Here is a 144,179-nt window from a genome sequence, read left to right on the forward strand (position 1 = left end):
ACCCACCTCACATAGTTCACGGGGTCCAGGGCGCCACAGGCACATAACATGCCCATCAGTGAAAACCTAACTCCACCCACCTCCAGGGTAGCACCGGGGGAACAGACTCAAACAGGATTAGTGACAGAAGCAAATATAAGCTGTTGTTCAGCTGGGCCCTTCACCACCAGGCTCCAATCTGGCTTTCCAAACCCATTCCAGAGTTCTCCCTTTCTACTCAAGGCTCCATCACACGCCTCTGGGCTGCCCACATTCCCACCTTACCTCTTCTTTACCTTTGCTACTGCTTGAGCAACACCTACTACATGGGAATCTTTCCTAATTTCCTCCCTGCCCTCCACCCCCATCAAGCTCATCTTGTATTTTACCTTTTATCAGCCTGTTGACTTACTCAGTACAAGGGTCAAAGGCACGGATTGTGGGGTTTTATCTTTGTTAAAATGCTTGGCACACAGCTGGCACTCAACACGTGATTGGCTATCCCCTTACTCTATTCTAAACCTTTGCCAGACATTAACTGGGGTGTGGTCAGTCTTTCAGGCCTAAAAAACCTCCCAAGGCTCTTCCTCACTCTCACATTCCAAATAAGTGTGTTTAGGTCCTTCTGGAGGCCTACTGGGGGTATATCCACTCCTTTAGGAATGGAAAATCCTGCTGACTGAAGGTGAGGCAAAAACTGAGAATACCCTCTCTGCAAAGAGAAACTTCCACGTAACTTGCTGTTACTTTTCATGCCGTCAACTTAATGAGACAGCTGGTACATTGGTAAAACCCATTTGGAAGTATTTGTTACTGAGCAGGAAGCTTTGTGCTGACCAAGCAAGCAGAGGTGAGTGGCCCTGTTTTTCCTTCCCCATCCTCTGGAGAGAGCTTAAAGGGGCAGATAGAAGGGAACGGTTTCCAGAGGTCCTTGAGTGTTTGTTTCTATAAACAGATCCCATTGCCATTAATGGCAAAGAGGGAATCACATGGTCTCTAAGGGTCCTTCCTAACCATCTCTACTTCAATAAGACAAGGACAAACATGCTTTTAAATTTAGAAATTTATTCTGTTTAATCCACAAGCTTTATATAGCTTTATTTTAAAAAACAAACAAAAAAGACAAAAAAAACCAAAATAAAATAAAACGGTGAAAACTTGACAATATCCAAAATTGAGATCCTTCCACTTTTCAAAGGCAAGAGCTCTGAAGTTCTACCAACTGGAAGAACCCTAACAAGACAAGAATTATGAATGGGGCAATGATGTCATTTCACAAACAGAATTTTATGTAACTGAAGGAACCTTTCTGGGGCATAACTGTCCTTACAAGCAAATGGGGGGTGGGGTGGGGGGAACAAGACAGGAAAAAAATGGAATTCCAGTGTTCCAAATCAACTAGTTACATCAGTATAAGCCCACAGTGTCCTGGCGAACAGTGTGCGTTCATTTTCCGGACTGTCCTAAGAGCTCTAATCTTGATTCACTTCAGCAGAGACGACAGCAACAGGAAAGAGTGTGGCGTTAAAAATGCTTGTGTCGACTTCTGGTGAACAGTGGTCTCTCTTCTGGGCAGCTTCAAGGTCAAAGCCTCACAACTTAAATGGGGGCCCAAGAATTGAACAAGAACTTAAAAGATAATCTGTGTGTAGGGCCAGGGCTGGGAGAGGATTTAAAGGAACCAGATGGTTGTCAGCCGTACTTAAACCCCTTAAAAAAAATTTTTCCCCTTAAAAATGTCTCTAAATGAAGTTATGTTGGCTGTCAATGAATGTCACTAGTACACTGTGGACACCTTTTGTAATGTAAATCCATGCCCTTTTTTTACATGGTGAACCTCAACCTAGCAATTATGACAACAAATGTTATAGCCTAAAGCTCAAACACATTTTAGCAATTGTGAAATGGAATCTGAGTACAAACCCAATCAAATGTACATTATGACAAATGGCCCCCCACCTAGGACTGTGGGGACACTTGCGCCTTTCTCATCGACCTCAGTGCCTTTTCCCGAAGGTGTTTCTCTAGGTCATCCAGGTTGTCCTCAGCCTCACTCTCGGTCTCCTGAAGAGAGAAGACCCACATTTCATCTTTCTAGTCGACGACAAGTGCCAAGAGGAAACATTAGCAAGTCCGGAGGTTTACAACGACTTTCCCACACATCCCCTACTCTTCCCCCCAAGCTTGAAGGCTCCCACATCATAAAGAGGACCCTGTCCCTGGCCACGTAGCAAAGGCTGGAACATCAGGGCTGGGCCTCGGGCCCCAATTCCCAACCAAAGCCACGTTCCTTACGACAGGCAGCTTTAAATTTAGGGGGAAAATCCGGCTTCATTTCAACCTAAGCTAAGTGGAATACAGTGTCAAAGAGGTAAATGGACTATAAAAATCATACCGCATCTCAAAATAAATTATACGTGCCATTTTATTTCCTCTTAAAAATTATTCACGCTCATCTTTGCCTCAACCACAGAGATGACAGCCAGGTGCAATGCACTTCAACACACCTCAGAGAATCAGATCTCAATAATGGAAGGTGGATCTGAATCACAAAGGAAAAATGTGAATACTACAATAACTATGGAAATGTATGTGTTCTATAACTGACATTTGCTATCCAACTTAAGGCAGAAAAACTTTTCTGTGGCTTAGCTTTCCTTATGGGGAAAAGGATCTTTCCACTGTCTTTACTAATAGGGAAGAGTATCAAGACAACACCAATCAAAGTGTGGCTTCAGAAAGTATCAGGTCCACTCACTATTCAAGTTGGATGCGGGCTACAATGCCCAATCCGTTCACCAACTCTTTTGAAAACAGATTATGCTTTCCACACCCAAGCTCTTTCACATATTACTACCAGGTTAAATTCTCAGGAGGCAGACACTGGTGACAATCCTGTTTTCCTCTCACCACTATCTGCTGAATTGTTGCCAGCTTGCTGCTTTGCTGGAAAGCTTCATTCTTATTTGTTTGAGTGGAGTCTCGAGGCCCAAGTGTAAGTTTCGCCCGTTTGTTTGATAGCTTCACAGGGCTCCGGGGCCACCACGGATGACAGCAGAAAGAGGCTCTGGCCTGGGAGCTGGGAAACCTAGTGGCCCACCAGTGACCTCTACAACTCAGGGGGCTAACTGCTCTGGGCTTTAGACTGGTTCCTCATCTACCAAATGAAGGAGTGGGGCTAGAGGAATTCTGAGTCCTCTTCTAGCTCTTCTGTGCTTTGGGTCAGAGAATCGATTACCTTACCCACCCACCATCTACACACCATCCTGGTGCCCCTGAAAAGAAAATGGGACCCAAGGACACCAAGTCAATGCAAGAACAGAACCCCCCAACTTACCTGGAGAACAACCTGCCCTAATTATGAGGTGGGATAAGGGGATAAGTAATTTTCTAAGTGGAAAGCTTGCTTGCCTGACTTCATCACCCACAGGCAGCAGAGCAGCTCCTGCACCCTCATTACCTTTTTGGGCTCTGTCTCTGCTTCAGGCTCTTCCTGGGCTGATGTGGTGGTAGACGCCACGGCAGCAGCGGCGGCAGCAGCGGCGGCTGCCTTCTCCTTCTTATGTTTTTTGTGTTTTTTGTGCTTCTTGTCCTTTTTGTGTTTCTTGTCCTTCTTCTTCTTCTTTTTCTTCCCACCACCCTCCTGGTCTGAATTCTGTAAAGCCATGAAAAGAGCAATCACACTAATTAACCATCAGAACAGATGCTGCAAATACAGGCCCAATCTCCAAGGCTCCCAGGCTTTATGGAGGCCTCAAAGACAGCCCAAAGACAGGTAAGCTCTCACAGGAAGATACAGGGAAACCACTGTCCACATTGAGAAACAACAGGTTTTAGGGGGAAAGCCAGGCTCAGGGAGAATTCCCAACCATTTTTCATTCAAGATGTTTGGTGCATGAGTTCAAAGGACTATCTAGTCCTACCCCATCATTTTACAAAGAAGGAAACTGAGGTCCAGAGATGAAGCAGGCTTGCCACCAGTCAGAGAGACAGAATTTATTCCAGCATTGTATTACCAACAGCGTTCTTTTCACTGCCTGCCCACACGATTTTGTCTCAGCTGTAGAGAGGTGACTTGCTTACATTTGTATTCATATGTGTCTCCTACTTTTCCCTTCCTGACTGGCCCTTCAGTGTGTCTGATCCTCTCTCTTCACTAGGTCTTCTTCCTTCTGCCTCCAAAGCTCTGTCTTTGACCCTCTATATCTACGCCGTTAATTTCTTCCATCCCCATGGCTTCCAGCATTACCCCTGTATGGCCAGCTCCCAAATAAAAGCATTACTAGCCTTGATTTATCTGAGTCCCACCAGGCCTCCATTTCCAACTGTCTATGGGATGGTCTCCACCAGACTGTCTGGAAGGTTCTTCAAAACCAACTGATATCTACAACTGAGCTCATCTTCTGCCTCCTACCAAATGAAATCACCTCCTCCCCTTCCTGACTCTCCATTACCTCTTAAACTACCACCCATTTTTTCAAAGCTGCAGGTCTTCCTTTACAATGCTCTACATGTTTCTATGAAAATGTGCACAAAAAGAATTCTCCAAACCAACGTATAATGAACCATAAATAATCAACCATTTTTCTAGTATTTGTTCCCTGAAAGAGCATTTTTGGTTAGCTCCTCTAAAATCTCATTCCATGTTTTGTAAAGCAAAATCTCCCAATATGGCAATAAAGAATAAAAACTAGTTTATTATAACTAGGTTGAAGTTTTATTATTTTAAAACTAATCCGTGTGCAAAATTTAGGCATGGAGGGACAAAACTTCTCATAGGGAGACTATGAAGAATGAAATCCATATTCAACAATGTTTAATGATTGGTTTCAAAGTACAATTTCATTCAGTAGACTGGATTATTTAACATGCAACGGATTTTCTCACTTCTCTAATTTCTGAGTGTTCTACAATGCATTAACACTGCCCTCATTTTTTTCTAGTAAAATGCACCATTACTGAAAAAAAAAATTGTGAGCCCTCCTCCCTCATTATAGGAAACACTATTTAAGGGAACACAGTGATATCAGATTCTCTTCTCCTCTTGCTATAAAAGCATATACATGACTCAAATATTCAATTATGAGCTGCAACCAAAAAACACCCCAATTAGCAAAATGTCTTGAAAAAGACACCAAGTCTTTGGTTTACGAAAAACTGAAAATTTAGGACAGATGCTCACTGACAGAATCTGCCTATTAATTTTCAGTTTAAGTAAGCAATAGTGAAGTGTTCCAACAAAAAACACCAAAGCATTCTAAAAACACTTCTCTGAGACATCTAAGTGAAAATGTCAATGATTCAAAAGATCTAATATGAAAAATGAGGATGACTAACAGGACATTTCCCACTCATATAATCTTAGTGACTATGCTTACTGCATTTTTTTTTGTCTAGACCTATGATTCATACAAGTGATACCCTGAGGGGAATCTGTCCCTCCCCCCATGCAGATTAGGCAAGAGGGAAAGAGAAGCAGGGTCTAGCACAGGCCTCCCACCTTGGGTTCTATTTCTATGCTTTCTCTTCCCTGCATCCCTTTCCCACTCGCACCTGCCCTTCCTCTACTTCCCTAAGTCACTCAGCCTTGAAACCTCCTGAACATTTACTTGCCACCTCCGTTCACTGTAATCTGCTCTGAAATTGTGTTCACTCCAGATTTCTTGGGTGGCCTAGGGAACAGGCTTGTTCATTACTTTGCAGAAGTGACTGGGTGACCCTGTTTCCCAACAGTGGCCTTGCTCTCCCAGCTTTCCAGCAGCTAAGGACAGACCTGGTCCTATGACTTCATTGATACAGGTTCTTCCAAACTGGCTGTCTTCTATAACCTAGCCAGCCTGAAATTGCCACCCCCAACTTAAAAGGAATCTCTTCCTCAAATCTTTCACTCTCTCCTTTGCACCTATCACAACCATGCAACCCTAAAACCAAGCATGATACCTTGCATAAAGTAGCCCTTAATTATTGTTCGATGACTTGAATCAAACTGAATTATAGAAGTCTTATCACCCTTTTAACAGAGGGTTTGGATAACATCTGATTTATTTTTCTATCACTCCCTGCCCCCACACAAAGCACTGTGCACAACAGACACTTAGCAAATAGCCGTTGCTGAATGTCTGAACAGAGACTCCTACCCTGGCAGGGGATGGGCTTGGCGTGGGGCTTTTGGCCTTCTTGACAGGTGCTGCTGGCGACCAGTTTGTGGATGGGGACTGAGACTGGGTGGGGGACGGAGGTGCTTGGTGTTTCTTAGCTGCTGGCTCAGGAGATCTGGAGGCAGATCTGGAGGATGAGACCCTTCTTACAGACTGGGGACTTGGTGAGGCAGCCCTGAAAACAAAGAAAAAATTAATTCCACAAATTCCTTACTGGCATATATACTCTGCCAATTCACATTAAGTGTCCTAATCAAATTTCATTGCCTGATCTGATTCCCCATTGAGTGGGAAAGCAAAGGTTAAAAAAAAAATCTTATAATACTTTTTTCATGTATCAACTTACCAGACTCCTAAACTGTTCCTTCATATTACATACACCAGGCCACTTTTACCATAGTACAAAGTCCCATAAGACACAGGAAAGTAGTAATATGACCACCTCTGAGGGGGCAAAGACAATGCCAATCACTTGGAGTCCAAAAAAGAGCTTACACCCCTAGGTGGAAAGGTGCTATAGCAATCTGCACAGTATCTTACTCAAACCTAGCACCTGGTTACAAAAGGTTCCTAAATTAAGCTAATGGTAACATGATTCACGTCTCTAAATTCCTCCTTCGGAATGGAGGAAAGCAAATTCAGAGAACTGTATTATTCCCCGACTGATAACGCTTCTCTTTTCTCTTCTGATGTGCTTTTCAGCTAAGGGGAACGACGTAGGATCCGCCCAGTCAAGATTTTGGAAGGATTCCATTAAATTTTACTACGGAGCATCAAACAAATCCACATAGACTTCTGATGATTTAAGGAAATATCTTCTTGAAGATTAGAAAGAGACTGTGAAAACCCTATCAAGTCTGCTTCAAATGGTTTGTATTTCTATTGTTTTCTGACGTGCTTAGCAATCTCTTTAACACTTGAACGAGGCCCTGATTTCACCAATACTAGAGGGGTGATGGGGAAGTACACCCTTTCCTCTACTAAGGGAGACGTAATTCATAAGTTGCTACATCTAAAAAAATACATGAGGGCAGCTAGGTGGTGCAGTAGATACAGCACCAGCCCAGGAGTTAGAAGGACCCGAGTTCAAATCTGGCCTCAGACACTTGACACTAGCTGTGTGACCCTGGGCAAGTCACTTAACCCCAAAGGCCTAAAAACTACATGGCACTTAGGGTTCCACTGCTAAATCATTCTGTATTTCACTAGTAGGTCAGTCCTTCTATCGTAGTCCAGTACTCACAGATGAGGCCTCTCCAACATGGTGGTCCTTGTGCTCTTCTAACATTGAGTCTTTGAAGGCTGAGGGCTGGCCTCTAAGCCTCAACGAGGCCCTCCAAGAAGGAACTTCAAATGCCGAATTTGCTTACAACAAATCCAAAGGATCATATACTTTAAAGCTAGAAGGGATTTCTCAGAGATCAAATCCAAAACCCTCATTTTATAGATATGGGAACAGATGCCCAGTCTTGCCCATGGTTCCATGGGCAGAGACAGATCTGGGATTCATATCCAGCCTCTGGAGTCTAAGGCCAGCATTCTTTTCAATCCACCACATCATGCCCTTTTAGTTGTAATATGGCATTCTAGACTTCTATGTGAAGCTAGAGGGGAGAAATAGGACTACCTCATACAACTGGCAGAAAGACAGAGCTTTCCATAGAATGAATAACTTTCTAACCAAAAATCACAGTGGGTGGCCATGTGTTCAAGCAAAGGTTAGCCAAATACTTATCAAGGATACTGTAGAAGATACAGATAGAAGGGACCTGTAAAGACGTTTGGGGCAAAACATACCCTGTAACACAAATCTGTTGACAAACAGTGAAAAATCTAACAATTCTAAAAGCACCCACTTTTTTGCTTTTCTGGGTTCCGGGGTTCTGGAGACTCTCCTGATAGGCCTAGTGCTTGGTGATGGGGACTGCCTTCTTTGGGGTGAAGATGAAGCCCCTCTTCGGAGTGGGGGAGGACTTGCAGAGGTATGAGGAAGTCGAGGCCGTGGTGAAGGTGAATGCCGTTTGTTTGGTAGAGGAGACCGGGTTTCTCGGGTGGATCGGCTAGGAGGGGACCCTTTCCTATGCTTAGATGATAAGGAAGGGGAACGTCTCTTTGTAACAGGGGAACTTCTTGGCTTCGGAGGTGGTGAATGGGAGACCCGTCTCTTTGCGGGAGGCGAAGGCGATGCCCTTCGTTTGGGAGGTGGTGGTGGGGAAGCTGTTCTTCTCTTGGGAGGTGGGGAAGGAGAATATCTTCTCTGGATTGGGGGAGAGTATCTTCTTGGAGAAGGTGAGCGTCGACGTGGGGGAGGAGAAGGAGTCCTAAAACAAACATATAGACACTAAGATGAGGGGGAACAAACCACAAAGGAAAGCTCGGTGGAAAGAAATGTACAGCCTCTATCTACTGTGGGAGGGATTCTCTCAGGAGTCATGTTTAGATTTCAAAAACTTCACACCAGCCAAGAAGTACCTAGTGATTCGTTTTCTAGAATATTCTGACTTAGCCAGAATGGTGGGCTCCAGTTAGCGCAAGTAACAGATTTCAAAAATAAATAAATAAAAATTTATTTGTTCATTGGGGGGTGTGGTGTGGTGTGTGGAGTGAGGCAATCAGGGTTAAGTGACTTCTCCGGGGTCACACAGGAGTGTTATGTGTCTGGGTCCGGATTTGAACTCAGGTCCTCCTGACTCCAGGGTTGGTGCTCTATCCACTGTACCACCTAGCTGCCCCCAGATTTCAAATTTTCAAAAACTTCATTTAGGACAGGGCAGGCTTACAGAGCTAGAAGTTACCTTTGACGTCAACTAGCCCAATACGCTCACTTCATAGGTAAAGAAACTACGCATCCTAAACACAAAACTATACTGACTGTCAATGTATTTTTTTATGATGATTCAGAAGGCACTCTGGAATCCTGGGACCTACTTCTTAGTAATGACCATTAACAATCTATTCTTATTATACAGGAATTGTAAGATAGGAAAATTGTAAGGAGCAGCTAGGTGGCACAGTAGATAGAACACAGCCCTGGAGTTAGGAGGCCCCGAGTTCAAATCCAGCTTCAGACACATAACACTTACTAGCTGTGTGACCCTGAGCAAGTCACTTGACACCCACAGAAAAGGGACTTGCCTAATGATAACACATTTAGTGGATGGCAAAGCCAAAAGCAGAACTCGGGTTCCTGATAGTCAGGCCAACGGTTTTTCGATCATATCCCCAATTTGCAAGTAGAATGAAGATCTCTGCCTCCCTCCCTCCAACATCATTAGAACTTCCTAGTTGAATTCTAGATAAACAATCCCTAAGATGCTTTTCTCTTCCCTTTCAGCTCCCTGGACGCCAAAGGCTAACTCCATCCTGAAACTAGTATTTAAAGCACCATACAAGGATTGCGGTTTGAATATCAACTTCAGGTTCCAGCCCCTGGACACCTTCAGCCTGTCAAAGTCTCAGTGTGCTGTACACGAGACTATTCGTGTCATGTGTCAGCCACAGATCTGTGCTTCCTTGTCACTTATCCCAAGCAGAAGCTATCAAGCCCCCAAACCCTGACGTACCTGCGCCGTGGTGGCGGTGGCGGTGGTGTAGGAGACCGCCGCCGCCGGGGGGGAGGGGCAGGAGAAGGGGAGCGCCGTCGTCTGGCTGGTGGTGGTGAAGGACTTCTTCTCCGCCTACTACTAAACCAAAAGAAAGGGCATTATTAATTGCGGCTTCTGTAGGTGATAGAATCTAATAATATAATAATAATGTCAAAAAATGTGTAGTCATCAGAAATCAAAAAACGCCTCACGTTACAGCAGAGCACCAGGAATGGAGATGAAAGCTGGTTCTAGCCCCAACCCAGCCACTAACTAGTTTAACAACTTTCACAGCTCTGGGCCTCATTTTCTTTACTTGGTGAAAGAAGGGAATAAGACTAAATGAGTTACAGAGTTCATTTAATATGAGGCTACACATGAAAAAGGCACCAGTGGCTTGAAAGCTGTGGTCTAAATACCACTATGCTAAGGCCCCTCTCTTCTGACCCGGTCATTGCCTTGGTTCAAGAGCTGCATATGTATATATGTAAAGAAAACCAACTTAATTTAATGCAAGTCTCTTGAAGAAAAAAAAAGTACCCTGAGCATCGTGATTAACTTCACAATGGGAACCACTGTAAAAACAGATGATTATGCCTCATATACTGCTTGGGAAGGTTAAGAAGACCAAGTCAACTTGGCAGTCTTATTATAACAAATGCTAAAGTTCACAACTCTGCTTGCCATCTGCCAAAGAGTCAGACAAATACATGTCATGTCTTTCCCTTCTCAACCAGCACAAACATATTACTCTCCTTAGTCAGACATTAATTTGCACGTCTCTACTGTAATCAAAGTATTTAGATCGGGTCTATCATCCTTAACTAAATGAGTCCCATAATACAATAGAAAGAATATCACTGGGACAACTAAAACTTAAAGACCCGCATTATGCTTTCATTGGGGGGGGGGGGGAGACACTCAATACCGCTTGATTTGGAGTCAGAAAACCTGGCCTTGAAACCCAACATTGCCACAGCTGAGAGCTTAAGTCTTAATCTATCTCTCAGTTTTCCTCACCTGCAAAATACACACTACCTACATCACAAGGTAGCAGAACAAATCAGTTAATATTTATAAAGTGTTCTGTAAATCTAAAAATGTTGTTGCTTGGCCAAGATTTCATTTATAAAGGGAACTCTATCTAAGGGAAAATACCTATAGAAATAATACTCTGGAACTTTCAGTCTTACTTAACCAGGTTCCTAATCAGTATATGTAAGAAAGAAGTATTACTTGAACTCAAGTCTTTCTGGCTTTGAGGACAGCTATCTACCATGTATATAAATGTACTAGCAAGCGATCCAATTATACCCTAACAACAAAAAATGCTCTTCAGGGGCCATGTTTCTCAGATAGCATGCAAGTTGCTGCTTTACTGAATATCATTACACGGGGATTTGTTTCAACATTCCCATGCCTCTATTCTGAACAAAGATGTTTTAGGATTTAGGGGCTATGAAGAGGAAGGCAAACAACAACAATAAAACCAAAATATACAACATTTGACAAACACTCCGGATCTAGCAGAGGGAAGTACAACGATTGAATGGTTTGGTTCTTGGATGGGACAAACAAAGAATGATGGGAACTATAAAACTCGGGATGACAATCTTAATGTCCAGGCAGGAGGACTTGGATCACTCAGGGATCAGGACAAATACTCAGACCATAACTTTGTTATGGATACCTGAAAGTGCTCTGAGGGGGATGAGAATTTCCAAAATACAGTATTTGTAAGTTTAAAAACAGAACCCGCTATTTTGGATATGATAAAGTCAGATTAAAATTGAACATGGAAACAAGCTACATAGTCTCAGAATTCAAAAGAAAATGCAGTAACAAAATAATCAAAGAACACATGACCTGGTGGTCTACAAGGGTTGGAGAAAATTTGGACAGGTCTATGCACGGAGAAGACAATGCCCTGGCAATCACTCAAAAGAGGCGTCAAAGCAGCCACCTCTGTGCCCCAGCCCTGTGAGATATGATAAGAAAGCTCAGGCAACTTTGTGTGAGTTGAAAGCCAAAATCATATGAGGTAAATAAACAGCCAAAAGAACTTAAGAACTCAGACTGAACTAATGCAAAAATGGAAAAAAACAGATTTGGAGTAGTGAGTTCTGGGTTCAAACCCCAGCTGCTAGTACTCATTATCATGTGACCTTGGAGAAGTCACCAGAAGTCTTGGGAAATTCAGTTTCTGATCTCTTAAGTTAATTTGGGCAGTCACTCCCTAGCTTCAAAGGGGAGCCAGCTTGCTATTTTAATAATGTCCTCAAGGGGGCAGGCAGCGAGAGCTTGGTCAAAGGCGTAAAACGAAGAGCTGGGAGAGATCTGGTCATTTTATTTCTCAGCTTTTGTGTATACCCACTGTTTCCACAGCGTTTTAAACCTCTAATATATTTTTATATCTAATATCTATTTTAACCTCTACTATCTACCTACATCTAGTATTTCCTCCAATAATTTTAAGACCACAGCAGAGTGCTATCTTTCCACCTGGAATTCCAAATGGTCCTTTTTTTCACCTCAAAACAGTAGTTAGGCTGAAACGACAAAATTCTGACAGGCATTTTCAATGCCATTTAATTTAATATTTACATTTAATGGACTAAAATGACTTTTTACTGGGAAGAGAAGCTCAAACAAATCCAGGTGAATATTGTGAGCTCAAGTGAGGAGAAATGGCAGAAAACTTCAATTTGGTTAAAGTAGGTCCTACATGCAAACTCAGCGCTGTCAAACATGAGTCCAAGCCGAGTATCTCAGCAGGCGCAGGCCAGAGCCACAAAATCAGTTATATGACAGCCGGGATTCTCCAGAGAAAAAGTCCAGAATTATGGGTTAATTCTGGTGAAAGGAAGCCAAACTTCTGTTGACCCACATTATATCTTTTCAAGGTTCTGATTTCTTCAAAGGAAGCTGACTAAGCCAATACATGGCCTACTAGTTGGGCTATGATGCACTAGACTCGTGTTTCTGGATAAGACCAAACAGTTCCCAATATCCTCACTGAAACACCCAGTTTACTCACCGCATTAATGAACTGTACTTATGGGACCTAGGATTCCAAAGGGTACTAAAATGGTATTAGAGCACCTGAAGCAATGCTAATTGAAAACGCTAATAAGTAACTTGTCTGACAGAAACAGGTCCAGAAACATTCCAATAAGTTTTGTGAGTTATGACATCAACTCTTTCATTTACTTCATTTTCACAGAAAAATGCTGCATCTTTTTTTCCCAGGGTTGATTGTGTTTTTTTTCCCATATAAATCCAAGAGTTGGCCAAGTTATGGAGCCCAAGGAAACGCTTAAGATATAGTTCTGGTCTCTGCCACTAACTTGCAGCGTGGAACCCGGACTAGTAATTGGGTCTCGGTTTCCTTACTGGTATAGTGGGAGTTCTACTAGATGACTGCAATCAAGGTCCTGCCCAGCTCCCAAGTTCTGAGTCCTCTAAAAAAAGCCTTTTGCAGAACAGCTGTAAAAATATGCACCTGATATAAGACTGTAAACATTATCCAAAACTAAGGTAACAAGAAACCAAAAACATGTTTTGAATACAGCTTTAAGGCAGCAGCTGGAGTGAGTTTTCTTGACTCTTAAATGGGCTTCTGAGAGAATCAAGGAGCATCTCCATATCATCACCCACCCTGATTCAGACTGCAGAAGTCACCTGGAAGGGAGAGAACTAAAGCTTTGATACTCAACCCTAATTTACAAAGTAATTTCTAACCAACCTTTTAATCATTGGCGATTGCCATCTCTTTCCCATCTGCATCCTGAGAGCAGTGGAGAAAAACAAATGTCAAAAACTTGATTCACCACACATTTACTTTGATGCAACATGTAACACTGAGGGAGACGAAACTGAACTCCACTAAACAGAATTGCTTAGGCTACATTTTGAGTTCCTTATAGTCATGCACACATGACAAAACATGCATATACAGCTCACATTAATTTCATGCCACACATTAACAACTATCAAATTAAAACCAAACCCCAAGATAGAATCAACTGAAGATTCCCTGCAAGAAGCACTAACACTAAGTCACACTATTCTTTGAGAAGGGCTCAGACCAAGGGTGGGGAACCTGCGGCCTTGAGGCCACACGTGGCCATCTAGGTCCTTGGTTGCAGCCTTTTGACTGAGTCAAAATTTTACAGAACAAATCCTTTTATTAAGGGGATTTGTTTTATGAAGTTTGGATTCAGTCAAAGGACTGAACTTGGGGACCTAGAGGGCTACATGTGGCCTCAGGGCTGCAGGTTCCCCACCCTCGGTCTAGAAAAGAAATCCTCATAGTCACGAGGAGCAGAGGCACTAAGACTTAGTAAAGAAAGTTACCGAGGAGAGGACTCTTTCTGGCGTTTCCGTGGTGATGGGGACGCGCTCCGGGAGGCCGAATGGCGTCGACGCCTTCCCACTTCTCCATTTTTCACGTTTGATCTCTTCGGTCGTTCATCTTCTGAGGAGGAGGAGGAGCCAGAGTCTACAATCACACAATTGGCCATGGAAAACGGAGTTAACATTTTACGCTCTCGTGCAATGGCCAACTGTAGCCAGGCTGGCATTTGACTTTTATCCAAACCCACCAGGATGATTGTGTCTGTTTGAATACATTTCACACCTTCTCTTGAAAGCAACGTGACAACATGGACAAGCTGCTAGAATTAAGCTTATCAGCACAATAAACCATCTTAAACACCTAGCATGGATACCCCTTTGAAATCTGCAGATGATCAAGAAATGCTCACTGATTTTGAAACCAAATACAAAAAAGCAGAAAACACATTATTTCATTGGCATTATCAATGCAGAAGAAATAGCCACAGATTTGTCTGGGAGGTCACTGACTGTTCTAACAAGCAACAATAAAACTAAATACATCTCAGGTTACTTTTGCTTCTAAGCATTCAATTGTAATATTTTAATCCTGAATGCAGTTTGGGCAAAAGGGAAATGGAATCGAGTTATATCAGTACATGAATAAACAAATTATATCATCTATGATAATCTAAAACTGATAAATTATAATCTGTCCTTAATACTATTATCCTCATACCACCTCTGGTCTCTACATAACTACAGTATTCCTACCCCATACTCATACAATCTCTATAAATCCACGTCATTTCTCACAAACTCTGGCTTGAAACTGCACAGAAGTTCAAATTTTCTTAGTTTCCTTTGTATGTGCTAAATTCCTTAATTAAATTACCCTCTCCCACAATACAAAAACACAAGGTAATTACAATACAGACCCCCCCAATAAAAAGTACAAAAATCTATTAATATTCAAACAAGTATTTGCATCTTAATTGCTTAAATGGATGGTCTATAACCCTCTGTATTAGTTATACATTTATTCTATCTATTTCAATAGTCATTTGAGCAGGTGTAAAGAAAATCCTCAAACTGCAAATCTGGGAGTTAAAGGTTTTTTGTTTTGTTGGGGGGGGGGGGCGTGGCGCGCGCCCCACATCTCCCCAGAGCATAGCACATCACTATGAACACAACAGGTATTTGTGAATGTTTAATTTGAAAACATCATCTTAAATTTCTAAAAAGTCTCTTTCATGCACCATAGACTTCCAACAGCTCTATGAGATGAGTAATTTAGGGACGTGCCCTAAACCTAAAGCATACCATTTTAGATCAACTCAACTGAACAAACATGCTACCCGACATACAAGTAGCCCAATAACTACAGCCATAGGTCATTTCATAACAGCCGAGTAATAAAGGAACTGTTCCCGGCCTGAAAATACCAAGATGAATGAATGAGGACTCAGAAGTCCTGCTCCAACAGGAGGGAGCTGACCTCTTAATTCAACCCCTTGTGGAGCCCTCCCTTTCTAAGCCAGTTCAGAGAAATGCCGGTGTCTGTACCAGAAGAAGACTGCTGGTTCTGTCTCCGGTACTGCCGCCTTTGCTGCACGGAATCAGCTGCTGCCATTCTGCCACCTTTGTCTTCTTCTGAAAGACACGTGTGTTTAGAAAGTATTTACCCTTAAAAGACACAAAGACCTGTCTGTCTGTCTAAGAAGGCTGGGCAGCCTTCCCTGCTGGGGGGGTCAGTAAGACTGGAGATGACGCAGGATTTCACGTCCTCTTCAAACAAAAGTAGTTATGAATATTTTCTCTAGCTCCTCACACCTCCAGTGCTTCCTGTCTATAGAGCAGCTTCCATCCTATCTGGCCTGGAGTGAATGGAATGATGATCCCATCGTACAGACTGGCTCAGAGGTGAAATGACTTGGTCAGGTCACACAGACCTAGTGATGGCAGGTTTCCTCCTTTCTCCCTGCACTCCTACGACCCACTGGGATCTCAACTAGTTGAAGCAAAATTAATACAATGTTAACAAAACTTACCCGATTCAGATAACTCTACTTTCCGAGGTTTTGGTGCTGGTGAAGGTGACTCCCTTTTCTCGGTACCTTTATGTTTTGTTGCTAGAGAAGAGGGGAAACAAAGCAAAAGGTGATTGCATGAAAGGGTGATGAATAGCACTAGAATCCCAATGAAATCACACTAGAGGTGACATACACAGCAATGTTACGGAGAGTACAGAATCTCAGTTCACAGAACCCAGCCTGGAAACCTTGGCTTTTTATTCTGCACCTGTGTGAGGTGGGGCTTCAGTTTCCTCCTGTCAGATCACCGACCAGACAAGCCCTAATGGCTTTTAAAAAGTAACCACTCAGACTGAAGTCCCATCCAGTTCTCTGAAACATACACAGCTCCAAAGAGTAACTGGCAGAAGAACCTTGTTGTAGAGAAGGCAGATATTCCTGTTCCCCAACAAAAGAACTCTATTGGTATGCCCATACACCAGGCAGAGAAAGGGACAGTACCTAGGCAAGACGTGCCCTGGTCAGGCTAGTACAGCAGTATGCACGATTTTCTGCAGATGCTCCAAACATGTGCCTCCAATAGATTTAACAGTAAGTGCTAACCTCTTAGTGGCCTTACAGGGATGAGGGTACAACTAAGAAGCTATGAAAGCTCTCCCTAAAAAAAAAAAATTGGAACGAACACTAAAGTGTTTATCTGGTAAAAAGCTAAAAAGAGGCTTCAGTACTTGAAATCTTAGTACTTTCAGTACTAAGAGTTTTCTCTGGGGACTGACTAGAGCCTAAGGTGAGCTGGTTACACTTAATAAGTAATAGTCAAATGAGTAAGGAAGTCATCATCCCATTATAGTAAACATGGGACTGTGTCATTTGGGGCTCCAGATAACTTTGAGAACGACTCATTGGGAGCATGTTACTGTCCAAGTTGTGTGTGTTCAGAGGACAAGGAATAAAGATGGTTAAAGGGTCAAAAAGAAGAACTGAGAGAAAAATTGATGAAAATGGGATTGTCAGAAGAACAATGATTTAACCATGCTCAACTGGTAGTTTAGGATTGTTACATTGAGGATGACCTTAAAACACCAAAGATTTAAGCAAAAAACTCCCCAGTGGTTTTTATAAGGGTTAAGTGCTGAGGTGGGAGCATTCTTCTTGGGCCAATGAACCTTTCTGGGGCCTCAAGTTTTCCAGAAAGGAGAGGGCTGGACTAGAATCTCAAGTCCTCTCGAGCTCTAAACCCTACAACTCAATTAGCTTAAGACAGGTTTATCTACCTGAGGTTTTTACAAGCAGGCTGGGTAAAGCTGTAGTTCTCAGAAGAAACCACAACTTCAAACTCCCTAAAATGAGTGGCTGTAATAGTTGTACTTCAACACCGCCTGCCCCCATCATCCCTTTTATGATGGTACCTGAAAAACGGGCACCTAGCTTTTCCATAAAGATGCCCAATGAAAGAAAAACTATCACCACCCAAGGCAGCTTATTCTGCTGATGGATAACTCTTATTCTTCGATTTTTCCTTGTAAGTCTCCAACAGCTTCTTTGCAACTTCCACCTCCTGCTCCTAGTTCTGACCTCTGAAACCAAACAGAACCAGCCCCATCCTTCTTCCAAGTACAGGCCTTCAAATACAAGCGTTGTGTACTAGTGGCCATCCCACTAAGGCTCCACCCAGTCCTGTAATTCTCCTGGCCAAAAATCCTCAGTTTCTTCAACCAATCCTTAAATAGCACAGACCTATTTGAGGTCCTTTACTACCTTGGCTGCCCTCGTCTGAACACTCTCAAGCATGTACAAACAAAAATGTGACAGGATTATTTATTACAGATGGTCTGAATGTGACAGAAGTCAGCGGGACAATCGTCTCATTCCAACCTCTTGATATACCCCAAAATCTCATCAGATTTCTTGGCTTTTGCCATAACCCAATGTTGACTCGAAACCATATCTTCACACAAGTCCCTATCTAATGATAGTAACTCTCATCTTGCATTTGTGAAGCTGACTTTTTGAATCCAAGCTAAAGACAGTATTTCCCTATTATTACTTTCCATCTTATTGGATTCACTCAGTGTTCTAGCTTGTCAAAAATCTTTCTGAATCCTAATTCTATTACGACTTGTATCATATGTAAATCCGATAAGCAGGCCATTTATGCCTTTATACAAATCGCTAACTGAAATGTTCACAAACACAGATCCCCAGGATACTCCATGGACACCTCCTTCTAAACTGACATCAAATAATGAACAACTTCATTCTGGGTCCAGCCTGTCTGAACCCATTTGATTTTCCTATCATCTAGGCTTCCATTACTCATCTTTCCCATAAGAACAGAATGAAAAATGGTTTAATCCAAAGATTTGTGAAAATATAGATGTGCTGTATCCCTACCACTCTCATCTACCAATTTAGTAAAAGAGAAATAAGGTTAGTCTGGGACAGTGTTCTTCATGAAGAATTCTCTGATCACTAATCTTATCTACAATTTCAATTATCATCTCTTTAAAGTTTCAAAATTTTGTTAGGAATCTTACCAGCCTAAAGCCTCAGCCTTGGTCTCGGTCTCCCAGGATCTTTCAAAGTGCTGTCAGTGTCTCAGCATCAACATCCATTCTTTTGGTAACTGCTCTAACTTAGAATAGTCCAAGCAAGGTGCTAGGTGCTCTATCTCCTTACTTATCTTAGAAATTAAGCCCCACGAGCCAATTCAGTTCTGTTCTTCCTAGACCAAATCATTCTTGATACAGAGAAAACACAAACAAGATAAGAAACAAGCAGCGATGCCTTTTTCCAGAAGGCAGTTGTCATCTCCCAGATCGCTGGCAAAGCCAAGTGTCCTCTCCTTGCACCTCTCCCTACCCCACCCCCACAACTAGCATAAACTCTTCCCCCTTTCTGCAACCTCAGCTCCAGCTCTCCTAACACCATTCTGATGCTACTGTGCCATACTTTTGCATTTATTCTTATTATCTGTCATTGTTCTATTTCACATACATCTAAGCTGACAGGCAAGTTCCTATGTACATCCACACTAGTCTAACCACCTCAGCCAACCTAAGAATCACACACTTTGAGAACCAGGTCTGTGATCTCACAGGAAATTTTTCTTTTCTTTCTTTCTTTTTTTCGTCAGTTTTTTTTTTTGGCTGGGCAATGGGGTTAAGTGACTTGCCCAGGGTTACACAGCTAGTAAGTGTCAAATGTCTGAGGCGGGATTTGAACTCAGGTCTTCCTGACTCCAAGGCCGGAGCTCTGTCCACTGCCCCACCTAGTTCCCTTAAAGAGAATTTTTCAACCAACAACATTTTATTCAACAATGTCCTCAACTTCCCTGGATTCCATATTCCTTCCCATCTGTTCCATCTCAGGATGAGAACCAAGAATAGGCACTTACCAGAAGTGTACACAACAGAATCCCATAATTAAAACACCAGCTATCAAGCCATAAATTCATTTGCAAGGAGAGCGTCCTCCCCATTTTTCAAAATGGGGGTCTGAATAAGGACCTCCAGTTTTGCCACCTCATCGCAGCCAGTGTCTAATACCTACTGGAAGGATGAGGGTCAGTTGGCAACCAAGGGGAAAGAGAGACGTTCCCTCAACTTCTCTACCTAGAAAGTCAGCCTAGTAAGGCCAGTGAGTATTAAGGAAGGGATCTGTATAGCAGACTAGCTAGCATTATATGATGAATTTCAGGGCTATTTTATAAATATATATTTAATAACAGGATTTCTGAAGATGAAATACAATGGATTTATTAAATACTGTTCAACTATCATTTCCAAGCATGATTCCCAGATCTACATATCCAGTCCCAATGTCTCATCTGAGCTACAACCTGCAACACCAAGTGCCTGCTGGACATCTCTGGGTGAACTGTGCATCTCAAAATGACTATGTCCAAAACAGAACGCATCAACTTTCCCACCAAATCCTCTCCGTTCTTCCTTTCTATTGCTGCTGGCCCCACCATTTTCCAACTCATCTAAGCTTGCAACATTGGTATAATCCTGATTCTTCAATTTCACTCATCCTACATATCCAATCTCTTGTCAAATTGTGTCACTTCTACCTTCAGTTTCTTTTATGTCCTTTTCTCCTCTGAAATTGCTACTAACCTGATGCTGGCCCTCAAAGCCTCCTGATTTATCTCCCAGCCACAAGTCACACCCCTGTCTAGTTCATCCTCTACTCAGAGGCCAAAATGACCTTACCAGGGTCACCTGGCCCCCAAATCAATAAAACACAGGGGCTTTCTATCACTCTCCAGATTCCACATAAAGTCCCATTTGGTGTTTAAAGGCTTTCTCATCTCTCCACTCTTCTTACACTTTATTCTTCTCCAAAGCTCTAGAAGCTGGCTACACCTTAGACACTGCATCTCCTGCCTTCACACCTCTGTCACGACTGTCCCTGGGGCCTGAAATATTCTCCCCTCCTTGCATTATTGGCCATCTTCAAAAATCTGCTCAAACCCAACCTAAAGTAGGAAGTTTTTCCCAGACTTTCCTCCTAACCCTATAGCTCTTTCCTCTGAGACCACCTGCCACTTCCCCTGTACATCACAAAGTTATCTAGAGGTTGTCTCTTCTATTAGAATCTAAGCTGCTTGAGAACTCTGCGCCAGGCACTCTAATAGGGTTGCTAAATTAGTTTTGCCTTTCTTTGCATCCTCTGGGCTTGGCACAGTACCTAACATGTAGTAGGGACATAATAAATGCTTGCTGATTTACAATCAGTTTTAATTGCTCTAATTTCTTCTGTCAGGAATAGAAAAAAGTTTCCTTTGGATTAATTGGAAATTGAGATGTCATTTGGAGAAAATCAGAAAAGCCTATCTTTTCTATCTTATTTACTGGACCTATTTCTCTGGGGCAGAGAGCTTCTGGTGAACACTGTTGTCCATCAAAGCAGACTGGCTCCTTCCTGCACCGTTAAAGAATCTCGGTGAGATGAATGCCTGGATGATTTGTAAGGGCCACACTCAGTGTGTGCTAGGAATGGGACTCGGACCCAGCTTTTCTTGTCTCAGTGGCAGCCTCTAACACCACATACCATACTGCCTATTACAAATGCATTTATGTATATATTTCTACTACCAAATTTTTTTAACACAATGTTACTTCCTCTTTCAGGGTCTGAGTTGAGTCATAATATCATTACTAATATTTTTAATATTATTAATTGTTCAGAAATTTCTGCTGCTCTTTGACCATGATTTAAAATCAATATAATAGATTTTACTATGAAGAGGCAAGTATTCTTCTAGCAGAATATATTAATTTAATGTAAATAAATGGGAAAAAATACACACAACAGAAAACTGCTGCTGTTTGTTAAGTAATCCATTTAACCCCACCATCTTCTGTGACTTGATAGAATACATCTATTGATGCCTTGAAAGGCAGTGAAGGATACAGGACAACAAGCACCTGGTAAGGCCTGTATTTTAAACAAACCACAGCATGGCTGGCACCACCAGCAGTACCTTTTCTCTTTTATTTTTCTTGTTCCTTATACCACAATAACACTCTAAAAAGAAAAAAAACTAGCTCTGAAGGTGACTGACTCAGGAACTTGTTCTGATAGAATGTGCGGTAGTATCCCCAAAGGATAATTAACTTACGATTTCCCCAAAATTCCCTATCTTGCCTCCTCCCACCTACCCCTGCTGAATTCTGAGGAGTAAAAAAAAGTGTTATTTCCCCCTCCTTCAGTTAATCTCTTACCATGGCAGCTTGCCAATTGTCAAAAATAAGAGTTCCAATCAATCCCTAGAGGCCTGGTTGAGACTGGGAGCTGCTACCTCAAATAAAATCCTATGTAAGAAGTTATCAATATCCTTTCGAGATTCTATTTAAACAAAACACTTGGGATGTTGGCACCAACATCTCCACTGATTTAGGAGCCAACCCATTTTTTAAGGATGCCTCGCTTTTGGTAACATTAACAAATGTTACCAAAATGTACGTTAACTATCACCCCCTTCCTTCGCTGGTGACTTTGTAACAGGCTAGTCCCCCCTTGCCCCTAAAAATGAAGTGGTCTTTGGACAGACAGCCACAACACCCACCAGCTCAACTTCCAGACAGCCATTCATGGAGTCATCCAGAACACTTCCAAACCCCATGTCCCATGCAGGCTTCCCTTCAGTCTTCAGTGTGTGAATGCAATAGCATTTCTAAGTGTTCCCTTGGATGTCTGGCTACTGCAGGAATTCACACACCAACAGCTAAAAAGGATTCTGTACCAAAAATGTTCCACTGATTAAAAAAAATCAAATATTACAGTTTCAGAGTGCATTCAGATAGTTACTACAACAGAGATGAATGCATGCAGAATAAGGTTTACATTTTTTAGGTACCATCCTTCTCAAAACTACCCAGCACCTCCTCTTCCACCTCTTCCCTCCCCTATCATGTGAACAAATACAATATACACCAAATGGTTATTTCACGTCATCTAAAACACGATTACAATGGACACACTTCTAAATGCTGTAGCAACAGGGCTCCATTTAAGGAAGTTTAGTCACAAGGCAGACATACTCATCATTAGACGGGGATCTAAGAAGATAGTCAGTTTTTAAAGTGATTCCAGCACAAGCGCAGACAAGATTATGGTGATCCTGGAGTTCCAGCTGTCCTGGGGACCTGAAAGAGCTCTTCCCCACCACTCACCTTTCTAACGAAACCTATTCCAGGACAAGCCACTGAAACCTTGACAACCTAAAGGGGTCTTTTAGATGCCATACTAATGGTACTCAAAACTTTTCCCACGAATATTTAAGATTGAAGAAAGGAACCCCAACCAGCCACACAACCTACATTCCAGCTTACTTTGCCTGGCATGATCACAGGACATAAATTCCTTAAGAATAAAACTGCAAGGAACAAAGCAATGACTAGTCTACATTTAAAGGGAAATCATGTTGTAAAAAAATGCTCCAGAGTACACCATGTTCTTCCTTTAAGGGAACAGTGTGATAAAGAATTAAACCAGAATACAACGTCCTCAAGTAAGATAATCAAAAAGAAAGATCTTCAAAGAAATGATAACTGTCTCAGCAGTAATGAAATGCCTCCCTAAACCACAAGCTGGTGCTTTATGATGACCTGAACTTTGAAAAACAAAGTCCAAATCCACCTCTTGGTAACATTACTTCCCTACCTATTTACACGAGAAAGCTTCAGAACCACAACTGAAGCCTTAATTTCAATACTTATTAAAATGCTGAATGACAGAAAGGCGGTTTCCTCAAACAAACATGCTGAAGATCAGTTAACATACACATCACACCTAAGCTTGCTCCCCTACCAACAAACCCATTTTGGTAAACAGAGAAAGAGAATGTGGGCAAGACTCTGGTTTTACCTTTACCTGAGGTTCTCCCTGGAGAAACCGAGCCACGACTTTTTCTCGTACGATTTGACTGCTGGGGTGTTGGTGACCGACGGGTTTTTGGCGGTGGGCTTGCGGGCGGAGACGGCCGATGTCTTCGCCGGGGAGGGCTTGAGGATGGAGAGAGTCGACGTGTTTTTCTAGGGGGGCTGGAGATTCTTTTGGGTGGCTTCTTTGGAGGTGACCGGGAACGGGATGAAGATGACGATGAGCTGCTGCCAGACAGAGACGCTGACGATCGCCGCCTTCTGTGGACCGAGGGACATGCGCTCATTTTTAACCACAATGGTTAAAATACCAGCTTTTCAGGTACGTTTTGCATAAAAAGGCAGTTTCTAATTTTCTGATTTTTGAGTTTATGTAGCCAAGCACATCAAGAATTTGTTTAATTAAGTAGAAAATCAAACTCTACATAACCTAAGTCAGGAAACAGCTAATTCTGATAGTATTAACAGAAAAAAAATCATTCTAACCAAGGCAGCAGTTTTTGCTCTATTAAAAGTTACAAGAATCAGAGTCCAACGCTATGTAACTTTTCTGTGTCCCTTGGAATGACATTAGTGTTTGAGTGTGGACATAATTTATAATTTAAGTGGCAAAGCTTTCCATTTGACAAACATTCGATTTAACCAAACCTTTAAGGTTGCATTTAAAAAACAGCTGTGCATGAGTGGTTTTATTTGAAATGTTGAATGTTTTCTAAAGTTATGATACTTAAACAATCTGATCAATTTGTCTCATGAAGGAGAAAAAATTAGGAATTCCTTTTAGCTACATAAACTTCTAAGCCGGGGCAGGGGGCCTCTTGAATTCTGCGACAAAATTTGTGTTAAGTTCTGTTGCAATTATGTGTACCTGCAGAATCCACCTTTGACGGCAGAATTCTTGAGAACCTGAAAAAAAGAAACCCTACCTTAAGTGTGAGGGAAATACCGGCTGAAAGGGAAATCTTACACAACGTGCAAAATATTTTGATTGAAAATTGGCTTAGAAAGCACAACAAAGAAACACGCTGTTTGCAAAACTCTGACAAGTAGAAGTAGCTGTTTCCATGGATCCTCCAACTAGAAAGCCCCAGGGCCATCTTTCCACCCGATAAAGAATGGTAAATTTTGGAAAACTGTTCAACAATATTTACGACTGACAGAAAAGTACAGCCACATTGACCAGTGGTGTATGGGAAAGAGTGCTGGAGCAGAGACTATTACACACTCTGTTCTGGGCTGGGGGCCAGGTGCTGGTACACCAGAGTCTATCTCTAGCTTTGTCACCGACCTGCTCTCTGACCTCTGGTAGGGGCAGTTAGATGATGCACTAGTGGACAGAGGGCCAGGTCTGGAGTTACAAAAACCCATCTACCTGAGTTCAAATTCAGCCGTAGACACTTACTAGCTGTGTGACCCTGGGCAAGGCACTTAACCCTGTTTGCCTTGGTTTTCTCATCTGCAAAATGATCTAGAGAAGGAAAGAGCAAACCACTCCAGTATCTCTGTCAAGAAAACCCCAAATACGGTCAGACAACTGAAACAAAACAATAAAAACCGTTTCACGTCCCTAGGTCTCTAAAATAATGGCAGCAGCCTAGGAACTTTTCAGGTTCCTTTCTAGTATAAATAGTCCACCAGTTGTGATCAACTCCTGAGCCACTGGTAATAACAAAATCAATCCTTTTTACTAATTTAACCCAGGAGAGAATATTTTTGCATTTTGGCTGTTCGTAAAACTTTCAGTATTCTGAAAACCTGTGCATAACTAAAACCATTAAATGGAAATATCTATACATAGCAAGAATTAACACGATGAAATGCTAAGGATTTTTTGCTTCAGTTGTAATTCATCTCTAGCTATGAAAATCTAACACTAAGAAAACAGTTTAATCTTCAGGCTAATCTGGCACATATCCAAAAAGCAGTTAAAACTTAAGATTGTTTTGTTTAGTCATTTCAGTCATATCTGATGCTCCATGGCTCCATTTGGGGTTTTCTTGGCAGAGATACTGGAGTGGTTTGCCACTGCCTTCTCTAGCTCCTTTTACAGAGGAGGAAACCAAGGAAAATAGGGTGAAGTGACTTGCCCAGGGCCACACAGGTAGTGTCCAAGGCCAGATTTAAATTTGGGCAGATGAGTCTTCCTGACTCGAGGCCCAGCGCTGCATCCACTATGTCATCTAGCTTCCCTATTAAGCTGTAATAATGACAGCTCAATTCACACAGTATTTTAGTTTGCAAAGGTGTTTATATACATTCTCATTTGAGATTTACAATCCCACCAGTGAGGTAACTACAGGTCTTCTTAGCCTCTATTTTATAGATGAGGAAATTGAGGCCCAAAGAAGTGAAGGTATTTGTCCCTGGTCACCAACTAAGTGTCAGGAGCAGGCTACCACCAAGTCCAGCCAAGCCTAGAACTACCCACTGAGAAACACCCAACTGTACCACTGGTAAAGCAGCCCACGCCACTCACACACAACTCAACGGTGCTGAAGCTAACACTTCCAGTTTGTACGCTGACATGAAGAAATCCAAACTCTTTCCTGTCTTGTAATCTCATGATTCAAGTAAAAATTGACTAGAGGAAAGGTCAATCAGTCCATTATTAGTTTTATTTCTCATCCTTTTAAAATATCTGGTCAGTCTTGCAAACAGCTACTTATTAGAAACAAGAGAATTACAGTTGTTATGACTGACAACAACAGATTTCACTGAACTTATTTACTCTAGTGTCTCCAAGCACAGCAGAAGAGGAGGTAGGCTCAGAAAAGGTGACATTTAGATGCCTACTTGCCAACCTGGCCCACCACATCCTTTGAAGACCAGCAGTTTACGACTGCTTGAGACACACCTCTACCTTAGTGGACAGCTTCCAGTCCTTGTATCAAGTATATGATGGAATGAAATAGCTTTCTAAGTTAACTGACTATTCTCTAAGAATACGGATGGCCCTCCAATATTTTGAGCTTCCCAACAAAGCCGCTCACCGTCTCACAGGAGATCGACTTCTTCTATGCCTTGGTGGAGGAGGCATTCGTCTTGGGGGGGTTCTTCTTCGAGGGGATGGCCGCCTTCTTGGACTGGGTCGTCTTCTTGGTGAATATGACCTACCATTAACAGAATGAAATCAGCTCAGGGTCACAAAGTGTTGTTTACAAAACCCCCAATCTCAGAAAATGAACTACACAAAATCTAGATAGAGACAATGACAAGCAGCACTTTAAAATGATACTTTTCATTATATTTCTAGGGCCCAAAGTGTTTTTACTTAAAGTTGCTGTAGTGAAATGGTCCTATCTAATCCTCAAAGTTAATTATTTCAACCTCTAGGGTGGACATGTTATTACAACCTTAATTTTTCACATTCTAATTTGAGAATTTAACAGATGATGGAGCTCGAATTACAAAACTCACCTTGAACGTGTTCTATGACGCCGTCTAGGTCGAGTATGAGAAGGGGACCGAGAACGTGTTCGTGACCTCGATTTGGATCGTGATCGAGACCTTGGGCGGGTTTTCTCCTTTTCTTTTTCCTTTTTTGAATTTTTTTCTGGTGAAGGTTCCTTCGGTTCTGGTATAGGTTCAGGTTTGGGAGCTTTCAGAATATCACTGCATAGAAACAAAATGCTTCATTTTTTCCCCCATTTAAATTAAAAATTATGTAAAAGATGCATTAAAGTCCATCAAGAAAAGCTTTGTGTAACTGGTGGAAATTCCTTCCTAGCACCGAAATCCAGCAATTGCTTCCAGTGATACCATGTGACTGATAGGCACACAACACTGATAATGACTTTATAATTATTAATTACAACAGAACTTCATAAATATCTGACTAAAGCTTTCTAGAATACTTGCCTAGTAGAGGTTGCCTCTTGTATTGAAGGTTCCTTGGCCTTCACTGAAGGTTCTGGAAGTTCTGGGATCTCTTCTTTCTTTTCTGGAGCAGGGGAGGGGCTTCGGCTCTTGGTTCTGTGACGGGGAGATCGAGAATGACTTCGCTTTCTCTCTCGCCTGACAGGAGAGGCTCGTCTTCTAGGGGAAGGAGATCTGGACTTGCGTCTAGGACATAAGTAGTTTTTATTTCAGGATTTTTTTCCAAAATGGAAATGGAAAGATTTTTTGTTGGTTTAATAAAAGAGTGAATAAAAAGTTCCCAATTAAGGAATATCACATGGAAATTAGACATTCTGTTTCTTCCCCACTGGCTGAGGGATACAAAAAGACAAGAAAAGAAGTTTAATCAATTAATTATTGAACATGTCAGTTATAGACAATTTAGGTCTCTAGTCTTAAAGGCTTAAAGTCTTAAAGGTCAAGCCATTATATTTACTTCCTCATTATTCCAGAAGACAAAAGCCTGCATAAAGAAAACCCCAAGAACGGCATCTCAGAAGAAAAGTTTAAATACAAAACACCAGGTTCAATCCTACAAACAAATCATGCGACCAAAAGGCAAAATTTTAGGCATTAGACAGTCAGCTCAAATCCCTGCAAACACAGTAAACTACAATTCATTAGACTGAAACCTCCTTGAGAGAAGGAAATGGCTTTGCCTTTTTTGTATCCTCAGAGCTTACACACAGTAGACAGTTATTATTAACTGACTGTATTCCTAATGAGTATAACTTAAGTTCTATGATCAGAACATAGCTAAAGTGAAGGGAAACAATTTTAGAGAGAGTGAAAATCTTGTTTTTTTTTTAAAGGCAGTGTTCATTAGGAAGGCTTTTTTCCATTCACACTGAAGGAACACTGAAGTACTTAGTTATGAACTAATAGCAAGTCACCGATCACCTGGAGCCTTTAAATTAGAAGCACTGCTTATAGTGAAGCTTTCCTTCAGCTATAAATAGGTTTAGCGTTAAATACTTCAGTGAAAGGGATTAGGTATTTAGCATCTCCCTTCCTAGTTTATAAACTACACAGGGGGAAGAGAGGAAATGAGAACCCTCAGAATGAAAGTTCTATTCAAATCCACACTTTTCTCCATAAATAAAGTAGAAACAGGTCTGGAATAAAAATGTGAGCTTACCAAGAATCCAATTTGAAAAGAATATAGAAATGGGTATCTAAAGTCTAATTTCAATACAAAAATCTGCGACAGGAAATGTCCATGTTTATAAAACAATCCTAAAGATAATGAGAATAGGTTTCTGATGAAAAGAGAATGACAAAATAATGAGGAGAGAAGAACGAATCAGAATGGTTTGTTATTTTGTTTTTTTAAACACGAAGTAATTTTTATTATCTGGAGGTTATGGGTTATTTAACTCTATAGACAAATGAGTTCTGTAGGACAAAAAGATTAAGATGGAAGAATAATAACAGCAGCTATGATATCTTATTTTTTTAAAAAATTACAGACAACAAACCAAATTGCTCAACATTGCTTATCATACCCAAACTCTTTACAGAGTCAGGAGGACAGTCCTCAAACACAAGTATTTATTCACTGTACCTTCTAGGGCTTCTGGATCGCTCCCTTTTTTCTCTGCTGCTCTCCTTTTCTTCTTTGTCCCTTTTATCTTTGTCTTCATCTTGTTTCTTCATAGATGCCAGTTTTTCTTGTTCAATCTTTAAACAATCAGTTCAGGTGATATTCAGATTTGAACATTTTAAGATTAACAAGCACATAATTTAAAAACCACTATTTCAAAACCACACTTGAAAAGTACAAATATTACTATGACTATTTTTTTCTATTTCTTGCTTATAAAAGCCATAGATCTTTTAATTTTAAATTTGCTCTGTAATTTTCTGGTTTGTATGTTTGTAAAATCAGAGTTAAAAAAATTGGTAATCTACCTCACAGGGTTGTGAGAAAGGCACTTTATAAACCTAAAGGACTTTAGAAATCTGATTACCTTTGTATTATCCTGAATGTTTACAATGGACTCAACGAATGCTTGCTAGACAAATGAACTTGTACAAACTACCCCTTCACTTCTGAAATGAGTTAGAGAATGGCTATTCTATTCTTCAAGTTGGTTTAGTCAAAAGAAAGGTTTACAAGATCATTAATGAGTATACTGTACTACCTGGTCTCTATAGTGCCATCCAGTTCCAAGGCCCATGACTATTTTTATTCAGAATTGTTACTGGGACATGGCATTGAACTTGCAAGTGAGGAATCCTGACTCAGATGAGCTGTGTGACCTTGGACAGGTCATTTAACCCAGGGGTGGGGAACCTGTAGCCTTGAAGCCACACGTGGCCTTCTAGGTCCTTGGGTTCTGACTGATTCCAAGTTTTACATAACAAATCCTTTAAGGGGATTTGTCCTGTGAAGTTTGGATTCAGTCAAAAGGCTGCACTTGAGGACCTAGAGGGCCACATGTGGCCTCAAGGCCATAGGTTCCCCACTGTCTAGACCACAGCACAGATTTGCATAGTATTCCATTTAAAAAATGATTCAAAATCCATCACCTAATTTGATCTTCCCAACAACTCTGTGGTACAGAAAGGTAATAACTAATATTATTGAGTACTTTTTTACAAAGCACTTTCCACAAACAAGCTCAGGAAAGAAATTTTACTTACTTCCAATTTGACAAAGAAACTGACACTCAACTATCATAGGATAGTACATTTAGGGCTGAAAGGGACCTTAAAGGTCATCTAATCGAATCCACTCATCTCCCACATGAGGAAAATGAATTTACGTGATCTGCCGAGGTCACACAGACACTGAGCGGCAGCCTGGCAGTGCCACCTGGGGCCAGGCACCCATCCTCTACACGGATCTATAGAAGGAGGAAATGGCTGGCTGAGGGCCCTTCTGACTCCAGATCTATGATCCTATTATCCATATCAAGCAAGAATGCCTTCTAATGATGGCCAGCATTCACACAGCACTGTAAGGTTTGCCACGTGTTTCACACATCCACTCACTGGATCCTCAAAACCACCCTTTAAGAGAGGTCATTATTATAGACAAGTCAGAGGACTTGCCTAGGGTCACATGGCTGATAACCTCTGTCTGAAATTGGATTTCAATCTTCGTTAGGTCTTCCTGGGTCCGCGTCCTTGTGCTCTGCCCACAGAGTCACCCAGCTGCCCTTACAACATATGGTCATCTTACTTCTACTTAGAGATCTTCAGTGAAGGGAAATCATCTTCTGAGTCAGTCTATGCCACTTTGAGAGAACGCTGTTCTCAGTTTTTTTCCCCCTTAGATCAAGCCTAAGTCTCCTTTCTCTGTAATATCCACTCACTGTTCCTAGTTCTATTTCCTATCACACTGTATGACTAGTTTATTAAAATTCCCAGCTTGTTTAGATGGATTACCTAGCCTCATTTTCCACCTCCACCCCCGGCTCGGAAAGGTGAATTTCTGAAATGTATTCAAGTTCATCTTATAAAGGAACATTCAAGATCTTCCTGGATCTTGATACCCAATATATTGTATCTTGCTCTAGTTTTATGTCAGCAGCAAATTTTCATGAGCGTATCATTTATGGCTTTAACCAAGACACTGAGAGATAAAGTCACTAGAAGCTGGCCTGCTCCAACCACCATATTAAACCACAAAGATCCTCAAGGTATGCCACTACAGAATGCCTTGAGCTTGTGTTGACCAGTTAATGACTCTTTGGGCCTGGTCAGCCAACCAAGCCTGACTCCATTTAACTATACCATTAACTATTCCTATAATCACCTCCTCAAGAACACCATGAAATGTTGCCAATTAATGCTTTACTAAAATAAAGCTAAACTGTACCTGAATCATGTACTCTATCACTGATTACAAAATTACTGGAATCTAAGAAGACTTAACTATGTTCACATCATGTACTAGGAAAAATAAAGAAGCCAGGTGTGGGTCAGACTTATTACAAGGACTACATTCATGAAATGACGCAGTTAACAAATATACCTTCTGTAGACCAAACTGTTCTCACACAAAAATAAAGCAATATTTTAAAATATATGTAGATACTATAAAATAACAATCCACTCAACAGTGTGATTTCATAGTAGCCTTTTCATTATGTAGTTTCACAATCAAGGGATACTGCTACTGTAACTACCATGTGATGGTCAAACAAAATTAAACAGGTTGGAAATTACTGACTGAAACTGAATGTTCAAACATAGGTCAGACACAGTCTACTATCTCAACAGGAACAGCCAGGAATGCTATAAAAATCCAGACCGGCTACCTGTCTTTGTTTTATCTCCTCCTTCTTCAGTTCCAAGAAAGCAGAAGGGATCCCAGCAATGTTTTCCTGTGCGCTCAACAACAGGGGCCACAGTTCTCCCATAAATTCTCTAGCATTTTTTCCATTCAAGAACCCAGTCAGGTTAATCTGCATCATTTTGGAATCTGGATTCTGTAAAGAGACACGACAGGAAGAAAAACAGGTTACTTGGAAAAAACCCTAAAACTTACTAAAATTAGTTTAAAAACAAGTCTACCATAGGGGCTAAGATACATATACACTCAAAACTACTTTAAAAAAATTTTCCCTACTGATTTTCCAGTATTATAAACTCTAGCACACATTACCAATTTCTCTTGCTCTCTTTACCAAAAACTTCAGAGCAGCCTGTTAATCCTTTGTGGATTTTTTGGGACTGTGTAGCTGTTCTTGGGCCTTGAATTTATTAACACAACCACCATCAACAACCAACTGCTACAAATTCTTTCATAATTCCTACAGAAAGCATTTCCTTGGTTCCCTCTGCTTGGAAAATTTGCTTTAATGTAATCTGGAAAATGTGCAGAAATGGTATATTTTTCTAACTGATGTGGCTTTCTGCAAAGTACCTTATGTTCTCTTATGAAAAGTTAACAAATATTTATGCATGCATTTTCTTACTGTCTCTCCAAGACTAGACTGAAAGTCTGACTTCTACTATATAAGAAAGATCTATCGTAACAATGTCTTGATCCCAATTCTGTACTGTCCACAAAGGGCTAAGAGGTCAAGTGGGCTCTCAAATGCTCAATATGTTGGTCAAGCAACAAGGTCCGTATAACAAGCACAGCTCAATAGCACAAAGCAAGTACAGATCCCAGGTGTCTTCAGTTTCTTCTTGGAACCTTGGGGGGGTTTGGAATCGCCAAGTCCCCTGTAGAGAAAGATGTTCCCTTGGCTTGCTTCCGACTCCCTACTGCAACTCAACCACCTTGAGTTTAATGTTATATCATTTATCTAAATTGCAAAAGACGAACAAGCAATAATGAGTACACAACCACAAAAAAAGGAAAAGATTGTTTTTTTTTAAGTTCTAAACGTTAATCTCATGCTCAGTATAAAGGGAATTACCCCAGGTATTTTAGGCTTTAATGTACTAGTATGAAAATCAGCAAAGCATTTTTGTCAAATAAAATCTACTTCTAATCAACTACTTTTTTTTTTTTAATACAATGTACTCCCAAGTTTTTGGGTTTTCCCCTAGGTAAAGTGTATAAACTTCTAAAAGGAAGTACTTTTACAAATTAAATATTTTTAACAAAACATAACTTCTGAATTATTTTAAAAACAAATACCTCATCAGTTGAATGCCAACTGTTCTGTCAAAGCACAAGGGCGAACTCTTTGGAAAAAGAATTATTTTAAAGTACATTCACATTAGAATATGTTTGCCAATAGAACATATGGTACATCTTACTGTCCCTTGGGTTGCAGTGGCATTAGCGGCAAACTATCTTAACTATTAAAGAAAAAATCACCATCTCAGATTAGCTTGGATATATATGAAGGAACAATTTCACTGTTGGGGGTTTAGCAATGCTGCCAATTTATTTCAGTCTGAAGCTAAACTTAACGGTAACATCAACAAAAACATAAACCTGGATTTAATCTATCAAGGCCTAGCTGACATGCAGCTATACACGAGAGCCATATATATATATATGACTCTTAATTTTTCTCAATTAAAAACAGCATCCAATCAATGCAGAATTGCCCCTCATGCTTCACATCAAACTCTGTCTACATCAGAATAACCTCAAAGAGCAGTGTAAAGCTTTACCCAATTGCTCTTTCCTCTGCGCTTTGTTTTTGTTGTTCGGCCACTTTACACAACTCACCTCCAGCACACACTGCATCATCAAGGGAGTTGGGTCAGAGCGACATTGGGACACTCACTCTGCTGTGACCTAATAAGGTGATGGTGCTATACTTCAGACGCAAGGAATAACTTCCATTTTGGTTCAGGCCTTTTAAATCATAAATCACATCATCATTAGAAAATTGCTGTCAAAGTAACTTAACATGTAACAGCAAAATTACAAACAGTAAGTTTGATTTTTTTTCACCTGTGTATTTTTCAAAACTATGCACCTTCACTAAACTTCCAGCCTTAACAGCTGTTTACAAAGTGAATTTCTTTTCACAACAAACATTGTAAAAAAGCCCTAATTGTATCATTTGTATTCCATAGAGAAATTCACAGTTTCCATAGATTTCACAAAATTATACACATTCAGAACAATAGCCACTTCTATTATCATTACCTTCACTTCCAGCTGGTTGAATATGAATTCAATTACTACATCATCCTCAAATCCAAGAATTTCTGTTACTCGTTTTGTAATCCAAGGCTTAATCACCTCCAAATTTACTTTGCCCATGTCTACCTGTTGAAGAAAGCCAACAAGTATTAAGGTGACCATTCACAAAGACTCTTCATACACAAAGATGGTGGTCTGGTTTGACATGATCTTTTGCTTCTTGGAAGGGTTTGGGGGGGGAGACCAGGGAAGACAGAGATGATCCTGTATTTGTGAGAACTGAGGTGATTTAGTATTTCGAACCGTACACTATGTTGATTTGAATCCTAGCCATGCTACTTACAAAGAGTACGTGTGTGACCTTCAGTAAATTACTTATCTCTTTCATCCTCAATTTTCTGATCTACAAAGTGAGGATTAGACCAGATCAGAGATTCTTAACTTGGAAGTCCATGGCAAGTTTCTAGGTGGAGTGAAGAGTGTCTGCAACTTGGGGAGGAAATCTATTATTTTCACTAAACTCTAATTAAAATTTGGCATTTCCTTCAATGAATTAAAAACATGATTCTGAGAAGAGCTCCACAGGCTTTGCCAGACAGCCAAAGGTGCCCATGACACAAAAGGTTAAAAACTTCAAGGCTAGATAACATCTAAGGTTCTTCCCACCCTGAATTCTATGTTCCTATTAGTGTTGGAACCAAAATTTAATAGCTATGGGCTGATTTTCCTCATCCGTAAAATGAGACAAACTGTACAAATAATAGAGGTTTCATGTTCATTTTAAGGTATGATACAAACGTAAGATATTACTATAGTTTGCGTCAAGGAAGAGTCAGCAAATGTTTCTTTCCTCAGTATTCATTTTATACTGCTTTCCCGAAACTACTGGTCAAGGCATTAATCACCATGCCTACCTTTTTTTCTAGACATTCTGCAAACTTCAACTGCTTTAGTAGCTTCTTCTGCTTATTGCTGAAACGATTGTCCTGTTCTGCACTTGTTCCCTGTGAGGAAAGAACACATCTTAACTAGAAGACAAAAATGGCATGTCCGCCCCTAACAATTAATGCTCAACTCAGCTTTTCTACTCAAAGGGTCAGTACATAAACAGAACCACAGACTATTTACAGGTGCACAATATACCCCCTGCATGGTTTCACCCTCTTCTTAAGACTGTATTACCATGCTTGCCAAATGATTATGGGACAGCACTGGCAAACTATAAAACACACAGAACATTCCAACGAGAATTACAAAGAATAATTTTTAAAACCCAGAACTAAAAACTATTCTGTTAATTGCTTTTAATCTTTCACTTATTAATGAGGAAAAGATTTATTTTTTTAAACCATATAACTAAGATTAGATTCTACAATCCCAAACACTGGATTGAAAAGTACACTGGCATAATTAATATCTTCATTTTCAGCTAATCATTTAGAAAAATGAAACAAATGTATCCCTCATCTGAGGCAGATGTCACAAAAATTGCCTTTTCAGGAGTTCATCAAATTCTATCACAGTTTGCATCATTCAAATTCAGTCTACTTTCATTATGGACACTAACAAATTATAATGTGAAGTTCACAGATCAGACATCTGACCTTCATGGAGTATCTTAACAGCTATACGGATTTCATCTTCTACATAAATTTTACTGTTTATTAGCAGCAAACCTAAAGCAAAACTAAAAAAAAAAATCCAATTCAAGCCAGCAACAGTCCTAACATGCAGCTCTAGACAGTGATTCAGAAAACTTTTGCTATATAAAAAAGAAAAAATGCACACGCTATTTTAGTAAAAATATTCAGATACCTGTTAAGTTAAATGCTGTGATACCTGTAATAGTTGCCAAAAGGTAAGCTGTTGGCAAAGTGCTTCAAATGCCTTAAATTATTTAATAGTTGAGGGTTCACATGCAGAGCTAGCTTTTGTAACTGGGGGAATAGTATAAGTAATAGATTACTACTCCACCTTTTCCATGTTCTCACCAATACCTGAAACAAACGGCATTTTAAACTTTGGCATCAAACATTTTGCCTTTTTTCAGCTGGACTATCCTTTATAAAATCAAAACTAAAGGTTCATTTGTTTTTCTGCTTACTCCAAACCATTAGTTGGTACCACTGACTACTGAATATTTTCTGTAAAGTTGCGTGTTGTCTCTCCCATAAGAGGATTAGAGCAAAAAAGTCACTCTGATTTCTCAATCACTATAATTTATTCACCAACTTACTTTAAAAATATATAGGTAGATCAATGAAGTGGCAGATTATCCAAATCTAGCATCTTGGCTTAATGTTTAATGCAATTTACTTTGTTATGTCATTTAAGTCAATTCTAAAAGGAAAAAGTCCACTTAAACATTCTGCAAAGTGTTAGAAAAAGCCTTCCAGAGACTTAGGGGAGCTCTAAAGTTCTCACTGTTTAAACTGGGACAAGGTGTAGGCTCAACCTCGACTTCTCAACTAATTAGTTTCTTTAAGAAGCACTCAAAATTGTAAGGTACTATGTGCTTCTGAGGGCCATAAGATTCGAAATGCAGTGAGGTATAGCGGGAAGAGAAGGAAATAAGCATTTAAGGCACTTTTACACCCTTTTTTACAAGTATTATTTCATTTGATCCTCACAACAACCTGTGTTAGGTGCTATTATCATCCCCATTTTTCAGCTGAGGAAATTGAGACAGACAGGTGAAGTGCCTTGCCCACCTCACACAGCTAGAAAACGTCTGACACCAAATGTGACCTCTGGCCTTCCTGACTCCAGGCCGGGCGCTCGGTGGCACCAGCTGCCCGGACAGAACGCTGATGCACTTGAAGTATAAAGCCTTGGGTTCAAGCCCAGGCACCGCCACCTGCTGCGTGACCTTGGGCAAGTTACAGCCTCGCGGAGCCTCGTTCTCCCCCCCCCCCGCGGTAAAGCGGCGATAGGACTATCTGCCCCGGGGCCTCTCCGGGAAAACCAAGCGGCACCGCCGAGAAGTTCTTTCCCCAACTAGTCCGCCGGCCGCTCTGCGTGCCCGTCCCCGACTCTCTCGGCGGACCGCACTACGATAAACTTGCTTCCAAGTCCTCTTTGCCGTCGCCAAAGTTTACCCACCGCCTGGTTCCTCCCCCTCCCTCCCTCCGCTCGGCCGAGCCAGATCACCGGCTCCGTGGCGCTCGCCGCGCCCGCAGTCCTCCCAGCAGAGCGGACCTAGAGCCCCCTCGGCCCCGTCGCCAAAGAGGAAGGCACGGGACGCGCAGCCCGGGCGGCCGCGGAAGGCGGAAGCTGCCGCCGGCGACACCTCCAGCGTGGCCCAGCCCCTCCGAGCAGCCCAGGTCCGCCGGCCCTCGCGGGAGGCAGCGTCCTCCGAGTTCCTCGCCCTGACCGGCGCCCCGGGGCCGCTCCTTCACTCTGGGGCACTCGCCGAGAGCCCCCGGCCCCCATGCACGCTGCCCCCGGGGCCCGCGCCCGGCCGGAAAGGGAGTCAAGACCAAGGCGCGCGCCCCCGCCGCCATCTTCCCCCCCACCCCCCGCCGTCCGGGCCGCGCCGGGGCCGAGCCGGGGAAGGCGAGCGGGGCAGTGCGCACGGGCGGCCCGGGCCCCTGGCGCGGCTGGCGGGGTGCCGCAGGCCCGCCTTCGCTCCGTTCGGCTCCTGCCGCCTCCCCTCGCCCGCCCCCTGGACCCTGACCTGAGAGCATCCCGGTCAGGCTCCCGCCAGCCTTCCCCGCCCGACCCAGTCCGGCCTGGCCCAGTCCCCGGCGCCTCGACTTACGCGGAAGAATCCCGCGTCCATCTTGCTGCCTCGCACGGCGATCGCTCCCTATCCCACAGTGCACCGCGCCGCCACAGTCGACGCCGACGGAAGGCGGGACTGGGGAAAGGAAACCCGAGCTCCGGGGCGCGCGCGCTGAAGAACCGCCCCGCCCCCCCGCTTCCGGGCCTGCCCGGCTGGCACGCTCCCTTTGCGTCGACGTTTCCGGGTCAGCTCGGCGACGCGCGAGGGAGCCAGTAGAGGAGAAGAAGCTCGCGACCAATGGGAAGGGCAGACTTCGGGGGCTCCACCCCGTTTTCTTTTTCCCCTTGGCTTAGACTGGAACGAAGAAAGTTTTTTTTCCTGTTAGTAGCACGTGACGGTACTCGCTAGCCACTTCGCTCTTAGCTGAAGGGCCCGTCCGCCGACCCGTAGGGGAAGGCCGTGACCATTCTGGACTTGTAATGTGGGGAGAGATTGGACGGGACGGCTTTCGTCTGGGGAGCGTCAGCAGTTAGGAAGCCCGCGGTTGAGGGAACGCTTAGTAACTGAGTCCTCCTGATGCCCACCTCTGCCTTTCCACTTAAATAAATAAATGAATACATGAAAGCTGCACGCCTCGTATTTTCTCGAATCTTCCGGGCCACGAGGCTGGGGGCGTGTTTGGCGGAGACGCGTTCTCTCCTCCCCCCATCCCTCTTAGCCTCCCTAGGGAAGCCGGACAGGAAGCGGACAGGGGTTGCTTTTCCCACCCTCAGCCGTGGCCCCACCTGCAAGCGTTTGTGCCTAAGGGATGCTCGGCGGTTTGCATTTGCCGGCTCTTGACCCGGCTTCATGGTATTCTATATGCCCTGAATCTTTTCTTGCTGACGTGCGTACTGAGACCTTCCCAATAGACTGGAAACTCCTCGAGGGCAAGAACTTCTTTAGTTTGCCCATCTCTAGCGCTCTGCGCTGTCTGGCGCACAGTAGATACTTAATAAATGCTTTTTGGATTGAACTGAAGTGAATTCAATCTGAAGCCTGTGAGGGGAGAAAAAACAAAACCTTTTGTAAAGCGCATCCTCTGAGGAAGGAGAAGTTGCTTAGTACGATGGCCAGCACATAGTAGGTCCACAATAAACACTTACTGGTTGATTGAGATCAGAGACCCACGAGGGCCAAGGATTGTCTTACAAAACTCCCAACGTCACCAGGGACAGGTAATGCTTTAGGGCTCCATGTTTGGGAAGGGCATTAATAAGCCAGAGAGCTCTGTCCAGGGATGAAATAAAGCCGCTGAGTTGAGAGATAGTCTCTTTAATTGAGATAACACCCAGGGGGATGTCCCACGAGTGCACAGTACAATGGATTTTCCCAACCAAGGGGAAAGGTTCTTTGTACTTTTAGGAGGAGAGGGGGAAGAGGTAGTACGAAGTAGCAAGGCCTGGTGAGACCCCAGTGGCATTCCTGGCAAGGAAAACCCTTTCATTCTGGCTGTTTTGCCTTTCATCCCATGAATCCCAATGGAAGAAGGCAAGGTCATTGGAAGCTGAGATCCAGAGTAAGTAGGTTCATTTACTAGGTAAAATCTCTGGGTGGGTGGGTGGGGGGATTTAGGGTGTGGTTCAGCTTAACCTAATCAAGAGTAAATATCTGAAGAGTAGGAATGTAAAGACATCACCAAAATTCTGACACTACTAGATCATTAAGGGTGGCAAGTAACAATTTTCTGTCAGCTCAATCAAACAATAAGTATCTATTAAACTTACACTGGATAGTCCCTGCAGATACAAAAGAGGGCAATCATGCCAGGATCTACAAGTCTCGGCTCACATGGTCTTGGTCCATTGGGGTGGGATGGGAGTATTGAATCCTGACATACCCATCTGAAATTTATTCAAATGCACCCATTAATCAAATGGATCTGGGATCTCAATGACATGGACATTCCTTCCAAGGATGTAGATTGTAACCCATCAGTGCCTGCCCATCCTGTGACATTCTTCCCGGAGTCCTTCCATAAGTTTACCACGGGGGTCCACCACATTCACCCTTGGGGCTTTCCTGGTTTTCTCTTCACATGAGAAGTCCACTAGAACACAAGGGCTATCCATCATTATCCCCACCAAAAACCACTTTATCAGTCAAACAGGCATTTTATTAAATACTTAGTCTTATTTTCTTTTCTCCTGATATTCACTTCTCTCTATGTTTTTAGGACACCACTTTCTCCTCTCCTGATTCTCCTCCTACCTAAATGACTCCTCACTCTTCTTTGTTAGATCTTTATCCAGGTCTTGCACAAGCCATCTCTGGTTGTCCCGATCTATATCTGGCCACTGGACCCAGATGGCTCTGGAGAAGAAAGTGAAGTTGGTGACTTTGCATAGCTCTCCCTCACTTAAATCCAATTCACTTGCAAGTCATGGCATCACCTTCCTGATGTCATGGTCCTCTTTGAGAATAAAGGAGGAGGACACCCATAGTGAGTGTGTATCACCTGGAGGAAGATCCGGCGAAGGAGTGGTCACACAGGCAGGAGGAGAGCCAGGAAAGAACAGTGTTAAGAAAACCTAGAGGAGTCCGGGAGTCAAGATGGTGGAGTAAGAAGTAAGTCGCTCTTAACCTCCCTTATTAACCTCTAAAAGCCCAGAAAATATTGCCCCAGGAAAAACCCTACAACAGCTGAACCAGAAGAAAGATGGGGTGTAGCAGTGCAGTAGCCCAGGTAGCTTGAGGGATTAATGGGAAAGGCCCCTCTTGCCCTGGGGGAAGGGGAGCAGTACAAAAAGGAAGGTGTTCCAGGGACACAAGCTAGCAGAAAGCCCAACCTCAGCATACCAGGAGGAGATCCTGAAACCCAAGTGGTAGAGCGGGCAAACACCAACACCTGGACCGAGTGCCTTGGTGAGAGCGGGAGAAGCAGTGGTGGGTAAACATCCTGCAACATCCATCAGAAAGTAGCTGAAGAAAGCGAAAGGAAGGAAACGTCCCAGTGAGCAGGAAATCTCCAGGAGCCACATTACCCAATCCTACCCCTAGAGTTCCAGTGTTGCTGATTCTAGCCCAACACCAAGTAAGCTGCCAGAACCCTACAGCCTCCAACTGCCAGCATTGGAGGCCCCAGCACACAAAGCCAGTGACCAGGCCCTAGGCTCCCAACGCAAGAAGCTTGGGTCAATGCCCTCTGCACCCTGGCAGGAGAGCTCAATCTCTTTAAAAGCCAGGAAATAAGCAAACACCATGAGCAAAAAGAAACGTACAATAGATTCTTATTATAGAAAAAGTGAAGATCAAGGCAGAAATTCTGAAGAGGACAACATTGTCAACAAACCCACATCTGGAACCTCAAAAGGGAATATGAATTGGTCTGAAGCCCAAAAAACCTTCTTAGAAGAGCTCAAGAATGGGGCAGCTAGGTGGCGCAGTGGATAGAGTACCAGGCCTGGATTCAGGACAACCTGAGTTCAAATCCAGCCTCAGACACATAACACTTACTAGCTGTGTGACCCTGGGCAAGTCACTTAACCCCTTTGCCTAAAATAACAACAACAACAACAAAAAGAAGAGCTCAAGAAGCATTTTAAAGTAAAATGAGAGAGGTAAAAGAACAAATGGGGGAAGAAATGAGAGGTATGCAAGAGCATCAATAGCTTGGAAAACGAAGGACAAAAATTAACTGTAGAAAACAAGTCCTGTCATTCCCCAAATGATAAATGGTCAAAGGATATGAACAGGCAGTTCTCAGATGAAGAAATTAAAGCCATCTATAGTCATATGAAAAAATGCTCTAAATCACTATTGATTTGAGAAATGCAAAGCAAAACAACTCTGAGGTACGACATCACACCTATCAGATTGGCCAACATGATGAAACAGGAAAATGATAAATGTTGGAGATGTGGGAAAATTGGAACACTAATGCGTTGTTGGTGGAGCTGTGAAATGATCCAACCATTTTGGAGAGCAATTTGGAATTTTTCCCAAAGGGTTATAAAAATGTGCATAGCCTTTGACCCAGCAATAACACTTCTATGGTTATATCCCAGAGAGATCATACAAATGGGAAAAAGACTCATGTGTACAAAAATATTCATAGCAGCTCTTTTTGTGGTGTCAAAGAATTGGAAATTGAGACGATGCCCATCCATTGGGGAATGGCTGAACAAGTTGTGGTATATGAATGTAATGGAATACTATTATTCTATAAGAAATGATGAACAGGCTGACTTCAGAAAAACCTGGAAAGACTTGTATGGTCTGATGCTGAGTGAAGTGAGCAGAACCAGGAAAATTTTGTACACTATAACAGCCACGTTGTGCGATGACTAGTATTGATAAATTTAACTCTTCTCAGCAATGCAAGAATCAAAGACATCTTCAAAGGCCTAATGATGGGAAATGCTATCCACATCCAGAGAAAGAACTATGGAGTTTGAATGCAGATCAAAGCATACTATTTGCTATTTTTTTCCCCTCTGTTGTGTTTTGTTTTCCTCTTTCTGGTGATTCCTCCTGTTGGTTCTAATTCTTACTTACAACTCACTAATGTTGTATATGTATAGCCTATATCAGATTGCACCCCGTCTCGGGGAGGGAGGGAAGGGGAGAAAAATTTAAAACTCAAAAGCTTATGGAAGTAATTGTTGATAATTCAAAATAAATTAATTTTTAAAATTTTTTTTTAAAAAAAGAGAATGAAGGACAAACAATCTGTGAATAGTCTGAGCTGCCCCACTGGGGCCAGGTCCATCTAGGCAATGCAGCTCCTTCCTCCCCTTCTCTTTCCTTCTCTTTCTTTGTCTTTCCTTCCCTTCCTTTCTCTTCCCCTCCTTCCTCTCCTTCTGTCTGCATAGGGCATCATACTCTTACCTGCCCAAAGGAATGTAAATTTTGATGGCTGAAACATAGCAAGGTATCTTAGGGTTTACAGCTAGGTTTCTTTCATAAAGACCATGCCTTAAATCCAATTCACTCTGGCTGTCAATGATTGGCACAATAGGTCCCAGTCCAAGCCTCGTTTAGTGGTCGTTGTCTGGGCCTTTATGGCTCAGAGTGAATATAAATAGTAATTTTTTCTATTTTGGCCAGAAACCCTGAGAGTCTTACCTTCCCAAGTTAATTTTTTTTTCTTGTTTAGGTAAAAGTGGCCATTCCTTGGCTCATTTCTTACCTAGCCTTAATCACTGAGTAAGTGTTGCCTCAGTCAAAGTGAGAAAAAGGACAAACAACAATCTATATCTGGCCTGTCCCACAGGGCTTCATGCTGAGCTTTCTACTCTCTATATACTGTTTCACTTCGTGATCTCATCAGCTCTCATAGATTCAATTATCATCTCTGTACTGATTCTCACTTAGTCCTGCTTATCTAGCCCTAACCTCTCTGCTGTCTTGCATCTCCAACTGCCTATTGGACATCTCAAACCGGATGTCCTATAGAAATTTTAAGCTCAAAATATCCAAAACTGAATTCATCATGTTACCCCTAAACCCTCCTCCTTTGTAAAACTTCCTTATTACTCTCTTCCCAGGCTCACAATCCAGGTGTCATCCTGGGCTCCTCACTCTCTCATCCTCTATATCCAATCTGTTGTGAGGCTCTCTATTTTATGTTTGCAGCATCTCTTTGCATGTCCCCTTATCTCCTTTGACACTTCTACTAGCCCAATGCATCACCTCATACCTGGACTCTTACAATCACCTGCATGGAATGTTCTTCATCCTTATCTCCAACTCCTAGCTTCCCTGGCTTCCTTTATATCCTGTATATATTGACTAACTCACTCATTAATTCTTCAGCCACTGTAGTGTTCCATGACTCATAGTCATACAATAATGGAAGAATACTAGCATTAAAAAGATGGACCTTTATTCCTAGAAGTTTTGGGTCATTTAAGGAGCTTTGCAATTCTGTTTAATTCTATTTAACTCTCTGTTTAATTCTGGGTCCAATTCAGTTTCTAGTTCTACTGTCTGACATGTAATAATTGGCAAGGTTCATGCCCTACACATCATAATCTGGACAATAGATGTCCTGTATCCACTTGGTTTTTCCTCTGTAAATGGTGAAGCCAAAGTCTTTTTAAGTGACCATGACTCTTTTCCAGGAGGCTTTTCAGCGTTCTAGAGCTCGATGCAACCAGCTCTAAAGACTCCCAGGTAGGAACATCTGGTGGACTTCATTCATGAGGAGTCCCTCTTCCCCTCGGACTCTGTGCTGAATTTCCTTTAGGTCAGTGGCAAGCAAACGCCTTTGTGGAGGTATCTTTGTCTCTCTATCTTATTCCCTGGTCATGGAACAAGGCTAGCCATTGTTACACCTTTTAAAGACTCCTGAATAATTTCGGTGTTTGAAAAGATTTCTTGTTGGAAGAAAGACTTTAAGACTCTACTGAATCAAATATTATTTTATAATCACTGGATAACAAGTGTAGTAGGACCTTGTTGATGCTACATCTTTCGTCAATTGTGTAATGTGGACTGCTATGGGTGAAGGGCCCCTCATTGAAAATGTTCTTCATGGGGCAGGTAGATGGCACAGTAGATAGAGCACCGGCCCTGGATTCAGGAAGACCAGACTTCAAATCTGGCCTCAGACACTTGACACTTACTAGCTGTGTGACCTTGGGCAAGTCACTTCACCCCACTGTCTCACAAAAAAAAATATTCTTCACTCATGTGAGGATGAGTCTCATAAAAATTTGACTCAGATGGGAAAGAAAGCATAGAGATTCACAGTTGCTGTTCTTTCACTAATCTTTTTTTATGTAATAATATCTATATTTTCTCACACCTTTCGTATCTTCTCTTCTTTCTGATGGGAAGGGGGGAAAAGCATTTTTAAATTGTCTACTGTGTGTCAGGTGCTGTAATGGTATTATCTCGTTTGATGCCCACAATGACTCTAGAAGGCAGATGCTATTATTTCTACATTTTACAATTGAGGAAACTGAGGCAGAAGATGTTAAATGGCCAAGGTCACCCTACTCGTAAGTGTCTGAGGCCAGATTTAAACCTGAGTTTTTTGGACTCCAGGCCCAGTGCTGTATCCACTGCTCCACCCAGCTGCCTCATCATGCATTTCTTCTGCTTATAGTTGGTCTAATCCTGATGCTTTTTATGTTTTTGTTCTCATTTGTGCCATTTCTTTTTCCTCTCCATGAAGACATCTGAGACTGTGACATTAGATGTGCTGATTCCTTCCATTTTCATCCTCCAATGCCCATTGGGTCTCTAGCCAAGTTTTCTTTAAACTGGTTTTACCCGCTATTGCTTCTCTTAGTTTTATGAGGTGAGACTGCTCATAATCTTCTCTCATCCTTCTCGGTAAGATTTTAAAAAGAACTTTATAGTCTCATTCAATCTTGCCCTTGGCTGACCTTTCTGCCTTCCTGGCAAGTCAGTCCAGTGTTTGCTGACTACAATGCTCTGTAGGTTTTTTTAGTCTCTTTTTTGTGGCAGTTGATTTACATCTGTTAAATATATTTATGAAATTATACTAGTTTGTGTCTATATTCTTTCTTCCATCCATATCCCATTTTTACTACCAGTAATCTGTTTGAATACCAATTAACAAGCATTAAGTGCCTACTGTATACCAGACACTGTGAATACTTCAGAACTGACTTATTTCCATTGTACACCATATCTTTTTTCTCATTTTTATTCTTTCTTCTAGCTTTGCACTAGCAATGATTTTGGCTTTAACAAAGTGATTTAGCAGTATTTCCCATAGCAGTAGTGAGCTACTGTCTCTCTAAAACTATAATCAGTTTTGTTTTTGTGTGAGGTTATTCAGCACTCACCAAGGTGCCTACCAATTTCTTTCTCTAAGAAAGTATTCGTGATAAACAGGTATGAAGCTTCTAGGTCATCTATAAGTCTTTGACCTCTCTCATTCTTTATTTCTGACATGTTTTCTAGTATGTTTCTCACCAGCCTCAATTACTCCCACCTTTGTATTTCAGTCACTGAGAATCAGAGTACATACTACTTTAATGTGGAGGTCTTAGGGAGTCCTTGATTTATCTCCTTTTCCATCCATTATTTCCATGGCAGACTTGTAGCAGATACATTTATTTATCAAGGGTACTGAAATATGAGTTGACTCATTCTCATGGAATGGTGTTTCTTGTTGGCCTTTGGGTGTACCATAAAACCAACTCTTTTATTTGCCTCTCCAAGGAGAATCTGTGGGCCATCCTTCTATCCAGCTGCAACTTTCTCCATCATCTGGTATTCATTTATAGTGAGGATGTCACAACTGATGTAGTCCTATTCCTCTGGTAAATCTATCCTCTCATTGGTCATTGGACAAGGCTCTTTAGAGTACCAAGAGCTGTAGTTGGTAGTTAAAGTTTATAAATGGTCAAAAAGTATGTAATTCTTAGCGCCTTCTATCCTCCACCCCTTCCCATCAATCAGTCAATAATCATTTATTAAGTACTTACCAGGTGGAAGGAACTGTTCTAAGTGCCAGAGATATAAAAAGGAGCAAAACCAAGGTTCCTGCCCTTGAGGAGCTGACATTCTAGTGGAGGAGACAATATGCAAACAACCGTGTCTGGACAGCATGTCTGCGGTGTCCATGGCAGGTAAACTGGGTCATATCAGAGGGGAAGCAGTAGCAGGCAGGTGTACGGAAAGGTTTCATACAGAAGGTGACCCCCACACCATCACTTCAAACACTGAGTTAGCCACATGTGAGATCTGGCATTTACTCCAGGAAAATATCCAAATATATTTGAGTCTAATTTTCCATAAATGTGGGTACAGGGTACCCCACACTTTAGTGCTTCAGACAAGCATTAAATCAAGCATCGTGGGAGTTTCCCAGCCAGGACACAAGGAGAGCTGACATTCTGGTGAATCCTCCAAATCTAGGGCCTAAACGTTCCACAGGATCCTCCTTCAGAGCCCATTACAGACTTATTCCAGTGCTTGGTGTTTTAGACCTCCCACCAAAACAAAGATATTATGAGGCTGTTATACAGGCAATCACTTTTTCAATGGACCTGAATTGTCTGAATAACTCACTGTAGTAGCAGAAGATGGGAGTGGAATGGCAAGGCCTCAATTTGCCTCCCACCCACCCCAGTCCCCATGATGTGACTCTACCCCTCCAGCTCAGGGGGCCATATGAGCAATCCCTTTCTTTCTTTGAGAGTCTCATTGCTTAAGAAATCCCCTTCTCTCTCTCCAGGTTTGATTTCCAAACTTTTTAACTTGAGGTTATTCACAAATTAACCCCTAAGGCTGGTACTGCTCAAGAGCTCTCCCTTTTCTGCTAGCAAGATGCACTCTTAAATCATGTGCCAAGAAAATCAGTCTTCTCTATCCCCATCACCAGGAACATTGTTCTTGAGTTTCTCTCTTGGGCCACTTGGGCAAGCCCATGTGTCCTCCCGCCATGTGTTTCTGCAAGTTTTTCCAGCTGCGGCCATCTCTTGGACTGAAGATGTCCACTCTCAGGCGACAGAGGTCAGAAAACTCTGGGCAAACACATCTCACTGCCTTGGCTTCTACCCAAGGCAGCCATTATCACTTCCTTGGCATGGAGGGGCAGTTAGAAGATTGTGCATTGACTCCCCACCCCCACCACCATTACCACCACCACAGAACATAGATCCAATCTATTGGTCTGTCCTTTGAATAGGAAAAAGGTAAAAAAAAAAAAGGGTTACTTAATAACAAAAGGACAAGAATGGTCTGCCAGACGCTACCAAAACCCCTCCAACAAGAGTCCATCATTCAGAATATCCTGGTCACTCATACTGAGGACTTCCACAATCTCTGAAAGTCAATCAAAAGTCATCTCTTGTCCTCCCAGCAGAGTGTCATTGGGTAGGCCCATTCTTCCTATCATGAAATGCCCATCAGATGCCTCAAAGGCTCAACATCCTGTAAGCCCAACAAGGACTGCCACTCATTAACACTTACTTTATCATCACCCCATGTCCCTATACAGTATAAGCAATTGAAAGAACTGAGGATATTTATTTAGCTTGGAGAGGAGAAAACTCAGGGGAGACATGATCATTATCTGCTCATGTATATAAAACATTTTACAAGCCTTAAAGCTATCTATAAATGTCAGCTCTTCACCAAAGAAAGGGCCAGCATGAAGAAGAAGGCACAGACTTTTTCCTACTTGCTCAGAGTGTAAAACTAGGAGCAGTGGGTAGATGTTTATAAATAGGCAAATTTAAGCTTTATGTAAGTGTAAGGACGTAGTTAAAGCTACTTCATTAGGCTCTGGTATCTTAACTAAGTGAGGACATGTCCATGTCTCCCTCATCATCTCTCTCACTTGATCTATCCATAGCTATCATCCCATTTCTCTCCTCTCTGTGGTTAAACGCCTAGAGAAGGTTATCTACTATAGGTATATCCACTTCCTTTCTTCTTACTACAGTCTGGCTTCATCCCTCATCTTTTAAACAAAACTGCTCTCTCCAAAGTTACTGGTGATCTCTTAATTGCCAAATGCAATGGCATTGTCTCAATCCTCATCCTTTTTGACATTTCAACTATACTTAACACTGTTGATTATCTGCTTCTCCTTGATGATGTCTCCTCTCTAGGTTCTCATGACACTGCTGCCTCTGCTGCTCTATCTTCATCCAGGTCATGACCACTAACCACGGGTATTCCACAGGACTCTCTCCTGGGCCCTTTTCTTTTCCCTCTGTACTATTTCCTTCGGTGAGATCAGCTCCCATGATTCAGTGATCATCTCTGTGCTAATGATTCTCACTCAGATGTATTTATCCAGCCCTAATCTCTCCGTTGGCCGCCAGTCTTGCATCTTCAGTTGCCCTATTGGATATCTTAAACTGGATATCCTGTAGACATCTGAAATTCAACATGCCCAAAACAGAACTCATTATTTTCCCCCCCAATTCCTCCTCCATCCAAACTTTCCTATTACTGTAAGAGCACCACCATCCTCCCAGTCCCCTAAGCTATCAACCTAAGTTTACTCAACCCCTCACTCTCCTCCCATATACAATTTGTTGCTAAGTCAGTGTTGCCTTCACTACATCTCTTGCACATGCCCCCTTTTCTTCTCCCATCACCTTACACCTGGACTATTGCAATAACCTATTGGTGGGTCTGCCAGCCTTAAGTCTCTCCCTACTCCAATTTAATTCCATTCAGCCACCAAAGTGATTTTCCTAAAGCACAGGTCTGACCACGTGACCTCCCACTGAGTAAATTCCAGTGGCTCCATCACCTCCAGGATCACTAGCTGTCTCCCATATCTGCAGTGTTCTCCTTCTTCATCTCTGCCTCCTGGCTTCCCTGGCTTTCTTCAAGTTCCAGATAAATCCGACCGTCTACAGGAGGTCTTTCTCAATTATCTTAATTCTAGTGCCTTCCCTCTGTGATTATTACTTATTTGTCCTGTATATAGCTTGTTTGTTCATATTTGTCTATTTTCTCCCTCATTAGATTGTGAGCTCCTTCGGGGCCGGGACTGTCTTTTACCTTTCTCTGTATCCCTGCTAATTAGCATACAGTAGGAAACTTAATAAATATTTATTGACTGACAACAGTTTTTGATTGAATGAAACAATCTGAACAGAGTATAAACAGGACTGTATACCTTTTTGAATCAATCAAAGCTGTTGTGTGAGAAACTGGGTCATATTCAAAGTAATTTGTATAAAAGAGAGAAGCTATCTCAAGACTGGAGGTGATGGGGATGGGATTCATGCTGGACCTCTAAAAGAACCTCAGAGCCCCTGCACCAAGTCTCTGGTGTTTGCCTGAGGCATCTGGCCCATCCCAGTTCTTTTAACTGCCCTTTCATTGTGGCCCTCATTGTCTGTACCTGGCCTTACCCCAGACTTCTTAGCCACTCCTAGATCATATCTAGATCTTCCCAGGGTCTTTCTGTATAAAAGGTCCATCTTGGCCCCCACATTAAATTGCACAGATTCTTAAAATCTGGCCAATAGCAGACTCACTAGGAATCTCACCTACCCCAACCAGTGTTTCAATAAACCTTGTCTCTGACTGAAAGAAAGTTTCAGTCGAATTCTTTCGAGGCAGACCCATATCTTTTGCCCTTGAGTTACAGGGTTCCCAGCACCCCTAGACAGCAATAGAGGAAGAAAAGGTATGAAATTGAGACTTTGGAGCTAGTATGGGACTGAGCTTTGGAAAAGAAGGGAGATACTGAGGACAGTCATTGACTCTGAAGGCATATAGGAGAGGAAAACCTAGGTGGAGGGAAGGTAAGCTTTTCCCCCCAAGTTCCCCCTGTGAAGCCTGTCTATCCACATACACAAGAATGAATATCATCTGCTGTTTTGTGACCCAAATGTTTCCTGAAAACTAAATTGTGCCTCAATAACAAAGGCCCCAGGTGTTACCTAGAAGTAGATAAAAGTTTAAGGTTAGGTCAAAAGTCCACCTTCTGGCTAGGTGTTGGGAATTTTCCTAACTGAAGTTTAGAGTGATTGTGCTGAACTCAGACCATTTATCTAAAATCAATTAGAGCTATTCAAAAATAGAATGAACTGCCTTGGGTAGTGAGGTGTGGTGTGGGTTGCATCTCAATGGAAGTCTTTAAGGAAAGGCTGGATGATGACCAGTCGGTGCAGGGAAGGGAGAGAGTTGTGGAGGTGTTAGGTACAGGTTAGACAACGTGACATTGGAGATAGTGATGGGACTTCCCCTCTCGACCTCTCCTCTACTCGGGTTAGGCCCTAAAAAAGGGATAAAGCCAGGACTTAATTATCCGGAAGTGGGGCAAGGTTCAAGCTGTGCTTCTTTTGATGCAGCTTCCTGGTGACCTCTAGCTATGTGACAGAAAATTGTTACTATCCAAGGTTACTTCCCATTCCTTTAATAATGCTAGTAGTGTCAAAATTTCAATAATGTCTTTACGTTCCCACTCTTAAGATTATTTGCTGTTGATTAGGTTGAGCTGAACCACACCCTAAGTCCCCCCACCCAGAGATTTTACCTTGTAAAGGAACCTGGATCTCAATTTCTAATGTGCTTGCCCCCTTCTGTTGGGATTTGTGGCATGAAGGCAAAACAGCCAGAATGAAGTGATTTTCCTTGCCCGGATAGCCAAGGGCCACTGGGGTCTCATGACCAGGCCTTGCTATTTTCCCCATTCTCTTCCTAAAAGTATAAAGAACCTTTGATGGGTCTCTTGGTTGGAAAAATCCACTGTGCCCTGCACTCATGGTACATCCCCCAGGGCAGCAGATTTGCTTCCCTGTTATTTCAATTAAAGATACTTTGTTCCTCAATTCATGGCTTTGATTTATTTCAGGATTTGAGGTGTGTTTATGTGGCTTCCTGATCATCTAAAGGCATAACAGGTCCCACTCATGGGGGTCAAGGCCCTTCCAGCTTGTTGGATGCCATAAGACCCCATGAGTTACCAAATCCTACCTACTAGACAGATATATTTCTTAGTAGGTTTATGAGCTGGAGAAAGTGGAGAGCAGATAAGGAAAGGAAATAAGCATTTATACAGTGTCTAATATGTGCCAGGCCCTATGTTAATCACATTACCAATCCTTACAACAACCCCGAAAGGTAGGTGTTGTTATTATCCCTATTTTAGCAATGAAGAAATAGAGGCCAACAGAGGTTAATTGACTTGCCCAGGGTCACACAGCTACTAAATGTCTGACGTCACATTTGAATTCAGGTCTTCCTGACTCCAGGCCTAGTGCTCTCTGCACTGCACAATCTCACTTTCATAAGAAGGTAAGAGATACAAGTGGCTTGGAGCCAGCTAGAGGCAAGAGAGTGGCAGAGTCCCTTAGAGATGGGGAAAACAGATCAGGCCTAGCTAACAGCTTCGACAGATCAGGACAGTTCACAGCTACTTGCTCTCCCCCAGATACCTCAGAATATTTTTTCTGGGGAAAACTCCAGCTTCATTCCTTGCCCAATCAGTTTAATCAACCACATGGACATAAACCAATACATTTTGAATCTTATGAGTTTGGGAGTTTGGGACTGACTGAGAAAGGAAGCCAGTGCTTGGGAATGGTGGCTCAAAAACTCATGGATGAGAGAAAACTCATGGATGTTCTGATTGTTTTTTAGTATATTCCAGAGGACACCCACTAGAATGCCCAGGAACCTTGGGAGAAATACAGCAAGGAGCCAAGTCTGTGGGGAATAGGGGAAGGGGTGTATTTTTTTGTTTTGTAGTATTCATCAAGGTCATACACCCCTCTTTTCATTTAAATGTTTATTGAATTGAATTAGATTGAACCAAGGTCTTCCTGTTTCAGGGTCATAATTAGAACGAGATTAAGTGCAGTTTTGCCATAGGTTATGAAACTTTGAGGAAAGGGTGTGCTGATAAATGTTTAACAAAGAGCTCTCCAGGAAAAAAAAAGTACATTACACATTTTGAAATTTAATCTACATTAGCAACATTTTCTGCATCACTTTTTTACGTCTAGCTAATCAACCTAACAATAAATCTTGGTTTGCAGTTTATGAGGTGTAAAATGGTCACACTGAACATTTAACCAGCAGGGCCAATAGAAGCTGGCTTTGAGGACACCAAAAGTACTTCCCTGGAGTGTGCATGTATGCATGCATGCATGTGCATATGTGTATAGGTTTATACATATAGGTATATGTACGTGTGCATATGTATATGTGTATGTCTAGATCTATGTGTATATACATACATACATACATACACATATATATTTTGGAGTGTGTGTGTATATTGCTAGTTAACATTTCTGTCCTGTTTTTAAGCTGAATCTCCTTCCTCTACTGGGAATTCAGAGTCCAATAAGGGGAGATAAGATGCCAGCACAGATAATGATGACACACAGGATTACATGATAAGTACACTAGGAGGGACGTTTAAAAGAGGTCTGGGGGCAGCTAGGTGGCGCAATGGATAGAGCTCTGGCCTTGGAGCAGGAGGACCTGAGTTCAAATCCAACCTCAGACACTTGACACTAGCTGTGTGCCCCTGGGCAAGTCACTTCACCCCAATTGCCTCACATAAAAAAAAAAGAGGTCTGAAGGGAAAGGTTACCAAGGGAGAGATCAGGCAAGGCTTCTTCAAATGGAGGTATTTAATTGGATTAATCTTAAATATCCTTTTAGACTGGCACCAACCTCTCCCCTTCCTATTTCTCTCTCTTTACAATTGTCCATAGTCAACCAACAAACTTTAATTAAGCACCTACTATGTGCTGGGCACTGTGCTACAGTGGGATACAAAAAGAAGCAACAGACAGTCCCTGTCCTCAGGGAGCTCACAATCTAATGGATATCATTAAGATTGTCTGCGAGCTGCCTCCATTTCCTTACACCTTATTTAAGCCTCCTTGCCTTTTAATTAATTACTAAACTTAGCCACTTTCAAAGCACAGCTTGCCATGACTTCTTATTGGGGAATCCTTTGGAGGCTTCCATTTATTAATATGTGCCTAAGGATACAAATACCAGAAAGTAAGACAGTCTTAATAGGGGAAGATATGCACAAAGATGTTTAAAGGGGCAGGGCAGAGTGTGGTTTGGACACCAAAGGAAAACTAGGTGGAAGCTAGATTCTGAATAGTATAAAATAGGTGAAAGCTCACCTATCAGAGCCCAGGATGGTAACAGGGACAAAGTCCAAGTTTCTGGTGCGATGGGGAATGAGTAGCATGAAGCTTTTGGCTGGAGTTAGGTAGCATGTTTTGGGAATGGCTGGAAACTGTTTCTCATTTTTGTCACTGTATCCCCACAGCTACTTACTTCTGGATTTGCCCACAGGAGGGGCTTAATTAATGTTTGCTGAATTGAATTAAATGCCACATGCTCTTATGCAATTTCTATCTCTATCTTATCTATCAATTCGTAGAGTATCCTCCCTATGTTAGTAAGGTCTCTCTCTTGGTCGTTTAATATTTCACAGGTATGGCATCTCAGAGCTGGAAGGGAAGCGTGGAGATTGTCTCTAGCTCAATCTCTAACTGAACAAGAATTCTTTCTACATTTTAGAGGACAATTGGTCTTCCAGCCTCTGCTTGAAAAATTCTAGTGGGGGAGGGAGAGAGGAGAAGGAACCTGCTACAAGCCAAGGCAGCTATTGGGGCGGGGGAGCTCTAATTTTTAGAAAGATTTCCCTTACACTAATTGTTCAATGGATCTGTAATCTTAGCAATGCAGACAGTCCCTTTAAGAATGCAGACCATGGGGCAGCTAGGTGGTGCAGTGGATAGAACCCTGGCCCTGGATTCAGGAGGACCTGAGTTCAAATCTGACCTCAGACACATAACACTAACTAGCTATGTGACCCTACACAAATAAAAGAATGCAGATCACATAATTCCAAAGGACCCATGATGAAAAATGCTAGAGAGAGAGCTAAGGAACTCTGAATGCAGATTGAAGCATACTTTTTTAAACTTTCTTTATTTTTATTGTTTTATTTTGTGTTTTCTTTTGCAACATGGTTAATATGGAAATATGTTTCACATGACCTCACATATATAATTTAAAAAAAATTTTTTTAATTCTTTTTTTTTTTTAGGAAGTTGGGGTTAAGTGATTTACCCAGGGTCACACAGCTAGTAGGAGTCAAGTGTTTAGTCTGAAGCCAGATTTGAACTCAGGTCCTCCTGACTTCAGGGCCAGTATTCTGTCCACTGCGCTGCCTAGCTGCGCCTACCTCACATATATAATTGAAATCGAACTGCTCGCCTTCTCGGGAAGGGGAAGATATGGGAGGGAAGGAGAGAATTTGGAACTCAAAATTTTTTTTAAATGTATGTTAAATTTTTTTTACATGTAATTGGGAAAATTGAGGAAATATTTAAAGGAATAAATAAAAATAAATTAAAAAAAAAAAGAATGCACATCACAACATTTCCATGCCTGCACACCAATAAGCAACTTTTGTCTATGATTTCCCATAAATCCTCCGAAGGGAGTCCATCCACAACACTATGGACCTTCCTCTAGACCTCTTGATATCCTGCAAACACCAATGGAGCACACAGGTTCTCCATAAGTTATTTTTATTAATAACAGAAAAAGAGGCTGAGAGAACATCACATCAATGATCTACCAGACAATGTATTTATTGACCTACCTTCTCATCTATATGAAAATGGAATGAGGGTTATTTCCACAAGAACTAAGAGCATCTTCAATTAAGGATATTGGTAGGGAAAAGGCAGACTTTGGTGAACAGTAGTCCACATATTTACCATTATGGTCTACCAATTTTTCCAAAAGCATTTGATTAGGTAGAACAAAGTGCTGTCTTAATAGATTTCATCCAACTAAGTGTCTTCCATCCATGTATCAAAATCACTTAAGATTCCTGGAAAGATCAACAACCTTGTGATTATAAGCACCAGGTAAAGCACATGTAGCCCCTGTCCAAAAGACCATGGGTATGAGACTGTCTCCTCATTAGTGGAGATAAATGCCTTGCCCTGCATGAGGAGCAGGGTGGAGTTAGTTTTGAGTTTCTTCAGGCTCTGCATTTGCTTTGGATTCTCTCATTTTCCAGCTTTGAGGGAAGATGGAGGAGGCCAACCTCCCTTCAGGTTGCTGAAGGAAAAGACTCTGGGAAGAAGCCAACATGAGAGGAGTTGACAGTCAGGCCTTGGATTTAAATCTTGAGTTGGGGGGGGTCCTCTTTTCCCCAGTAATGAAACAGTGATCAGAAGTTAGTTTGAACTTGAAAATCACATCGTTTAAACTAACAATAAGAAGACAGATATAATTCCAGCCTAGTACCCTTTCCCTCTGAGGAGAGCAGAGTGGACTCCAGTCTCCACCTCTTACTTCTCCTCCTGGAAGAAATTAAAGCCTCCCTTGGAGAAGGATGGGGGAAGAAGAGTCTAGAGATGTCTCATGCTATACTTGGGTGTCTCATAACATATAAAACAAAGAGATATATGCTCTCTAAAGGTGCTCACCACTGTGATGGAGGAGATCCAATATAAAATTCAAATTCAAGAGGGACTTCCTGTGAGTGGTGTGGTTCTCAAAATGTTCTTGTTTGCAGCTGACACTGTACTGGTTGCATCAAACTCCAGAACATTTCTGAGTCTCTGAGAATGGTAATCACTTAAGAATTTGACTTGACCATCCACGCAGAGACAAACAAATGGATGAAAAATGTCTACTGTTCAGATTATGACATACAGTTGGATGGACAACCTATATCCATCAGCATTTATATCTGGGACAGACAACACTGTAACATTGACTCCCCTGGCCTTCACCGCCTGAAGACTAGGTATGTTACATATTCACCCCTCCCTAGGGTTCTCTAGTACATTCAAGGGGGTTTAGAATACTTAGTCTCTCTGCCATTAGCTCCATCCCCTACCAATGGTGTTCTCTCAAGTATAGGGGTAAAGTACCCTGCACTCCAGTTCCATTTAGCCACTAACAGCTGGATTGGCCTTTACAAAGAAATATTTACCTCAAAAGATATAATCACAAATATAGAAACTTACTCTCCCTATGGGTATAGTAGGCAGCTAGGTGAAGCAGTAGATATGATGCCATGCCTGAAATCAGGAAGACCTGTTTTCAAATGTGGCCTCAGACACTTACTAGGTATGTGACTCTGGGCAAGTCACTTAACCTCATTTGCTTCAGTTTTCTTACTGCAAAATGAGCTGGAAAAGGAAATGGCAAACCACCCTAGTATCTTTGTCAAGAAAACCCCAAATGGGATCAACAAGAGTTGGACATGACTGAAAACTATTGAATAATAACTGAATAGGTATAATCACAAATATACAAATTCATTTCCTCCAATACTTGGGAGGCATAATTCTCCCTACCACTTCAGTCTAGGAGTGGGAGGGAATTAGGTTCATAGTTTATCTCAGTTCTTGTAGAGTACAGTCCCAAATACCAAGTCCAAAATCCTCTTTGGGCTTGAGTCCAAGGCATTATGGCTTCTCAGTGCTTTCCTGCTGGGCTGGCTGGCTGCAACATCCAGCCTGGAATTCAGGATTGGCTTCCTGTAGAAGGTGGGATTTTAGCAAGGAAGCCAGGAGGTAGAAAAGAATTCTAGGCATAGGAGATAGCCAGAGAATATGCTTACTATTAGAAGGTAAAGCACCTTGTTCAAGGAATAGCAAGGAGACCAGCATCACTGGATCAAAGAGTATAGGAGTTAGGAAGGTATAAAAAGCCTGGAAAGGTAGTCAGAGGCCAGAATGTGAAAGGTTTTGAATGCTGAAAAGAAGAGTTTATATTTGATACTGAAGGTGATAGGGAGCTACTGAAATTTATTGAATGGTGTGTGTGTGTGTGTGTGTGATATATGGTCAGACCTGTACTTTAAAAGGAAGATTAATTTGACAGCTGAGTGGAAGACAGGATTAGAAAGAGTAAAGATAAGGCAGAGAGGTCAACTGAAAGGCAATTGTAATAGTTCAAGCATGAGTTGATGAGGGCTTGCACCAGGTTGATGGCAGTATTAGAAGAAGGACAGGGTCCCATACAAGAGATGTTATAAAAGTAAAATCTTGGCAGGACTTGACAATAGATTGGATATGGGGAGGGGGTAAGAGAGAGGGAAGAATCAAAGACATTATCTAGTTTTCTAGCCTAAGTATGACTGAGAGGAAGAGTGTTCCCTGAGCAGTAAGTAACAGGGAAGTTCAGAAGAGAGGAAAGGTGATGAGTTTCAGCCATGTTGAATTTAAGCTTATGAAACATCCTGTTTGAGATGTCAAATAGCAGTTGAAGATATGAGGCTGGTGGGTAGGAGAGAAGCTAGGGCAATATGCATAGATCTGAGAATCATCAGCATAGAGATAATAATTGAATCCATGAAAATTTATGAGATCACCAAATAAAACAGTATAGAGGGAGAAGATAACCTTGGGGAGGGTACCCAATGTTTCATTTATAATATAATTTTGAATACTTTTTACAAAATCTGTGGCCTCTGTTCTTCCAGGAATTTTTGTTGACCTTGTGACCAAGCTGTGTTTTCCATTGAGACATTACTTATAGATATTTTGTAGTTATTTTCTTCTTCTGCGTTTGTACTTGGGATACCCTTTTCTCCATAATGGATCTTTATCATAGGCATCTGTTTCTGTTTATTTGTTCTTCCAGCTTTTCTTCTTGATTGTGATTTTGCACTAGGGCTAGGCTACCCACACAGAGAAAGAATGTTGCAGCCTTGTAAAGTTTTGGTTTGTCCTGCCTCATATCTTGTGGCTGTATCATCCTCCAGCCATGGGGTACTTTAAGTGTTCTTCAAGTGCCACAGGGATAGAGAGGCAGCTGCAAACTTTCAGTGTGCCTGAAGTAGTTTGATATAAGACACAGTCGTGATCACAGCCTTCCTGGACTGAGTCTGCAGGTTCTGGATGTCAGTTTGGGTCTGTACAACTTCAGATTTACCCCTTGGTATAATACCAGTAGATAGTCGCTGACTCCATCACCACCAGTTAGCTATAAGGCTCTGCAGTTTCAGAGACAGAGCTAAAGGAAGACCTCTGGTCTGTGCCTGAATGCTGAAATCAAAATCCCACTGAAGGGTTTGCAGGTCCACCTCTGGACTGTACCCATGGGTTGAATCCATTATCCTGCCGTGAGGGCAGAGCAACAGAGTTGTTGACCCATCCTTGTTCTGCATTTCTTGCCATGGTTCCTATACGATGGTCTCATTTTATGATCTTGGCCTTGAAAAATGACTGTTTTTTCCTTAGATTTCCCAATCACTACTTCATCTGGCACTCTTCCTAGATCTTCGTTAGAGTAGGTGTGGGAAAGAGCTGGGCTGTTCTAATTTCTCCTGCTCTTCCATCTTTTCTGGCCTTGTCCCAGTGGTAACTTAGCCAAGTGGATATGAATAATTGCAAAACTTCTTACAGGATTGTTCTACCCTTTTGTGTTCTTTCTTCATCACCTGTCCTTCTTTCTATCTTCTGTACACATCTTTTAAAAATCTAAGTTGGGGGGCAGCTAGGTGGTGCAGTGGATAGAGCACTGGCCCTGAAGTCAGGAGTACCTGAGTTCAAATCCAGCCTCAGACCAAACACTTGACACACTTACTAGCTGTGTACCCCTGGGCAAGTCACTTAACCCCAATTGCCTAAAAAAAAAAATCTAAGTTGGTTGAATGAATGAAAAAAAATACTTATTGAGCATTCACTATATCTAAAGCATCATCCTAAATGCTGGGAATATAAATAGGAAAGCATTTCCTGAGCATTCCCATTGCTCTTCTTAGGTAACTTCCCCTTCCTGCCCCTAATCAGAAGAACTTTCTTTTGCTTTCCGGTTTTCATTTTTGAGAGCTTTCTATCCTTCCTGAGCTGACTTCCTTTAGGGAATTTTAGTTCATAGCATCCCACCTATCTTTTCTTTGTGCCACTTTGGAATCTGTTCTCCCCAAATCTAGAATGCACATAATTTTCTGTCTGGCTTCCCCTCCCCTCATCCTCTGTCAGAAATTCTAAGATGGAATGATCACTTCCTCTACAGGGTCTAGCATTCCCATCCCAACAACCGGTTCACTCTTGTTGGTTTGAATCAGGTCCAGAATAGAAAACTAAAGTTCTCCCAATCGTTATTAGATCATGTCTGCCAGATGAATCATGTTTTCTGGACTCCTCCTCTATTTCCCTTTTCTGTTCAAGTGGTCTGTAAAATCCTCCTGCAGCCACTGCGGGTATCCCTTCTCACATGAGGGTCTCCACAGGAAAGCTACCATTAGGTCTGATGTATTCTCTGAGTTAGCAAGGGAAGGGAACAAACATTTGTTAAGTACTTATTGTATGTGAGGTTCTGTGCTAAGTGCTTTAGAATATCTCATTCTATCCTCACAACAACTCTGGGAGGTAGGTGCTATTATGATCTTCATTTTACAATTGAGGAAACTGAGGCAGACAGAGGTGAAGTGACTTGCCCAGAGTTACAGAACTAGTAACATTGTCTGAGGCTAACTTTGAACTCAGATTTTTCCTGTCTCCAGGATCAGAGTTTTATGCATTGTGTCCCCTAGCTACTTCTCAGAACCATAGCTCACAAGACCCCACTGATGTGTGTGTACTTTTATTACTCATCCAGTTAACACATATCCTCTTTTCCCCATTAATAAGTGATCAGAAGTTAGTCTAAACCTGAAAATCACATCGTTTAAACTAACAATAAGAAGACAGATATAATTCCAGCCTAGTACCCTTTCCCTCTGAGGAGAGCAGAGTGGACTCCAGTCTCCACCTCTTACTTCTCCTCCTGGAAGAAATTAAAGCCTCCCTTGGAGAAGGATGGGGGAAGAAGAGTCTAGAGATGTCTCATGCTACACTTGGGTGTCTCATAACATATAAAACAAAGAGATATATGCTCTCTAAAGGTGCTCACCACTGTGATGGAGGAGATCCAATATAAAATTCAAATTCAAGAGGGACTTCCTGTGAGTGGTGTGGTTCTCAAAATGTTCTTGTTTGCAGCTGACACTGTACTGGTTGCATCAAACTCCAGAACATTTCTGAGTCTCTGAGAATGGTAATCACTTAAGAATTTGACTTGACCATCCACGCAGAGACAAACAAATGGATGAAAAATGTCTACTGTTCAGATTATGACATACAGTTGGATGGACAACCTATATCCATCAGCATTTATATCTGGGAGAGACAACACTGTGTTAACTGGGTGTAGGGGCAGCTAGATGGTGCAGTGGATAGAACACCCGCCCCAGAGTCAGGAGGACCTGAGTTCAAATCCAGCCTCAGACACATGATACCCACTAGCTGTGTGACCCTGGGCAAGTCACTTAACCCCGATTGCCTTGCAAAAAACAAAACAAAACATAAACTGGGTGCCCAGATAAAGACTTAACTGTTAGTAGCCACACCTATGCTGGCGGGATATGGCGTTGTGAGCCAGGTCATAGAAAGCAAGGGTCTGCAGGGGAACCTCCCAAAAGGGACTTCTTTAAGCCAGAGTTAATCCATTAATCATCTGATCACAGATTTAGGACAGAAGGGGACCCCAGAGGTCACTGAGTCCAAGCCCCTTATGTTACAGATAATCACACAGGTCACACAGGTAGCAAATCACATTGGTAGTAAGTAAACCCAGGCTTCTCTGACTCTAAATCCAATGTTCTTTCCACCGTCAGTAGATTTATCTTGTCACTCAGGATGATCAATGACTTGGGCCTAGAGCTGAAAATGAAGAGAACAGCCTGGATTGCATTTGGGACTTTGCACAGTGCTTTCAGTAATCTCAGGTCACACAAAATCTCGGGGCAACACCAACGTTCTCCTGGTGTTGTTCATAGCTCTTAGTCATTGAATGACAAGAATTGCAAAGAATCAAAATGTCAAGTGACCCAAGAAATAACATAAAGGACGCCACCCTGGGCATGCAGGATCAGACAGAGATCAGTCACCGGATGAGCGTGTGTGCAACTATGGGTGTGGAGCATTGCGCATAATGTCAGACTTGTTTGGCCCTTTGGTTACTTTTGCTGAACTGCTTTCCTCACCCCCACTACCCTCTTTTTAATCACTCTTGTAAAAGATGCCTCACTGGTTAGGGGAGGATGGGAAGATCATATCAGAAATGAATATATGATAAAAAACAAACAAAAAAATCAATACAAGTAAAGATTGTTTGTTTTTAAAGGACACAGGATGAGAAAACATGGAGGTATTATAATATGTAACAGTGGAGGGAAGCCTTGAACAGATGAGGAATCACAAATTCATGGAAAACACTAACTTTCCTGAACTAATGAAGGGTGACACTAGATGGCGCTATATGCTCTGGATAAAATCCACATTGCAAGAGTCCTGTCTTGGTAGCCAAGACTGCCATGCCTTAGTAGGCAACAGGCATTCATTACTTAACCTACTATGTGCCTTGTACTGTGCAAGGCATCATGGGAATATAAAATCAGTTTAACACATGATCCCTACTCAATTGTACTTTATATTTCTTTTTTTTTTTTTTAGGCAATTGGGGTTAAGTGACTTGCCTAGGGTCACACAGCTAGTAAGTGTCAAGTATTTGGCCTGAGGCTGGATCTGAGCTCAAGTCCTCCTGACTTCAGGGCTGGTGCTCTATCCACTTCGCCACATAGCTGCCCGTGTACTTTATATTTCAGTCAAATAGAATTTATGACTCTGCAATTTGGAACTATGCCCAAAGGGTAACCAAACCGTGCACACCCTTTGACCCAGCAACACCACTACCAGGTCTGTATCCCTAAGAGATCGTACAAATGGGGAAAGGAGCCACATGTACAAAAATATGTATAGCAGCTCTTTGTGTGGTGGCCAAGGATTGGAAATTAAGGGGATGCCCATCAGCTGGGGAATGGCTGAGCAAGTTGTGATGTATGAATGTAATGGAATGCTATTGTGCTAGAAGAAATGATGAGTAGGTGGACTTCAGAAAAACCTGGAGAGACTTGTATGGTCTGATGCTGAGTGAAGTGAGCAGAACCAGAACATTGTACACATCAGTGGCAACATTGTGTGATGATTAACCATGATTGACTTAGCTCTTCTCAGCAAGGCAGTGATGCACAGCAATTCCAAATGCTAACCACATCCAGACAAAGAACTTTGGAGTCTAAATGCAGATCAAAGCATAGCATTTTAACTTTTGTTTTTGTTTTTTCTTTCTTGTGGTTTTTCCCTTTTGTTCTGATTCTTCTTTTACAACACGTCTAATGTGGAAATACTCTTGACGTGATTGTACACGTATAACCTATATGAGATTGCTTGCTGTCTTGAGGGGTGCAGAGGGGAAGGAGGGAGGGAGAAAAATTTGGAACTCAAAATTTTACAAAAATGAATGTTGAATACTATCTTTATGTGTAATTGGGGCAAAAAAATAAAATACTATCAAGGAAAAAATACTATTAAGGAAGAATGTATGCCTCTGTTTCTCAGAATTTTGTGACATTAAGTGTTCTTCATCCTGAAGAATATAAATGATTCAATACCACTTGTTATAGAACACATATGTGCACATGCACATTTAATGAGAAATAGATTGACATAGTGAATAGAGGCAGTTAGATGGCACACTAGGCCTCAAATTAGGAAGACCTGAGTTCAAATCTAGTCTCACTTACAGCTGTATGACCCTGGGCAGGTCACTTAACCTGTTTGCCTCCATTTCTTCATCTGTAAAATGGGCATAATAATTGCTTTTCCTTTTCTGGGAGTTTCCCATATTGGTGAAATTACAGGTCCAGTCTCTGTCTCTCTACACACATTTGTATAAAGTTGTATTAATAAGTAAAGCCTCAAAGGACTATGAGAATCAAATGAAATAATATCTGAAAGTTGCTTTGCAAACTTCAAAGGGCTATATCAGTGCTACCTTTGCTAACTTTGAAGCCAGTAAGACCTGGGTTCAAAACCGATTTCTGACCTCGCAGCCCCATAGCAACAGACATCATTGCTTAGATCTTTTATACCCCTCCTTGTCAGCTAACCTGAGCCAATCTGGGAACATTGTTTGACTTTCTAGTGTAATACCTTCAGGGGCTGCGAGAGAAATGATTATTAAGTAACTCTTTGTTAATATTGGAGAGACCCAGGATTTTTCCCTTCCTAGATCCTCATTCTCTACTAGGCCTAGCCAGCATCTGAAGGACATGGTTGATGGATGAGATAACTCAAATTTCTGGGATGTATGCCTTTCCATCCAGGGTGGGAGACCTTGCCCATCTAGAGAAACTTACAAAGAACTTAATATAATCTGGATAAAAATCTGGCCCATTGTGTTCTAGTCAGATGGGTCTGAGTAGGGGCAGCTAGCTGACACAGTAGATAATAGAGTACTGGCCTTGGAGTCTGGAAGACCTGAGTTGAAATCTGGCCTCAGACACATAACACTTATTACCTGTGTGACCCTGGGCAAGTCACTTTACCACATTAACTAGCCAAAAAAAAAAAACCCCAACAAAAAAAAAACCACAGAAGGGTCTGAGTGATCAAAGTCAAGTCCCCCAGCCCCTCATTAGAATAGGTCCACCTCTCATTATAATATTCATTCTCTCTCATTACTTGTTAACCAATCAGAGTCACTTGCCACCCTCAGGAATACCCACTCCTCCAAGGATGTATAAGCATCGAGTGGGTTCCATAAGGGGTCTTTTGGCATTTGAGAATGTCACTGACCCCTTTTATTAATTATTGCTAGCATGATTAATTACCCAGAAACTATGTCTCTTGAACTTTTTATACATCACAGTTGACTCTAGCATGGATTCTTCCTCCTCCTTCCTCCATACACATTCATTCTGTGGGCTGGCTAGCCCATCCTCACATTTTCAGGTCTAGGTTCCAAGAAAAGACCACCACCACATGACCATACTTAAACTTTCTCAAGGTTGTAGGGGTAACCCTGTTGTAAGAGAATATACTCTCTCTACTCATCATTATGGGCTGGTAGGTGACACAGAGGATAAAGACAACCTTAAATTATCTGGGCCTGGAGTCAGGAAGACTCATGGTTCTGAGTTAAAATCTAGCCTCAGACACTTACTAGCTGTGACCCTGGGCAAGTCACTTAGCTCTGGTTGCTTCAATTTCCTCATCTGTAAAATGAGCTGGAGAAGGAAATGGCATACCACTCTAGTATCTGTGACAAGAGAAACCCAAATATGGTCACCAAAAGCCAGATACAACTGAAATTACTGAACAACAACTCATCATTATAGCTCTCAAGCTCCTATAAGTATGCTTCCATTTACACAAATCTAGATATTCACAATGATGACATGTTGGATCTTTTTTTTTCCTTGCTAATTAGATTTGTTTATTTGACCAGATTGGAAATTTTCGCATTGGAGTGAAAAACAGGGACAATGATCTACTTTCCTTATGCAGGAATGGTGAGAGATTTGTAAGGCAAGTGTGACTTACACATGGGCTTAACCCCCACAAAGGTATCCTGGATAATGTTCAGTAACAACACTAATACATCATAATTAAGATCTACCATAACATAGTAAAACTCAGTGTAACAGCTAATGACCACATGTCCTTGATTGGAGTAACACCTTTATTTTTTTAGATTATACATGTGCAGTCATGTTAAACATATTTCTACCAATACATTAGCCATGTAACACGTTGGATCTTAAACCTACCCGTTTATTTAACAAGATAGCAAAAGCAATAATAACAATCATAATATCACAGATAATCATTTAAGGCAAATGCAAAAATAATAAATATATCACAGTCTACAGCAATGGTGTCCAACTCAGATAGAAACAAGGGCCACTAAACTGTACATAAGAATCCTTGTGGGCTGCATATTGACTTAGAAAAACATATATTAATATTATCTATGTTTTATTGTATTTTTATTTATTTTGTTAAACATTTCCCAATTATGCTTTAAAGTGGTTTGGGCTGCACTTGTCAGTGTTGGGGCTGCATGTGGCTTGAGGACCATATATTTGATAGTTATGGTCTATCACAGCAGCAATTTAGATAGCCTCTACCGTTTTATTTATTTGTTTTTTGGGGGGGGCAAGGCAATCAGAGTTAAGTGACTTGCCCAGGGTCACACAGCTAACAAACATCACGTGTCTAAGCCAAATTTGAACTCAGGACCTCCTGACTTTAGAGTCAGTGGCCTCTACCATTTTAGAAAGAACACAGGGTTGCTAGAATGTATAGCAACTTCCCCTTAAGACCTACAAGCTCTATATAAGTAGGGAAGGAGGAGGTCCAAACTCCTTGCTATGTTAATCTTCTCCCTTTTTTTCTCTATCCAGTCTTCATAAACTTGTGTCATATTCTATCACCAATGTACTCAGTATCTATGGGGAAGAGAGGGCGTATATTAACAGAAACCTGACTGCAAAGCATACCACGTGAACAAAACCAATAAGCAGTTAAACTCACTGTTCTGGAACTGTACGTTTCAGTGTCCGCTTCCTGTCTCAGGAACTGTTCACAAATGTTCCTTTGATGAACATAGCTTCTGTGCTGAAAAGATGCTTCCACTGATAAGCTAAGTTGATCTATCCTGTGTTCACTGGGCATATGGTCTCAGTGAAATGAATTGACCCACTGGGTAATTTCTGATTCTCTACTTCCAAGCTATTCCTCTGCTCACCCAGACTAACTCCTCAACAGCAACTGCAGTATCCATCACTTGCAGCTTCAGACCTACTGATGTCTTCAATTGAAGAACAGTGTTATGTTCTTTTAGGAAAAGGCAATGATGCCCTTGACTTTACAGCTGGCAAAAGGCTCTTCAAATCTTTTTCTTTGTAGGATTCTTCTCCTCTATCTCTCAGCCACAGGTGGCAATGCAGAGAAATCTCTTCTTTTCTTCTTGGCAGAAAATCATAATAGAGAAAAGAACGTATTCTCTCTACTGCTTCTTCTTGATAGTAAGTCACAGTAGAGAGCATAGTATATTTTCCATATTCCTTGTCTCAGCAAAATGGGGAAAGAGACTTTACAATTTCTCTTTAACACAGTTTTGAAATCTGTCCTTTAATAGCTCTCTTTTAATCTTTCTGGGTTCAGATTATGGGTTCTCTCTGAAAATCATGCCATATTAGCCCATCATTAGTAATCAAATTTTCACCCTCTGCCTATAATCAATTAAATTACACTTGTCCTATAACTGTGGAATAGTTCTAGTGTCCACATTTCCTCAGTTATTTTTAAACACACAAACAGAAAATTCTAAGTCTACACTCCAAGTGATTATAATGCCTTATTAAAAAGTTTGTAAATGAGAAAGAAAAACTTTAACTGAAAGAAACTTAAGTAGTTGCCAATAAAAATATTTATATTTATTTTACAAGTTAAAAGCAACAAATTGTAAGAAAATAACCATTCAATGTAATAGTGGGTTTTTTTGTTTGTTTTTGGCTAGGCAATGGGGTTAAGTGACTTGCCCAGGGTCACACAGCTACTAAGTGTTATGTGTCTGAGGCTGGATTTTGAACTCAGGTCCTCCTGAATCCAGGGCCGGTGCTCTATTCACTGCGCCACCTAGCTTCCCCCTATAATAGTGTTTTTTTAAAGACAAAAGGGGGTGTGGGGGGGATTATTTAACAATCCTTCCTCAGTTTCTTCCCTCTGATAAATGGGGTAATAATTCTCCTCTGACAGGAGGGAAATGGAATTTTCCCTTAATGATCAAATAAAATAATAGATGCAAAACACTTTGCAAACCCTAAAGCCCCCATATAAATATCAGCTGTTATGAAGAGAAACCAAGAGGCACAAGAAAGAAAAACACTTGGGCTCTCTAGAGCTCTTTATCCCCTCCTAGTGGTCTTGTTTGTTATCCTTTTCCATACTTCAGATCAACCTTAATACATACTAACTCAAATAGTCTTCAAATGATTGCTGTGGAAAAACAGGACCTTGGGTCATAGAAGTGATGGGGAGAACGCAGACACAGCTGGAAGCAGAAAGTACATGTTGACTATTTACGTATAGTTTCTTGTAAAATTGTATAGATACATTGCATCTATGGGTGGGAGAGGCAGAGACAGAGGGAGAGGACAGAGACACAGAGAGAGAAAGAGAGAGACAGAGATAGAAAGAGGCAGCCTTGGGATAAGGAAGCAGGATCAAGTCCTGCCTCTAATACAGCCTGGCTGTGTGACCCTGGCCAAGTGACTTTCCTTTTCAGCGTCTCAGGAAACTGAGGCTGTAAATTGCAGAAAAGAGTTATCAATCTGGATGGGGAAATGGAGTTTCCTCCCAAAAGAAATCTACTCCAATGAAATTTAGCACAGCTCCTGCCTGGTACACAGTAGGCACTTAATGAATGTTTATTGACTTGAATTAAATTGAAACCACAGAGCCACTCCCACCTACCAACTCCCACTTGCCCTAGCCCTCCAACTACTCACTTAAAAGAGAAAAAGAAAATTTGGTGGGGGCAGGGAGAGAATTTTTGTTATTATTGTTAAAATGACTCAAATTAGAACCAGAGCTGCCTTTCAGTTATCTCAAACTGAATGTCCAAAACAGAACTCATTATTTCTCCCCCGAAACCCCCACCCTCCCCACTTGTCTTACCTTTCCTATTACTGTAGAGGGCACCATCATAGTCCCAGACTCTCAGGCTCTCAACCCAGGACTCATCCCGTACTCCTCATTATCTCTACCCTGCCCCTGCCCCCCCATCCAAGCTGTTGCCAAGACCATCAATTTCACCTTTGCAACATCTCTGGAAAATGCCCCCTTCTGTCTTCTGACACTGCCACCCTTCTGGTGCCAGTCCTCATCTCCTCACACCTAGACTATTGCAATAACCTGCTGGTGGGTCTGTTTGCCTCAGGCCTCTCCCTGTTCCGGTCCATCATCCATTCAGCCAGTAAAGTAAGCTTCCTGAAGCATAGGTCTGACCATATCCACACCCCCCCCCAATAAACTCCAGGGACTCCCTATTCTCTCCAGGACCAAATACAAAACACTCTGTTTGGCGTTCAAAGCCCTTCCCATCCTAGCTCCCTTCCACCTCTCCAGTCTTCTTACACCTTACTCATCACATGTACTCTTCCATTCAGTGACACTGGCCTCCTGGCTGTTCCAAGAACAAGACCTTCCATCTCTCAGCTCGGAGCATTCTCTTTGGCTGTCCCCCTTTGTTCTCCCTCCTCATCTCTGCCTATTGGTTTCTCTAGCTTCAAGTCCCTCCTAAAATCCCCCCTTCTACGGGAAGCCTTTCCCAACCCCTCTTAATTCGAGTACCTTCCCTCTATTTGTTATTTTCTATTTTTTCTGTATATGACTTGTTTGTGCCTATTTGTTTATTAGTTGTCTTCCCCATTAGATTGTGAACTCCTTGAGGGCAGGGGCTGCCTTTTGCCTCTTTTATCTCCAGAGCTTAGTACAGTGTGTGGCATACAATAGGCATTTAATAAATGTTTATTGATTGATTGAAGGGGCTTTGGTAGTGATTGGAGGGAGGGAGAGGTGGTGTGTGTCTTAGAAGACAGAATATCAGAACTGAGACAGGCCTTGGAACACAGACTGTCGGAGCTGGGACAGCCCTTAGAATACAGGATGTCAGAGCTGGGAGGGCCCTTAGAACACAGACTGTCAGAGCTGGGACAGCCCTTAGAATACAGGATGTCAGAGCTGAGAGGGCCCTCAGAACACAGACTGTCAGAGCTGGGACAGCCCTTAGAATGCAGGATGTCAGAGCAGAGAGGGCCCTCAGAACACAGACTGTCAGAGCTGGGACAGCCCTTAGAACACAGGATGTCAGAGCTGGGACAGCCCTTAGAATACAGGATGTCAGAGCTGAGAGGGCCCTCAGAACACAGACTGTCAGAGCTGGGACAGCCCTTAGAATGCAGGATGTCAGAGCAGAGAGGGCCCTCAGAACACAGACTGTCAGAGCTGGGACAGCCCTTAGAACACAGGATGTCAGAGCTGGGACAGCCCTTAGAATACAGGATGTCAGAGCTGAGAGGGCTACATAAAAATATGATCTCCAGTGGAGTGCCCTAGGGATCTGTGTTATATACAAACTTTGTCCATTGGGATCCAGATAAATGTAAAATTTTATATAGGTTTTTTAAAAATCCACTTTACAAGTACAAAATCAGGGGAAGAGGAGATAGCAATCCTTATGAAAAAGACTGAAGGATCTTAGTGGTCTGCAAACTCAACATGAGTCAAAAGTGTGGTGCAGGAGCCAAAATCCCAAAGTAAATTTAATGGACTCTGGGCTGTAGACAGAGTTTCTGTGTCCAGAACCAAGGAGGTGAGAGTCCTTCTGCCCTGGTCAGAGCATATCTGGAGTACTGTGTTCAATGCTTCAGGAAGAGCAAGAATATTGATCAGAGTGGTGAAGGGTTTGGAGCTCATGTTGTTTGGATTTATTGAAAGAACTGTGGATAGGGACAGCTAGGCGGCACAGTGGCTAATGCACTGGCCCTGGAGGCAGGAAGACTTGAATTCAAATGTGACCCCAGACACTTACTAGCTGCCTGGACCTGGGCAAATCATGTAACTCAGATTGCTTCCAAAGAAAAAAAAGAGAAAGGAAGAAAGAAAGAAAGGAAGGAAGGAAGGAAGGAAGGAAGGAAGGAAGGAAGGAAGGAAGGAAGGAAGAAAGAAAGAAAGAAAGAAAGAAAGGAAGGAAGGAAGGAAGGAAGGAAGGAAGGAAGGAAGGAAGGAAGGAAGGAAGAAAGAAAGAAAGAAAGAAAGAAAGAAAGAAAGAAAGAAAGAAAGAAAGAAAGAAAGAAAGAAAGAAAGAAAGAGAAAGGAAGAGAAAAAGAAAGAGAGAAAGAAAGAAAGAATTGTGGATGCTTGGCCTGGAGAAGGAATGTGATAACTCTCTCCATTTCTCTGAAGGGCTGTCATGTGGAATGGGAACAGACTGCTTTACTTAGTCCTGAGGGCAGAATGAGGAATAATGCATGGTAGTTGCAGAGAGACAGATTTAAGTTTGATAAAGATGGAAAGAACCTCCCAGGAATCACAGCTAGCCCCAAGAAGAATCGGCTGCCTAGGGAAGGTGTGCCTTCCTCCAAACCAGAAGCCTTCCAGGGAAAGCAGAAGAGAGGCTTCTTCTTCAAACATGGACTGACTGGATGGCCTCCCAGGTCCCTTCTGACATAAACAATGTTGCATTTGAAAGTCAAGAGAGAATCCCACCTCTGACACCAGCTATACAGCTCTGAGCATACAGCTCTGAGCACATTAGGGAAGCTGTCTGAGTTTCATTGGCACAGGGGAAAGTGGAGTGGACCTGTGCACCAAGTGCAGGTCTGACCGTATCACCCCCACCTCCTTTCGATAACCTCTATCGCCTCCCTATTGCCTCCAGGGCCGAAGTAAAATCCACAATTTTTCAAAGCCCTCATAGCATTACCTGTACCTCTCCCCAACTTTTCCAGTCTTCTTACACCTAACTCTCCACTCTGTACACTGCAATCTAGTGACACTGGCCTCCTTGTTATTGTTAATACAAGAAGCTCCCAACTGGGCACATTTTCACTGGCCCTCATGCCATGTCTGGGATCCTCTCCTTCCTCATCTCTGCTCCTTAATGCCTTTCCTCTGCTGTGTATCTCCATCTATCCTGTCTATATTTTGTTAGTAGTTGTTTGTATATTGTTTTGCTCATTAGACTGGAAGCTGAGATAAGGGACTATATTTTGCTTCTCTTTGGGTCCCCAGCATTTAGCACAGAGCCTGGCACATAGTAGGTGCTTAATGAATGCTTATTGACTGACTGGCATTCTTGTCTTGGACACGTGGGTAGGAGGAGAACCAGGAGAGCAACGTCACAAAAACCTAGAGAGAAGAGAGTACCGAGGAGAAAACAGGGATCAACAGTGTCAAAGGCTGCAGAGAAGTCAAGGGGAATGAGGACTGAGAAAAGGAAATCGGATTTGGCAGCTAAGAGTCATTAGTAACTTTGGAGAGAACAGTTTCTGTTGAATAATGAGGTCAGAGGCCAGAATGTAGAGGGTTAAGAAAAGAATCAGAGGAGAGGAAGTAGACCCATCTGGTACAGATGGCCTTCTCAGTTCCAGTTCCTAATCAAGGTCTGAGAGGTGAAACATTAACAAGAATTTAACACTATTTACACTGACTAAAGAAACAACTCTCAGAACCTGGAGGTATCTTTGCTCTTCCCCTTCTGCCTGGCACCTGGCTCTCTGCACACTTTTAGTTGGAGCTAGGGATTAGGAGAAGGGAGGTCAGGACCTGTGATTTCATCTGAGTAGGGAGTTCCTGGTGGGAAGCCTCCCCCTCCAATGTTACCTTGTATTTGCTTATATGTGTTTTGTGTCCCTCTCTGTGTCTCTGTCTTTCTCTCCTCTCTGTCTCTCTGTTTCTCCCTCTCTTCTCTCTCTCTTTCTCTTCTTCTCTCCATCCCACATCTCCTTCCTCTCTCTCTCTCTCTCTCTCTCTCTCTCTCTCTCTCTCTCTCTCTCTCTCTTTCCCCTCTCTTCTTCTTTATGTAGTGTTACGGATAGAGCAAGCTAGGAAGATCTGGGTTCAAATCCTACCTCTGACCTACCCAGTGCTTTAGGCAATTCTCAGTCTTAAACAGGGGCAGCTAAATGGCCAAGTAGATAAAGTGCTGGGCCTGAAGTCTGGAAGACTCCTCTTCCTCAAATGTGGCCTCAGAGACTTCCTAGCTGTGTGACCCTGGGCAGGTCACTTAAGGCTGTTTGCCTCAGTTTCCTCATTTATAAGATGAGCTGGAGAAGGAAATGACAAACCACTCCACTATCTTTGCCAAGAAAACCCCAAATGGGGTCGAGTCAGACAGAACTGAGCAACAAAGTCTTAAAGTCTGGGCCTATAAGCTCTACCTGCGAGAGGAAGGGGGTTGCCTCCCCTAGAAGTTCTATCCCAGGTCTGCACCCTATTTCCGGGTACTTCTTGTCTCCCCTGATAAGCTCCAGGGACAGGGGCTGTTCCATTTTGTCTTTGTATCCCTGGTCCTTCTCGTACTGACTGCCTGGCACCTAGAAGGTTAATAAGTTTGTGGATTAGCTTGAGTTGCTCTTCCAGAAAGTCACCAGCAGTTTCTACTGTTAACAAAAGAATTTCTTGAGGCAGTAAGAGGTTAAAGGCTTCCTGCCTTCCAGAAGGCACTGAGTAAGGATCAGCTGCAGCACATCCAGGCTCCAAGGCTCGTCCTCTATCCATTCTTGGGGCAGCTCTCACACAGAGTACTTACTCCTCACATTCAGCTCTGGACCTGTGATCTTAGTAGGGAAATCCCAGCCTGGAGATCCAAAGCTAGGTAGGGAAAACATCTACTAAGTTCTCACTGTGTGCCTGGCACATAGTAACTTGGGCCATCGTCAGTAACTCAAGAGTTTGAGAGAGGAGCCGGGTATACTGGGAAATTAAGTGATTATGCCCAGGGACACACAGTCAGGATGCTTTAGAAACAGAACCTGAACCCAAGTCAGTTTTTAAACCACTAAGGCACACTGCCTCTCTATACATAATAGCTGCTTAATAAGACCATGGATTTATTGAATGGGAGCTTAGGGACTGTCTGTCTTACTGATGAAGGACCTGTGATTTCCATGCCACGTAGAACTCCTTGGTGAAACAACTACCTCTAGGTACCTTCTCTGTAGTTTATAGTATTGATGAAGAAACTGAGGTTCACAGAAGGGAAGGGATTTGTTTAAGGTTGTGGAGACAGGTAAAAAGCAGAACAAGGATTCAGGTCCTGCCCTTCTGATTGTAGATCCAGAGTTAATTTACCAACTTCTATTTCTAAAAGCATGTTTCTATAGGTAGTTTATATCATTATCCTCATGTTACAGGTGGGGAAACTGAGGTGAGCAGCTGATAAATAACATCCAAGTTCATAATGCTAATGAATATCTGGGACAAGATTCCAACTCAGATTTTCCTGACTTGGAGGTTGGCACTCTAATCGTGCCGCCTCTCCATACTGCTTGTTTTGGGGATCTGTGGGCTTTATATATGAGCCTTGAGTTTTTTTCCCAGCAGCTGGGGAACCACCTCTTTGTCTTTCAACCATGGCTTCTTGGTTCACTGCCTTGGTTCTCTGTGTCTCAGTATGCTCCTGTCAAGCCAGAAACCCCCAAACATGAAGCAATCACCCTAATCTACCAGGGAAGAAGGATAGGGCTCATCCTGGTCCCATGATGAGGAAAGTATTGTGAACCTCCTTTCTAGCTTAAATTTCAGTTCTGATGTCAACAACAGGACACCTGTAGCTTTAAAATCACCCCCCCCCCATATTTACTAATAATAGAAAACAGGAAACTCTTAAGTTAAAAAAAAAGTTCTCTTCCCTTTTTTTCTTCACCAAGTTTTACCCAGTGAGTTGTTATTTATAATGGAGACCTTGGAGAGTCATGAGTAGGTATAAGCAGGCTGAAGTATGTTACCAATGTCATCTGGCACATAAGAAATGGCCCCTAAGGCAGTATTAAGGATGTGGATGACCAGGAAGGGAGGGGCTGAACACATAGTGAGAAAGACTTTTAGCCAAACTAGGCATGCCAAGGGACTCGCTATCAACTGCCACCCACAGGGCGGGCAAGCTGAAGGTACCCTGAGGAAGAGATAGGATGCAGCATGTGGCAGGGAAATCAAACCACCACACTTATTTTGACAACCACCTGCCCTCAGATGCTGATGGAGATAGCCTGAGACCATGAACCTAAAAGTGTTGGTAACAGAAATCCTCCCAGTTCAACCTCTGAAGCCATCCTGGGCAGATACAGCCTGGGGGCTTCACCCATAGCTACTGAAGAATCAGAAAAGAAGTTTCTTGCCACCAAGTTCTTGACTCTCTCAAATGGTTCAACATCAGAAATGGATGAGATTTTATCAGTGGAAAAGACTTTAAAGAAGAGGCATTACCATCCTGAGATCCAAGAAAATGGAAAAGAACCTATCTGCACAAAAATATTTATAGCAGCCCTTTATGTGGGGCAAAGAATTGGAAACTGAGGGGATGCCCATTAAATGGGGAATGGTTGAACAAGTTGTGCTATATGATTGTGATGGAATACTATTGAAATGATGAGGGGGATGGGTTCAGAGAAACCTGGGAAGACATATGAACCAATGCAAAGCCAGATGAGCAGCACTAGAACATTGTACATAGTAAGAACAATCAGCAGTGAAAGACTTAGCTGCTCTTATCAATACAATGATTCAAGATAATTCCAAAGGACCCATGATGAAAAATGCTTTCTGCCTCCAGAGGAAAAAAAAAGACTAATGAACTCTGAGTGCAAATTGAAACATACTTTTTTTTTTTACTTTCTTGTGTGTGTGTGTTTTCTTTTGCAACATGGCTAATATGGAAATGTTTTGCATGACTTCACATATATAATGAATATCATATTGCTTGCCTTCTCAAGGAGTGGGGGAGAGGTGGGGGGGACAGAGAGAAATGGGAACTCAAAACTTTAAAAAATGAATGTTAAAATTTTTTACATATAATTAAGAAATAACAAAATAAACAAATATATATATATATATATATATATATATATATTTTAAAGCATTACCATCTGCTTTGCTGCTATACCCTAAGGACTATGGGGTGTTTCCATCTGACTTGCAGCTGAAACCTTCCATATCTGTTATTTTCTCCATTACAGCTTTAGCTCCTTGACAATAGGGACTGTGTGACTTTCCTGTTTGTCCTCAGTACTTTGCCTCCCACCTTTGCATAGCTGTCTCTGTGCCAGGAATACACTCTCTTCTCCCTAGATTTTGGCAAGATGCAGGTCATCTGCAACCTCCCCTAGGAAGTCTTTCCTGATTCCCCTCATAGTTCGGGGCCCCTGTCCCCCACTTCAAATGATCAGGTGTTTATTAGTTATTCACATATTGTAGCTCCCCAGCAGAAACAGACGCTTCTCCAGGGCAGACAGTGATTTCCATTTTGTCTCTGTATCCTTGCTACCTAACATAGGTTGGGCTTAATGAATGCTTGTGGAACTGGACTGGATTGGAGAGGGATGACAGTTGGAGTACCTGACTGATACGCAAGAGTCACTGCAAAATCCAGAGGCCTCCAAAGTGCTGAGTGGGTCTTCCACATAGCATTTATCAGAGGATGTAGGAAAAATTCACAGGTGAGGAGGATGTAAACCAGTGATCTGCACAGATGTAGGGAGTACTCACGTGGAAGGATCAAAGTTTATCCCTTTGAGTGCCCCAGACAATGATGAAAACCAGATGTCCCATGAGAAGTTACCTTTCCCTATTTCTCTGCAGAGGTGGGGGGCTATAGATGTGGAACACTGTATACAACCTCAGACTTTTTTTTTTTGATATTGTTTGGTTTTGATGAACCATTTTTCCCTTTTTTATTCTTTGTAATAAAGGAAAGTTGTCTGGGAGGGACATACTGGGAAACACATGTGATGTAAAAACAAAAGATACCAATGAAAATTTATTAGAAAAAAATTAAATAAAGTTAGGTGTCCCTTACCCTGTTATTGCCTTCAAAATAAACTGAAGAGGTATTCCCCCCTCCCCCCCCACTCTGTCATATAGAGGCTGGTAGCTGCCTCAGTTGATCCCTTTGCTCAAGGGTCCATCTGCTGGGAGAGAAAGAGAAAGACAGAGAGAGAGAGAGAGAGAGAGAGAGAGAGAGAGAGAGAGAGAGAGAGGGACAGAGAGACAGAGAAAGAGAGAGACAGAGAGTGAGAGACAGAGACAGAGAAAGAGAGAGACAGAGAGTGAGAGAGAAAGAGAGAGACAGAGAAAGAGAGAGACAGAGAGTGAGAAAGAGAGAGACAGAGACAGAGAGAGAGAAACAGAGACAGAGAGAGAGAGAGACAGAGAGAGAGAAAGAGAGACAGAGAGTGAGACAGAGAGACAAAGAGACAGACAGAGAGAGATAGAGAAAGAGGGACAGAGAGAGACAGTGAGAGACAGAGAAACTTTCTGTATTCTTCAGACTTTAAGATCCTTACAGCAGGGGTAAAAGTAGGAACAGGGGAAGGGACTCACATTGTAAGTCCATTGGTCAATTGGAGGGATTGACCCTGGAGATGCAAGTTTCCCAGTAGCCAAGATCCTCCCATCTTCCCCATAGGAAACACCCTGTCATGGGGAGGGGATACAGCTGGCATGATGTTCTGCCAGGGTGGGCATCAAGCTCTATGCCTCAACAATGTCCAGCTGGTGGTCTTAGCTGATCCCAAGCCACCACTAAACTCGCCTTGCAAATATCCACTGGTCCAAGGCAATGGTTATATAAAGGCTGCTGTCTTCACTTGACCAGATTACTTGTGGGGAGGGTGAAAGAAAAAGAGTATAGGTTGTTAAAAATTAAGAGGCTCGTTATTAAATTCCCCAAGGTAAATTAAAATATATCAGTATCACACAAAGAACAATGTTAAGAGTCTAGGCAGAATGAAAATTGCTTAGATGATTCTGACTGGATCTGGATAACTTTGGAACAAGAAGGGACCTTAGCTCAACCACCTCATTTTGTGGGGAAACTTAGGACCAGAGAGACAGTCTGGAAGGAAAAAAACCAAGATCATGGTGGCGTACTGGAAGGAGTCTCATACTTGGAGTTAGTCGATTCCTAGGTTTCTGCTTCTAGCTATGTGACCACAGGCCATCACACCCTCTCTGAGCTTCACTTTCTTCATCTATAAAATGGGGATAGGGTACATAAATGTTTGAAAACCTTAAAATACTCTACAAAGGAAATCTGTTATTATAGTGAGAGGAGTGGAGGTCAGGCCATGTGAGGACAGAAGGAACAGGGTCACATTAGCCTGAAGAATAGAAGACTGGGAGAAGTGACATACATGAAGGCTGTCTTCAATTACTGGAAGAACAACTGTCCTGTAGAATCAGAGAACTGAGATCAGACCTGGAAAGGCCCTTAAAGGTCATCTAGTCCAATGCTTCTTAAACTTCTTTTTTTTTTTCAGGGGGGTTGCTTTTTTTTTTTGCAAGGCAATTGGGGTTAAGTGACTTGCCTAGGGTCACACAGCTAGTAAGTATCATGTATCTGAGGCCAGATTTGAACTCAGGTCCTCCTGACTCCAAGGCTGGATCTCTATCCACTGTGCTTTCTTAAACTTCTTAAACACAATTTAAGAAGCGCCAAAGGGGTCATATGTAGAAAAAGTTTAAGAAGCCCTGACTAATCCAATCTCCTCATTTTACAGATGAGAGAACTGAGGCCCAGGGAGGGGATAGTAAGTAGAAGAGGCAGAGTCAGACTCAGACTTGACTCAGAGTCAAGTGCTTTTTTTTTTTTTTAACCATGCCATCCTTAGATTGGCTCTTTTTGGCCTCAGTCATTGCTTGAAGAAAGGATGGAAACTGCAGAGAGGCAGATTGCAATCCAATATAAGAAAAACTTTCTAAGAAATTTCCACCTGTCCCCAAGTGAAAACAGGCTGCTGTGGGAGGTGGTGGCAGCTTCTACATTCCTGGAGGGCTTTGAGCAGAGGCAGGATAAACTTGTATTAGGGATGTTTGAGGAAAAAGTCAGGGTTCAGGTAAAAAGTGGACTAGATGGTCCCTAAGCCCTCTTCCAGGAGTGCAATGCTGCATCCACAGTGAAGCTGGGGCCAGGGCCGGCACAGTCCAGTCTCCTGACTCCCAGGCCAGCCCAGGGTCAGTGTTATTTGAAGCCACTTTTCCCCAGGCCAGACGCCTTGGGCTGGCCCCAGGACTGCTGAGTCAAGGCTTTCTACTCCCTCTCTTGCTGAGGGGGATGCCATCACAAAAGAGCCCAGAAACCGGGTGACAATGACTCCACTGTTCAATGTCACTGAGTGGGCCTCTCAAATATCCTGGGGACATGGTTATAGGATTACTGCACACCCACAAAGAACTGTGGCATTGGGTTTTTTATAACAGGACAAAAATGCCAATTTGGGGTATATTTGGAAAGGGCATTTAAAAAGTCAAGAACTCATCTCCCTCCCAGAGTAAGCCCTACAATTTTCAACTAAAAATAAATTGGGGATTGGGTTAGGTTGTTTATTTACTAAACATAAAACCTAAAACAAATTGGTAAAAATCCTGCCTCTCCCCCCCAACACACAGAGGCAGTGTATCTCAATGAGGAGACCAATGGATTCAAGAACCAGAGGACTTGAGGTTACATCCCAGCTTTGCCACTTAACTGTGTACATCTGAACAAATAGCTTTTCTGTGCCTCAGTTTCCTTCTCTGTAAAATGGGGACACTACTACTTGCCCTTCCTATCTCACAAGAGCTCTATGGAGATCAAAGGTGATGAGGACAATGGAACCAAGCCTTCCCCATCATCATCATCATCATCATCACCACCACCACCATCTGATTTCTCTTGTGCCCTCTATCCCACTCTTTCAATCAATAAAGGGACAGGGATAGATAGGACCCATAACTTCAATGACAAAGTAAACTCCCAGAGGAGGAAATTCCTTTATCAATGCAAGATGTCATCTTCCCTGCATCTTGTGGTCTTTGAGAGTTGCTTACCGAACCTGAAGGCAAAGTGACTTGTCCAGATTAGTGTCTGATGCAGGATTTGAACCAGGTCTTCTTGAATCCATACCTGACACACTGTCCCCTACACTATGCTTTCTTCCTAATCTAGAACAAGGTGGGGGGGGAGGGGGACTAGATAGGCTTCCACATTAGAATTATTTCCACTCCAAAGCCCCTTTCGAAAATACTAAGAACTAATTTTTATAGAGAATTTAGAGGTCTGCAAAGCATGTTACATGAACATCCTCATTTGATCCCATTAACACTCCTCTGAGGCAGGTATGATAGGTGATATCTCTCCATCTTACAGATGAGGAAACTGAGGCTCGGGGTGCTTAGGTCCACAGTCACACAACTAGTAAGCATCCGAGCCAGGACTAAACCCAGATCTTCCTGACTTCCAGTCACCAACCCAGAACACGTAGATCAGAACCAAGGGGATCAGAGAACAATGAGTGTTTGCATTTGTGATGGACAGAAGAGGGGGCCCAGAGCAGGTTCCCTATCCCTGGCCTAGGGTTGATCTCAAGAGCTAACACCTGGCAGGTTCTGTAACAACTCTGGAGAATGTGGCTGAGGGGAGTGGGTGGGATGGGATGCCCAAGGCCCAGCTGGAAGCCTTCACTCCTTTCCTTTGTGGGGTGTTGAGGGAAACACTACCCAGCTTCCTTAAGAGGCTGGCGTTTCTGAGCTAACATCAGACATTCTGCATGTTTGGCTTCTGCCTGGGATTTTGTTCTCGTACGAAATTTGTGGAAAGGAGGGAGCATCCTGAGGCTGCCGCATCCAGCATTGTTGGCATAGAACCGTTGTACCTTCCCCCTCATAAGAGCAGCTCCCGTCTCTAAAGAAATTCAAGGTTTGCACAGTCTTTACTGGGGTTCTCTCATTTGAACCTTATAACATCCCTGTGAGGGAGGTTGCTATTGTGATTCCCATTTTACAGATGAAGGCACTGAGGCTTAGACAAATGAAATCTCTTGGGTAGGGTTGAAAAGCTGGTAAATGGCCTGAGGCCTGACTTTGAATCCAGGTCTTCCTCTTTCCATATAACCATCACATTCTCTTTTGGTCACAATCCCTCCAGAGGCACCAGCTCAAGATAAGTTGGGCTATACGGCACCCAGTCCTTTTACAGAGACCAAGCTGGCCTGTTCCTAACACATCTGAGCACTAGGCATGATCACAATCCCTGTCTCACGGCTTCTCTTAGCTCACAAGAGGAGTGAGCTCAATAACAGACAAGAGGGTGCCATCTTGTATCCAGCAGATAGAGGGTTATGGGCTTCAGGGACAAGATGCTGCTCATAGAACTATCCAGGCCAACCACCTCACATTACGTAAAAGGAAATTAAGCCTCAGAGAGTGGAAGTGACTTGTCTAAGGCCCTACAGATAGTGAGTACTAGGGTTGGGATGGTTCCCAGATTCTTGGATCCCAAATCCAGTGTTCCTGTAAAGGGTTTAAACGCCAGGCTTGGGATTTGTTGTTACTAGGAACCACCTCCAGGAAGAACCGAAGTTGGACTTGGAGATATTATAGATGAGATGAAGGTGCTTATCGTATAGTGCATCAGGGAGCAGCCCAGCCCTCCCTTCCCCAACAAGATGTATAATCAGTGAAAGAACACCTCAAATCCTGGAAGGCCACAAGGTAGAGTGGGAGAGCCTTGACTTCAGAATCAGGCAACCAAAGTTGGAATCTCAGGTCAAGCATTTACTAGATGGATAGCCTCAGCCCTTCTTTGAGCCTCAGTTTCTGTACCTGTAAAATGGAGACGGTGAAACTCCTACTGCCTATCTTCACAGTGGTGTGAAGAAAACATGTTGTAAACCATAAAATGCTACACAAGAGTGAGCTAGTGTCACAGTGCAGAGTGAAGCGGGGTAGGGGGAGATGTGGTAATGGGTGGGGAAGTATCTACACAGCAGCTAGAACAAGGAAGAATGGGGAGTGTTTCAGAGTTCTAGCTCTGTCTAAAGAAGACACATCATCTGGCAGACACAGATGCCAGGATTCTGGTCCTGAGCTCAGGACAAAGCTATTTTATCAACTCATCTCCCTTGTTGATGCCGTCTCCAGATCTGGAGTTAGGGGTGTTTCACACTTGAGTTTGCTGCCTTCTGTCCACTGACATAATTTACCTGGGGAGGAGGCAGGATATCTTATTACTTAATTAACCCAGGCCCATAGAGTTCCCAGGAAAAAATGGTTTAATTTGCAGACTAGACATGTCTGGATGGAACACTTGGACAGATGCCCTTTTGGGGGCTCCCATCATCCTGCATCCAGCATTTGAAATAATTTAAGTGTTCTTGTCTTGGCTCAGCCAGAAACTCAGACTCATCATGTGGCCTTCTCTAGACTGAATTTTCCTGTGAGACAAGTCATTTAATCTCCCTCCACCTCAGTTTCCTCATCTGTAAAAAGAGATGGATAGAGTAGAAAGCCCACTGAAGTCTTTCCTGTCTCTATGGGTCTATGATCCCACAGCCCTCTGCTACAAAAATGAGAAGGTTGGGCTCGCTGGTCTACCAGGTTCCATTCAGTTCTGTTATTTTTCTAAAATTCTCCATTTTAAGTTCTCTTCCAGCTCTGAGATGGTTTTCTAAGGTCCCCTCCCTGCCCAGCTCTGACTTCTCTGTTCCAAAAGGTCTTCCAGATTGGATATTCTATGTTCAAATGCTTTTTTCAGTTCTGATGATCTATTATCCAAGAAGATGGATTAGATATTCTACATTCTATCACCGTATATTCTAAAGTCCCTTCTGCCACCAGCCTTCTAATATTCATTATCCCTTTGAAGCAGCTACAGGGATCGGGGAGAAAGGAGAACATAAATGTTAATACATATCTGACATAGTTTGCCACTGTGTCAATGTTAGGGGACCCAAGAGAGTTACTTAGGTTTTTAACTAGGGGGAAAAAGAGATTGTTAGGGCTTGTCCCCAGCTCCAATCCCATACAGAAATGCCATCATCAGTTTGACATAGACTCTGCCAGGAATCTGGCTCTTCATTTTCCTTCTTCTCAGCCAGGCCCATCTGAATGGAGCAGGAGATCTGGCTGAGGATCCCGGAGGGAGCTTCTTCGGTCATCGGTTCTCCATGTGGATGTCGACAGGAATGAATGTGACAGTGGTGGGCTGGCTGCCGAGGTTGTTGCTGGGCTGGCCTGCGGAAGATGCTGGGGAGGCAGGCTTGGGGCTCTTGGGTTCCAATTCCCGTCTCATTCTCATTTTTCTGTAACAAACAACATTTGAGTGGTTTCTGTTGCATTGTATCAAGATTCACAACAGAGACTACCGCTGAGGCCAGGAGGGTGTAAAATGTAGGTGATTATTAAAAACTTGTAAAAAAATTATTAATTGTTCCCCTGCACCAGTTACATGATAGTCTCAGAGAGTTAGCAGGATTGGATTTACATCTTAGTTTGGTTACTTATACCCTGAATAGTCTCGAGAAAGTCTCTTTGCCTTCCTAAACCTCAGTTTCCTCATCTGTAAAATGGGGTGTGTGTGTGTGTGACGATCTCTAAGGTTACTTCCAGTTCTCAGTCCCTGAAGTGCTAAACTAAATATCGATATTAACTATTTATTATTATCCCATGATCCTACGAATGTAAATACTAGAAAGAAACAGAGTTCATCTAGTCCAGGTGTTAACTGGCAGGAGCCTGGTGAAGCCTAGGGGCCCCTGCTCAGAAGAAGGTTTTTAAGTGGAGAAAATAAAATGAGGAGGAGGAGGAAGAAGAAGAAGGAAGAGGGAGAAGGGAGAAAGAGGAGGAAGAAAAAGGAGAACTAATATTTATACAGTGTTTACTATGTGCCAGGCACTGTGCTGAGTGAGTGCTTTACAAATATTATCTTCTCATTTGGTCCTCACAGCAACCCTTTGAGGTAGATGCTATTGTTATCTCCATTTTACAGATGAGGAAACTGAGGCAGGCAGCATTAAATGACTTGTCCAGGGTCACACAGCTGGTGTCTGAGGCTAGATGTGAACTTAGGAAGATGAGTCTTCTTGACTCTAGGCCCAGCACTCTAACCACTGTGCTACCTCGATGCAGGTCTCTGGCATAGGAGGTGCTTAATAAATTGTATGCCTATAAAAACAAAAATTGTTACCCAAAGAACAAAAATATATATGTATCCCCCTGCTAGTTGCCCTGGTTTTGAGACTTTTTCATTCATTAGCCCCTCTGGCAGGAAAATAGACAAATTCTAAGAGGCATAGAAAGGAATGGACATGAGTTCTGCTTAAGCAACAATAATGAGGGCAGAAACTAGGACATGGTGACTGGTGCTTTGTCCCATAGCATCAAAATTTAAAGAAGCGATAACATTTTCAGTCTTTCCCATTGGTGAGTTCCTCTTGGGACCTCTATTTTGTAGAGGGGTTAAAGCCAGCTTTCATTTCCCTCTCGGCCATGATCTTGACTTCAAAACCACGCCTCTGCTTCTGTCTCATCCTGGAACTTCCCTCAGGACCTAGAGCCTCCTCACCCTAGAACATGCAACCACTCTTGCAACTTTCTTCACTGAAGGTCCACTTCCTTCCCCACTGAAGACTTCTACCTGGGGCCTCCATTTATAGAAGGCCAAGCCAACTTTCATTCCCCTCCTGGCCCTGTTCCTGACTTCCAGATTTCAAAACCATCTTCCCCCACCCCCCCATCAGATACCTTCATTCCCACCCCACCCCATCCCACCCCTCTATCCCTCCCAGCTCCCACCCCCAACTCCCAGCCTCAGGAGGTGGTGACCTTTCATTCATAGATCTCTCCAAACAAATACTGAATGGCTGCTTGTTGGGGTTACTGTACAAGGGATTAGTCTCCAGGTATGGGGCAAATTAGATGGTCTCTGAGATCCCTTCCATTCTGCGATGTCCCCATCGGTACCTGTTGTACATTTTTAGCAAGATGAGCACCACGGTGAAGATGAGAATGACACCGACCACGATGGCCGCTACGATGGCTCCTGAACCTGCAATTGAGAAGGCAGTGAGCAGCAGAAGCAGGACTAGAACCCAGGCCTCCTGGTGTCCCACCCAGGGCTCTTTGCCCTGTACTCTGCTGCCTCCGCTCTGTCTGCCCTTATCCCTACAAGGCCAAAGCTCTGGCCAAACTGGACTGGTCTCTGCCCCTGAAACACATTCTAAACTTTCCCACTTCCAAGTCTTATTCATGCTGTTCCCTGAATATGAAAATGTTCTCATTTATTCATTTTTTTTTCATTCATTAACTACTAATTATAACTCCTCATACTTGGTGCTGGAGAAGACTGGAAGATAAATGAAGCTTGGCCCCTCCCTGAGAGGTGAAATATACCTTCCTGAAGTCATTGGCTACTGATTCCATAATGGAACTGACTTCCTCTTCCTAAGGTCCTCCCGAGCTTGGGTAAGGAGCTTCCAAAATGGTTATGGGGTAAAATTCCAGGTATTTCTATAAATCTATCTTTACAACCCTTCAAAAAGTTTGAAGATGGTCATTCGTGATATCTGTTTTCTCTGGGCCACTACAGACCCTCAAGGAAAGAAAGTCCTCTTTTTGGTCAAATACATACACTGGTTATAAAGATGCATATATAATATGGAGGCAAGGACAACCAAGTGAGGATGAATTCCTAAGAGTAGCAGGCTCAGGGATGTGATATTCCAGAAGGAGCTGAGGCTGACGGTGACTGCTAAGGGCAGCCCGAAGGGGTGGTGATTAGATATTTATATCTAATTAATTAGAAATTTATATCTAATTAATAGATATTTCAGGGGGGGAGGAGGGTCAGATAATGTGATAAAATCGCTGCTTAGAGGTGTATGGGATAAAGGACAAGGGAGAGAAGGCAGAACTGCTCAATTCTTCTTTTCCCATAGTTTTCTCTATCAGGGAAAACACACTTTAGGATTGGACCAACTGGAGGGATAGAACAAAAATGGTACCCAGGGAAGGGAAACCAAGGATGAGTGAGGGCACAGGAAGAGGCCATCCAATCACCCTCCATGAGCCCATGTTCACTGGGCCAATGTGGACTAGCTACTGAGATAGTTAAATAATTAGAGATGGGATCGCTTGTGATTGGCCAGTGATCTGTGCAGGAGCCTGGGGATTGGGAAAGTAACTAGTGGCCTGATGGCATCAAATATGGCCCCCAAATTAAACAGAACAAAACAAAAAAGTGGAGAGAGTGCAAACTTTAGGCCAGCGAAGCCTGGCCTCTAGTTCTCGGCAACATTCTAGGGCACTTTACCAACAGAAAGGTTTCTGAGCGCTCTGAGAAGCCAAAGTAGCTTAACTGAGAATAGGCCACGCCATATTGGAATCATTTCTTATAGTAACAGGATCACTAGACTACCAGGGGATACTGTGGCTACAGCATAACTAGATTTCTGTGAAGCATCTGACAAAATCTCTGGAGTTACTCTTGTGAGTTAGGGGCAGCTAGGCAGTTAGTAGGATAGGGCACTGGACCTGGAGTCAGGAAGACACAAGTTCAAATCCAGCCTCAGACCTTACTAGCTCCGTGTCCCTGGGCAAGTCACTTAACCTCTGCTTGCCTGGGTTTTCACATCTGTAAAATGGGGATAATAACAACACTGACCTCCCAGGGATGTTGCGAAGATCAAATGAGATATTTGTGAAGTGCTCAGCATAGCACATGGCACACAGTAAGCATTTAGTAAATGTTTATTGAAAATGGATTGCTGTTATTATTATTCTCTATTATATATTATACATAATAATATATAATTTCTGTATATTATATATGGTAATTATTCATTATTATGATTATTATCATTGTCAGCCAAAGTAGACTGCTCTCTGCTCTATACTTGCCCACTGCTGTGCTCAAGTGTTCACGTTCTCCCCTTTGCCCAGAATGCGGCTGTCTCATCCTTTCAGGTCCAGCTCAAATGCTACCTCCTCCATGAAGCCTTCCCTGATCTTCCCTGTCAGTAACAACCTTTGCCCCATGACCTGGCTTACATGGTACGTGATTTTTCACCTCTTCTGTTTGCTTATTTTGGGACTACCCCTGTGATTTCATCCCCGTGGGAAGCTTCTAATTTGGAAACTCCCTCCATTGATATAGATCAGGGATTCATCAACAATTTTTAGTCTTAAGAGTGGCCCAGGGGACTGTCAATTGTTTAGCACAGTGCCTGGCACACAGTAGGTACTTAATAAATGCTTATTGATTGACAGGGGTCAAACAGCTAATCTATGTCACATTTGAACTCAGGTCTTCCTGACTCCAAAGCTGCCTCTCTTTATACACTTACAGTGGTGTACAAGTAAATGTTTAACAACTGGTTCTCCCCAAAATGTCATGTACACTTCTAAGTTTATATTATTAATACTTTCCCATCACTTTCTTTTCTTTTCGAGCCAACTGGGGTGAAGCGACTTGCCCAGGGTCACACAGCTAGTAAGTGTCTGAGGCCGGATTTGAACTCTGGTTCTCCTGCCTCCAGGGCTGGTGCTCTATCTACCGTGCCACCTAGATGCCCCTCACTTTCTTAAGTTTAGAGTTCAGAGGTTCCAAACCGTGGGCGATACCATCCCCTGAGGGGCTGGAATGATCCAGGGGGGCAGTAGTAGCCTCGGGTGCAGTTGTACACTTAATCTGAGACCTCTTTCCTAGTTTGTAAGATTTCCAGGGGGGAGCAGAGTCATTTTTTTTGAAATGGGGGGGACCAAATATGTTTGGGAACCTATGGTAGACAGTCAGCCTGATCTGTAGCATTTGCCCAACTGTCTCCCCTAGGCTGGCTCCAGCACATCCCTGAACCCTTAGCATATACCATGATGTAATGCAGCCATAAGTGAGTTTCTTATCCTGCTACCAGACTGTAAGCTCCATGATGTAAACTTGAAATCTCCTCTATTACTGAGTACCTGGTTCTATATATTATAGGGGCTCAATAAATGTTTATTCAAAGAATGAATGACTACATGCTTGGAGTGCCTTGCCTCTTGGCCAGCCCATGGCCGCCTCTCTAGAGAACCCCCAACACATCTGAGTCAGCCTCCATTCTAGCTGCTGTTCTCTGGCCTGGCCCCCGGCACCTCACTCAGTCGCCCTTACTCTTATAGAGGAAGTCTTCTGTGGACATCGCAGTCTCATTTCCTGGGAAGGTGGAACCTCCCAATGGGGCCACTGTGGTCATCTTGGTCTTGTCTACAAAGAAGAGAAAATGAGTTCAAAAGCTGCAATGCCTGTCTCTTTGATTTCTCATGAACACCCATGCGGGAGTCATGCACTGAAAACAAATTCAGTTTATCAACAAATATTTACCCAGTGTTTCTTACATGGTAGGTGGTAGGCCTGGCACCATGGAGATTTGAAATTCAACACTCATTGAGTGCCTACTGTGTGCTGAGCACTGGAGGACAGCAATCCATCAATCAACAGACGCTTATTAACCTGCCATGTTGCAGGGATACAAAGATACAATCCCTCCCCTTACTGAGCTTCCATTTTATCAAAAGATACAAAATATAAGTCAGACATAGCTCCTGCCCTCATGGAACTTACAGTCTAGTAGACAGTAAGCTGTGATCATATCCCTCCTTCTACAATTTTGAAAACTCTGGGAGGTAAAGATGATGTAAGAAACTTCTACAGAAGAGGGAATAGGCTTTATCTGCTTGGCCCCTGAAGACAGAAACACGGAGCAATGGGTGAGGGGTATAGAGTGGTAAATTCTGGCTTGACTTCAGGGGATGAAAGCTGTCCATAAGAGAAGCGGGCTGCCCCTCACTGCTCCCTTCCAGTAAAGGCTGAATTGTCCACTCATCACATAGGTTGAGGGGGAATCCTTTCTCAGGGCTTGGGGTAGATGAGATGACCCCCTCTCTCCCCCTCCAAGTCTCTTCTATTTTAGAGATTCTGTGATATGGTGGTGGGGGTTGTCAAATCTCATGACCCCATCTAAGTTTTCTTGTCAAAGATACTGGCCATTTGCCACTCCTTCTCCAGCTCATTTTACAGGTGAGGAAACTGAGGCAAACAGGGTTAAGTGACTTTCCCAGGGTCACACAGCTAATAAGTGTCTGAGGCTGGATTTGAACTCAGGTTTTCCTGACTTGAAGCCTGGTGCGCTACCCACTGAGACACCTAGCTGCCCTCCATGATATGGACAAGTCATCAGTGAAGGTGGTAACTACAAGGTACATCTAAGATGTGCAAAGTGCCACGTGAAAGAAGTCAGGGAATTGTCACTGATTGTAAGAATCAGGGAAGGCTTTCTGGAGGCTGTGCCATTTCATAGGATCATGGACTTGTCGCTGGAGGGGAGAGGAACTTAGATATCCTTTAGCTGAATGCATGATTTAAAATTCAATTTATTTTTTAGGAGGAAACTGAAGCCCACAGAAATGAAAGGGCAGAACAGCGTGAGAGGTAAGATTCGAACCCATGTCCTCTGACTCCAGATGCCATGTTCTTGGCTTTAAAGATCCAGAAAGAATCCAAAAAGGCAAGAAGGGAAAGGGATGGCATTCTAGGTGGGGGTAACAGCATGAACAAAGGCACGGAGGTAGAAAAGTATTGGGGCAGACAACAATCCAATATGGCTATGACTTAGTGCATGTAGAATGGAATAATGCGAATGAAGGCTGGAAAAGACAAGTGGTATCAGACTGTGATGGGCTTTGAATGCCAGGGTGAATGCTTTTACATCTACAGGTTTGCATCTATGATGAACCTAAATGAATCTCAGAATCTTAGAGACAAAGTAGATGAAAAAAAAAAACTCTAAAAGACTTCAGAACTCTGGTCAATGATAAATTCTTATGCCAGGTCCTGCTGAAGAAGTAAGTGATGGACTTAAAAGGCAAAATGAGACAGCCCATTTCTGGACGTGGCCAGTGTGGGGATTTGTTTTGCTGGACTCTGTGTATTTGTTATGAGGGTTTTTTCAAACAATAACTGCCAAATTGGAAGAGAGATAATAAATGCTTCCAAAAATGAATAAACATATAAATAAAAAAGAATCAAGACTCAGAATCCTAGATTCTTATTTCTGCCTCAGTTCCTCCTATTATATAACCCAGGGACCTTTGCCTATCCAGTGCTTACTTAACACACTATATGCCTGGCACATAGTAGGTGTCTAATAAATACTTGTCACGTTGTCTTGACTCTACCTGAAAAGGACTTTAGAGCTTCCTACCTTCTCGGTTCCAGGGGACATCACAGATGCAGAGCTCAAAGGGACCTCAGTCAACTAGTCCAACCACCCCCTTTACAGATGAGGAAACTGAGACACAGAGAAGTTAGAGACTCACCCAAGGCCACATAGGAAGAGAATGGCAGAGGAAGAATTTGAACCCGGGTCTTCTGACTCTAAAATCCAGGGTGGCACCACAATGAACCCATGAGTAACCAACATCCACGCTGTGTTTCAAAGCTTCATCGCTGAGCTTTTCCCTCATAACCATCCTGTGAGGTATGTGGTACAAAGAATATTCTCCCTGCTTTCCAAATGGGGAAACTGAGGCTCAGAGAAGGGAAGTGAATTGTGCAATCGCACAAGTAGTAAGCCCCAGTACCGGAACAGATCACCAAAAGGAAGCTGAATGCCAAGCAACAGAAAACTAATGAAGATTAAAACTAATGAATTAAAAGAGAGAACAAAAGAGATCTAACCTCTTATGGCAGAAAGTGGGGGAGCACCAGGGCAGAATATTGTCCAGGTCCTCAGATGTGGTTTTGCTTAACTGTTTTTCTCTGTAACAAGGGAGGGGGTCTGGAGGAGGAGGGGGTGGGAAATGAATTCGCCTTATGACAAAAGGCCTCTATAAAATGCCTTTAAAAAAAAAGTATCCCGGCTTGGAATCAAACTTGGGTCTCCTGGCTTGCCCAGGGCTCTTTCCATGCACTGTCCTCCGCAGCCTCGGCATTTTCACACAAAAATGCAAAGAATTGTTCTGGATGATTAAAAAAAAACAAGAAAAGGGAAAACAAGCTTGGGTCCGGTAGTTTCTCTGATGAGGCCATATCAGTGTCAAAGGGAGCAGGGCCCTCTCTCACAGTGTTGAGCGCAGCAAGATTTCAAGGGACCCTCCCAGGGTAGCCTATTTCTCTTTGATTCCTCCATTTGGCCTTAGATACTTGTGTGGCCTTGGACAAGGCACTTAGCCTTTCCAGGCCTCAGTTTCCTCATTTGTAAAATGGTGGGCAGACAGCCTCTGAGGTCCTTCACTGCTATCTCCAATCAAGTTTCTTTGCAGGCTCTCCCCTCTGGGTGTCTCCATGATGTCCCAGTCATCTCTTTATCCTTGGAGCACTTCTGGCCCTGGAATTCACACCTCATCAGTACCCTTTCCCTGGGGCCCCTCCTCCCAACCAGGCTTCACTCTTCCAGACTTTGGGGTACCTTCTTCTCTCTTCCTCCCCCACTTTCAGTTTCCCTGTAAGTGTGAAAGTAAGAAAGTAAGCTCCCAGAGGGCAGGGACTTTTTTCTCCTATTCCTAGAGCTTAGCACTGGGCCTGGCACATAGAACCTGCTTAATAAACGACTGTTTACTGACTGATAGTCACTTTTACCCATCACTCCTAGTCCTGCCTTCTGAGGGTGAGCAGAACACTCCCTTCTTGGGGAATGGTCCTTCCAGTACTTGAAGACAGCAGGGCCACACTAAGTCTTCTCTCCTAAGTTCCTCGACTGATTCTCATATGGCCTGATATCAAGGCCTTTTGACATATCCTCCTCCAAATGGATTTATTGCTGGCCAGCTTTATTGATGTCTGTGGGAGTCTATGACTTCCTCAGCGCTCACATGCAAATCTCTAAGACGATACAAGCTGCAGAGTGGGAGTCCATCTGTATTGACAGAGGGAGTTTTCTCACCAGGAGCTCCCAGCTCTGATGATGTCACAAAGTTGAGCATAAAACAAATACTTTGTATATATTTTTATATTACCAGCTGTCTCCTCACAGTTGTAAGCTCTTTGAAGACAAGACCTCTTTCACTTTTGTATCTCGATTATCTGGCATACAGCAGGCACTTACTAAAAGCTTACTGACTAGTATTTCCATAAAGTCCTTGACACGGTTCTAAGAAGCTCCTTTTAGAGGCCCTGCTTGGCCCTTCCAGTACTAAGCTGAGAAGCTAGGTGGCGCCATAGTGCATAGAGTGCTGGGCCTGGAGCCAGAAAGACTCATCTTCATGAGTTCAAATCTGACCTCAGATACTTACTAGCTGTGTGGCCCTGGGCAAGTCACTTCACCCTGTTTGCCTCAGTTTCCTCATCTGTAAAATGAGCTAGAGACAGAAATGGTGAACCACTCTAGTATCTCTGCCAAGAAAACCCCAAATGAGGTCATGAAGAGTCAGATATGACTGAAAAACGATTGAACACATCACAAGTCAATCACTGAGTTGTACATGTACTGATGTCTTCAGCTTGCTGAAAAGGGCTCATCCAGATTCATGGAAAAAGCCTTGATGTGGAGTTGGAAGACCCAGGCTCAAATCCTAGCTCTTCTATTGACGAGCTGTGTGATGCTGGGCAAATCGCTTAACCACTCTGGGCCTCAACTCCTTCATCTATGAAGTGAAAGAACTGGACGAGGGCCTGGCAAATCCAATAACAGTCCAGGGGTTAAATAACCTTGCAAGACACGAACACAAAGAGCCATGAGGCCTCGTAGAGTAAATACCAAATGAGCCGGAATGGAGAGCAAGGGCCCCAGGTCTGTAGGAGGGGACCGGGCCCAACTAGAACTGGAATGTGACCCAGGGCCTCCAGTGACCTCTTTGTCTTTGGCCACAAGTCAACATTCCTACTCCCAAGAATCCCCAGGCCCACCGAGCACCCCCCTTTCTCTGAGCCCTGAGACCACGCCCCACCAAATATGTACCAGGCTGGATGGCCGTCCTCCTCCGTAGTGAGAGTGATGAAAACAATATAGCATGGAGAAACCTGGCAAGTGGGCTGGTCTGCCCCCACTGAATGCCTTCTTTGTTTAGCCCTGGCCTGGTTATGGTAACATGACCCTCCCATCTAGCAAGGGGGCCCAGTACCCTAGAGAAAAAAAACACTGAATCGAATGATTCTAGAGACCAGGTAACATAGGAGAACGTTTCATTCCCCTTCCCCGCCTCCTCACCGTGTCCTGGGCTTCACAGTATGATGGAAACAGCCCTAGTCCGGGGGATCTTTCATGTACCATAAGCTGCTTCCTTTCTCTGGGCCTCAGCCTCCCTCCTTTATAAAATCTGGGGCTTGGACTAGATTATCTCCAAGGATCCTTCCAGCCCTAACCCTCTTTGGTTACATCTCTTCTGGCCCTAAGAACCAAAATCCTACGATACTTTTGTGCCTTTCCTTCACTTTAAAAAATGCTCTTTGCCCACCGAAATCCCAGCTCTCCCACTCAAACACTCAGTACTCTCCATCACACCCTGAACACCAGGCCTATTTGGGTCCCACCCTTGTCTTGGGTCTTCTCTTTTCCCAGGTAGAGACCACCGGGAGCTCGGGCATATGCCAGAGACAGCGTCAGGGACGGCTTCTCAGTGCTGTCCCCCGATGCTAACATGGCTCCCTCTGTGAATCAGTGGGGAGACACCTCTGTCTCACCACCTTCACATTCTCCCAATTGTCCTGAGAATCCTCAGCTACGACATCCACCAATTGCTAAGCATTTCCAAAGAACACTTTCAAATTTCTCAGAGATACTGCCTTTAGCCAGCTTCAATCAAAGTACACTCACTGGCTCACAGCTCTTCCTCCAAATCACACCACCCTCCATCATTCAAACCAGGACACACACTCACTGTTCCCTTTTGTCTTTCCTCATATCCCCCCCCCAACTGCCTAGCATACATTGGACACTTAATATATGCTTGCCGACTGATTGGTTGCTGCCATTACCCAGGGCTCTAAGAACGTTGTACTTGACTGGTCCCCAAAGCATCTTTCTGTTTCTAATCTATAAGCCAATGATTGGGACTGTTTCTTTATAGTTTGAGGATGGTTGGTAGTCAGTGACTGATCAGAAGCTGGAAACTCTATGGCTTGAGGATGTCTGACTCTTCATGATCCCGTTTGGGGGTTTTCTTGGCAAAGATCCTGGAGCAGTTTGTCATTTCCTTCTCCAACTCATTTTACAGATGAGGAAATGGAGGCAAATAGGGTTAAGTGACTTGCCCAGAGTCACACAGTTAGTAAGTATTGAGGCCAGATTTGAACTCGGGAAGATGAACCTTCCTGACTCCAGGCCCATCATTCTATCTACTGTGCCAACTAGCTGTCTCTGCTGTCTCTTCAGAGTCTAACACCACCCAATATGTGACACTCGATAAGGCCATCTTTCTGTACCTCCTTGGGACTCCAAAATTATGAATTGTCTACATCATTTATTCAATCACATTGTGGTACATATCTATCCTGGAATTTAATTTTTTGTGTTCATGCGTCTCGTCTTCTTAGTGAGGTTCCAAACACTTTGAGGATACAGGATTATATCTGAGACCTTTTTGTATGCTCCAGAAAACAAACAAACAATGGTTAGAGAGTTGGCCTTGGAATTAGAAAGACCTGGGTTAAGTCTCACCACTGAAACATACTGACCAGGTAACTCTAGTAAAGTCACATAACCTCTCCATGCTCTAGGCCACTCTGGGACTCTAAATGTCAGAGCTGGCATTGACCTGCATTGATAGAGGGAGTTTTGTCTTTCAGGAGTTCCCTCTGAGAATAAAGCCATAGATCCAATCCCTACCCAATAATTTCTTGCATCCCCCATAGGATCAAAAGCTGAAAGGAACCTTAGGGGGTAGGCCATTTACAGAGGTGTGTGACGAGCAATAGTTTTGATATGACTTCATTTTAATTTTAAAAATTTTTTTTACTAATTTATTTTGATTTATCAACAATCACTTCCATAAGCTTTTGAGTTTACAATTTTTCTCCCCCTCCCTCCCCAAGATGGCATGCAATCTGATATAGGCTTTACATAAACATTCCTATGAAACATATTTGACTTCATTTTTAGACAGCAATGATGAGGTGTGTGTCTCTACTAACACCGGGCTGGCTGGAACATCTGGCCTTGACCAGATGAAACTGGACTGCACTGGTTTCCCAACGTTTAGCTAAATTTCTGTTAGTCTGGTGCTGGATTTCGTGCCATACAAATGCGTTCCACTGCTCTCTTTTGCTGTTTGTTTAATTTCGTGGTTTTTAGGAATGGAAATGACTACAAAGAAGCATGCCAGAGTTGTAACTCTTTTTTTAAAAAAAGAAAACATTTCAATCGCCATTAAAGATACTGCCCAAGCTATTAGTGGGAGCATTTAAAGGGTCATTCAAGCTCAAGATGGAAGAGGACCAATCACACCTAACTGAAAAGTTCAGTAAAGAACAAAAACACCAAGAACTGACAAACTGTTGCTGCTACACAGCCTAAGAAAGCTAAGCCTCAGAAAACAAGCAAAGACCTTCAGAGCGACCTGGAAGCTGGAGGCCTTGAGATTTATCCATCTACAATGCAGTGCATAGTCTTCTTGGAGTTGGAAGTTTATTTGGAAGATTAATTTACAAAAAAAAAGGTGCCTAAACATTACTAAAAAGAAAAAAAAAAGAATCACTTGTCATGGCAAGACAATACAAATACTGGACTACTGAAAAGTGGAAAAAGGTAATTTTTTTTTTGCTGTTGTTGTTAGGCAATTGGGGTTAAGTGACTTGCCCCGGGTCACACAGTTCGTAAATGTCAAGTGTTTAGTCTGAGGCTGGATTTGAACCCAGGTCTTCCTGACTTCAGGGCTGGTGCTCTATCTACTGCGCCACCTAGCTACCCCCAGAAAAAGGTAATTTTTACTGATGAAACTCACTTTTTCATTCCCCAAACCATTGTTAGAAGAAGTCCAAGTAGGTCTATAAGATCTAGGCATCTTCATAAAACTATAAAACACTCATTCAAAAATGTTTATTGTTTTTGTTTTTAAAGGCACTGAAAGTGTTGGGGATCTGTAAGGATGTAGAGGGCTGCAGGCTGTTCATGAGGTCTCATTGATGGGCAGAGGCCCCTCTCGGGTGATTGATCTATGATCAAAGGTCGCCTGGTTCAGTGCTCCATTCTACGCATCTCTAACTTCCCTAGTTACTCATTAGTCATTAACAGTGTATTTGTGATTGGTGGTAGGTAAGTGCACGGACTGTGCATGCACCGTCCTTGAGCACAGCATGGGCTATACGTCATTGTGACTTGAGAAAGAGTTCCTGTTATTTTACTATATAAGTAAGTGCTTTGCTAAAAATAAACGGAGTTGCTGCCATCTTTTCTCCTGCCTCATCAATGCGTGCTTGGAGTGAAAGATCAAGCTGGTCTTGATTCTTCAGGTGATTGGGAAATCCTACGTCCTAGGTAGGCTCTGTTAGCCCAGTGAACTAGTTGTGCACAACATGGAAGTCTTGTCCTCGTTGAAGTAATGATGAACTTTGACAAATATATTAATACAATGAAAAACAGAATTGTTCTGAAGTTGCAGATATTCCCAAATGGAGATGGAATATTGCAACATGCCCTCATACCATGCCACACACACATTAAAGGTTAGAAACGTATCTAAGAGATGGGAGATAAACAATACTTTCGTAGCTTTGGAGCTCACCTCATTTAAACCCCACTGAAAACCTAGAGGCCATATAATCAGGGCTAGACTTGCAAAAATGAATTGCTTGCAAAAGTAAGCTTTGTATCCGGTGTGATAGAAGTATGGTTTTCATGATGAAAAACTGAAGGACCATGGGTCAAATTCTTGTGACCTCAATAGCAAACTGTGTAAAACAAGTGACTGGAGCAGAAAGAGGACATGATGCATAAGTTTTTTAAAGGTACAAAAGATTTCAGAGTTTATTGTATGTCAACAAATTTAGTTATTTTAACTTGTCCCAAGTAACTGGCATAATGTGGTACTCCAACCTCTTTATTTAGCAGATGAGGAAACAGTCCCAGAAAACCGAAAGCACCTACCCAAGGTCACACTCACAGTAAATGGCAGAGGGGGCCATCATTCTTCTGCTGTAATAGGTGGCCTCTTATCTATTTTCCTTGTTTTACTATCTGAATTCTAGAAGGTTATGGAGGGAACCCTATTGTATCAAGGTCCAATTCAACCAGACTGAGTTATGCATTCTATTGCTCAAAAACCGATACATAATGCCTTCCCCCCACCCCCCAACCTTCTCAGTCTCAGAACAGTCCAGAGAAGGAACAGTATGAGGGAAATCTATTATCTACCCCTATTTTCTGGTGGAAGAAGTTAAGGCACAGGAGAGAGATGCACTTTGTCCATGGCCTCCTAACATGGCAGTAGCCCTACTTGGGTTAAGACATTACAAGTTAGAAAGATCAATGAAGTTGTTTTCTTTTTTTTTTCCCCTTTTTAGGCAATTGGGGTTAAGTGACTTGCCCAGGGTCACACAGCTAATAAGTGTTAAGTGTTTGGTCTGAGGCTGGATTTGAACTCAGGTCCTCCTGAATCCAGAGCCAGTGCTCTATCCACTGCGCCACCTACCTGCCCCAGATCAGTTAAGTTCTTTATAGCATAGGGCTGGCATTACTGTTCCTAAGGCTGGCTAGATGGGGGTTAGTTAGACCATGTCCCTGGCCACATTTCTGCCCATGATGCCTTGCTGCTGATGTTACTAGAAGTGCTCCCTGGAAGGTCCTGATTGGCCATGATATCCAGCCAGCCCCATGTACAAAGAGAAAGAGGACATGGTCCCTGCCCTCAAGTAGCCTACAGTCTAGATAGGGAATACGACATAAATACAGCAGAAGTTAAATGAGTCCTGTTCAAGAGACGAGTGAAAGTTCAGAAAAAAGACAGAAGTTCAAAAGGTCCTATGTGATTTCCTATCTAGTGACTGATACAGTCAGTGTCAGGAATGAGAAATCACTTTGCCCTGGGCTGGAACCTGAGCTGGGCCCTAAAGGAACCAGAGAGGTCAGCTAAGTAGAGAAGGGGAATATTAGGGCAGAAGAGGAGCATGGAGTGTGGCTAAAGTACTTAGCTGTAACCAGAGGACCTAGCTGGAGTCCTGATTCTGTCCCTTACTAGCTGGAGACTCTAGGTGAAGTCCTTGAAGTATCTCAGGCCTCGATTTTTTCTTCTGTAAAATGAGAGGGCTGAATGTGATAACATAAGGTCCCTTTAGGGGACCTTTCATACCTTGACCCATTTTAGTTACAGGAAAAGTTGTGAGCCCAAATCTGGAATCGGGAAGACACAAAATGTGATTATCTGGCTGGGCAACCTCTGGACTGAGAATCAGAACACCTAGATTCACCTGCTGTGTGACCTGCGGCCAAGCCATTTCCTCTCGGTGGGCCTCAGCTTTCTCTACTACAAAATGAAGGGGTCTGGACTCCGTGAAATCTAAGGTCCCTTCTAGCTCTGACAACCTACAATGCCAGCTACCTTGTGATTTTTCCAGCCTTCCTGTTTGGGATGTGGCCCTTAGCCTCTCCAGGACTGTCTTCCACACCCCTCATCCCAGAAACAACAACATCCCCTTTCCCTGTGCTGTCCGACCCCTGCCTTCCTGCTCGAAGCCCCCAGACTCCAGAGGGGATGGGAGTTGGAGGAAAGAAACACTGCTCAAGAGAGCTGGGGGCCAGCTCGAGCAGCCCAGAGCAACCCCTGGCCAGCAGCCAATCACAATAGCTCCGGAGACACACTGGGACGCTTGTTTGGGTGACTAAGTTTCATTTAAGAAGTCTCTCTCCCTCGTGCCTCACCACCCCTCCTCCCTCCCTCCCTCTCATCTCTCTCTCTCACCCCCCACCCTCTCTCTTTCTCTCTTCCTTTTTCCCTGCCTCTCTCTCTCTTCCTCTCCTTTCTCCCTCCTTTCTCCTCTCTCTTTCTCCTCTTTTCTCCTTCTCTCCTATGATTTCAAGCCACCATGCTCTTCACCCTGTTCTGCTGAAGGCTGAAAATGATTGGACTCTGGGCCTGGAGAAAGTCCTCAGAGCCCCCCAAATTGGAAGATTAGCAATGCTAACAAAAATCCAAGTTTCCATAGCTAAAGAAATTTACGTTTTCATACATTTCATAGAATTTTACATTTCAATGGACAATTCACAGAATTTTACATTTCCCAACCTGCCTAGGAGGCAGAGATGAAAGAACCCTAGGCTCAGAGTCAGGAGAGACTTGAGTGTCAATCATACCTTGATACTTAACTAGCTTTCTGTCCAACTTACCCCCTCTCAGCCTCCATTTCTTCATCTGTCAAACGAGAATAAACAATAATACTTCTAGTCCCTGCGCTATGGGGATCTTTGTGAGGATCAAGCGAAATAACGAGAGACATCGAGGTAGCCTACAGTGGACAGAGCACTGGACTTGAAATCAGGAAGACCTGAATTCAAATCCTTCCTAGCTGTGTGACTCCGGCCAAAGCACTTAAATCTCCCTCAAGTTTCCTCATCTGGGAAAGAGGGACAATAATAGCACTACCTCACAGGGTTATAGCGAGGATAAACTGTGATAGAATGCATGCAACAAGCTTAGCGAGCCTCAAAACACTCCCTGAACTAAATATTATTATATGTGAAGTATTTAACAAACCTTAAATCACTATAGCAATTACAATTATACCCATTTTACAGATTGGGAAATAGCCTTGAATGATTCCACAGCCTGTCAGATTCAGAACTCAAATCTGACTCCAGGTCCATTGCATTCTCTCTACTCATTACAATAGGAACCCTAAGAAAGGGCACTTTTAATAGGAAAGACGGATGCTCCTTGCCACCATCTTCACTCCTTTTTTTCTGTATTACCTTTGGCAAGAGGATGTCCTCTGTTTCCCAATCTGTAAAGCAAGGGGAAAGAATAGACCTAACCATTTTTTAACTTCCTAAGTCTGGGAAAAACCAAGGAGATGACGAGCGAGCTTAAAGACTTCTGGGCTAAGAGACAGAAGGCCCTTGGTCCAGTAGTCCATTTTATTGCTCTTGGCTGTTGTCCAATCCTGCCCAACTCTTCGTGACCCCATTTGGGGTTTTCTTGGCAAAGATACTGGACTGGTTTGCCATTTCCTTCTCCAGCTCATTTTACAGATGAAGAGACTGAGGCAAATAGGATTAAGGACTTGCCCAGGGTCACCTAGCTAGTAAGCACTTGAGGCCAGATTTGAACTCAGGAAGGTAAGTTTTCCTGACTTCTGGCCAGCACTCTTCCATTTTGACACCTAGCTACCCTTTATCTCTCTAGACAGGTTTACTCCTCAGGAAGGGCCAAAGTTTCTATGGTTTCTGTGCCTCAGAGGGATTACTATTTCAGAGGCTTGATAAGAAATATGGATTTGTGGGCCCAAGAGGAAGGTCCACCCTGCTTCTGCATCACAAAGCTTCCTAGATGGAGTCATGAGTATAATTTCCCCGGGGCTCCAGGCCTCAGAGGAAAGTTGTCTTGGCAACTGCTTCCTGGACCCACAATGCTACCTCAAGGCCAACCAGGCCTTCTTGTGGAACATCACTGATGAGCCAGCAATCAGGGAGAGAAATGGGATGGGACTCTTCTTCCAACCCAGGAGCACCAACTTATCTCAAGTTCAACAGTGACCCCATACTGGGGGTGGAGGTAGAGGGGGAGAGGTCAATTAGTTTTGGTATCAGCTAAAGAATTGTCGTGGACATTCCAAAATGCCACTCCTTTATATGTTGTTTCCTGTTATTAGAGGTAAGCTGGTTGAGGATTTTCTTTCCTTGTGTATGAGAATCACCATGGCTGAGCACAATGCTTGGCACTTAGTAAGCACTTAATAAATGTTTTCTTATTCATTCATTCATTTATCATTCACAGGCTTAGAACTGGGAGGTACCAGGGAGCTCACCTAGTTTATTCTACTCATTGAGTCAACCCATTCCATTCCTTAGAAGAAGAAATTGAGGCCTAAATGGTATACAGGTAATAAGTGTCAACCTAGGTCTTCCAGGTGCAAGAAAGGACTTTATGAACCACTTAGCTCAAAGCTGAGGGCACCATAGGCTCCCACTCAACTCTACCCACTACTTTCACACATTCCAGTATGGGTGACTGTAATAAGTGACTGTAGAACTGAATTAAATTGCAGTAGTAGTAGTAGAACAACCATAGGAAATCCTGGCGGAAAGGGTAAGTTATATGTGTGAGATAAAATAAATGTGAGCCTGTGGAGTGAGAGCGGAAGGGTAAGAATAAGAGGGTCAGTGAAAATGGCACAGAATCTCAGAGCAGAAAGATTCCTTAGTAGCCATCTAATCCAACCTTAACCTCAATAGGATGCCTCCCTACAACATCCCCAACGAACGGTCTTCCAGCTTCTCTTTACATGAAGTTCTCTAGTGAAGGGGAACCCACAGCCTCCTCAGGAGGCCCATTCTACTTTTAGGTAGCTTTGATTTTTTAAAAATAGTTCTGTTAAAAAAAGATTTTCATGAAGTTAGGCCTAAGTTTTCCTAATTGAAACATCTACTCATTGCTCTGCAATCTAACACCATGCAGAATAAACCTAATCCCTTTGTAGGTGGCCTCCTTCAAGTCTATGCCTGTCTTTGTATCCCTTGCATTGAGCGCAATGCCTGGCACCAAGAAAGTGCTTAATACGTGTTTGATTCTGACTTCCTAATATACAGCATGTAGAATGGAACACAGTACTTGAACTAGTACTTGAACTGTGCTCTAGTCAAGACAGAGCAGAGTGGCACTAGCACCTCTTTACTTCTACATAAATTCAGCATCTCTTAATGAAGCCCAAGAACACATTAGTGTTTTACTGGTTACCATTATTGACTCATTAAACTTTCAGCCCACTAAAACTCCCAGAGCCTTCTCAGCCAGGCAGGCATTCTGCCGTGTCTCTCCCATTTATACTGGTGACATTGCTTTTTTGAATCCAAATATAAGTCTTTGCATAGATCCCTACTAAATTTCATCTCATTTGATTTGGTAAAGTGTTCTGGTCTGTCAAGATCTTGAGCTGTCCTTGACAGTTTTGGGTCATCTGCTAATGGGATGAACACACTATCTTTGCTTTTATCTGAGTCAAGTAAAAATTCAGCTAGAGAAAAGAGTCATATACAGATCCTTGAGGCATTCCACCTCCTTCCAAGGCAGGGCATTCATGACTCCTGTCTGGGTCTAGCCATTCCACCCAAGTCTGACCAGTCACACTATTGTCTAGCCCACATCTTCTCATCATAGATAGATAGATGGATGGATGAATGGCTGGCTGGCTGGATGGATGGATGGGAGGAACATTTAATTAAGCACAAACTATATACCAGGTACTGTAATAAGTGCTGGAAATACAACTACAAGGGAAAAATAAACAGTTGCTACCATCAAAGAGTTTATATTCTAATGGGGGGTGGTGGTAGTAAAACATATAAAAGAGACCTGAAAAATGGGGGGGATAATCAGTGTGAGGGTAAAGTGGAAAAGTCTGAAGAATGAGGAGTAGGGTTGGGAGAGATGTGAGCATGGATGTCCTGGACATTTCCTTAAATGGTGGTGTTAGGTAGAAACTCATCAGCTGGGGTGAGGGGTCGGGGAGAAAGTGAAGGGAGGAGCTATCCAGGGCGATTAGGCTGCTAGAACAAAGCAGCTGCAGTGGTGGGTCCAGGCCCCTGAGGAGGTACCAAATTTCTTCCCCGAACAATAAGGGACACCAGTGCTTAGCGTTGCAAGAGCTATTTCCAGCAATGCTGCCCTGGAAGAAGGTGAGACACCCCAGTTTGTTAGAAAAGGCCCTTCTAGCAATACCAGCATCCCCACCAGACAGCAGGGGCTGGGAAGGGTCTTCAATGTGGGGTACCTCATGCAAGAGCATAAATGGTGGGAGAGAACTAACAGGAGATACTAGACACAGAAGGAATAGGACTTTGCATATTTCATAATTCAGCTGATGGCACAACATCGAGAGGGACAGCTAACATGGTCTGGGTCCGAGGCAAGTCAGGGATCAAAAGGAGCTAGATGGACTTGAGCAGAGGTATCAAGCACTCATCAGAACCAGATTAAAATGTATTGGGAAATATTTAACAAAATAAATAAAAATACAATCTAGCCAGTGTTGAATGGTTCAACATATTAGATTGTAAGCTCTCTGAAGGTAACAACTTTCTTTTTCTCCCCCTTTTATTTGTATCCCCAGCACTTAGTATAGTGCCTGGTACATAGTAAGTGCTTTTTTTTATAAGTCAATATGTAGCCTGCAAGGTTCCTTATGTAAGGTTTGTTCAGGCATTTTTCAGTTGCATATGATTCTTTGTGACCCCATTTGAGGTTTTCTTGGCAAAGATGCTACAGTGGTTTCCCATTTCCTTCTCCAGCTCATTTTACAGATGAGGAGACTGAGGCAAACAGGGTGAAGCGACTTGCTTAGGGTCACACAGCTAGTAAGTGTGTGAGGTCAAATTTGAACTTAAGAAGAGGAGCCTTCCTGACTCCGGGCCTGGAGCTGTATCCACTGTACCACCTAGCTGCCCCATATAAGGTTTAGTGGTCCTCATTTCCATTTGAGTTTGACACCTCTAAACTAGAGCATTAGGGTGAGACGATGTGGCAAGATGGATAGAGTACAAGACTTGGAGTCAGGATAATCTGAGTTAGAATCTGGCCTTAGACCCTGGGCAAATCACCTAGCCTCTTTCAGGCTCAGTTTCCTCCTCTGTAAAATGAGGGGGATGGAATTGAGGGCCTCTAGGGTCCCTTCCAGTTCTAAATCTGTGATCCTATGGAATTCAATAGGGATAAATGCAATGTTTTCCACCTGGGCTCAAAAAAATCAATCTCACAAGCACAAGATAGGCAGGGAACGTCCCATGAGCAATTTAGCTGAGGAAACTCTACAGCTGGGGTTCTTAACCTGCTTGGGGGTCAATGAACTTGTTTTAAAACTATTTTGATAACTATATTTTAATATAATTGGATTCCTTTGTATGCATTTAAAAACATGATTCTGAGGAGGAGTCCACAGGCTTCACCAGGGTGCCCACGGGGCCCTCTGACACAAAAAACGGTTAAGAGCTCCTGGCCTAGAGGCTTTGATAGACTGCTCAATATCGGTGAATAGCGCGATATGGCAAAGAAAGCCAATGTGCTCTTTGGCTTCATTAAAAACGATAGACAGCTCTGAGGCATCAGGAGGCAAGAGGCCCACTGTTTTCTGTCCTGGTCAAATCCCACGTGAACCGGTTTTCACTTCTGGGTGTCACAGCTTGGGGAGGAGCTTGATAACCTGGAGTGTCCAAAGGAAGGCAACATGGATGGCAAATAAAGGGCCTCCAGTTCATGTCATGTGACGACCAATCGAAGGAGCCGGGATTATTTAGCCTGGACAAAAGAAGGCTCAGGGCAACCACCAAATACCTGAGGGGGCTTCATTGGGAACAAAGATTAGGCTTGTCCTGCTTGCCTCCTGAAGGCAGAACACGGAGCATGGGTGGAAGCTGTAGAGAGGTAAGTTGAGGCTTGATCAACATAAGAATTCTTTACTAATGAAGAGCCGTCCCAAAGTGGCTACCTTGGGAGGTGGTGAGCTCCCCGTCTCCAGAGGTCTTCAGGCAGAGGCTGGCTGACCATGTGTCAGGTGTATCATAGATGGAATTCTTTTTCAGGTCTGAGTTGGGCTAAAGGGCCCTACGGTCACTTCTACCTCTGAGATGATGTTTCCATCCAACCCTGTTTGTAAGCCTGCGCATACCTCTAGGTGATGCAGCAGATAGAGCGCCATACCTGGAGTCAGCAAGACTCATCTCCGAGTTCAAATCTGGCTTCAGACACTTACTAACTGTGTGACCCTGGGTGAGTCACTTCACCCGGTCAGCCTCAGTTTCCTCATCTATAAAATGAGCTGGAGAAGGAAATGGCAAACCACTCCAGTATCTCTGCCAAGAAAACCCCAAATGGGATCACCAAGAGTCAGATACAACTGAAATGACTGAATAACAACACACATCTCTCTAGGGCCCAGGTCTGACATCCTTTCCCTTCTCTGCTTCCCTGTCCTTATATTAGAATGTGAACTCCTCTAGGCCAGGGACTAGGTCTCCCCTGGCACACAGTAGGCATTTAAGACACGTTTATTGACGGAGTGATTGCTCTCTGTTCTCCTCCTGCCTTCTGCCTTCATCCTCTACCTCCACCTCCTCTTCCTTTGGTTTCCTTAATTGGACGGATGATCAGAGCTGGAAGAACAAATCCCAGTAGGGACCTCTGAGGGCGAGAAGAGTCCTTTCCAAGCTTCTGAGAGGAAACTGAGGAACTCAGCTGGCACCTGCTTTTTCAAAATGTGTCCAAAAACTTAAAAAAATAATAGTAATAATGGTTTCTTTCCTTTTCATTCCTGCCGTGTCAGCTCCTGGTTATGTAACGGCTTCTTTGGGAGGTACCCCTTGGGGGCCTCCAGAAGGCAGAGCCCAGTGGTGACATAGATAAATATTATTCTGCTCTCTGCTCAGGGCTCCACGTTCCCGCCTGAGCAAACACCACAACCCGTAACATTCCCGGGACATCTCTCTCCTGGGGTTTGGGGAAAGGAAGTGGAGTCACCTCTAGAGATGCAGGCTCTGACTGTCCCTGCTTGGAGACTGGAACATGGGGATGTCATAGGGTACCAGCTTGCCTCCTGGCTCCCCTCATGTCCTAATGCACCAGGCCTCCCCCTTCTTGCTTCCTGCCTGCTGTCCTGGGAGCCCATTCAGCCAAAGGGGCCCTCTGGGGAGCTCAGGGTCCCTCCACAGGGGAGTAAAAGTAGCAGAATGTTACGACAGAAGTAAAGAAACAATGCGTATGTGGAAAGAACGCACAGAAGCATGGGAGATGTGAACAGATGCAAAGTAAAGTGAGGAGAACCAAGAAAACAAGACTCATAATGATTACAATGTAAATGGAAAGAAAACCCCAGGGATCAAAGAGGAATGTTGTCTGATCATGATGATCACAGATGAGAAGGTAGCCCCTGCCCTCTTTGCAGGGTGGGGAACATGACATATAACGTCAACGTGTTGGTTAATTTTTCCTCCCTTTACATTTTGTTATAAGGGAAGGCTCAGCAGAGGGAGAGAGGGAGAGAGATACTGTAGAGGTACGACGTAGATAATACAAAGACAAAAGATGTCAACAAAAATATTTTTTAAAAAACGAAAAATAAAAAGGTGTGGGAGGCTATAAAGTGACAGATAACATGCCAACCAGTGACTAATAGCTCCTGCTCCCCTGGAGCCCCCTGGGCAATCAAAGCATCCACGGCTACTCTCCAGGAAGACACAGAGACCTCTGAGGTTTTTGTTGTTCAGTTGCGTCTGATTCTCCCTGGGCCCATTTGGGGTTCTCTTGGCAAACATACTGGATTGGTTTGTCATTTCCTTCTCCAGCTCATTTTACAGATGAGGAAACTGAGGCAAACAGGATGAAGTGACTTGCCCAGGGTCACACAGCTAGTAAAGTGTCTGAGGCTAGATTTGAACTCAGGAAGATGAGTCTTCCTGACTTCTGTCCACTGTACCACTAGCTGACCTGACCTCTGAGTTAGAGGGAGCAGATGTTCTCCTTCCCAGGCCTCCCCGTTACTGGTGACAGCAATACCTGAGCCTCAGAGAATGCTAGAGAATGTTGGTGTCATGAATGGCAAAGCTGGAGAGGGGAGAGAAACCTTAATTTACCCCCCTCATTTTGTAGATAAAGAAACTGAAGTCAAGAGAAGTCAAAGAATCCCGGAGTGAGAAAGCATTCAGAGGCTACTAAGTCTGCCTAATAATTCCCCCTAAAAGTTACAACCTTTGCTCAAAGACCTCCAGCAAAAGAGAGCCCACTGCCTCTGGAGGGAGCCCACGCCACTGGGGACAGCTCTCACTTCACAAGCTTTTTCTGACATCCCCCCCCCCATTGCTCCTAGAGCTCCCCTCTGGGGGCCAGCAAAGCTAATCTAATAATCCCCTCATTCACATGACAGCTCCAGAAATACTAAAAGAGAGACAGGGCCCCTCTGAAGTTTCCTCTTCTCCAAACTAAATATCCCAGTTCCTTCCCACGGTCTTCATTCGGCATGAGCTGCAGCCCCCACATCCCACATCTGGTTGGGGTCAGAGGCACAGGGGGTAGTAGAGAACTGCTTTTTGGAGCTGGAGGACCTGGGTGCTGACCTCGCTTTTCCACTCACTCCTTATGTGACCTTGGACAAGTACAAATTTCTAGACCTCAGTTTTCTTGTCTATAAAACAAGGGGAAAGGGGACTGGATGACATTAAAGCTCCTAGCTAGCTCTGAATCTATGATCTTACAAAGCTTCAGCAGTAACCTGGCTCATTAAGCCCCCAGTGAAAAAAGTCTTCCTCTCCTCCTTTGAAAGACTATACTGAAACATTTACTGAAAGCCAGCTGTGCTCTGACCTGTACAGGGGGAACATGTAATCCAGAAAAAATACATCACACAGTCCTGCCCTCAAGGAGTTTACAACCTCACTGGAGAGGGGCAGCATGTGATTCGATAAAGAATTGTATACCAAGTAATCAGTGCTGGTAGGAGATCAGGAGAGGAAGAGGAAGAAAAAGAGCATATTTAAAGGAGAGTGAGTCCCGTAGTTTCTACCCAGGAGCTCTAACATTTCCCAGGCCACCATCCTGTTATATGAAAAGACTTCAGTTCCCAGGACTGGGGAGCAGCTCTATCTTGCAGGAAAGCAGGGTAGTATAAATGGCTCTAGGATAGAGGTAGAGAAGAAAGCTCAGGCACTAAGGGTCCAATCATTCTCCTTTCACTGCTGCCATTTTACCATCTCTTAGGGAGGTAGTGGGCAATATGGCATAATGAAAAGAGTCCTGAACTACAAGAGATGGCTTGCTGGGTAGACGATGATGGTACTATGTGGGGATGAAGGTGATAGAAAAGATATCAACAAAATTTTTAATTTAAAAAAAAGGGTGAAAAAGAATATCGGGGGCAGCTAGGTGGCACAGTGGATAGAGCACCGGCCCTGGATTCAGGAAGACCTGAGTTCAAATCCAACCTCAGACATATAACACTTACTAGCTGTGTGACCCTGGGCAAGTCACTTAACTCCATTTCCTAACCAAAAAAAAAAAAAAGAATATCAGGACTCAGTCGACATTTGAGTGCTGGGTTGGCTCTGCTAAGAATTCACTGGGAAACATCTTGCCACTTATACTCTTTGGGTTTACTCAACTATAAAACAGGGCTAATTATTCATACCACATCAATCTCACAGGGGTGGTCTAAGGCTCAAATAAGAAGATGGAAAGGCTGTAAAAATGTCAGGTGTATTCATGGAGGGGTGTACAATCTATGCATTACTTGCCATCTTCCCACCTCACTCTCTCCCCCATCTCACATTTCCTGAGGAGCTACCTCAAATGACTGGGCAGAGCTGGGCTGACCATACACCTGGCTATACTGAGACTAGTCATAGCATCATTGGAGTTAGAACTGGAAAAGACCTTAGAAATCACCTCATTTAACACCTTTATTTTACAGAGGAGGAAACTGAGGCCCAGAGTGTTTAAGTGACTTGCACTAGATCACAGAGCTGGTAAGCAGGAGGGGTGACATTCACACCCAGTGTCTCTGACTCCAAGTCCTGGGTCCTCTCCACTCTAAACACCCGTCATCAGATCCCCTCTAGCAGATGTCTACAGTGGACCCTATAAATCCTGACTGGGAACCTGTTGGACGCCGGGGGCAGTTTCATCTTATTAATATCTTAGAAACTTTAGAACATTCTAAGCTTGAGCTGCTGGAGGACCATGGTAAGTAGCTCCAGGAAAATGAGGCTTGGTACTCTGCCTGGTGATCCTTCCCTGGGACTGAGCAAAAATGGCAGGCTTTACCCTGAAGATCAGAACTAACCAGTTAGCTGGGTGTCTTAAGGAGTTGGTCCCTCTGGACTTCATTTCTTGACCCATAGAATTAGGAAATTCTAATGACATGATCTTTGGAAAGGACCTGAAAACAGAGAATGTTAGACATAGAAGGGACCCTGGAAAGGCTCTTAGAACACAGAATGTAATGTCAGAGCTAGAAAAGAACTTAGAGAATATGAGATCTGGAAAGGAATCTTAGAACACAGAATGTTAGAGAAGGGAGGGCCCTTAAAACAGGGTATGTCAGACTGGGAGGGCCCTTAGACACAGGATGTTAGAGCTGGGAGGGCCGTTAGAACACAGAATATCAAAACTAACAAGACCCTTAGGACACAAAATGTCAGAACTACCACCAACTTTTCCAGTCTTCTTACAAATTACTCCCCATCACTTATGCTTCCATTCAGTGACACTAGCCTCTTTATTGTTCCATTAACAAGACAGTCCATCTCTGGGCTCCAGGCATTTTCTCTGCCTGTCCCCGATGCCTGGAATGCTCTCCCTCCTTCACTTCCCTTAAGTCCCAACTAAAATCCCATCTTCTTTTTTTAAAAAATAATTCATTTATTTTTAGTTTTCAACATTCACTTCCATAAGATTTTGAGTTTTAAATTTTCTCTCCCTCCCTCTCCTCCCCTCTCCCCAAGACAACATGCAATTTGACACAGGCTCTACTTATATGTTCATATTAAGCATATTTTTACATTAGTCATGATGTATAGAATAATTAGAACTGATGGAAGGAACCACAAGAAAGAAGAAATAAAAGAAACAACAAAAGAAAAGGAGAGCAAATAGTATGCTTCCATCTGTATTCAGACTCCATGGTTCTTTTGATGGATGTGGACAGCATTTTCCATTGTGAGTCTTTTGCATTGCTGAGAAGAGCTAAGTCTATCTAAGTCAGTCATAGCACAACATGGCTATTACTATGTACAACGGCTGGTTCTGCCCACTTCACTCAACATCAGACCATATAAGTCTTTCCAGGTTTTTCTGAAGTCAGCCTGTTCATCATTTCTTACAGCACAATAGTATTCCATTACATTCATACACCACAACTTGTTCAGCCATTCCCCAGCTGATGGGCATCCCCTCAGTTTCTAATTCTTTGCCACCACAAAAAGAGCTGCTATAAATATAAAACCCCATATTCTTCAGAAGTCTTCCCTAGCCACTCTTAATTTCTTCCTTCTCAAATATTTCCTCTTTACCCTCATTACATCCTTTTGTCAGTAACTGTTTGCATGTAGTCTTCTCCATTAGAGTGTAAGCCCCTTGAGGGCAGGGACTGTCTTTTGCCCCTCTATCCCCAGTGCTCAGCACAGTGCCTGGCACACAGTAGATGCTTAATAAATGCTTACTGATTAAGTGAAATGCCCAGGGGCGGGGTTGAGCAGGGGAGGCTCATTCTGGACAGCTCAGCTCTGATAACTCACCGAGAATTTGCTTCTGATCCAGGACAGACTTGTTTACAAAAGCCTTAACACTGATGATTCTTATTTGAGTCTTACAACAGCCCTGTGAGTTGGTTCTGCCGGCATTACTACCCCCAAGTTCCAGATAAGGAAACTGATGACTAAATCTGTTATTTGCCAGCTGTGAGATCTTGGGCAAGTCCCTTCCTCCTCCTCTGCACCTCAGTTTCTGTCTCTATACAAGTATGGGGTTGGCCTAGAGACCTCTGAGCCCCTTCTAGCTCTAACCATGATGATCTTAGGGTCTCTCCCACTCGCTAGGGAAACTACTTAGTACCTAGGGGTAGAAGATATTTTGATCAGACTCTGGATGGAGAAGAGGGAGGAGTTGAGATGGTAGAAGAAAAGACAGACAGTCACTCAATCATGGTGGGGTGGGGAGGGGGACTGTCAGCCCGCAGTTCCCAGCTGGTTCGCCTCTGTCCAGACCCTCTTCCTGGGGCTTTGGGGTGCGGGGCCGAGGGGCTTCAGGGGCCTGGGAACCGTACTCAGCACTTTCATCAAAACAAAAAGCAAGAAAGAGCTGGGTCAGGCTCCTTAAGGGAAGCGTGGGCGTAAGGAGGGAAAGGGGGAGGGAGGAAGATGGATCAGGACTAAATCACCGGATCTGGGGGAGATGAAGGACCCAGAGGAAGAGGCAGGAAGAGCCTCATGTTTCTCCTGGCTCTGGGAAGCATTCCCAACTGCAAAGCATGTCAAAGATTTTCCCTTGGGGTCACTTGCTTGTCCTCCCAGACCTGGAGGATCCCAGAATCATCAAATGTTAGAGGTAGAAGGCTCTTGGAACACAAAATCATCACAGAGCTGGGAGGGCCCTTAGAACATAGAAAGCAGGGCTGAGAGGGCTCTAAAACACAGAATATCAGAGCTGAAAGGACCCTTAGAACACAGAATGTCAGAGCAGGGAGGGCCCTTAGAACAGGAGATTCTATCTTGTCCAAACTCTTCATCATTTCCTTGAACCCAAAATTCTTTTTGGCTGGACAGTAGCTACCCTGGCTCCCGATCCTCACCCCTACTTTCCAAACACACTCCTCTAGTTCTTTTAAAAATAAGTTTTATTGATGTCTTTTGCTTTTAGATCATGATCATTTCCAAATGTACCCCTTCTCCTCTCCTCAGAAAGTTTTCCCTGTTCAGCAAAAGCCACCAACCAGGTTATCTAACGGCACGTGACACGTTTCATACCTCCAGTCCCCTGCCTCTCCGGCAGAAGGAGGAAGATACATTTTCTCCTCTCTTCTCTGGGTGCAAACTTGGTCCTTATCACACCACAACATTCTGTCTTGTGCTGTTCTTTTTTCTGTTTACATTATTGTAGTCATTCATTCAACAAGCATGGATTAAATAAAGGTCAGCAAAAACACCAAAGCAAAACAGTCCCTGCCCTCATGTAGCCCACGCTCCAATGGGGGAAAGCCACAGAAAAATAAATACGAGACATATACAAAGTACATACTCCACAAAGGTGGAGTATAGGCAAGGAGCACGAAGTGGATAACCATCAACACAGACCTCTTGCAGGAAACCCCACCAGAACTGAGCCCACAAGAAGGCACGCCCCTACCTCCTTCTGACGTAGGTGAGAATCTGCTCCAGGAATTGGAGAATCCAGGCCATCCTTAGACATGGCAAGAGAGGGCTGCCCTTAATGAATTCCAGTCACCTAGTCTAGATGGGCTACATCCTTCAGTCCTGAAAGAACTGGCAGGTGGGATTGCTGAGCTGATGTCAATGATCTTTGAAAGATCATGGAAAATGGGAGAGATCCTAAAAGATTGGAGAAGGGCAAATGTCCTGATTTGGGCGGTGGGGAAGAGGTAGGGAGGGAGAGAGAGAGAGAAGAGAGAGAGAGAGAGAGAGAGAGAGAGAAAGAGAGAGGAGAGAGAGAAAACAAAGTCTGCCAACTATAAGCCAGTGATCCTCACTTCAATTCCTGGGGGAATTCTAGAAAGGATCATTAAAGAGATGGTTGAGGAATATCTAGAAAGGAAAGGAGTGACTAAAAAAAGCCAACATTATTTCATGGAGAACAAGGCATGCCAAACTAACCTCATTTCTTTTCTTTTCTTTTTTCTTTTTGGCAGGATTACTAAGGCAGCAGGTATGGAGGATTACCTAGACCTTAATAATCAAGTATCTTTATGTTATTCTTATGCAGAAGAAAGAGAGATGTGGACCAGACAATCATCCAGTCTGAGAGAGTTAGACTCAGACTCAAGGAGCAGTCCAGTGGTTGGGTGCCCAACACCACTGACGCACAAGCATCTCCTGTGGAGTACCCCAGGCATTTGTGTTTGGTCTAGCGCTCTTTTCTTCTTTATCAGCGATGGGGAAGATGGCGTGCTCATCAACTTTGCAGATGGAACGAGGCTGGAAGGGACAGCTAATACACTGGCTGACGATTAAAATCCAAAAGGATCTTAACACACTAGAACACTGGGCTGAAACTAAGATGAAATTCAGTAGGGAGAAATTTAAAGTCTTGCACTTAGGTACAAAAGACCAAGCCCCAAAACATAAGACGGCAGAGGTCACAGACAGTGGCTGTTCTGCAAAGTGTCTGGGAGGGGTGTAGCAGACCCACAGCTTTTTATGCATCAGCAGTGTGATATGTGTGCAGTCCTCGGCTGCATTGGGTGGAGGGTCATGGCTTCCCAAGAGTAGGAAGATAATAATCCCATTGTACTCTATGCTCGGCAGATCACATTTCTGTAATACTGTGTTCAGTTCTGGGTGCCATAGTTTAAGAAGACCATCGATAAGCTGAGAGTGGCCAGGGTAGGCCAATCAGGACAGTAAAGGTACTTGAGTTCATGATATAGGAGCCCTTTTGGAAGGAACCCAGCACGATTAGCCTGGGAAAATGAAGATTCAGAGGCTGAGGGTGGGACACGATGATTGTCTTCAAGTATTTGAAGGTCCCTCATGCATCTGTTTTTTGGCCCAAGAGGAAAGAAACAGGACCACTGGGTAGAAGTTGCAGAGAGTCAAATTTGGGCTTGGCGTCTGGACAAATATCTTTTTTTTCAACATTCATTTTTATAAGATTTTGAGTTCCAAATTTTTCTCCCTCCCTCCCTCCCCTCCCCTCCCAAGACAGCAAACAATCTGATGTAGGTTATATGTGTACAATCATATAAAATATATTTCCACATTAGTAATGTTGTGAAGAATCAGAACAAAAGGGAAAAAGCACAAGGAAAAAAACAAAACAGAAAAAAGGGAAAATAATATGCTTCAATCTGCGTTCAGACACCATAATTCTTTCTCTGGATGTGGTTAGCATTTTCCATCATTAGTCTTTTGGAATTGTCTTGGATCACTGTATTGCTGAGAAGAGCTAAGTCCATCATAGTGGATCATCGCACAACCTTGCCATTACTGTGTACAGTGTTCTCCTGGTTCTGCTCACTTCACTCAGCATCAGTTCATGTAAGTCTTCTGAACAAATTTCTTAACTATTAGAACTGTCTAAAAGGTTGATGGACTGCCTTGAGAGGTAATCAATTCCCCCTCCTTGGAGGTCTTCGGAGCCTGGATGACCACTTGTAGGGCACATTACAACGAGGATTCTTTTCATGCACGAGTTGGAGTAGAAGGGCCCGAGGTCCCTTCAAACTCTCAAATTCTGGTATGTGATTTATTAAAGTATTTACTATGTGCAGGCACTAGGAATGCAAATGCCCCTCCCACCACCCCTCTTTCTCCCAAAGGAAACAATCCACACTCTTAAGGAATTTTCATTCTCTTGAGACTGTCATATTAGCAAATGATCTAAGAAGGTTTCTGCCAGGAAAAATTTAGCAGCCTGCAGGCAACCTCAACTCAATTCAATGAGCAATTTATTAAGTACCAGTACTGTGCTAGGCACTCGATGAAACCATCTCTGCCTGTAAGGATCTTATTTATGCCGAATGGGATACAACATATGCACACATACATAAATACTAGGTGTTGTGAGGCAGGAAAGTGTTAATAACTGGAGCGGGTCAAGGTGGGGAGATCAGAGAAGGCTTCCCAGAGGAGGCAAGATGTTGTTGCTTTCTTGTTATTTTGTTTGTCCTTCACTTTTGAAGAGAGCCAAGAGGTCAGGAAGGTGATGCCATGACTTGCAAGTGTATTGGATTTAAGTGAGGGAGAGATGTGCAAAGTCACCAGCCTCATTTTCTCTTCCAGGGCCATCTGGGTCTAGTGGAAAGATGAGCTGAATCTTGAAGGAAGCTAAAGGATTCTAGAAGCAGAGGTAAGGATCAAGTGCATTCCTGGGATGGGTGGAGATGTTGGTATACCCCAGGGAAGAAGCACTGGCTCCAGAGTCAATCAAATAGCATTTATTAAGCACCTACTGTGTACCAGGTATTGTGCTAAGCGCAGGGGATACAAAGAAAAGCAAACAGCCCCTGTCCTCTAGGAGCTTACAGTCTAAGGGGAGAAACAATATGCAAACAACTATGTATAAACAAGATATACACAGGATAAATTGGCAATAATCAACAGAGGGAAGATACTAGCAGTAAGAAGAAGGGTTTGAGGGGAAAGACAATGAGTTCTGTTTGGACATGTTAGGTTTGAGACATCCTATTCAAGATATCTCAAAGGCAAAGAATGTTGACAGAACGGAGCTCCAGAGAGAGACTAAGGTTGGATAATGTGGCCCCATCCTATCTGTCCAGTCTTCTTCCACATTACCCTCCCCCGGCCTATCCCCCCTCCCCCCCCACTTTTCAGGCCAGTGACACTGGCCTCTTTGTCGTGCCTTGAACAAGACACTCCATCTCCCATCTCCAGGGGAGACGTCCATTGGCTGTTCCCCATACTTATAATTCCCTCCTTCCTCATCTGTCTCCCATCTTCCCAGTATACCTTCAAGTTTCTGCTAGACATCTCACCTTCTTTCCTGATCCCTCTTAATGCCAGTGCCTTCCCTCTGTTGATTCTAATTTATCCTGTATATATTGGCACAGTGGATAGAACACTGGGCCTGGTGTCAGGAAGTCCCAAGTTCAAATCTGGACCCAGACACTTACTAACTGTGTGGCCCTGGGCAAGTCACTTCACCCTGTCTGTCTCAGTTTCCTCATTTGGAAAATGAACTGCAGAAGGAAATGACAAACCATTCATTCTGGTATCTTGGCCAAGAAAATCCTAAATTCTTGAAGAATTGGACAGGACTGAAAACGACTGAATGAGACAAAATTTGAAACAGCCTCCGATGTTAGTGAGGAAAGTGCTTCATAAATAGCTATGTGAATTGTTGGTGTTGATATCTGACCGTAGGTTTAGAGCTAGAAGGGACTTCAGAGTTTACCTAGGGCAATTCCCTCCTTGTATAGATGTGAGAAGTATGGCTTAATTTAATATTAAATAAGTCTGGAAAGGTAGGGAGGAAAAAATGAAAAAGTATTTACTAAAGGTTTACTATAGTCTAAGCAAGAGACTAAGTGGGTTGGGAGTATGAAAAGTAAGACAATTCCTGTCCTCAAGAAGCTTACGCTCTAAAGGGAAGAGACACACATAAAGGGTAGTGGTGGCCGGCGTGGTAGATGTGTGTCTCTTCCCTTTACAGCGTAAGCTTCTTGAGGACAGGAATTGTCTTACTTTTCATATTCCCAGCCCAGGTGGCTGGGAAGGGCTGTTGGGGTTTGGATAGGCAGGAAGATGGTGAATGGGATCAATGGGAAGTAGGTTAACATTCTTAAAAGAAATTATGGTGGCCTTGATTTGATTATTGTTTCTGGACTGGGCATGACGGGGATGGGGATCAAGGTCATACAAGAACTAAACAGAGCTGGGATTCAAATGCAGTTCCCCTGTCTCCTTTATTTTGGGTCCTTTTCACTCTATCCATTGCCTCCAATCCACCATCTTGCTAAGGGCCAGTCCTTACCCCAGTAGATGCCCACTCTCCCAAGTTGGGATTGGTCTCTTGTAAAAGTTCCTGTACCGCCACGGGCCCCCTGCCTCCCTCAGCAGCACAACAGGTGCCAGGGAAACCAGCCATTCCCCATTGCTCAACAAACCAGGTGTGCACAGCCCGGCCAAAGAGGCCAGCAGGGGCAGCCAGGAAGGACTGCCGAAAGAACAGATCCCTCTGTTTCTGAGATTGGCAAAGCCTCCTGCTTCTTCCTCAGGCAAAACAGCAGCTAGCTTCCCTCAGGGACCTTGGAAACCACATGGAAGGTTCAGCTTCCCCTAGCCTTCTCTCCAGTTCTGCTCCAGAGGATTGGGCTGGGCTGTGGGGCCCCATCTTTACTGGTTTCCCCAGCTCAGGAATCCACGTCCCCTGCTTGGCAGGTACCTCAGCACTGCCTCAGACACCTTGCTCCCTTTTTAACCCCTTCCCCAGATCAAAACTGCTCCAAATAGGTAATCTTGGGCAAGTCCCTTTTTAATCTCTGAGCCTCAGTTTCTCAAAAAGTCACTTCAAACTCTGAATCCAATTATTCTCTTTGTAAGTGGGATATCTCTCTGATGGGGCTATAAAGTATTTACCCAGCTATTTGCACAGGTGATCTACCCTGAGGAATTAACACTAAACAACTTCTTGGGGGAAGATTGAATACAAAACTTCTCCTCCCTGGTGCTCAGGATTAAGGCTGACTTTAGAACCACCAGGAGCCCCCTCCCTAATGACACTGCTCCTCTTCCACAACTATTAGCCTCTGCCACCAGCCCAAGAGATTCCAAGTTTGACTTGATTCTTTCTTTTTTAGTCAATTGGGTTTAAGTGACTTGCCCAGGGTCACACAGCTAGTAAGTGTCAAGTGTTTGGTCTGAGGCCGAATTTGAACTCAGGTCCTCCTGACTTCAGGGCCAGTGCTCTATCCACTGCACCACCTAGCTGCCCCAAGTTTGACTTGAGACAAGTCATATTGGCTGATAAGTGGCCTGAAAAGAGAGGCTTGGGATGTCAAATACCGCTTCCCCGTCAAACTCAGGAGTCCTGATTCCCAGTTAAAGAGTTCCCAGAGAATCAGTGTTGTAAAGAGTCTGGGAGATCATTTAGCCCAACCTGTTCATTTTGGAGATGAGCAAGAGGGAAAATGAATTGCAGAAGGTTACCTGACAGACTGGTAACAGAAAGCCAGGATAAATTCCTCAGGATTGCCTCCCCTTTCCCCTTCAAGCCATCCACCCCTCCTCCTCTTCTCAGTTCTGCTCCTCACTAATCCAAGCTACTCTCTGACCTTAGACAAGTCATTTTTTGTCCTCTGGACCTCATTTTTGTCATCCTGTAAAAGAACAGATCGGGAACTGTCATTTCTGTCTTTATATCACCAGGGTTTAGCACAATGCCTGGCAGTCGGTTGGTAAGTTTTTATTTAGTGCCTACTATGTGCTGGGCACTAATCAATGCTTTTGATTGATTGCTGATCGGACTTCGAGCTCATATGGTCTGTTCTCTGATTCTAAGTGACTTGGCCCCTTTAAGTGAGACCCAACAGGAATGTATATCAAGAACTCAGTAAGGCTTAAAGCCTCTGCCACCTTCCCTTGGGGTTAGATGATCCTGAGGAAGCATCTTACCCAGGGAAGGAGTGAGATCATGGGAGGGGCTGTTGACACCTTGGCCTTGACACTGCATTTGTACCTTTTGTACCATGTATTACTGTATACTTAGAGTTCCTGGAGCATGTGCGATATTCCTTTACTCTAGACCGTAAGCTGCATGAGGTCAGGGACTTTTGCTACCTAAACATCCTCAGGAAGTATCTCTCTCTCTCTCTCTCTCTCTCTCTCTTGTTGGCAATAGGGTTAAATGACTTGCCCAGGGTCACACAGCTAGTAAGCATCAAGTGTCTGAAGCCAGATTCGAATTCAGGCCCTCCTTACTCTAAGGCTGGAGTTCTATACACTGGGCCACCTAGCTGCCCCCTGGCAGCATACATCTCTACACATAGTAGGCACTTACTATATATTAAACGAATGAAGCAGCAAGCATTTAAGCAGTGGGCTAAGTGCTGGGGTTAGAAATGCAAAATCAAGACACCCCCTACCCCCAGGGAGCTTACATTCTAATAGACAGAGATAACACATTAAAGGGACTAGTGACAGAGGGTGTTTTAGTCTGGAAATCTGGATTTAGTCTGGAAATGAGGGATGGTGAGTGACGAACAAAACACACACAGACACACACACACACACACACACACTCCCATTTGGAAGCATGTGCATGGGGGGGGGCAGGTAGGAAGCACATTCCCAATGCCTCACTCAGTGTCTGAGATATTTCCAGCATAGAGTGACATACTAGCTGGGGTGGTGGCTTATGTCCGGGGTGGTGCCTAGGTCTGTTATCTACTGTCTTCCCCCGTCTCAGAGCCCTCCCTCGTACCCAGCACCCAGCTAAAGAGAAGGGAGGAGGGTATGAGAATGGAGTGAGAAACTGGGCAGAAGGGGAGATGGACAGCCAGCAATGGGCCCTCCTCTCCCACAGGCAATCTGTCTCAGTCCTAGAAGGTTAGAGTCCGTGGGGACCTTAGAAATCCTCTATTTATGCCCCATTATCCTCCCCAGGAATCTTTTCTTTAACATCCCAGGCACATGGTTAGACAGCCTTGGCTGTGGTAGAAAGAACACTGGATTTGGAGGCAGAGCATCTAGGCTTGTTTGCCCTCTGGTTTTTATTTGAGTGACTTTGGGTAAGTCATTTCCCTTCCTTGAGTCAGTCTGTTTGGTCATTTAGTCATGTCCAACTCTCTATGACCCTTTTTTGGGGGTTTCCTTCTCTAGCTCATTTGACAGATGAGGAAACTGAGGCAAACAGTTAAATGACTTTTCCAGGGTCACACAGTTAGGAAGTTTCTGAGGCTGGATTTGAACTCAGGCCTGACTCCGGGCCCAGCACTGCCCAGTCTAGTCTTCTGTAAAAACCAGGGGTGGAGCGAGAGGGGAGAATTTGGGCCTGATGAGCTATAAGGACTTTCTTCACTCAAAATGTTATAATGTAAATACTTCTAGTGATGGGGAACTCTCCAGTGACCAACATGAGTAGTTGCCAGTTACCCTCTTTCCCCAAATGTCTTATGTTATAGTAAGGTGGGCTCTATACTCTCACTAGACTAGGATTTCATTGGCATAGGCAACTTTTAATGGAAGAAATTCCCATGGATCAGCAGCTGCTTTGCAGTCTACAGTTCTGGAGAATGTCTGGGGCACCAAGTGATGAAGACCCTGACCCAAGATCTCCCAGGCAACCTTTAAGGAAAGTGGCACTCACACCAGAGGTCTTCCTCCTTCCCAGGCTGGTTCCCTTTCTTGATATACTGCCTCCCCCATCCCTGTCTTCCCAGGGCACATTAGAATTATTCTCAAGTCTTCTGAGCTGGGACGGATCTCAGAACATTGTCAGAGCTGGGTGTGGTTTCAGAACATAGAATATCAGAGCTGTAAGACAGTTTTACAACATCAAAGGTTAGGAACCTTAACAAACCATTGCATGTCAGAGCTGAAAGGGCCCTTAGAACAGACTGTCAGAGCTGGAAGAGGACCTTAGAATGCAGAACGTGTTGGGGAAAGACCTTAGAGCAGAATATTAGGAGTTGTAATCTCGTCCAACTCCTGGACTCAAGATGTCACAGCAGATTAATAGCAGAGCGTGCACTAGAATGCAGGAGAATTCAAACACTAGAATACAGACTCTGCAGCCAGGACTCGGCTGACCTGGAAAGGGTCTTATCAGATGGAGGGGTGGCACAATGGACAGAGCACTGGACCTGGAGCCGAGACCTCATCTTCCCCAGTTCGAATCTCGCTTTAGGCACTTAGTAGCTGTGTGACTTTGGGCAAGTCATTTCACCCTGTTTGCCTGAGTCTGTCATCCATAAAATGGGTGGCAGAAGGAAATGACAAACCACTCCATTGTCTCTGCCAAGAAAACCCCAAATGGGGTCAGAAGTGGACAGGACTGAAACAACAGGCAGAGAAATAAAGTATCTTTAGCCCCATTTTACAGACAAATGAGGCTCAGAGAAATGAGGAGGTCGAAGCGAGGCTGAACCCAGGTCTCACTGACTTCTACTGTTTCCTCATTAGCAAAATGAAAATCGTACCTGCCCTGCATACCTCAAGGGCCTGTTACCAGAAGCACAAACTAGAAATGCACATTAGCTCACCTGGCAGTTCTGGTACTTCCTACCTAGGTGTTTGGGGGCAGATTACCGCACCTTTTGGGACTCGTCTCCTCACCTGGAAAATAAGAGAGTTGGCCCAGATCGAGGTCCCTTCTAGAGATCGGGGATTCTACCACGGTCCTATGAAGAAGTACATACTTTACTATAGGGCTTGATTCACCAAATGCTTATTAAATAATTACTAGGTCCAAAGTCCCGTACAAGACAAAGAAAGGCAGGAATGTAACAATCCCGGCCCTCCAACCGCAGGATCGCGAGCGGGATCTCCCAATCAGATCCTCGGAGGTTTCTTTTGGGGGTTAAGGGCGGAGACCCAGGATAAGGGAAGGAAAAAGGTCAAGTCCAAAACGAGGGGAAAAAAAAGGCCCTAAGTCCTAAAGGAAGGAGGAATTGACCATCTCCCTTCCAACTTCTCTCCCTGGCCCACGTCCTCTGATCCCTGGCCCAGGTTCGCTGTTCCCAGGTGAGTTTGCTCGGGCTGCCTCTGAGATTCTGCTCTCTGCCCATCCAGACTCCGAGGCGGTCCCCAGAGGTACGCGCACCGACTCCCACCTAGGCCAATTGAAAGGAGAACTCTCTGTGCCCCAGCCCGCTGGCGAAGACGCACGGGAGCCCACTGCCCCTTACCTTGTCCGTCCCCGGGCCCCGCTCACAAACTCCCCGCCCCGGCAGCCATCGCTGCCCCGCGTCCGCTGCAGGCGCTCCCGGCTCGGTCCCTGAGGCTCTAGGCTTAGAGCCCCCGGCCTCTGGGCTCGGACGCTCCGAGCTAGGCACAGCTACTTCCCGAGCTCCGCGTTCCGCGATCCGCACTCAAATCCCACCCCAGCCTGACTGTCCTTCCCGCTAGCGGGGGTCGGAGCGCAGGTGATCCCCCTAAGGGGCGGGCGCACTGGGACCGCGCCCCCTCCTCCGGCCCCACACTCGGAGCGGGGCAGTCCCGGCTGCCCAGCTGCGCCAGGTGCTTAGGGGTCTGCAGTCCACGAAGCCGTGGCGCCTCCCCGTGGTCACCTGAGGGCTGTCACAGGGCCCATCCCCACATCCAGAGAAAGAACTATGGAGTTTGAATGCAGATAGAAGCATACTATTTGCTATTTTTTTTCTTCTGTTGTGTTTTGTTTCCTCTTTCTGGTGGTTCCTCCTATGGGTTCTAATTCTTACTTACAACATCACTAATGTGAAAATGTTTAATAGGAATGTATATGTATAGCCTATATCAGATTGCACACTGTCTAGGGGAGGAAGCTGGGGAGGGAGAGGGACAAAATTTTAGAACTCAAAAACTTATGGAAGAGATTGTTGGTAATTCAAAATAAATTAATTTTTAAAAAAATATGTTTAATAAAAAAAATGCTGGGTTCTCAAGGTTAGAGATTTAGGGCCTTAGAGGTCAACTCGTGCTAGCTCCCATTTTACAGATGAGGAAACAGTCTGAGAAAGGCCAAGTGACTTGCTCAAAAGTCATCCTTAAAATAAGTAGAAGAGTTAGGCTTCGAACCAGGCCCTTTGACTCCCACATCCATCTCTCTGCACTCGGCTGAGATCATACCACCAGAATAACACAGGGAGTTCCAAGGTTTACAAAGCATTTTGTCATCACACTCCTTTCAGATAAGTAGACTATTACTGTCTTGGGGCTGGATTTGGAGACAAAGGATCTGAGTGTCTCAGATTTTACTACCTCGGTGACCCTGACTGCTCTGGGCTGTTTCCATTGTAAACTGGGGGATCCAACCCCAAAACGGGCCGCTGAACCAGATGATCCCCTTAAGGTCCCTTCCAGCTCTGAAGTCTACGATCCCTGTTTTTAAGGCAGGAAGAAGATAAGACCCTTTGCCGGAGCTGGAGAACTCGAACCTCAAGCTGGAGGGTTAGTGGAGCTCAAATGGGGTCATGAAGAGTTAGACATGACTGAACAACAACAAAATGCCCCAGGCACCAGGCTAAGTGCTGGAGATACAGTAAGAGACAGGAGACAGTGTCTGAACTCAAGGACCTGTCTGGAAGGGGTTAAGGTGTCGGAAGACTAGAGAGGTAGGAAGGGCCAGGAAGAGGTTTGAACCTGGCAGAGATGGGGAGCCACTGTAGTTTGGGGGGGGGGTGACAGTCAGATCTATGCTTTAGGAGCATCACTTAGACACCTGAATGGAGGATGACTGGAATGGGGAATTATGATATGCCAGGAGACTGACCATTAGGCTTTTACAATGGTCTTTTCATGAGAAAACAAGGACTTCCACCCCAGCAGCTTTGTCAAAGGAGGCACGCTGGGGGAAAATATTTCAAAGGTAGAATTGGCAGGATTTGGCAACAAATTGGATATTGGGGTGGGGAGAGTGAGGAGTTGTGGATAACACCTAGGTTGTGCCCTGGGGGACTAGAAGGATAGTGGTGCCCTCCCTAGCAGTAAGAAAGATAGGAGGAGGGGAAGGGCTGGAGGGAAAGATAATGAGTTCAGTTTTGGCCATGTTGAGTTTAAGATATTTTTCAAGAAATATTCACCATTTATACTAATAACAGTCATTTCAATAGCAATCCTACCCAAACAAGGCAGTGAATTGAAATACATTTCTTTTTCTTTTTGATGAGGCAATTGGGGTTAAATGACTTGCCCAGGGTCACACAGCTAGTAAGTGTTAAGTGTCTGAGGTCACATTTGAACTCAGGTCCTTCTGACTCCAGAAAATATATTTTTACAAAAGCAAGATGATACAGAGTATTTTTTACCATTCTCCTTTGGCACAGTGGTTCAGAGGGCCTGAGTTTTAATTCTAAGCAATACCACTGCAATAATTATATTGAAATTGATGCAACATATCCTACTAAATATCCTTTGTTTTTTACCAATTAATTTGTTCCCCCCCACCACATTGATCAAAAAACAAAACAAAACAAAAGCCCTCAATACATAGCTGTGTGCAATTCCCACATTGGCCATGTCCAAAAATGTATGCCTCTGTCTTTTAAGTTCATTACCTCTCTGTCAGAGGGTGAGCAGTATTTAATCTCCACTCTTTGGACTCCTGGCTTATACTGAGTTGATCAGAGTTCTAGACTCTTTCTAAGTTGTTTTTCTCTATAATGTTATTATTGTTGTAAAGTTGTTCTCTTAATTCTACTCAATTCACTCCTTATCACTACACAGAGGTCTTCTCTGGTTCTCTGAAGTTGTCTCATTACTCCAAAAACAGAAATGGAAAGAACATCACCAAACAATAGAAACCGAATGTGGCAGCATGACAAAAATAAATTTAGTTTCAAAGAAAATATATAACAAGACACTTACTGAAGAGGAGTCCAGAGGTGTGGAAAACCGCATACAATCTGATATTTTTCTGATGCGTTGACCAATTTTGACGATTAAAAAAAGTCTTTGTTATAAGGGAAAGCTCTCTGGGATATAGGGAGAAGTTCAGGCAATGTAAAAGCAAAGATATTTCTACAAATCTATTTTGAAAAAGAACTGTGTGTCAGATTGTTTACCATGTCAAGGGAGGATGATGGAGAGTGAAGGAGAGAAAAAATTTGGAACTCAAAACTTAAAAGAAAACAATGAATGTTAAAAATTGTTTTTATGCATAATGGGGGGGAAAATAAAACATTAATTAGGAAAAAACTGTAAGGGATGACAGAGGTCTGCTGGTCTAAGCCCCTCATTTTATAGATGAAGAAACAAAGACACAAAGAGGAGGAAGTAGTAAGTAGGTGGGTCAGCTTTTGAATACAGAGCTTATTATATGCCAGAGCTAATGCTTTTGTCAGTATATTCCACTGCCCCTCTTCATTTGACCTCTCAAAGCTTCATTTTTCTAATCTCTGTAAAGTGGGGATAATTAACCTTGTACTTCTTACCTGGCAGGGTTATTGTAGGGAGGATTTGGGGAGGTGGAGGGGGCTGGGGTTCAGACCTGATGATTCTGCAATGTGGGGAATTCTGTCCATGAAACCTTCCCTTCCTCAACTGTCCTAGAGAGTTCCCAGGGGCATTGGAAGGTGAAGTTATCTTTGCTATGGTTACATGGTGTCAGAGGCAAAACTTGACAGCTGGTTTCCTGACTCCAAGGCCATGTGTCTATCTGCTACACCATGAAACCATTATTAAAATTTGTTTAGTCATTTTTTCAGTTGTGTCTAACTTTTCATCACTCCATTTGGGTTTTTCTTGGCAAAGAAACTGGAATGGTTTGCCATTTCATTATCCAGCTCATTTTACAGATGAAGAAACTGAGGCAAACAGGATTAAGTGACTAGCCCAGGATCACATAGCTAATAAGTGTCTGAAGCCAGATTTGAACTCAGGAAGAGTGTTCTTGCCTCCAGGCCCAATACTCTTTCCACTTCACCATCTAACTGACCCATTATTAAAATAGCAAAGACATAATCTTATATTAGGAAATCTTGAATTGCTATTTAACTTTGTATGTGGCTTCATCTTATTTCCCCAACTAAACTTTGGGGTTCCTGAGGGCAGGGATGGCTGATACCTCTCTAACTTTCTCCTCACCTCGACCTCCAGGACCTAACAGGGAGGTGGGCAAAGAGTTCAGTAAGGACGTGCTGAACGAATGAGCAGTTGTGTTTGGGGAAAATGTAGGGCTCTACGTAACACAGAGGAGGCACTGGTGTGAGGGCAGAAACTTTGGTCAAATTAGATTTAATCCAGAGAGGTTCTAGTCCAAATGACTAGAATTCTCCAGTCTCATAGGCTAGGGCTAAAAGGAATGGTAGAACTCATTTGTACTGACCATAGAGTCAGAAAGAATTGTATGGGAATCCCATCTAATGCCAGCTACTTGTTATGACACTGTGGGCAAATTGTTTCATGTAATCTCCTTGAACCTCACTTTCCTCATCTACGAAACAGAGATTATACCCAAGTACCAGCCTCACAGGAGTGTTGAGAGGCTCAAATATGTAATAAGGATTTAGGGAATGCTTAGACCATTCAAGATGGTGTCACTCCAGTGAAAGACTTGAGAGGACCTGCTTCTCAGAGATCAGAGAACTGGACCATGCATGGACATACTGTTTTGGTCCACTCTGTGATTGGGAATAGCCATTTTCCATTGGCTGAATAGTTGAAAATGTCAGTGTATTTAAAACTGCCTCACCAGGCATAGAACAGACAATTCCTGTATTCTACTCTGAGAGTGAAGGGCCCCCTCCCCTGATTCAGTAAGGGAGAGTCTGAAGGCCACTTCGTTTCTCTACCCTCGTGGCCTAGGTCTAGCCCCAGAAATGGGTTTGGGTTGGGGCCTTTTCTATTCTAGGTGCAGGGTGTAGAGTCTCTGACCTAGGAGCTTGAGCCACAGAAACTAAGGACAGGTGTTGCATGGAGACCAGCAACAAAACCGTGGGGAATGAAGGCTGCTGCATGCTGTGGGCCTTTGAACTTGAACTTGCTGGGAATAATATTGTGTAGGAATGGAGCTAAGCTGTGAATCTAAGCCCCTTTCCCTTCCATGAGACTGTGGCTGCATATTTGTTTTTGCCATATCTTTGAAATAAATATCCCTTTGTAAAAGCTAATGTGATGCTAAATGGTTAAATAGAACTGGGATGCTGGTTACCTGATACCTAAAATTGGAGGGGGGACATGATGGAGGGGAGCTCTAGCCAATGGCAGAGAAGAAAGACTCCCTAACCCTCAATGTACTGAAGAACGGCGTGTGTGTGTACGCACGTGCGCGCTACAAAATGTAACAAACCCATCTCTCAGAGACTGGGGTCAACCCCCATAAGACTCATAGTAGGTGCTTTGCAAATCTGATCCCCCCAGACTGTGAATACCTTCCTTGAAACGTTTTGCATTTATGATAAATAGATAGATAGATGGATAGATAGATGGATGGATGAATAGATACAGATGGATATATAGATATGTAGAGATATAGATATAGAGATGGATAGACAGATAGATATTTAGTTATCTAAACACATGTTATTTTCTCCTAATAGAATATAAGTTCTTTGAGGGCAGACACCATTTCATTTCTCTTTGTTCTATCCCCAGTTCCTAGTACATAGTAGGTGCTTAATAAATGCCTGTTGAATCAATGCAAATGCTACATAAATGTCAGTAGTGGTATCAGCCCTATAGTTGTCCTTGTAGGAATCCCTTTGACACCACTCCTGACAGGTGGCCTTCCAGCCTTTCCTAAAATATTTCCAGCATCAGAGAGCTCACTATCCCATGAGACAACATGTTGCACTTTTTGGACAGCTCTCACTGTTAGGAAGTCATTCCTTATACTGAGCTGAAATCTTCCCCATCCCTTATATTCTTGTATCAAACAAGATGACACATGTAAAGCACGTTACAAACCTTAAGGTACTATAGAAATGCCCCTCAGTTTCTGCATCTGTAAAAATGGCACCTACCTCATAGGCTCAGGGTGAGGGTCAAATGAGATAATATTGGTAAAGTGCTTTGCAAACCTTAAAGAGCTTGTTTTCGTTGTTACTGGTGGTGGTGGTGGTGGTGTAATACCCACTGGTCCTAGCTCAGCCTTCTGGGGCCGAGCTGCACGAGTCTGATCCCTCTTCTAAAGTTCAGATTTCTCCAAGGTCCTACCGACTCTTTCTTTGGCTTCTGTCGGAGCTACTAATCATGCTGCTGTTTGCACAGGGCTCCCCAATGAAGAGGAGCTGGATCCTCAGGGCTGGCTCTGAGAAGGAGATACAAAAGAGCTGAGCTACCATCAGGATGGGATGTGTTAGTATGTTTGGGGTTTTTTAAGGGAATTAAGTTAAGGGTGGCTGACTGACTAAAAGGAAGGACCTTCCATTCTATCTGTATGGACTGACCTTTTCTGAAGCTCTTTTTCATATTTTATGTGCAAAGGCAGCTGAGGATAGTAGAGACTTAGAGCTAGGGTGAGGAGAGACTCAGATTCTAATCCTACTTAGGATACGAATTAGTTGGGTGATGGTGAGCAAGCCTGGACCTCAGTTTGCTCATCTCTGCAGTGGGTATAATATTACCAGGAGTGAATCCTTCATAGGATTGTTGTGAGAAACAAGCGGGACCATAGCTTTGGAGCTGGAAGGGATGCTAGGGATCTTCTAGCCCAATTCCTTTCTTTATAAATGAAGAAACAGACCACAATAATACTGTATTATACGTTCTAATAATAACATATACATATCCCAAAGAAGAGACAGGAGAACACATCTCCCTTCCCTCTTTTGTAGAGGTGTGGTGTGGTGCAGCACATGGATTCTCAGGCCTTTGCAATATAGTAATTGATTTTTGCTGGTGTTTTTCTCCTCTTCCCCTTTTTTCTTTTAAAAAAATTATTATATTTATTGTATGGTATGGCTCTCTGAGAGGAGGGAAGTGCCACTGGGAGAAATTCTGGTAATGTAAAAAAAAGATATCAGTAATTATATGTATGTCTATGTACATATAACTGTGTATATATGTGTATACCTGTGTGTATTTTTGTTGTTCAGTTGTTTCAGTCATGCCCGAATCTTTGTGATCCCATTTAGGGTTTTCTTGGCAAAGATGTTGGAATGGTTTGCCATTTCCTTCTCCAGCTCATTTTTTAGATGAGGAAACTGAGGCAAACAGGGTGAAGTGACTTGCCCAGGGTCACCAAGCTAGGAAATGTCTGAGGCTGGATTTGAACTCACATCAAGTCTTCTTAACTCCAGGCCTAGTGCTGTATCCACTGCACCACTTAGCTGCTCTGTGTGTGTGTGTGTGTGTGTGTGTATGTACATATGTATGTGTATCTTTAAAATAATGTATATGTAATTGTGTTGGAGCACCCACACAGTCCATAAAAGCAGGTAAGGAATATCTGTGTGCTCTGTACAAATACATGTGTCGTATTTTAAACCTTAAAACACAATAGAAATATCCACTAGGATGCCTTGATTTTCATCATGATCCTGTAAAGTAGATAGGCAAGGACTATCCCCAGTTTACAGTCAAAGAAACTGAGGCCCAGAGGAAGTGACCAGTCCAAGGACCTAGATTTGGGTTAGAACTGGATCTAAGATTTCAGATTTCTCATCCAGTTTTCTATATGACCAAACTCACTCTTTCTGAGACTTAAGGGGAGAAAAATAAAAAAAAAATCAAACTCTTTCTCAAGAACAAGAAAACCATCAAAGAATTGCTTATTACTACAAATGGGGTCATGAAGAATGGGACCTGACTATAATGAAACCCTTTCACAAACACCTTTCCACACCCAAATCCACCATGTGGGGTCCTGGATACTGAGAGATTAAAGAGTTCTTGAGTCTTCACAGAAAATGTCCAGATTCATCCTGGGGGTGGGACTTTTCCTGCTCTCTTCTCTTATTAGCTTGCTCTGACTCAGCGTTGGGAACATTGGGTCTTTATCTCAGTTCTGGCTGCCCATACCCAGGTCCTCCACATGGAGCTTTAATCCACTGTTTACCTCCTTTCTAGGAGTTGTTGGGGAAACCAGCTAAAAGTCAGGTAGGATTAGAATGCAGTTTCAGGTGAAGGGAAGCTGCATTGAGAGGAGGGAAAGCTGAGAAACCCAAGACCAGGCTGGATTAACCCCAAACAAAAACCAAGTCGGGCAAAACTGAAGACAGAGGCAGAAGGGCTGGGAAGTAATCGCTTGGACCCATTCCCCGCAATGGAAGGGGAGTTAGAGCCCCCAATGGAGGATCTAATCTTTAGAAGACTTGGCTTAGTCTATGTGGACTCTGTTCAACGCCTGGTGTCAAGGACAAATTGGTTATTTCGTCTATGCTAAGAAAACCTCAGACTTGTAGCACTTACTTATTAAGCACTGATAATGTACCAAGCTCTGTGACAAATGCTGGGTATATAAATAGAAAAGTAAGAGACAGTCCCTGCCCTCAATGAGCTCATATTCTAAGTAGGAGAGACAACACAGATGGTGTGATTTAACTGCAAGGCTGATGGATGAGCCCCAAGGTCCCAAGGATGCTGCACCAGAGGGAGGATGGCAAGGCTCAGGGGTCCTTAAGGGGCACTCAGATCGGATGGCAATACCTGGGAGGCTGGGGGTGTGGTGCCAGGGCACAAAAGGGAAGCTCTTCTGTCCTTATGACTGAATATTGCTCCCTTCCTGTCCCATCCTTCTGGGAGGGAACCCAGAGTTCCCACTTTGGCAGGAAGACTGAAGGAAAGCCTAGGTACCTACTTCCTTTTGGACCCGCCAGATAGAGATCTGGGGGGAAGCAGCACTGCTATTAAAATTAGGAGGGTGGGCAGAGAGGATAAGGGAAAAGCAATTTACCAAAGGTAGTAGGTGGCAGTCATAGAGATTTGAACCCAGGTTCTCTGATGTCAGCCGTAGTGTTCTTGTTACCATCACCAGCTGGCTGCATGACCCCACCACCCACCTTTTTTGAGCTTTACCTTAGCTACAATCAAGTCATTGTGACTAACGTGCTGCATATGGTATGTGTGTATATATATTTGATGAAGAAATCACTGGGTCAGTTAGTAACCACCAAAAAGTAAGGCTACCATTATTCATTTCCTCTATTTCCTTCCCTACACACATTCACTAACTGCTTTGCTTTTCTCCCGTTGTTGAGGTTATTCCCATCACCACCTCGACATTTCTTATTTCTACAGCCCTCCTCTCCACCTTTCCCCCGGTCTCATTGAAAGAAGCGTTGTCCTTCACGTGAGTCTAGATTCCCTCCTTCCTCCTGAAGGAACGAGGGATATGGATCCAGGGGAAGAGAAGGCTCAGGGGAGGAGCCTGACCTGTGTTCAGTATTTGGGGGGGCTGTCTCCTGGTGCAGCTGTTACAGAGGAGGCCCAGAAAAGCAAAGTGATTTGCCCAACACGAGTTACATCTGTGTTAAGTGACCTAGTAGGGGGGATGAATGTGGGGGCTCTGACTGATAAGCCAGTGAGGTTTTCCATGGTACCACGATTCTCCCTCGAAGGGGATGAGGGATTCAGCCAAGGTCAGGGAGAGATGCAAGTGTAGGAACTGGGCACAGGACCCAGAAGTCTGACTGTCTAGGTTGTTCATCTAAGCAGCCCGGCCCAGGTGAGGAGGCCCCTTCTTCATCCTCTCTGTTCTCAGGAACCCCAAGATTCCATGCATTCACATTGATCATTCTCTAGGCAACAATAAAGGAACAATGTCCATTTCCAGCTTCTAGCAGAGAATGAAATGGGAAATCTGTAAATGGATTAATACCTTCTAAGATCAATAGAAGATCATTGAATTTAGGGTTGGAGGGCCCTCAGAACCCAGAATGCCAGAGCTGGGAGGGCCCTTAGAACCCAGAATGCCAGAGCTGGGAGAGGCCTTAGAATCCAGAATACCAGAGCTGGGAGGGGCTTTAGAACTCAAAATGCCAGAGCTGGGAGGGCCCTTAGAACCCAGAATGCCAGAGCTGGGAGGGCCCTTAGAACCCAGAATGCCAGAGCTGGGAGGGCCCTTAGAACCCAGAATATCAGAACTGGGAAGGACCTTAGAATATAGAATGTCAGAGCTGGGAAGGACATTAGAGACCATTTCTTCAATGTCTTCATTTTATGAAGCCAATGTCCCTTAAGATGCTGCCTTCTCTCACCTATTAATAACTGACATTTACACCGTATTTTAAAGTTTATAAAGAGAAAGGGGTGAAGGGAATAAGCATCTGTGTAGCTTATTCTGTATTATGTAGTGCCTACTATGTGCCAGGCATTGTCCTAAGCACCTTTTATAAATATCTCATTTGAATCTCACAACCCTGGGAAGTGGGTGCTATTATTATCCCCATTTGACAGATGAGGAAACTGAGGCAAACAGGTTAAGTGACTTGCCCAGTATCACACAGCTGGGAAATGTCTAAGGCCAGGTTTGAACAAAGCACTTTACGAAGGCCTCTTGAACCTCACAACAACCCTGTGAGGTAGGTTCTAGTTATCATTAACCCCATTTTACAGATGAGGAAATTAAGGTCCAGAGAGACAACTTGCCTAGGGTGTCACATGTAGCGAGTGTCAGAGGTGGATTTGAAGCCAGATCTTGACTCCAAACTCAGCACTCAAAGTACTATTCCATGTTGTCTCCAATTATACCATTCCCTGGAAGACTTCAAATATATCGGGGGTACCACTTGCTGTTTACTGACCCATGGTGCTAAGACAGGTGTCCTGGCCTGGTGGGTAGAGTGCTGGGCTTGTAGTCCAAAAGATCAAGGTTCAAATCTTACCTGAGATACTTCCTGACATCGTCATTTAACCTATTTTTTTAATCCTCATTTTACAGATGAGGAAAAATGAGGATTAAAAAATTAATTAAAGGATTAAAATGAGGATTAAAAAATTAAAAAATTAATACTTAATTTAGTACAGCACTTAACCTCACAGTGTTGTGAAGTTTAAATGAGAACAAGTGGGTAAAGTACATTCCAAACTTGAAAGCTCGTCTATATGCCATTACTCCCTAGTAAAACATAAGCTCCTTGAGGGAAGGAACTGTTTTTCCTCTGGGATTCTAGCCCCAGAACCCAACCCGGTTCATAGAAGGCTCTCAAACAGGCTCCAAATGAATCGAAGGAGCGTGTGACTGAGTAAGTTACTGTCCCTTTCTGGGTCCCAGTTTTTGCATCTGCCAAAAGACAAAGTGGGATGAGTAAGGGGGTCTCTTACCTAGTACTTTATTGTTCTAAAGCTGGATGGTTCTCCCGGACTGGGGAATCTAGCAACATGAAGGAGGGAAAGCTGCAGACGTGAGAACTGGTCCCTTGGGCTCGCCCAGGCCAGGCAGGGCTCAGAGCCTCCTTCAGGGCCTCAGGACAGTCTGCTCTACCAAGGCCCCCTGTCGGCCCCTCTTAGGTGGTTTGGCACATAGGACTACATTGCAAAGAGGAAGCTCCTTTGTCCTGGCTTCAGTTCCAACACGCTGCTTTGGATCGTTCCCTACAGGAACATTTCTGCTCTCCCCAAACTGGCCTCCTCACCATTCTGTGAAACTCTGCCTAGAGTAAGAAGCACAAAGCAGGCCCTCAGGCCCTACGTTTTAGGAAAATTCAGCTGGGAGCTGGGCGAGTGGGAGAGAGAGAAGCCCTCATGGAAAGCTGGGGGCAGAGATCCAAAGACATAGTCCTCTTGGCTGGAGACCCAGGAAGGACCCAGGGCTGCTAGGGCCCTAGGGAACAGGGTGTGTGGAGGAGGAGCTCTCCTGGTATTTGGCTTTGGGGACCTGGCTATAAGAATGATAGATAACATTTATATGGCTTGTAAGGTTTGCAAATCACTTTACATATGCTATCTCATTCTTATACTGTATGTTAAGTTATTTTATCCTCGCGACAAACCTGTGAGATAGATCTGATTATTATCCCCATTTTACAGATGAGGAAATTGAGGCTGAGCTAGCAGTTAAATAACTTGCTCCGTCACACTGCTAGTGTCTGAGGTAGTCCTCTTGACTCCAGATCCGGTGATGCCACCTACAGCCAGGTTATCCAGTAGCTTCCTGTTTTAACTAATTATTCTTGCTAACTCCTGGCAGTCCAACTCGCTCAACTCTGTTGTATCTATTTCATTTGTTGCCAGAAAACTGCAAGTGCTGTTATCACCCCCTAAATTTGGCACCCTAGGCCAGACCCCTGACTGATTTACCCTAGTTACAATTACCTTCCTCTTATTGCCTTATGCTCTGCTCATGCATTCTCTACTCTTGGAAAGCCCTACTTACTGAACTCTCCAACCATAAACATTCTACTTTTCAAGGAAAAGGAGGTGGCATTATGACCTTGGAAATTGGGAATTAAATTAGTAAATTAATTACTAATTAATTATTAGTAAATTAGTTGAAGGACTATTTTTTCTTCTGAGTAGTAAGTGCAACTGAAAGTGTGATGTACCAGATAGAGCCGGCTTTGAAGCCAGAGACCTGGGTTCAAGTGTTGACCCAGACACCTGCTGACTATGCGACTCTAGGAAGGTCACTTAACTTCTTAATGGGGCAGTCATCCTGGACTTCTGGTAGCCTCTCACCCCCTATACCTAAGCTATTGCCGAGACCTATCATTTCACCTTTGTGCCAAGTCTCCAATATACTCCCTCCTCTCTTCTGACACTGCATCTTGAGGGTGCAGGCCCTCATCCCCTCACACCTGGATTATTGTAAAAGCTACTGGTGGGTCTGCCTGCCTTGAGTCTCTACCCACTTGGATCTGTCCACCATTCAGCCACTAAAGTGTTTTTCCTAAAGTGGAGGTGTGACCATGTCACCTCCCCTCCTCAATTAACTCCAGTGACTCCCTATTACCTCCAAGAAAAATGCAAAATGCTCTACTTGGCATTCAAAGTCTTCTTATACCTTACTCCCTGGTAGGAACTCTTCAATCCAGTGACACTTTCCTCCTGGCTGTTCCACAAACAAGACACTCCATCTCTCACCTCCGGGTATTCTCTCTGGCTGTTCTTCATTCCTGGAATGTTCTCCCTTCTTATCTCTCCCTACTGCCTTCCCTGGCTTCCTTTAAGTTCCAGTTAAAATCCCACCTTCTACAGGAAGTTTTCCCCAGCCCCTCTTAATTCCAGTGCCTTCCCACTGTTAATTATGATATACTTATTTATTATATAACTTATTACATAGATTGCTTTGTATATATTGTTTGCATGTTCTCTCTCCCATTAGATTGTGTTTACTTGAGGGCAGGGACTTTTTGTCTCTTTTTATACTCCTAGCACTTACAGTGCTAGGCTCATAGTACTGAAAATTATGTTGACTCAGGGATCCGTTGTTCCCAGCCTTGACAATCAGTTGGGGGAGGTGACTCCAAGTCTGCAGCTTTTTACATTTACCCCACCCTTGCTCTAGAAATGGCTACCATGAGACTCAAATAGGTATATACATATATATGCATACACACACACACACACACACACACATATATATATAATATATATACATATTTCTATTTTTCTATATATTGATTCTTTCCCTGGATGCAGATAGCGTTATCTCTTCATATGTCCTTTATAGTTAATTTGGGTATTTCTAATAGTGTCAACTTCCAGAGTTGGGTCTAAGAAAGATGAACAGAATTAGGTCATACGTGTGTTTATTTTTCTCAAGCTGGCGGGCATGGATGTGGAGCTGCAGTCGGAACTGAGCCCCCTTGGGGGTTAGGCTGCACAGATTATAAGGACAAAAAGAACCCGCAATGCTGAGTGGGAATGGCTGTATCGTGGTCCAATGTTATAAAGATGACCCCAGACTCAGTTCCGAAGACTGATATCTCAAAGACTTTTTATTAAAGAGGTTGAAGTGCGTCATTTCGATTCGAGAGAAGCCGGCGTACCTCCTTGAAAGGACAGAAAATGCTCGAGGTGAGAGAAGCCAGGGCAAGCTTTATAGTTAGTTAACTGCCTAACTCCTCCCTTCTGGATCAGGACTGGTCCTAATGCTTCTGGGTTACAATCTTCCTTATATGGCCCACCCCTAACACATATTATCTGCCTAGAATTGTGTTATCACTCCCCCCTTGGACGGAGAAGTTAGCCTGTCTGTGCTGATTTCTTATCTACTTATGTGGAAACTTACCTCTTTCATTTCTCATACCCAATCAGATAGTGCCACAGTTCCTTGTGTTCCGTTTCCGTTTCCCAAGGAGCAGCCATTTCACAGAGATCATGAGATGTCTACGTGGAACAAAAAAGAGAGTCAGGCCGAAAAGCCCCCAAGGTCCCAACTAGGATGCTTGTGCTAGCTCTGCCATTTAGAGCTGGTATGAACCGGCTTAAGTCAGTTCTGAGGTCTCCAGCACAGCAGAGGGATTCCCAGGTTCAGCAAGCTAACCCTGCAAAGCTTAAGGGAGGCTCCGTTTGCCTCCTGATTCTGATTCCCAGGTCAGTCTGACCTCCTCTGGATAGTAAGGGAGCCCAAGCAGATAAAGGTGATTAGTAAAGTCATTAACCATTCCATTTTCACAATAGTCTTAAATAGTTCTTAAAACAACATTGCTGTCATTCCTTATTTCTGAAGAGATCTGGCCTGCTGAGAAATGGGCCTGTCGGCTGACCAACGGCTATTTGGCCAGTCGGGGATTCACTATTACGGAGCTGTGAATGGATCAAGCCATTCTGGAAAGTAATTTGGAATGATGCTCCCCAAATCACTAAACTATACCTCTCTTTAACCCAGTGATGCTATTACTAGCCTTTAGCCCAAAGAGTCAAGGAAGAAAAGGACGCATATGTAAAAAAAGTTTTTTTAGTCAAATAAACATTTATTAAATGCCTACTATGTACCAGGCACTGTGCTAAACATTTTATTAATATTATCTCATTTGATCCTCACACCAGTCCTTCAAGGTTAGTGCTGCTATTACCCCCACCTTGTAATTGAGGAAACCAAGGCAGCCAGGTATTAAGTGACTTGCCTAGTATATATACCCGCATATTTGCATATACATATAGACATTCTCATGCATGCATATTTATACATATGATATATACATAGTTATATACACATTACATATATACCTATCTCTATATAATACATGCATGTGCGTATGCACGCTTGTCTATATGCACACTGCACACATAGCCACATGCATATGTTTGTGTATGTCCATATGTACACACGCACACCATTCATCTACACATGTATATGTATACTACATATCTATATAGATGCATTGTACTATGTATATGTGCATGTATGCATATATTTACATATATGTGAACTTGTATATATGTTATGAGGATAGATTTTATTTTCATTTATTTTTAATTGTTCAATGAGAGAATGGAAGGGATAGATAATAAATGTGTATGTATACATATACATACAAACACATACACCCATATTTATTTATTTATACATACACACACACACAGAGACACACATAGAGACATACACACACGTCAGAAGACTTGAGAACTGTGGTTAATGCAATGACCAATCACATTCCAGAGGACCAATGATGAAGCATTTTATCCTACAGACACCTCCCGGCAGAAACAGACTCAAAGTGCACAGTGAGACTTTTTGGACACGGCCAATGAGGGAACTTGTTTTGCTGGACTAGGCACATTTGCTACAAGGGTTTTGTTTTTCTCTGGTTCCAGTTTGGAAGGGTGAGGGTGATGAAGAGATATTTGAAGGAGATAAGAGGGTTAGCAGTGAAGTTGCAATAAATAAATAACCTAAAGCAAAGAGGGTCATTTAAGTACTTTTTTAGACGCTCAGAAAAGGCCAGAAGGAAACACAGATGACCAAGACAGATTTGAAACTACCTGTTGACCTTAGTATATACTTAAAAGAAAAAACAAACTTTACATACAGAGTTTGTGGTTTCATGTACTTCTACTTTATGTATAAAAATGCTTAATTTTTTTTAGTAATAAGGTGAAAAAAAAGAATAAAAATGCATTTAAAAAGTAAAAGAAGGGGAGCAGTTAGGTGGCACAGTAGATAGAATACCAGCCTTGGAGTCAGGAGGACATGAGTTCAAGTCCGGCCTCAGACACATGACACTCACTAGCTGTGTGACCCTGGGCAAGTCACTTAACCCCATTGCCTAGCAAAAACAAAAAACAAAAAAAACCCCAAAACCTAAAAAATAAATAAATAAAAGAAGGGGATTGCCCATGTGTCCCCTGTCAGTAGAGGAGTCCTGGAGAGGACTTAGGAAAGCAAGGCATCCAAACCGTGCACTTTATTCCTATTACAGGGGGAGTTAGATGGAACAGGTTCCAAGGGATATTGCTTGTCCAGCAGTCCCTAAATATAGATGGTTTTTATTGTGGGGAGTTTATGGGCTAGGAAGCAGGATGCCTGTGTGAGTTGGGTTATATAAGGTGAAGAGGGACGCTAACGACTCCATCATGAGTGGCTCCCACCCTTGCAATGTGGGCATCACTGGTCTTTTTCATCCTGTCCTTTTCTACTCCCACCTGGCACGGCCTACTCTCTAGAAACTGTCCTTTGTTGTAAAAAGATCATTATGAGCACGTGGAAAAGAACAATGGACAAAGGCTCGGCCAGTGGGACAGCCCAGCCCCACCAGAGAGCCGCACTTCTATTTTTAAGTCTTCAGCTTGAGCCTAGCGCAGGGGCTCTTAACCCAGGGCCTGTGCAGTTATTGTTCTCAATACTCAGATAACTGCATTTCAATGTAATTGGCTTCTTTTATAATCCTATATTTTTAAAAATTCACTTAAAAACTTTATTCTGAAATGGGACCCAAAAGTTTTACTGGACCGCCACAAGGGCCCATGACATATAAAAAAAAAAACCAAAAAAGTTAAGAACTCTTGATGTAGAAGAAAAAAAGAACCAGATCCACATGGCTTCATCTTTCTCTGCTTCCTCTGGGAAGTTTACAAAATATAACAATTAATTAAAAACTCTTTTGTAGTTCTTGAGCCCCCAGCTTAGGAGTGGGGAAAGGAAACTCTGCTTTGGACAATTAAGACAGCATCTGTTCCTGTCTCTTTCTCTTCTTCCCTATAACATATACTATTTCTCCCTCTTTTGCAACTCTCTATCCACAAATGATGAAGTATAGAAATCAAAGTAGTTCTAAACCAGCAGTGAGACTGATTACAACAGAACGTCTATCTAAACCTTAAAAAAACAGGAAGGCTTTGGAATCAACCTCTGCCCTGTCAGACAGAGAAAGGAAGAAGTCACTTTACCGGCTAGAGAAATTCTCTGGAGGGCGAAAGTTCAGCCCAATCAGACCTGCCTCTTGTGCCAGACTCTAGCTTACTTGGGCCGTTGGAGGCAGCTCCCTGGAGTCCCTGTAATTACCTCTCTGCCTCACTCTCCTCTTCTGTAGTCTCTCAGCCTTTCAACACTCAATTTGCCCCGGCTCTCTCTGGCTCAGTTTACTTGCCAAACCAAAAATGAAGCTGAACTGCCGGCTTGTTACACAGACTCTCAGGCCAAGACTTCCTCATACTTATTAACTTCTCCTTAAGTAGTTTTCCCTCTGTCCTCCCTTCGGGACAAGGCAATGGTGGAATAGCTTTCCTGGGGGCAGTGACAGCCTCACTATTTTCCAAAACTCCTGCAGACAGGCTTTGGAGACTTTAATTCTGCATGCAGAAACTGGTGTCCAAATGCCACTGAATTTGTTTTCTGTATCTGCACATGAGCTGCTATGAACCCTTTGAAGTGCCACATATTTTTTCTATCTGTTTATGGACTTTGGTGAGTCCTTTATATCTTTTGTATTTTCGGTGGGGTGAAATAAAAACTCTCCTGCTGTATATATGTTACCTTAGGTACTTGTATGGGAACTGGCTTCCTTTTACCCACATTTACAGAAACCTAGATATGGGTTACATATGAACTATAGAGAGAGATTTTCTGGAGTAAACTACAGGTTGGGGTCTGAGTCAAAAGGAAGAAAATTACCTTCATGGGGGCTTAGGCCCAAGATCGAGCCTGTCCATGGCAATATAGAGCTTTGGGGAGTAAGCCATGGGTTATAGTAATACGAAATAAGACTTTGAGACTTGGTGGGATCCTAATGGGGGAAGGCTTTAAATACCAGGCTGAGGAGTTTACGTTTTATCCTAGAGGCAATAAAGTGTCAAAGAGGGCCTCTGACTAGGAGACTGACATGATTAGATCCGTGCTTTAGGAATGCCAGTGCCTGCCATATTTGTATAGGATTCCTCATTGGTGGTGGGGGTTGTTCAGTCATGTTCGACTCTCTGTGACCCCATTTGGGGTTTTCTTGGCAGAGATGCTGGAGTGGTTTGCCACCGCATGAGGGGCAGAGTTTGGGAGGGGAGAGGAAGTCTACTTGCTCCCCTCATTGAGAAAGGACACACAGTTCTAAGGTCTATTCACGAAGAGGCCTCTGAAGGGAGAGAGAGACTGGGAAGAAGCTTACATGTAGAGGAGCCACTGCCTTGACATGTTTTTGATTTCCAGGGTGCCACGCTCCAAACTTTGTGGCAATTTCCTCTTAGGTGAGATTGGGGACTTTTTCAGTTGCACTGAGTGATCTTTCTCCTAGTGGGAGAGCTTAATCACTTGACGTATTGCCTGGTATATTTTCCTCTGTACAACTTCTTTGATTTCCGTTTGCTTTTGGCTTGGATAAATGGGTTTATTCACTATTCATTATTTGTGATGGTCTTTGGGTAACTAGTAGTTGTTGGGAAGGGAATCAAGACTTTGGGATGTAGCTTGAGATCCTCCTTCCTGGATAAGGGATAGACATCAGGAAAGCAGTTTGAATCTAAAAATAATTTCCCCTAGATAAGCTTGCGCTCTCTCTCGCTCTCTCTCTCTCTCTCTCTCTTCTCTCTCTCTCTCTCTCTCCTCTCTCTCTCTCTCTCTTTCTCTCTCTGTATGTATGTATATATGAGTATATATGCACACACGTATGTATATGTAAATATGTGTGTGTTTGCATAGGCAACTAGGTGGCAGTAGATAGAACACCAGACCTGGAGTCAGGAAGATCTGGGTTCAGATCCAACCTCAGACATTTACTACTGTGTGACATTGGGCAAGTTACTTCACCCTCTTTGCCTCAGTTTCCTTATCTTTAAAATGAGCTGGAGAAGGAAATGGCAAACCATTCCAGTATCTTTGCCAAGAAAACTCCAGATGGGGTCACAAAGAGTCAGACATGATTGAAACAACTGAACAATAAAATATAATGTACACACACCTGCACACACACATACATATAAATAAAAACATTTTTTGGCAGTAATCAGTCTCCTTTAAGAAGGGTGGTTAATATTCCAGATTTATCTAATCCCACCTATGAGCTACACTTTGACAAACCCTTGTGAGCATAAACATAACCTTCCTGAGTATGACGTGGTTTTAGGAGTGCAGGGACCCCAAAACTATCAAGGTAGAGGGTGGAGTCATCTGGAAAGAATTCTCAGACTCAAGCAGTCTTCTGGTCAAGTGGCAAAAGTTTATTATAATGCTAATAAAACGGGTGGAGCTCCTTAGGGATCTTAGTCTAATGGGGGTGAATCTAAAGCTTATATAGAAAATTCACAGTGAATGGTATGCCAAGTATGCTACTTCGGTGGTCTGGGGTGGGATTAAGGAGTGGTCAGCTCCTAAAGGTACATGTGGTTTCTGTTCCTTGGGTGACATCATTCATTACTGGAAGGGGGGGGGCTCCTAAGGGATATGGTTTTGGTCTCCTATGTCTGTAACAAGATAGCCTCAGGAGTTGATGTCTGTAGCTTGACCTCTGGATTGTATACAGTAACTGTCTGTACAGGGAAGTTTTACAGGGTCAGCTTGTTCTAGCAGCAGGGACAGACAGTTTGCCTCCCTGGGTCCCACTCATGCGTTGTTGCCAGAGATAGGGTCCTTGGGCTGGGAAGAGATATGGTCCTAGGGCTGGGGTCCAAGCCTTACACTGATACAGTAGTAACATAGATGATGGAAAGACTGAACGTAGGGAGAAGAAGTTAATGCAATAATTCAGGCAAAAGGTGATGAAGGCCTGAATTATAGGAGTGTGAGTGGAAGAGAAGGGAAGAGATTGGAGAGATGTTGAAGAAGTAGACAGATAAATAAAACTTTTAAGTGTTCCAGGAACCATGCAAAGCCCTGGAAATACCAATATAAGCAAAAGACAGTCCCTACCCTAAAGGTGTTTACATTCTAATGGGGGGCAAGCCATACATAAAAGTGAGCGGGACCAGAGTGGGGAGGGAAGGGAAATGTGAGGGGAGGGGGAAGGCTGAGGAGGTAGAAAGACTGAAGAGCAGCTGTGCAAAGATTTTGTTATTGTTGATTGAATGCTGGTGTTGAGGGGGAGGAGGATGAAAAGTGGGTCTGTGGAAAGCCGGAGTAACACCCAGCACTATGGCTTGTACACATTTAGTTACCCACTAAAGACCTAGTGATTTGATTTGAAAATAAGCTCTTGCCAGAGTATTCCTGTGGTCTTCTTCTAAACCTTTCTAAATCACATCTCTGTAACACCACTACGGTCCTATCTAGTGAAAGAAGTCTACTTTGTAAAAAAGCTTCAAGGTCTTCAGGCTCCCACAGGGCTATTTACCATGTCTTTGTTCTGGGATCCTGCTTATCTGGGGCCTAGAAGAATCAGAAGTGGAAAAGATCCAGTGCTCCCACTGGAGCGTAGAAGGCCCTCATGATTACATTATCAGTGCCCCACCCTAGGCCTGGGCACCAAGTCACCAGAGGATTTTGTCATTTGGAATTTTTCTTTTGGAACTGAAAATAAAATTATTTAAAAGTGTGTGTAATGTAAAAACAAAATAAAAATGACATTTAAAAAATAAATATTCATTCAATGAAATATATGTATGTATGTGTATAAAAGACCTGAAGGTTCCAAAAAAAAGATATTAGGAATTTTTCTGAAAAGAGAGGGTTAGTGGCCAAGTGGTTCAGCCCTTAGCAGGGCAATGTCAAAAAATGAGTGCTGAATTCTAGGGAAGCTGCTTCTTGGAGTTGGCTACGTAAGCAAAATTTTATCAGCGTGAAGGAACTCTTGGTATGGAAAATCCCTCCACACACCTATATTGCTGTATGTCTGCAGCTTAGAGTTTCATGTCCATAGTCACGCAGCCACCATGTGTATGAAGCGGAAGAGAGATGTCTGAATGAGAGAGAGAGAGAGAGAGAAGGAAGGAAGATAGCTAGAGAGAGATAGATGGATGACGGATGGATAGACAGATAGATAGGTAGGTAGAGAGAAAAGAAGAAAGGAAGATAGCTAGAGACAGATGGATGATGGATAGATAGAGAGATAGGTAGACAGATAGATAAAGCATTTGTTAAGGATTTCCTATGTTCCAGGAACTGGGCTAAGTGCCTGGGATACAAATATAAGTCAGCTGGACAGACCCTGCCCTCAAGGAGCTTACATTCAAATAAGGAAAGACAAGTTATAAGGGAAGCTGGAAAGGGAGAAGGCGCATGGTATGGAGATAGCCGGGCTTGGTTGAGGCAAGATGATGTGAAAAGTCAGCACTAAAACCTAGAGGGTCCCTTAGATGAGTCTAGGGTTCTTGTGGTAGGAACATGAGGCTGATGGTCGGGGTGCAGGTGTGGAGATGGCTGGGAAGAAGGCCCACACTCCTTCTGACTTCAGAGCTAGATCTCTTTCCCCTCTGAAGCAGGGTGTTGTAGGATACTGAACATTGGTCCTGGAGTTGGGAAGTCTGGGTTCAAATATTACTTATTCTAGACTTATTCTGGAGTTGAGACCAAGACAGTCATTTAAGCTCCTTCAGCCTCAGTTTTCTCATCTGTGAAATGGAGATAATAACACCTACCTAACAGGCTTGTTGTGAAGATCAAATAACATAATATATACAAATCATTTTGCCAACCTTAACGTGAAGCACCATAGAAATATTAGTTCTTGGCTATGCTGTGCTGATTTTCTTGGGGGGACATTATGATTCTTCTATTTGGGCTGAAAAAATACTAGTGATGGTAATAAATCATCTTTAGTGCAAAACATTTTTCTTACAATCAAGAATATGTAAATATTATTATCTTCCTCTGAACTGAGGTTCAGAGATCATCAGCTGACTTGCCTATGGTGAGACAGGACATGTGAGAGGCAGGACTAGAACCCAGATTTTCTGGACTCCAAGGATGGCCCTCGATCCACTACCCCCCCCCAACGCTGTGTCTCAGGCTCATCTTTCCACCTCTGTAACATGTGATCACTGTCACTTAATTCACATCATGGATGGGAAAGTTACCTCTGAGGAGGTATACAGCAGGCAGCAATCAGTACATGAGCCCCAAAAAAGCCTTAAGCCAGGGCAGAGTGAGAACTCCACACCTTAGCCTGCTGTAATCAGCCTCTATGGCTTCGTGGCTTAATTTGTTGGTGTTGGTCAATTATTCAGTTGTGTTTGACTCTTTGTGACCCCATTTGGGATTTTTTGGCAATGATACTGGAATGGTTTGCCATTCCCTTCTCCAGCTCATTTTACAGATGAGGAAACTGAGGCAAATTGGGGTAAGTGACTTGCCCAGGGTCACACAGCTAATAAATGCCTGAGGCCACATTTGAACTCACAAAGAGGAGTCTTGTTGACTCCAGGCCTAGCACTCTATGCACTATGGCGCCACCTAGCAGCTATTTTAATTAAATAGAAGAGTAAGATTTACAGACAGAATCTACAGCTCTCAAATGTTACTTTAAAAGTCAGCTGGAGTACAAGGGTTTGGGGAGCAGGTGTCTGTGTTTCGCCTTCATTCAGACTCTTTCCGGGCAGGCTTGTGGGTCTTGGTTAGCTCACGGGCTGCAGGCAGGTTACCGAGACGTGCAGGTCTCTACTTCTGATCAGCCACAGAGCTCCTGGCCATGACATGGCAAGGTTTACCTAGTGCTTTCCTTAGCATCTTTGTGAAGGAAGTCAATGGGGTACAGTGGAAAGAACAGAAGCTCTGGGTTCAAATGCAACTGCTTGCTTGTCTGTGTGACCTTGAACAAGTCACAACCCACTGGGTCCAAGTTTTTTATTTGTGAAATGGAAAAGGTGAACTGGCTGGTTTCCCACCTCTAAACTTAGGATGCTCTGTAGGAGGTACACACATTAGTCCAGTTCTACATCTTGAGAAACAGATACCAGCCCCACACCGGTTCACAGACCTCTACAATCCGGTCTCAAGTTACTTTTTCAGTATGATTTCATATCACTCCCTATCACCCGCTCTTCATTTCCATCAGAGTGACCTGGAGGCTGTCCTCTATATATAATATTACATCTCTAGGCTCTCTGTCTTTAAACAAATGGTCCCCCAGGTCTGGACTGCACTCTTTCCTTAACCTCTGCCTCCTAGAACCCCTGGCTTCCTTCAGAACGCAGTTCAGGTGCCGCTTCTGACATAGGACTTATGCCAATCCCTCCAGTTACTAATCACTAGCTTTCTAACAAACAGATGCATGCAATTTTCTCTGTCCCAAAAGTGATCACCAGCACGCTCCTCTAGAAGCTATACCTACGACTTGACACCTAGAGTTGCAAGTTTGGTCCCAAAGGGAATGATTTCTGCCCCAGGTTCATGGCACTCTGTGGATCTACATCCCTAAAAATATAGCTCATGGGTCCCCACTGGTGGTCTTCCCTTTAATAATCAATCAACCAAGAGATAAAATTAGCTCAAAGTCAAGTCACTTACTGATATGGCTTTATAAGAACAATAGTAATAAAACATTACCCCCCATAAGCCTAAGGCACATTTTTCCACAAATACACACCACATTGGTGAGAAGAATGGGTACATGCAGAGAGTACATTAGTAGAGAGGCTCACACATATATACGGCCAAGGAAAGTCATGCCTCTGGCACTGCAGGTCCTGATGTCCTTTTTCTTCTTGTAGTATTCTCACACTCTGCCCTACCCACCCACCCAATCCCCTAAATCATCTCCACTGTGAAGGCTGCAGATTTAATGAGTATACCATCTATGCCTTTATCCAAGCCATTGATTAAAATGTTAAATAGCACAAGGGGCAAGCACAGCCCCCAGGGGCCCTCCACTGGAATTCTGTCATGTTGCCATTGAACTTTTAACAACTACTCTTTGAATCTTATCAACCAACCAGTTCTGAATCCATCTGATTATTTTATTGTCTCATCCATACTTCTCCAAAAAACAAAAACAAAAAACCAAAACAAAATCCCCCAAACCAACAGTATGAGATACTCTATGCAAAGCTTTGCTTAAATCTAGGCAAACTATATCCACAGCTATCCCTCATCTACTAGTAATCCTGTCAAAAAAGGAAGTGAGCTTAGTCTGGCATAACCTGTTTCGGATGAAGCCAGGCCTGTTTTCTCACAGTCCTTCTAGCATTTGTCATTTTTCCCTTTTTTTCTTTTTTTCTAGGGGGTCAACTTTGCCAATCTGATAGGTGTGAGATGGAACGTCAAAGTTGTTTTAACTTACATTTTTCTAATTATTAGTGATTTAGGCTTCTTTATCCACAAACTCTAGGAGGGAGTAGTCCCCACAAGGTTTCTTTTATTTACATTCCAGAAGCCAACTTTTCCTTATTAGTGACAATTAGATAGATACATAAATAAATGAACGAATGAATAAGTAAGCAAATAAATAAGTAAATAAATAAATT

General features: G+C 43.3%; 2 protein-coding genes across 12 annotated transcripts; both read right to left on the reverse strand.

Annotated features, from left to right (window-relative positions):
- Positions 1-1,027: 1,027 nt before the first annotated feature.
- On the reverse strand, positions 1,028-37,812 carry SRRM1 (serine and arginine repetitive matrix 1). 8 transcript variants are annotated; one of them, XM_020983120.2, is made up of 18 exons: positions 37,706-37,812; positions 34,860-34,949; positions 33,949-34,071; positions 31,646-31,816; positions 28,942-29,057; positions 27,339-27,542; positions 26,898-27,092; positions 26,471-26,590; positions 23,473-23,741; positions 16,108-16,188; positions 15,623-15,709; positions 14,078-14,222; positions 13,467-13,508; positions 9,701-9,820; positions 7,994-8,458; positions 6,117-6,312; positions 3,440-3,634; positions 1,028-2,043 (listed from the first exon to the last, which is right to left on the reverse strand). In XM_020983120.2, exons 1-18 carry the CDS (start codon positions 37,724-37,726, stop codon positions 1,939-1,941), a joined length of 2,745 nt encoding a protein of 914 aa, XP_020838779.1. In that variant the 5' UTR covers positions 37,727-37,812; the 3' UTR covers positions 1,028-1,938. The 8 variants fall into 8 exon arrangements, with proteins under 8 accessions (XP_020838779.1, XP_020838778.1, XP_020838780.1 ...); XM_020983119.2 differs by having other exon boundaries at positions 15,623-15,706; positions 23,467-23,741; XM_020983121.2 differs by having other exon boundaries at positions 14,078-14,198; positions 23,467-23,741.
- Positions 37,813-75,527: 37,715 nt separating this feature from the next.
- NCMAP (non-compact myelin associated protein) lies at positions 75,528-120,070 on the reverse strand. 4 transcript variants are annotated; one of them, XM_020983004.2, is made up of 6 exons: positions 119,747-120,070; positions 119,175-119,239; positions 118,207-118,373; positions 86,702-86,794; positions 83,515-83,599; positions 75,528-81,854 (listed from the first exon to the last, which is right to left on the reverse strand). In XM_020983004.2, exons 4-6 carry the CDS (start codon positions 86,781-86,783, stop codon positions 81,707-81,709), a joined length of 315 nt encoding a protein of 104 aa, XP_020838663.2. In that variant the 5' UTR covers positions 86,784-86,794; positions 118,207-118,373; positions 119,175-119,239; positions 119,747-120,070; the 3' UTR covers positions 75,528-81,706. The 4 variants fall into 4 exon arrangements, with proteins under 4 accessions (XP_020838663.2, XP_078001714.1, XP_078001715.1 ...); XM_078145588.1 differs by lacking the exons at positions 118,207-118,373; positions 119,175-119,239 and adding an exon at positions 119,102-119,174; XM_078145589.1 differs by lacking the exon at positions 118,207-118,373.
- Positions 120,071-144,179: the final 24,109 nt, after the last annotated feature.

The sequence above is a fragment of the Phascolarctos cinereus genome, unplaced genomic scaffold (genome assembly GCF_003287225.1).
Source record: "Phascolarctos cinereus isolate Bilbo 61053 unplaced genomic scaffold, phaCin_HiC Scaffold_726;HRSCAF=1367, whole genome shotgun sequence".
In the NCBI taxonomy this organism is placed as follows: domain Eukaryota; kingdom Metazoa; phylum Chordata; class Mammalia; order Diprotodontia; family Phascolarctidae; genus Phascolarctos; species Phascolarctos cinereus.

Excerpts from the sequence above, each read along its gene's own strand:
- SRRM1 (XM_020983117.2), bottom strand. The coding sequence starts at position 37,726 with ATGGACGCGGGATTCTTCCGC. Across the intron at positions 34,072-34,859 it reads CAGAATGTCTAGAAAAAAAG|GTAGACATGGGCAAAGTAAA; the intron begins GTAGGCATGGTG and ends TTTCTTCAACAG. Across the intron at positions 26,591-26,897 it reads CGTCATAGAACACGTTCAAG|GTCATATTCACCAAGAAGAC; the intron begins GTGAGTTTTGTA and ends TGTTAATGGTAG.
- NCMAP (XM_078145588.1), bottom strand. The coding sequence starts at position 86,783 with ATGACCACAGTGGCCCCATTGGGAGGTTCCACCTTCCCAGGAAATGAG. Across the intron at positions 83,600-86,701 it reads AGAAGACTTCCTCTATAAGA|GTTCAGGAGCCATCGTAGCG; the intron begins GTAAGGGCGACT and ends TCTCAATTGCAG. Across the intron at positions 81,855-83,514 it reads TTGCTAAAAATGTACAACAG|AAAAATGAGAATGAGACGGG; the intron begins GTACCGATGGGG and ends TGTTTGTTACAG.